The sequence below is a fragment of the Agelaius phoeniceus genome, chromosome 6, assembly GCF_051311805.1.
Source record: "Agelaius phoeniceus isolate bAgePho1 chromosome 6, bAgePho1.hap1, whole genome shotgun sequence".
Classification (NCBI taxonomy): domain Eukaryota; kingdom Metazoa; phylum Chordata; class Aves; order Passeriformes; family Icteridae; genus Agelaius; species Agelaius phoeniceus.
In genome coordinates this window covers 33,130,860-33,275,038 of record NC_135270.1, presented here as the reverse complement: position 1 = coordinate 33,275,038, position 144,179 = coordinate 33,130,860, and the positions used below count along the sequence as shown (strand labels likewise).

At 37.4% G+C, this 144,179-nt stretch overlaps 1 protein-coding gene and 1 long non-coding RNA gene across 3 annotated transcripts; one reads left to right on the top strand and one right to left on the bottom strand.

Moving 5' to 3' along the window:
• Window positions 1–18,868: 18,868 nt before the first annotated feature.
• Window positions 18,869–22,352, bottom strand: LOC143694365 (uncharacterized). The gene is made up of 2 exons (XR_013182812.1): window positions 20,251–22,352; window positions 18,869–19,940 (listed from the first exon to the last, which is right to left on the bottom strand). It is a non-coding gene; the product is annotated as an uncharacterized LOC143694365 (long non-coding RNA).
• A 37,022-nt stretch (window positions 22,353–59,374) lies between these two features.
• On the top strand, window positions 59,375–117,277 carry SPRED1 (sprouty related EVH1 domain containing 1). 2 transcript variants are annotated; one of them, XM_054635674.2, is made up of 6 exons: window positions 59,375–59,796; window positions 93,445–93,619; window positions 101,476–101,644; window positions 102,932–102,981; window positions 110,937–111,095; window positions 115,508–117,277. In XM_054635674.2, exons 1-6 carry the CDS (start codon window positions 59,768–59,770, stop codon window positions 116,165–116,167), a joined length of 1,242 nt encoding a protein of 413 aa, XP_054491649.2. In that variant the 5' UTR covers window positions 59,375–59,767; the 3' UTR covers window positions 116,168–117,277. The 2 variants fall into 2 exon arrangements, with proteins under 2 accessions (XP_054491649.2, XP_077036484.1); XM_077180369.1 differs by lacking the exon at window positions 59,375–59,796 and adding an exon at window positions 59,940–60,059.
• The last annotated feature ends 26,902 nt before the right edge of the window (window positions 117,278–144,179 follow it).

Sequence of the window (144,179 nt, the reverse complement as noted above, 5' to 3'; positions counted from 1 at the left end):
AATGTAGAAAGTACGGCACAGAAAATGGTATCTTGTTCACCATGGCTATGTACACATATAAAACAAAAAAAAAAAATCTAATGGTTTTTTGTGATCCCAAAGGCTGACCCTTACAGGAGGATGTATTATGTGTATTGGTTGGATGTTGTAATTACAAGCTGCAGCAGCATCCCAAGAGGCAGTGATAGGTTTCCACATGGCTGTTGCTTCAACATAACATGTTTTAAGATGTGTTCTCTTAAAATAGGAGACAGCTGGGGGGAGAAGCTCATAATTGCTTAAGTAGGATTTTAAGCAGGCAGCCTCCAAACCAGGCTGCAATAGCTGTAGATCAGGACATCACACTGTTAAAATTAATGACTTTACCAACATCTTGAAAATTATTCTTGGATGTGTAGTGCCCTTAAGATATGTTCTGTATTGCAACCTTCTGTGTTATTATAAATTTGACTATACAGGATATTTCTTGTAGTGAAGGAAGGGAGAGGCAAAAGAGAATTGTTTACTGTAGCCACTTTATACCAGGTTTTCCAAAACATTTCTTCTGAAATCTTTTCAAACATCACACCTGTCTTCTAGGAAACAGAGCAGAGATCCCTTTTTTCCCTTCACTATGAATTAGCACAATGGGAATTAAAAAAAAAAAAGTCATGATTTCTTGTTTTAGATTATGATTATTAAAAACAAATTTTCCTTTTTCTTGTGTCATAATTCCTTTGGAATCAACCAGCTGTGCAATGAAATTATTTTAGCTGAAAGACATGAGACATTCAGGGCTGTAATAACTTACTTCCAAGACTCAAGCCTTATGATCATAATGAATACTTTATGGTATTTCAAATTGTTCATAATTCCTCAAAGTATTTGAAAAGTCTTGTCATTGTAAACAATATGACAACTTTCCTCAGTTAAAGTTCACAGCAGCTAAACTCCTACTCAATCAAATTTTCCCTTAAGTTATTAAGCTGCAATTTTAAATGTACATTCAGCAAGAACTGCATTACATAATGTCTCTCTCAGTCTTACAAGAGCAATTATGAGACAACACCTATTCAAAATATGACACAGGAAATTCTGGGGTTTTTTCTCGGACAATATAGCAGACTGGAGAGAGAAGTCTTAAAGTTTGTCTGTTTAAGGGTGCGATCTGCATCCCTAGTTACAAATTTAGCATCAAGCGAGATGATGGTTTAATTAGAAGCAGCACATTGCCTTTGATAAGCAGATGTTCCTTTTATTTAACTGCTGCCCACAAAGTTAGCCCAAATATTTTTTTTTTCTTTGCTACAGAATGCTAATTTCTGGCCCTTGGTCATTGTGTTACTATAATCAAAACATTCCCAATTAATATGTATTGTCATAAATGTATTAATTCATCCCTGCTTGTCTCCATAATTTCCTTAGAGCACTGCAGCTAAGAAGCTGAGCTTCTCTGTCAAAGCTGTATGAGTAACAGTCCAATAAAGCCACACCTAGTTGTCAGTGGACCAGGATTTGGGTAAACATGGGCCAACCCAGCACTCATGTGTCTGGTGACTCGGTAAACAATGAAGCATTCAGAATTTTAGGGTCCTACCTACTGAGCGAATGTGACCCCACCTTGCTATTATTGCTGTAACAGCAAGGTAAACAAAAACTCAACACGCAATTCAAAAGAGCTGCCATTGGACCTACTTGAAAATAATTCTGTGCAGTTGCTCGATAGGTTGCTAAGCAAATAAAGGCTCGGCTTTGTTCTACTTTTCTAGCCTCTAGGTAAATAACAAGTGTGGAAAAGCACCCACAAGTTAATAAGCAAATAAAGCTTTTAACTTTTAAAAAATTATCTGTCTTAGATACTGTAGCAGATGTTATCTTGAATGTGTTACTGATTGCACCAGTTTAAGAAGAATGCTTTGTTTTATTCTATCGGGTTATATTTTATCTTTATGTATCTTTGAGAGCTACAAATGTTTAACTTTGAACTAAAGTTGAAAGAATGACTGGATGTACTCTTAAAAATGGATATTTATCATTTCTCTATTTTTTCATTTCAGTTCAACTGCTATCTGTGTATAGCCATAATATTTATGTAGCTCAGGATGTTAATACTTCCTAGGCATGGGTATGAACAAATGTCCTGAAACTGTAGTTGGTTGATCACCACCTCAGAGGATTTGGTTCAACATAACTTTTGTTATTGCTGTGTTGCAGATTTTCAAGGCTCAGCATCTAGCACAGCAGTTATGTTTGAATAAGATCTCTTTCCAATTATAGCTTTAAGCCTTCACAAAACCTCATTGGAAATGCTGCCATCCCTGGTTCAAATTCTTCATTCATATTCACGGACAATGCTGATATCTAGTGGGCAGAAAAATTCCCTCTCAAGCACTCCCTCCACCCCTAAGTAAGAGCATTCATTTTAATAGTATTTCCTGAAGGTACATAATAGTATAGTTTTGGTTATTTTGGGCTCATGAATAATTAAATATTTATGACCTGATCTTTTCAGCAGCTGAGCATCTCCTTGAAGGTGATGAATGCCATTGCTTTGATCAACATGCTGCTTAAAGGTTGCAAAAATGAACTGCTCCTGCAGTCATGCTTGTTCTCATTAAATTCTTAGGCCATGCCAGGGAATATAAGATGTTCTTATTTTGCCTTTATTTCCCTGAAAAAACACACAGATGGAGCCTGAGAGTGAGCTGTTACAAACGAAGAGTTCTATCTGTCCTACATCCTGTATTTATTTACACCAATGGAACTTCTTGTTTGAAAAAGGGCTGGTAACAGAAGCATTTCCAAAATCAAATTGTAAGATTTTCCACATGACTGTACGGGTTTTTCTTTCATGAGTTCTGTGAACTAACAGTATTAGAAAAGAAATCATACAGGCTGTAGGACCTACTGTGAGTCAAAAAAACTACTGGGAGTCTTAGAACTTTAGAACTCATTAGAATCAAGCAAATTACAGCTATATGGTAAGCCAACCAATGATCACAATAGCAAATAGCTCTGCTACTACAAACAAACTGCCCTTTCATTTCATAAAATTGGATAGAAATGCAAATTAGGTAGTAGTAACATAGTCCAGTTGTAATATATGATACAGTTCCTACTTTACATCTGCTATACAGCTCTACTTTCTCTCAGAAGACTACCCTAGAGCCTTATTTTAAAGAAATGTTGATATTTGATATGTGTGTGTGTGTATATATATATATACATATATATATATTTATACCTTTATATAAGCTCTGAATTTAAGCAAGGTTTGTATGGAAGCAGACAATTAAGGAAAAAAGCTCTCAGTGTTGCTTTTCTAAAATTAATTATGAAAACAGAGTCGAGAGTTCTCTATTAATAGGCTGATTCCCACTAGACAGTAGCCAAAGAAGGAGACTCCCTTCCTCTAGTTAGAAAAGATAATATGACATCCCATAGCTTGCTGGCAGTTTACCCCTGCATGGAAGAATTCAATCTATGGTCATTTGAAAATGGCCTTCTTAACAGATAGGGATTTTGGCTCAGATAAAGACTGAAAAAGGTGAGCAGGTCAAGGGCTGGACTATCTACCTTTACAAGCAGTACATACTAAAGAACCTGTTTAGCAAACAGATCAGTCCTGGGTGCATTGCAGTTGTACTGTTTTTAAGGGTTTAGGTGAATGTATGGATTTGGAGGTGGTTTTCAGCCACTGTATGACTTTTGTCTTTAATTTACCAGCAAGCCTTGGTTCTGTTTTGGAAGGTAACCAACCTATAAAATGTTCAACCTATAATATGCCCATCTAGGCCATATTTTAGCTTCACTTTATGAAATTTTTTTCACTTTTGGCTTCTTTGGCTTTTAGAGGCAGGAAAATATTGCTCGATAGGAAGGGTTACTTTTCAGTTGCCAGAATTCCTTTGCAGTTTTAATGGAAAGAAGCAGAACTTTTTGGGGGGAGCCAACATCTCATTTCCATTCCGCTCTCATACAGCCGCTGTTGTATCTGCAGGGCCTGCAGAATGTAACTGCTGCGGCAGGGCGAACAAAGGCGCCATTCAGCACGGAGAGCAGCTTCCCTTCCGCACCACTCTCTGGCCGTGGCGAGCTTGGCTGGAGCACGCTATCTGACCCACACAGGATTTGCTGCCTGAACAAAACTCCCCAAGGACACCCGTTTGGCATCCTGAATTAGTCCAGTGGGATGAAGACTTCCTTTTTAGCACTGGCGTGAGTGCTGAAAGACAGCTGTGGCTTGCTTTTGTTTCCCCACTCTTTGCATGCAGACGTATTCTTTGGGACCATACTTCACGAAACTATTGCTCATTGGAGCTCAGGTGGCTGGTTCCCCTACCCCAACTGTGTTCTGGGCTGGTATGTTCCAAAGTTACAGAAGCTGTGAGAGGACATTGTCTGTAATCTGCCGCCTCTGGAATCCCATCGCAGGGGTCATTTCCTGACTTTTATGTCCCTTGAAAGTTCCCACCCCCTGTAACTTTGTAAACTAAGTAAATAAGTGACATGTTTTCCCATATTTCTATGTTATGCACATAAAAGAAATTAGCTTACCATTTTGCTTAAGAAAATTTATATAGATGCAGTTGCCAATTTAAATAATCCAACTAGGATTAAGTTATAAACTGAATGTCTAAAGAGAAAGGAACACCTTAGTGTTGGTTCATTTTTAGATATCAAACTGATGAAAAGTACAAAAAAATTGTTAAAGTTTCATAAAAAGCTTAACGCTTTTTAGCAAGAGTGCAGAACAATCTTCAGCACATCTGTTTTTTAAAGAGAAAAACCAGGTCACAACTTTCATTTTCAAGCCCTAAATTACACAGTACTCATACTAGATTTGCAAGGCAGGCTTTTCTTCATAGATAAACAACAGATATGGTTGAGAAAGGCTAAACCACTGTTACTATAAGCACCATTTCAACAGTCACCATTATGAACTGTGTCATTACAACATCAAAAAAAACAGTGATTAAAGGGAAAGATAACCAAGCTAGGATTAGTTGATCAACTTTATTCCTAATGAAATATCATTGAAGCAATGGAAGTTTATGTCCTGGATGATTAAGGCCCAATATGTCTGCAGTTTCCTTCTACATTCCATGAACAGATATGGCAGAAATCTCCAGTGACTTCAGAGATGTACCCCTTATTTAAATCACTATGATCAGTACAATTGAATGTACAGTACAGTTCTAGTTTGAGGGTTTGCAGGCAAACCTCTCATTTGTGTGGTATCTTGTGTTTCCTTCTTTCTTTCTCAAAGTAAAAGTAAAACTATTTTATTTATACCCATCTCCATAAAATGTGGACTTCAGTAATGGATGAGTCACAAAGGATTGGTGGTTCAGTTCAGATATACATCCAGTTTCCAGAGTTTACCTGATCTCATCCAAACTTCTCCAGCTGGGAAATGAGATGGCAATTTCCTAAAAACACTCTGTACTATAACTTTGTAGTGCTTCCTTGTTTCATTCAGGACAGCTGTAGTTCAAGAACAGCATTTTGGTGTTTCCAATTTCAGTTCTGGCTGAAACAGAGAAACGCCAAGACATAACTTTGCAATAGCTTTCCAAAACTTTTTAAGAGATTAAGGAGATATTAAGAGATGTGCCCCCTGTTGGTTTGAATTTCATTTTCATTTTATTCTAGATTGGCTGGTCTAACCCTTTCCACACAATAATGTCCCCAGATGTTTTACTGACCAAGTATATTTTGTCCGGCAGCATTTTTCAAAAATAAAGCAATTTGAATTGAGTGTGAAAACTATCTGGCATGTAACTGCACAGAAAGATTCCTGGACTGTTGGCAAGTGTTCTTCCCAGCACTTTTTAACCTAGCTCTAAGATGTTGTATACTTCTCCTTAGACTAAGTGACATGGATAGATTTATTAAGAGTGTTGTGACTAAGAGTCATTTACACTACAGTAAATGAGGCAGAATACTGTTACATTTTACCTGGCAATATTTTCCTATATTAGGAAGTTCTATAGTTGTGTGAATAAGGATTTTTGGAACAATTGCATCAGGATTCCATTCAAAAATTAGAGAATAATCTTGAGCAGTGATGTTGCCTAAAACTTCTGACTTCTGATTTATTTTTATTGTATTTCTTGCATTCACTATAGGGAAATAAATGGTCCTCATCTGCAATTGAAATGGTTTAGTTATTTGCATAAACTTATTTGAGTAATCAGTTTTTAAACCCTTAAGAACCAGCTTCCAGAAGAATGAAGATAAATTGCAGAGAAAGCAGTTGAAGGAAACAACCCATGGATGTGTGACATACTTTGCATTATTTCCTTGTAATACTCCTGTTTCCTGTATTTTGACATAAACACATACATAAATGTATTTGGACTTTCATTCCTGAAATACAATTTTTTCAGCCTGCACTTTCAAGTCACACACCTACACCGCTCTTAAGCAGCAGTCTCTCACACAAGTATCCAAACAAAATTTATACATAAAACTTTCTGCTAAAAAAGCCCTGATGATACATACAGCAGCCTCACACTTGTAGGATGTCAGTGAATTTTAGTGGAATTTAATAGAGGCAGTGTTTTCCAGCTATACAAGCATCTGCAAATTTTGTTGCCTGCAAAGCTGTCTGAGTGTTCTGACTTTTCTCCTTCTTCCCTCATACTTTTGAATGATGAATTTTTAGGTGTTTGTACTGAAGAGGTACAGAAAGGTGAATAGAGTTTGAATAAGAAAAAAAAGAAATTAAATATAGATAGAATTAAAGAAACCAAATGATGCAACCAATATGATGCTACTGTAGTAAAGAATACTTAAATGGCCTAAGCAGCTGCAAATGGCAAGGATTGGTCTTCCATATTTCACCAAGGTATAGAGCATAACCTAATGAGAAGTCCATCCATTCTGTTTTATTCTCTTCTGACCTTTCAGATTATCTATAAATATATTCAATGCTAGTTGTTTACAATATTTGGGGAAAAAGTTCTTTTGTTAGACATTGAATAAATGAAGGACAGCAGTAATCATGTAAATGTAAGCTTTTGCTGTGTTGTCTACTAATTACTTTTTAAAAATTACTCTAGGACCTTGTATCATCGAAAGGTCTCCAAGTCAGTGACTGATCATCTAACATTTCTTTTAAAAGTGCTAATTAGTTCCAGCTTTTCTATTTCTTCATTTCATCAAAATTCTTGGCCATCAAAAGAAAGTTCCTGGCAAATGTCATCTTGGTCACAAGGCAAGAAGCCATGAAATAAAACCAACTTGGCATCTTTGTTAGCCTGGTGAAAACTTTTAAAGAGCAATCAAGAAACAACTTCTTTTGTGTTTTATTAATGATAGGTCTGGCCTGCAAAACTATCATGGAGTTTCATATACCTCAGTGGAATACTTTATATCAAAATGTTTTGGGCATTTTTTTAACCTTATAGAAAACAAAGTGTTGTTATATCCCTTTTTTTTTTTCCCACAGGAGAAAAGGCTTTCTGTACAATTCCTTCCCTTTCCCATTAGGAAAAACAAGAAAAAATATTCTTTCCAGTTGAGTGAATATGAAACCGTATATTCTGGTTTGCTGAACTAATCTGAAACGTTTCAATTGAAGTCAGCACATACTGAAATCAATATCCCTCTGCAGCTGCTTTGCTATACATCTCATATGCATATTCCCTCTTGCAGGCTAGTGTTTCTTGGTCAAACTCTTTTCCAATCAGATGGATGATACTTCATCAAAGACACATGACCTGTTTATTAAGTGAAAGACTTCAGTTTGGCCATATGAAAATATTTCATTGTGAAAATGCTGAAATTAAGTATTTCCTTATTTCTGCACTGGAGTTTTTCAAAATAACACAACACAATAAGTAGGAATTTCAGCTCTAGTTTTGCTCTGAGATGAAAGGATGTATTAACAATATTATTAGTCTCAACCATATGACAGTCTGATTTTCATTCAGATCAAGTATAATTAGAAAGAATTTCCCATCCTACTAATACAAACTAAATTACTTCATTCTGTGGACTTTGGTCCCAAGTTTGCTCAAGAATCCCATAGGTTTCCATGAGGTTTCCAGAACCAGAAGAAGACAGCATTTGATGTGTTTCTTGCATTAAGGCCTGAATCTGATCCCACTGAATGGAGTGCATGTTTTGCCCCCAGCTTCAATGAGAGAGGATTGTCTTAAATGAATATTTATGGGTAGAAAAGCCACTGGGCATGTGGTTATCTCTCAATAAGCCACATCCTGCTGTGATTTTTTGCATATACAAATTATAAATGGCCACTTTGTAATTGAATTAACTTATCCAGATTCATGACAAAAGAACTTTTTAAAGTGGAAGTACTTTTACTCACTTGTGTTTGAAGTTGATTGCTAACATGGCTTTGATAGGGAGAAGGAGTAGATCACTAAAAACCTGTCTTGTTTTAGGGTCTAGTCCATGTTCTGATCAGAGAAACAGCATTCATTTAGCTATCTTGGATGAGGTGTTTAAAAGTAAAACAAAATATAGAATGTCCATCAACCACAAGCACTATCTACTGCACTATTGTTGAGTTGATTTTGGTTTTTTCATTCAGAACAGCTTCTGTGTAGAAAGCCAGTAACATCCCTAGCTTTAAATATTTGGGACCCAGTACATCTCACATATAGCTTTTTCCATTCCTTCCCTTCCCTTCCCTTCCCTTCCCTTCCCTTCCCTTCCCTTCCCTTCCCTTCCCTTCCCTTCCCTTCCCTTCCCTTCCCTTCCCTTCCCTTCCCTTCCCTTCCCTTCCCTTCCCTTCCCTTCCCTTCCCTTCCCTTCCCTTCCCTTCCCTTCCCTTGTTCTGCAATGATTACCAAAAAAACTATCATGACTTTTGTGAAGATTATCTACATAAATAGTACTAGCACTATTTTACTAGTATTGAAAACTGCTCTGAATGAACTTCTGGGTATAGGATTGAAATTCTTTCACATGTGCCCCTACTTTCATGTATGAAAAAAAATTGCTTTCAAAGCACTGCCAGCTTCACTGAAAAGCACTTCATGTTTACCATTATTTGTTCTTGTCAGGTAATTTTCAAGTTCTCCTGAGGCAGAACTTACCCAAGAAGTGGGATTTGAGATTCCATTGTGCATATTATTACCATTCCACAGCAGCAAAATGCTATCTTTTCATTCTTGTTTAACACCAAAGAGCTGTATTTCTGACAAACCGAATTCCCAAGGCTAATGTAGTGATTGACTACACCAAGAACAGCAGCCTTATTTTATTCATGTTTGGCAGGATGTTTTTGGGTAGTTTACATTCTTAAAACAAACACTTCTGTTTTCTTCATGGAACCCTCAAAGTAAAAATGGAAAATCATAAGGTTTTCTTTATCTATTCTGTGATAAAGTGGTAACCATATAGATGAAGGATACTCACCCACATTAAAAATAAGATCAATGCAATAATGTCCTATATTCATTTTCTTGTAACATATTGCTGTAATTATGTCAAACCAAAACATCTCTTACTGAAGTCAACTTAAACCCCCACACACAGAGACACAAAATCCTTTGAATTTTCCTTTTCATGGAGCAAGATATTCAAAATTTTGAGCCCAGATCGATTTTAGCACTATGAGAATCCCTTTAAAAATTTAGAAAATTGGTAAAGAAAGCAACCTATCAGTTTGTGACTGGTGGAGCTCTTTTGCAATCCATGCTAGACTATCCTTGTTTTCTTTTCTACTCCATCTTTTTTAGACTACATTGCACTGTTTGATTTCATCACTATGGAGCATCAAATAAAACCTGGATGATATTTTTACCAGCTATTTTCTCTTTCTTTTATAATTGTTCTCTGTCTCTTTTCTCTGTAAGAAAAACAATCAAAACAACCACAACCATAAGATAATTGAAAATCTGTTAAATTGCTGATTTCATGTTTTTTGGAGTCTGCAGAGACTTCCACACTCATTTCTATGAGTATTTATAAAGATAGAAGACATTTTTCTTGGTTTCAAAGTTACACATTTCAGTCTAAAACATCTTCTGCTAATTCATGAGAAGACAAAGTCTGAGTTTAATGAAATTGATTTCATGTTACCTAAAGCTTCTCAGTACAAGCCTGCTGAGTGCCCAGTTTCAGGGCAGAAACTATGGTTCCACAATTTTTGGCTAAATCATTCCCACAGAATAATTCCAGCAGAAGCCAATCCCTGCACCACTAAAATAAAGACTTGAGGAGACAAAAGAAAAGGTCTCACAGATGGTCATTTTGATGCTTGTCCCCATTTGATGAAGCAGAGCCCAGCTGCACTCATCCAGTGACAATTTCAGCTCAGCCGCGTTTTGCCTCCGCAGCATCGATGGCAGTGCACCTTCCCTGGTTGTGTCTGCTGGTTGGTGCTCAGCCAGTGTGTGCTGAGAGAAACCTTGGCTGGGAAGGTTCATGTCGGGCTGGGGCAAGCAAGGAGGCAACACAACAAGCAGAAACCACAAAAGGAGAACTCAGCCAGAGCCTGGTTTTCAGTTCTGCGTTCTTGGTACCACATGTTGTTTGTCCTTAACTCTAAAGCTGCCATGTCGATTGCTTTTGTCTTCTGGTCTTTGTTGGTGGTGATTACTGGATTATACAGGATGAATTATAGAAGCATCTGAAATCTAGTTAAAGATACACTTACTGAAGGGGAAAAGGCTGGTGTGATGGCAGATCCTGTACTTTCTGAATATCATTAGCATTTATTTTGATAACAACAAGGGCTGCACTTGTCCAGTGCAAGTACCCATTTATTCATTGCTATGAAAATATCAAATCAGAATTTTCTTTGGCTTAGTGTTTGTCTACAGTTTCCAAATTGATTTAGACTGTGAAATTCAGACTTTACAAGGAATTTAAGTATTTATGCATTTCAGTAGCTGCTTTTGGCAGCCATGTCTATACACCATTCAGGGTTTACCATAACTTCTGTGCAGAAAAAGTATTTAACAGTTGTTAAATACTTGTAAAGTTGTAAAAAAACTTCAAAACTAAAATATCTGTGACAGGTACCCTAACACAGTCTGAATTTTTAGTATCAACATTTAATTAAGGATAAATTTATGAGGCTCTTTTAACTGAACAACTAATTTAACAAGTTGCTGTTAAAAGTTGAAGTAATTTATACTTCCTTAATGTGACATTTCCTTACTACCTGCTCAATTTTTGTTTTTATTTTAAACATTTCCAGCTGTTGTAATTTTAATTTGCATATCCATGGTATGTAAAGTTCACAGTTATTCTTTATTCTGGTTCATCAATGTAGCAGATGTTTTCTCATTTAATAAAGCTTACATGTGTGACTAGATTTAGTTCAGCAGTTCTATAAAGCCAACTCCATTGAGTTGATTACTTATCTCATTGAAGCATGGCTTTAAAATAATCATAATCATGTTCTCCATGGTAACTTACTGAAAAAAAATGGGCAATATTTTCACCTAATGGGGTTTAGAGAGTTTCTGTTACTTGTCTGACTAGCTTTTGCTTATATCTTTTACCTGTGAAGGACAGGTTACTTTGTAGAGTAGGAATAATGTCTACTTTCTTTTCCATGTGATTTGTTTAGGGGCAGTTTTAAAAGACACACAAAAAGAAATTAAAATCCTCAGGTAACTTAAAGCAATGCAATATGTTTATATGACTATGGCATTTATAAAAGTTGAAGCTACATGGAGAATGCTGTATCTTCTGTCTAACAAAAAAAAAAAAAAAAAAAAAAAAAAAGAGGGTGTATTTTTCCTGTCTGTGTCTTATTAAAATTAAATCCAGCAGCAAATGGTAGCCATGGACTTAGATTCACCTCAAATTCCTTAAGCAGCTTTAGGACAAGTGAAACTCGATGGTTTTGCTATGAGAGATTTGTGAATATTTATTTCTTACCACATGCAGGAGATTTAAAATGAACTACAAATCTAAGTGTTCCAACTGCCATGTTCTCAATGTTTTTCCATGATATTGGCTCTGTTTCTCACACTTTCAGAAACCTTGTTTCTCTTTGGAATACGCAGTAAAACTGTGTGTCAAAATCCAGTCTCTGCCCATTAGCACTCCAGAAACATGAGCCTTTTATAAAAGAGATTATCCCATGCTTGTTCTTACACAGAAAACAGAAGCTGGCTTGCTGTTGGTGGTGTTTGGGATAATGGTTAGTGACATTATTTAGGACATGGGAGATGGAGAGCTAATGTCATGCTCAGCCTGAGGGTTTTTTAATCTACCTCTCTCTGCTCTGTGGCAATTCTGTAATCATCCACTAACAAAGCAGGATGGGTGAGATGTGGTGATACTGAATTACCACAGAACAACCAGACAGGAAGAAAAGGTTACTCTAGTCTCGCTGTGTAAAACTCAACCAAGTTATTTTACAGCACCGAATTGGCTGAATTTATAAGTAAACAGAGACATAAATAAGTCATTTTGTGACTGTTGTGAGAGTGTAATAAAACCAGTTTGCAATAATTACCTGTTCATATAATTCCCAGAAAATATTGATATTATTTAGACATCCAAAGCATCCAGCAGCTTTATACATTAGGCCTTCATCTACATAACATGACATGTTTAAACATGGCAATTGTTTAAGTATTTTGTTGCATTAAGAGCTGTATAGCATCTGTTTCCCATCAGACATGGTAGTTAGATGAAAAAAGTATTTCATAAAAACTTAAAAATTTGTTGTCTCTTTATGCTTGTGAAATTAGAACAGAATCGTCATCCATGTAAATGGAAAAGCTTAACAAATTATTTTTTCAAGTAGTTTATGCAGCTACAGTGGCAGTTTGAAGTTAGGCTCTTCTGACTGTCTTCCTTAGCAGCACAGAATGATCCTGCAGTTATTTTCATTTGTAGAGAGTTCTTGTATTCAAAATCTCACGCATTATTTTTTTTGTATTTAACATTCTAGAATACGCTTCTGCCTAATATTCTCTAGTTCTGCCTGTGCCATATGTGCAGGAGTATGAAATGATGGCAACACTCCAAACTTTAATACCCAAAGTGTATTACAATTCCTGCCATAAATTGGAGTATACATAGTCAGTTACCTGAAATTTGTACTGGAGTGGCCTGTGAAATATGATGCAGTGCTGCAAAGTTGTCTTCATTCTTCTTGTACCCTCATGGAGTCCAGCAAATGGAGCATCCAAAGGATTTTTTATCTTTTGAAGCAGTTATAGCATCCTTAATCTTAGGGATTACCAGCATCCATCTATTTAGAAGAGCAAGTAATCAAGGTGACTGTCTGTGGAGTACTCTGAATTCTGTAATAAAGTGAAATTACAAGTGAAAAACTGTAACAAATACATGGATGTAGAGAATACTGCTCCCTTTCAACTCAGGGTCACAAACAAGTCAGATATCAGTCACAGGCATTATGGTTTTACTGAGTTTTGGACAGTTTCTAGACACATTATCAAAAGAAATATCATCTTCATCTGTGTAAGATGCTGATGTTATTTGCTTCACATTCTTCAAAACTTACAAACACAGAAGTACAATAGTAAAAAAATCAAAACCTCACTAGCCAAAAAAAGCTGTCAAAAAAGTCATGGTTAGCTACTTTTTATCAACCTTATCTGAATCATTGCAACACCCTCAGGCATCAGCTAAAGATCCATGCTCCTTTCTCCTCGGTATTGCATACACATTAACTTAAGACTGTACAAAGTTTCTTCCTGTTTTTCCATTTGATATTAATAATTTGAAGGGGATTTTTTTCTCTCTTTGTTAGATTCACGTAAACAGATCCCAACTTCCGTGAAGTTAATTTCTCTCATGTAGAAAGAATTAGATTCAAAGTTCAAGGCTTATAAGAGCATCATCACCAATCTGTGGCACAGAGCACTGCTGCTGTATGCAGGGGGACACAGTAAAATTAGTCCACTTGAGACAGGAAAATCCTGAGGACTCTTTTCTTTCCCCTCTAGTTTCAGCTTCTGTTACCTGATCACACACATATGAGATTTGGGGGGATTTATGTTGGTTGCTTTCTTTTCCTTTGGGCTTATTATTGTGCCAGAAAGCCTGTCCCAGGCAAGATTTAGTCCAAGTCCTGCAAGTTAGATCCAGGTAATTACTTTGAGAACTAAACTTCAAATCCTACTTTTTTCCCAGGTAACAGGTAGCAGGTAGGTCAGTTTAATTTGTATCTGATTGTTTCTCTGTCGTTAAAAGGATTCCTGATGGAAACTGGCTTTTAAAATAAATCTGGTCTCTGTAGCAGGCTACATCCCGGTCAGATCATTGTTGGGAAGGGGGAATGAAAGAATATCTGAAAACTCCAGGACATTTAAATGAGGAAAAAATTTTAATGGGCTCTGTAAGAAGTTCAGTATCATAATACACTTGTAAAAAGGCTGAAAATTGAGCAAATTTTCCTAAGCCTGAGAATTTAATTAAATATGTTGTAGGTTTGAATAGGAAGATATTTCTTGACCTTTCTTCTCCTATGGTGGGAGAAAGAAAGAGTAATATTGACTGATCTCACAGGCGAGCATTCAAGATGAATAAATACATGTTTATACTAGGCTTTGACTATGTAAATTGATTTAGTAGAATGAGAATAAGCAAAAGCCATACACAATTTCTCGTTCTAGTAGCTTATGTGCATTTGAAGTTACTATTTGTTACATAAAGTATCAGAGTTATTGAAATCTCAGATCTTTAAAAAGAAAATTAGGATATTTCAAGCTGGAGTATGACTCAGAACCCTGTCCTTAAGATCCTTTGTGCTGTCTGAAAGATCCACAAAGCAACAGGGGAAACAGACTTTATATGAGAAGCAACAAAAATGCTGTCAAAAGCTAACATAAACAAATATAAAATACAGAGAAAAATAAATGTGTTTTGCCATTCTGTATGACTCAGTGATGTATTATGTTTAGTAGTGTCAACCATATGTGTTTAAGGCAAAAATGTGATTGTATTTCAGCTGATACTTTTTCTTTGATTTTACAATATACCTGAATGCTGTACAGCTCCACATTATTCACTGAGACAAAGGATGACAGCAAATTAATTCAATACATCAATAAATTACAATTCAATAAAATTCTTCCAATATGTTTACTGCTAAAGACAGTAAGAACAAAATAATCAAGCTCCTTTCTGTTTTTCCTGTTTGTCTCTTTGGCCCTGTTTTAAACACTTCATTGTTTTTCTAATGAGGTTAAAGGAGAGCTAGCAGGCAGTGTAGAACCCTTTTTACTGTATTTCTCTGAGTCACTACGTATCCTCAGAGATGATGGTATCTGAATCTGTCAGCTTGGTCCCCTCCTTGCATCTGGCATAGTTTCAGTACCACAAACAAGAACAAAGACTTGTTTAAAACAAAAAGAAGCAAGCAGCAGGGCCCAAAATTATATATGCATATTAAGAATGTGCACAGCTTGGGAAAATAGTCTGTTCTCTCCTACATTCTCCAGTTCATCCATTTCTTAGAAAATCACAACTATTCAAGTTTACAGTGATCTCTTCATAAGTTGGACATTCAGAGATTTATGGAAAGATGATAAATTTGACAAATAGCACTTATAGCAAGATGAGACCAGCTACTTTTACAGATTTTGACTTCCTAAAAAACAGTGCTGAAAGATGTTTCTCAGTATGCAATCATCTAAACATCTAATATGTTATTAGGGCAGAAGTAATAAAAGAGGAGTTATTATTTAATCCATTTGTGAATATTTTTGCTACTACAATGTTTCTGTATTGCCCCTCAGAGATGGCTGTACTGAAGTGATAGATGTAAGTGATAGATATGAAGTGTCTAAGCTCTTCCAAAAGAAGATATAAACATTACTGCAACAAATAAAGAAAATTCTCCAGAATGAATGCCATTTAGAAAAGTGGCTTTCATACATATTTGTTCAGAAAACAGAACAAAAACAAACTAAAAAACAAACAAAAGAAGACAATAAGTAAGCAACAAAGAGTCAATAGATTTATTTTAATTCAAAAGTAGAATACTATGCCCTAGAATGGTTCTTTACAAAATTTTGTGCTTTCTTGGTATTTGTAAAACTTTCTTTGATAATTGAAAAGTGAGTTCATAGACTATTACTTCCTACTGATTACAAAGTATTAAAAAAATATTTTCTGGTACAAGGCCTTTACAGAAGGTTGCTTACAAAATATATTATTTACTGATTTAAATTCTATAAAGGAAAGAGTTATTCCCAATAAGGCTTTTGCAATAAAGCCTGATCACATAGTAGAAATCCTAAAATGAATATACAGACAAAGAGGGCAAGGGAATAACAATTAACTATAAAGCTTTAAATCTGAACTTTATGATTCAGTGTTTCTCATGCAGTAATTTACTATAACTGAAATGAGGACACCGTGCCCTTACATGACTGATGCTAATTTGGGTCTAAAACATAGGACACCCCTCATAATGAAGTATGGGTTTGGGTGTGTCAGATATGTGTGTGGCTTCATTTGAAATTAGCTCCACAGCTGAACATCACAGGAAAAGGATATGCTGAAGTTTCTTCCCATATCATAGCAGAGAATGTCACAAATGAGTGATTCATTGCCTGAGCTCTATTTTCAGTTTCTCTTGTGTTTGGTCATCTTTCTCCTGTGTGGGAAGATGGCATGTCTGGTCTCCTAAGCCCCACTTTATGTGCAGTAGCTGCGACATAGCCAGCTGCAAAGATGAAACAAATGTAAAATATATCTCTTCCCTTTATTTTTCCAGTGGACCCATGTCAGACAGCTGGAAAATGTACAGTGACATTTCATTGGCTGTCTGCTCTTCCACACATGGTCTGTAACACACAGAGTAGTTTCACCTCTACCATGCACTATCCTGTGCTTCCTGTGTGGCTCTCAAGGCCCCTAATGTGGCGCTTTGGGATATGGTTTAGTGGTGAACAAGGCAGTTCTGGCTTACCAGTTGGACTTGATGATCTTAGAGGTCTTTTCCAACCATAATTTATGATTCTAGAGCTTGTAACAAGGCAGAGGGGTCACCATCCCTGGAAATGTTCAAAAGGCATGTAGATGTAGCACTTGGGGATGTGGTTTAATGGTGAATACAGCAGTGTTAGTTTAAGTTGGACTTGATGATCTTAGAGGTCTTGTCCAACCATAACAATTCCATGATTCTTATGAAAGGACCTCCATTATCCATGCACATCTGTGACAATCAATATCTCATCTTTTTTTTGTTTCTGAAGATGGCACATTTATGTAATTTCAAACAGAAGTATCCTTGATTTAATATGAATAACTATATTCTTGCTTATAGAGAGGACAGCTGATGCTATTTCTGGGGGAAATAAAAGAAAATTAATATTTAGGACTTTTTCAGGACCCTTCACAGTAAATGGAAAACATCAAAATTTACATGATTGTACTGTGGATTTTACAGGCTACATTCTCTCTAGTATGTACTTTTGTCAGGGTACAAAAGTCACTGAATTTCATGGAATAAAACCTGAGGCAGAATTTCTGTCCAGACCTTTCAACAAATGTTACTTAACCAGCTTCAGTTTCTAACCAGAGCCCTCACTGTATGGAAGCTACATATAGCTCTTGTGTTTCTGCAAGTCTTTATTTTCTGTTGATTATGTTTTATTATTTCAAAAGTCAGTTTCAACCAAGCCTGCCAAGCCAGAAGAGGCAAAGGTTGTCATGTCACCATGGATTCTCATGTACTGCACTACCCACAGTGTAGTATGCCAGGGTGTGGAGGACAAGCTCATTTATGTAGATAGTACTTGTTGATGATTAAATATTCCTCCTAAAATAGTAAAAGAAATAAGTGAACACAGTGCAGCAATAGAAAGAAATCTGCAGATGATTTACATACAAAATTGTCATTTGTCATTTGCTTGACAGTCTCCTTACTCTGAATTAGCTCACTCATTTTATTCCTCTCTTTTACCTCTTTAAGTTGTCCTACAAGCTGGCTGAGCGTTTTACTGTGCTAAATTCTGATATTTATGCAAGTGGACTGAGTTCTTGTTATACTTCTTTGTGCACTAGGAGCTGAACTTCAACACCCCTGTTGATTGTTGAAAAGATGTACGGTGTGTATACATGGAGGAAGAACAATTATGGGGCTTCCTTGCTGTTTATACTTGTTTTCTCTTCCTTTTTCCAGTTTTATGCATCTACTGATTGTTGTCACAATCATATTTCTTCTATGTGATAAAAAATATAATAGCACGCAAAAATGTATTTGACATCTCCTTCAGCACCTCATCTTACAGCCTTACATGTTTTACATCTGCCAAATACTTAAAACAAAGTGCACAGTTCTCATATCCTGTCCTCCCCACAGAGATTTGGTTGATCTCATATGTATACCCATTTCCACTGGACTTCACAAGCATCATGATAAATAGCAGGACAATTTGGAATGTGATGATCTTTCTGGCTTATTCCATTACTTTCTTTTCCTTGATGAACATTTTAAGAAAGATGCATTTCTTCCTCTGTGCTCACAAAATTCATTATTTCTTTGTATGGAGAAGTTGCCTTGTGTGCTCAATCACTTCCTCTCTATGAGAAATTCATTAGACATAGATACAGTCACTCATGGCATTTCTTAAACTCTGTTGAACATGTATTTCTGACAAATGCTACGTGTTCACTCCAAGGCATGATGCAGTGTTAGTCATCTTTATGTATTCCTACTAAAAATAGTCAACCCCACAGCCAACTATCTCTGTGTTAGTGGAAGCCAGCTCTGTGACTGTGGAAGGGTGACTAACTCCTGGAGCAAACACTCTCCAGAATGCCTCCGCTTACTCAGTTCAGCTAGGACATTTCCTCCACTCTCTACATGATTAATGTTTTAACCATTGTCTTCAACATTAGCTTTGTATTGGCAATGGTAATGAGAAACATTTAGTCTGAAGCTTTGTTCCAAGTTTAAAAGATGCTCTTTAGCAAGTTAAAGGGGATATCTTTATTGTTTGTACTGCCTCATGTTCCATTTTTGCTAAAGCACATGAGATCAAAGTATGCTCTAAGGCATCTTACACCACTGCTACAGTTTAAAGACTGGTCAATAACTAACAACAATTGATTGCTGTCAGATTTCACCTGGCACCACAGAAGGGGTCAAGGTGATAGAAAATGTTAGTATTTTACAAGAGAATGTGAGAATCTTCTTGCTAGCAGAGAAGAAAACTGTTACAGACCTGGACTAGGCCAGGTCTCTGCAATAATGGTTACAGTTAGCTACAAAGTGTACATTGTCATGCCTCCTAAAGGTATATGCATGTTTGTATACATTTGTTTGTGTGTAAAATATTTCAATATCAATATATACATATTATTGATAAATAAAAAGATGTATGGACAAAAACTGACACGTGTCATTTCCAGCTCTTATTTTGGCAAACTACATTGCAAGTCCTAGTCCTGAACTTAGCACTACAGGTCAGTCTTTAACTGAAAAAAATTTTCAGAAACCAGGCAAACATATGTCAAGCCAAAGAATTAACACCAGTTAGAAAGCAAACACCAGTTTGAACTTCCATCTGGAACCTGGAGCGTTGCTGTGTCCACTTCTGGGCCTCTTGCTTCAAGGAAGACACTGAGGTGCTGGAGCATGTCCAGAGAAGGGCAATGAAGCTGGTGAAGGATCCAGAGAGTCAGTCCTATGAGGAGCAATTGGGAGAGCTGTGATTGTTTAGCCTGGAGAAAAGGAGGCTCAGGGGAGACCTTATTGCTGTGTCCAGCTCCCTGAAAGGAGGTTGTAGTGAAGTGGCAGTCAGCCTCTGCTGAGGGACAGGACAAGATGACACAGTCTCAAACTGTGCCAGGGGAGGTTCAGGATGAACACCAGGCAGGAAGAAATCCTCCATGAAGGTGGAGCCACCATCCCTGGAAGTGTTCAAGAAACAATTGGACATGGCATTTAGCACTGTGGTCTACTTGACAAGTTGGTGACAGGTCAAAGGTTGGACTCAGTGATCTTGGTCTTTTCCAACCTAAATGATTCTGTGATTCTGTAATATATAAAAATAATAAGCTCAGAGGAAAAATATCAGAAGTTATCCTACAAAGTTGTTTTGATGACATGTGGTTAAAAAGATGAAAGGACTGAGATTTCAATCTTTATGGTTAAAGCTAAATATTTGTTTTGCTATTATATTACTGTTTGAAGAAGGGTTGGACATAAGCCAGCAGTGTGTGCTCACAGCCCAGAAGGCCAGCTACATCTCAGGCTGCCCCAAAAGCAGTGTGGCCAGCTGGCCAGGGCAAGGGAGGGGATTCTGAACCCCTACTCTGCCCTTGTAAGAGTGCAGAATGTCCTACCTGGAGTGCTGCATCCAGCTCTGGGGTCCTCAGCGTAAGAATGATGTGGACCTGTTGGAGACAGTCCAGATGAAGGCCACGAAGATGACCAAGGGCCTGGAGCACCTCTCCAGGCTCAGGGAGCTGGAGTTGCTCAGCCTGGAGAAGAGAAGACTTCAGGAGACTTTACAGCACCTTCTAGTACCTAAAGAGGGATTATAAAAAATGGAGAGACATTTTATACAGGCAAATAGTGACAGGGAAAGGGTTTTAAACTTAAAGAGGGCAAATTTAGATTAGATGTTAGGAAGAAATTCTTTACTCAGAGGATGGTGAGCACTAGAACAGGTTGCCTGGAGGAATTGTGGGTGCCCCATCCCTGGAAGTGTTTTGTGGCAAGCTGGATTGGGCTCTAAGCAACCAGAAATGGTGGGTGGCATCCTTGCCCATAGCAGGGGGCTTGTAATGAATAAGATGATTTTAAGGGCCCTTCCTACCCAAACCATGATGTTGTTCAATGATTCTCTGACTCTGTTTGAAATGAAGGCTTGTCTGCTCCCTGAATTTTGGACACTTTCCTTCCAGAATTTAAACAGAAGTGACAAGAAACTGTGGTTAGTTAATTTTATTTCAATGCTAGTCATTCTAAAAACAGCCATCTCCACAAGGACCTCAGAAATTAACAATTAATGCTCTTACTGAATGCTCAAAGTAATTATTTTTTATTGTTTCTAAATGTAATTTTTGTCAAGGACACACCACTCTCAACTAGTTTCCTGTCTGCTCTTGACACAGCAGAGATCTAGAACAATATTAGCATGACAAACAGAAATAACATCAAGGGGCATTATATACAAAGCAAATTACTTGCTTTTACCTCACTGACTGCCCAGACTGTCTTAATAAATAATACCCTGGCTCTGATTCAACTCTCTGCTTGCAGTCCTAAAAATTATGGCACAGACTGTGTTTCAATATGTGTACTGAAAAAGAGAGATCCATGCTCAAGGAAAAAAAGTAAAAACAAGAGAGAGATCAGTCTTTAGCTATCTAAACAGAAATAATCTCATTTCTAATCTGGCCTTGGAAAAGAGGTGCAAAAATATCTCTCATCTGGTGTGTGCAACAGTTTTAAAGTAGTATACTCTAGAGGATCAAATTATTCAGGCAGCAGAATGAGAGGCAAAACAAGAGCCAAGGATTTTGAATAAATACTACAGCTGTGGGAAATGAGTTGCAGAAATAAAAGGAGGAGGGACCAGCTAGTTTTGAGGGTAATAAGCATATGAAATCTCAAGGAAACAGAGCAAAACTGAGTCTGATTTATACCCTAAATAACTTCATTGAGTTCATTAGAGTTCCATAGGATACTGAATACATCATCTCAGAAATTGGTTAGTATATGATGGCTGTGAATAAGAGAGAGGGAATTCTGCACAAACACCAGTCCTTTTGTCTTAAGGCTTTTATATTACACTATTTCAGAAAACTTGGAAAGTGACAGACCCGGAGTGGTAGCTAGTGCCAACAGTATTGCAAGCAGGTGTTACACAACTCCCCAGCTCCCCCAGCTCCCCCAGCTCAAGTGCTCTGCCTTCATCCACAATTCCTCTGATGCTCTCAGTTTGGATCACTCTATGCTGTAAATTTTGTGATGAGCAGGGTAGTGCTTTTGTTACGCATACAGATGTGCAGCACTGACTAGAAACAGATCTCAAGATTGTTTCCACTCTAGGCATCTTGGCCTTTTGTCAGAGCTTTTCTGTTTTTCCATGCTTTTCAGTCCTCTGTGTTTGTAAGGTTAAAAATAAAATGGGCTGAGCCATCCAAAAGTGATTCTCCACTAGGGACTGTTTCTGCTTCTGCAATTCTGTTCTGTGCACCCTTCCTTCCTGTTGACTTTGCTGCCTTGGTTCTCCCAAGCTAAGTCTCTTACTGCCAGGGAAAAGACTTTGTTGCTCTCCCTCAGTCTTTCCTCCCCACCATCCCCATATGTGTTTGGGATGACTAGGAGATGAGTACTGCTTCATATGGAATCTTGCTTCCTGTCTGTCAGAAAAAGAACTCATTTCTGTCTGCAGCCAAAAGGTACAGAAACAAATAGTGAATCCTTATTTGCAAAGAAACTGTGCTTTATTCAAGATACATGGTGTCTGAAAATATACACGCAGCAGCAACGGTGACTTACTGTATCAGACCTAAATTTCTGTATGCCTGAGCCATCCTTCTGAAGTGGCCCTTTGAAGTTTCACCTGTTTTAATTATTGCCTATGAGCTTTTACAATTTTTCCTAGCTTTACTGGAGATAGAAGACAGAAACCTGAGATTAAGCCACAGAAGCAGTTGAAAAGTAAGCTATTTAGGTGGGAAGATCTTTCCAAGAAGAACCAGGAATCCAAGATGTTTCTCATAAAGGGTAGAAAAACACATGAGGGAAGCAAACCAGTATTGGGTGCAGTATCCTTCCAAAGCATATCATTGCAGTTACCTGTTCTCATGAAATCAAGATTAAATCCATTGGAACAATTAATATACAGAGCTTTTATGTCCTTTTACATGCTTAAATGCTGAAATACAGTTTTGAAAACTTCATATTTTTTTTACTATGGTTAATTGAAAAAAAATTGTGCATATACTTGGAAAGCCAAGAGATGGCTCCAAGCCACTGGATTCTTCCACACATCCTGTGACCCTGAACATCTTTAACTACAGGTGTCTTTATAAAGCTTTCTATCATGACTTTGGGAGAAGGCCAAATTATCAATTATTTCTTTTCTTCCTTCCAGGGGCTTCTCTCCCAAAGCTGGATGTGGTCAGTATTTTGGTAGACATTACTAGTTTCTGCAGGAAGGAAGGAGGAACCTGTATCACATGTATGAAACATAATCATAAGAGCTTTATTTTTTTTTTTTAGAGCAACAAATATAGGACTTCTTTTGTTATTCTTTCTTATGTTGTCATTTTCAAATATTTTCTATGGAATTGTTCTTAGAGTACATACACGTACATACACTGAAGAGGTTCACAGTCCACACATGAGAATTTGTTCATGAACCTCAAAAAAAAAGGGAAAATACTATTCTCACATCTGGCAGTCATTTGTTCATCATAGAACTGTGCATCTGAAAGCATTGCATAATAGATATGCAGGGCCAAAATCATGCTGGGCGTAACAGTACTGACGTCAATTCCCTTACACCACGAAAGAATTTTTTGTGTAGAATGCAAACTGTTTTCCTGAAAGAGAGAGAAACACTTCAGTATGGATTCTTATTGACTTTCTTTTCTTTAAACAGCTGGCAGTGGGTAGACATTGGCTTGCTGGCCAATTGCAATAAATGAGATGGACCACGAAAAAACCAAAAGGAAAATGGGTATGGAGACTCAATTGGTATTGAGGATTTGAAATGCTATGTGCTGTATGTAAGGGATGCTATTTCAGACTATCTCTAGAATGGTCACTTGATTTATGTACCTATTACAAGCTAGAAAACACAGAGTATGCTCCTGAAATGCCTAGGATTTTTCGTAACTAACATGCTTGGATCTCCTAGAAATGTGAATCATTTCCTACTAACAAAGGGTAAAATTTTTAGGTGTACCTATGTGACTTAAAAAGCAGAACTCTTCTGAAAAAGTGCAGGAGAAATTTGCAATTCTTGTACTGTCCCTTAAATTTTAAATCTCCAAGTACTTTTCCTCTCTTGTTTCCAAGGTGTCTGGTCCTTGGAGCACTCCCTAACTCACAGCGTTAAAACCAGGCAGACTCCTTTAGCTGGCACTTGAATTTACCTCCTGGCTTCATCTATTGTGGATTAGGAACAATTCTACTAGCAGATAAGCAGGAAGGAAAATTGCAGAAAGGTCATGGAAAACGGGAAAATTAATGTCTGGAAGCACCGACTGATGGCTGTCAAATTAATATTTCTCTAAGTTTTGTGATGTCGAATTTTGGGTTTGAAATCCAGAGGAGTTTTTGGGTGATCCTTTGTGTCCTAAGAAAGGCACACATTGTACATCTTCCTACAAGCAACAATGCAGATTATCAAAAATGTTAGCATTGAACCATAAGACATTATAAAGATTCGGGCTCTGCATATTAAGACATTACAAAGATTTTGAGTCCACATATACAATAAAATTATATAAACATTTATTAATCACACATCTCTGGAAACCTTAGCTGCAAAATTTCAGGGTACCTTTGTGGCTTTGGTGCAATAAATGGAATCTTTGCTATAAACAGAACTTTACCCTTAGCCCAAAATTGTTCCACAGATTACCTATGCTTTTTGCAAGTAATGTCTGTGATTTACTACAGGTATTTGTAATTTGCTAACTGTATTGTCCTGCACAGAGGAAACAGCATGACACAGCTTCCTCCCTTATTCCTCCATGTCTTTGGGCTCCTGACCCTGCTCAAAAGGAATTCCTGAACTTCTCTGAACAAAGTCTGCATTAAGTGCTGATACTTACAGTAGGCACAAAACTAAGTAGAGATTATGCCAGTCATAGCTTAACCTAAAATGCTAAATCAGATCTTTTCAGTTAGGAATATTACCACTTTAAAAAGTTGGTGGTTTGGTTTTTTAAGTTGTACAGCTCTTTTTTAGAGAATTATAATATTAAATGTACCTGCTGAATAACTTCTGTGTGGTTTTTATAAACTTCTGTTCCTTTACAGTGTTTGCTCTTTGATTCTATTTAGTGGGAACAAGGTCAGGATACATGATCTGGGCATATACACATTTAAACATACACGTACAAATATTTAAAAAAAATATTATGGATATATCCTTTATAAATTTTACATTGACATTGGGTGTGAATTTATACTTTTCATCTTGTTCAGCTAGTTTGCTTCAAGAGAAACTTCACTGAATTAAATTGAACTACATATAAACTAGCTGCTAGAAAGCAAAAGGAAAAATCTGTGTGTGTGTGCATATGCACAGCTTTGAATTAAAACTATTATTATTTCTTCAATTGAGCAATTTAAGATGGAAAAAATCAACATTTGCAACTTCAAACACAAAACATAAAATAACATCCTTACTGTAGTTGCAGTTAACCACATAGTGACTAAATATAGTATCAGCCTGTCTTCAGGATGTGTCCACAATAACAGATTACTCAAAATGTTCTGCTGCTATTCCCTACCTAATATTATGTCTACAGCAAAATGTGGAAGTTTAAAATATCTCTGTAATTATGGTAAACAGACAACAATCACTAAAATTGCAGAGTACTGTCCACTGCTCCTAACCTACAGGCTGTATATAGAAAACTAAATTAAACAATTCTGCCTACTGCTACTAGTCAAATGCAGACTGCATTCCAGGTGTTGGTGAAGCACAGTGGAATCATATTTTGAATGAGATATAAATTCCAATCCTGATTTTTGTTAAGATTTTTAGATGACTTCTAATTCTGAACAACTAATGTGTGTTTTCTTACTAACTCTGTTGAGAATTTTCACAGACATTTTAAAATGTAGAAGCCATTAGAAAAATGACACTATTTCCTCTTGCTTCCTTACTTAGAAATGGGGAAATTACTCAATGTGCAAAAACCTTTATTCAGGTTAACTCAATAATGCAAGCCAAATTCCTCTTGGAACTGAATACAGAAAGAAGCAGGTATCCTAAAGTGTCTCTCCAGCCGTGTTTTGAGGAAAGCGTTCCTTATTTCCGGGCATGGCTCCCACCCCTCCCTGCCTGCTCCCTGCCGGTGCCCTTCTGCTTACGTACAGCAGCCTTGGGGTGAGAACAGGAAGAGGAGAATCAAGGAAGCAGCTGTTCTCTGAATCACAATCCTCTTTGGATTTCTCTTACCAAAAAAAAAAAAACAAAAAACAACAAAAAGACACCAACAAAAAAAACCTAATAGAAACATAAGACCCAGAAGAAGCACAATATTCCTTGAAGCCACCTCTGCAGATGCTACCAAGAAGCTCAGCAGCACGGTGATAAAGAGGGATGCAAGTGCACACAATGTTTTTTCTTCACAGGTTGAGGTTCTCTTTCCATTTGGTTTGTACAGTCTGCAGGGCTGGATAGCCACAAATTCAGACTCATTTGTACAAATGGTCTGTTAGAAGCTGCCTTAGTTTGGCTCCAGAAGCTTCCCTTCCATCACCCTGACTAAAGTCTTCCTAAGTCCGCTTTTAGTATTCTCAAAGTTTGTATTTAAAAATCAGCTCTGTCTTTGCTATTTAAATATATATCCATTTTTAATCTACTTGCTTCCTGCCCTAAATGAGCATGTAGAGGCCAAAATCTTATATCAACACCCTGTAAGCAGATTTCTATCAAGACACTTACAAAAAATTTATAGATTGGAATAAAGGTTGTTTTGCAAATTCAAGAAAATATTTCCTTTTTTCATTTTAGAAACACCAATTTGCATTGTATATTTCTGAATTCTGATTATCTGTTTCTAAATTACTTCAGATGCTTTTTCAATGAATAGAGCTGTAAGATGTCCTGAATTTTAAAATAAACTTTCTTTTGTTTTTCATATAACAGATGAATTAGAAAGTTTCTGTACAAGATACTCTCAAAATACTTGTAGAATAGCCTAAAATCAGAGTAATTTGTTCTGAAATGCTTAGAAACATGACTGAAAACATAATCTATAAATATGGTTTTCTGGCCAGAAACCTGACCTTCCGTTCAGGTTTTGCTTGGAATTTAATCAACAATTAGACATTACTAGCAAGAGCTAAGATCACAAAATCATAGAATATCCTGACTTGGAAGAGACCCACCAGGGTCATTGAGTCCAGCTCCTGGCCCTGCACCGAATGCCCCAAGAGTCACACGCTGTGCCTGAGAGCATTGTACGGACACTGCTTGAACTCTGACAGACTTGATTCTGTGACCACTGCCCTGGGGAGCCTGTTCCAGTGCCCAACCACCCTCTGGGTAAAGGACTTTTTCATGATATCCAATCTAAGTCTCTCCTGAGACAGCTTCATGTCATCCCTTGGGTCCTGTCACTGGTCACCAGTGAGAAGAAATCAGTGTCTGCCTCCCCACTTTTCCTCATGAGGAAGTTGTAGACAGCCATGAAGTCTCCCAGAGCCTTTTTTGCTCCAGGATGAACAAGCCAAGTTGTCCAGATGCTCCACATATGCCTTCCTCTCTAGACCCTTCAGCAGCTTCACAGCCCTCCTCTGGACACTCTCTAATAGCTCCACGTCCTTACACAGCAAAATAAATGTAAGCATTCCTATATTATTAGAATCATAAATGACTGTCCTTTTACCTCTTCCTCCATTAAATTGTACCCAAAACTGAGAAGTACATTCATTCACAACTGATCAATTTCCATGCCAATTCCTGAAAGCTTCTAAGACTTAATTCCCTCAGCTGCTATTTCCCTTGTGCTATTTAGAGAAACAAAAAAACAAAAAAAAAACCAAACCAAACCAAACCAAAACAAACAATCCCCCTCCCAAAAACCAAGTAAAAAAAACCCACCGAACACCATTCTCCAATAAAAACCACCATTGATGACTCTCCTTCCTTGCTTATAGTTCCTTCCTTTCTTTCTGCCTTTACTGGGGTTGTATTCTGTGTGATCCTCTTGAAAACCAGATACTCGGTCATTCCATAATTTATGTATCAAATCAGGTGCAGACTTAGGTTAACAGATATTAATATTCCCTAGACTGCCACTTGTTATACTCTTTCACAGTACAGCCACGTGGTTCTGAAATTTTATCTACATTCTTCCATTTTCCCATTCAAATCTAGATTTTTTAATAGTCTCATACCTTTTTGTGAAAGGAACCCAAACCATTGTATGATTTTATGATTGTGCCTCCTTGTAAAACCTTTACATTCCTTCAATGGAATAATACATGCATATGACTGATGGAAGTGGCTACATTGCAGAATACTTGCAGTTTTGAAGATATGGAACAGGTTTTCATGTGTTGAGGACAAAGTTCACCGCTCACATATTAGATTTCCAGTGTCTGACATGAAACCATAAAAATGTGGCCACAGCTTACTTGCAACATGTTTGTGGACAACATGAAAAATGCATAGACCTCATTGGATAAGGGAACTGCCACATTCCACCATGACTCAGTTTAAGATGAAACCATGATATGCGGTGAGTGCTGAAATTGGACATTTGCTATCTTGTTGCTATGGAGTCATTAAAAGTCACCATGGACCTTCAGAAACATTTTCTCACATTCACTGTGTTTTTAAGCATAGATGCTAATAAATTTCATAATGTACATGTAAGATGGTAAAAAAACTAGTCTCTCTGTTCTGACATTATTAAAATTGTGTTTTAAATTCCCATTCTGGTAATTTCTGTAGACCTTTTCCCATATATTTTGCATGTGGTACTAATATGGGTAGAAAAAAGAACTTTCCAAGAAGTTTAGTTGGTGACCTTGGATGACACTTTACATTTCATAAAGTGTGAAAACAGACCTAGTTAATCACTTAAAATATTTGTTTTCTTGATTAAACATTTGATGAATTCATGACTTTAATTTTCATTGCAGCTTGGGCTTCTGAATGGAAAAGTCACTATTGAAAAAGATCTTAGATGCCTGACTTGAATATTTTTGATCATCCTTTGTTAGCTTTAGCATTAAAAAAAAAAAAAAAGAAGCACACATTCCTGTAATATTTCATCAAGTTCTGACTAACAGAGAATCAGAAATGTTCTAAAATGTACAATTACAAACAGGCATAAACTCTGAGACATTTTTGTGGTTTCAGAGAAAACTGACTTAAGTACATACGTCTGGAAAGTCCCACCAAGAAGCCACTTCTGTATTTTCAGGAAATTAAGCAAAAAGGACTACTGCAATTTTTCTATTGTCATTTGTTTATTTATTTTAAGCCACATAATAAGCAGAAATTTGTGATCGTAGGTGCAGTATTTGGAGCAAAAAGAAATGTTTCGAAGATAAAAGAGTTGTTTATATAAACAACCATTCTGAAACATTTTGAGACCAATTCTAATGGTCTGATATTCTGTGAGACTGTGAATAGTGGGAGAGTTCAAAGCTCTGTAGCTGTGGAACCAAGTCATGATCACAGTCATTCTCTTAAGCGCTTTGTTTTTACTTCCTTTTTCTGGAATGACCCCCAGAGACTACTGGACAGATAAAAACTAGTAGCATATGCCAGAAGATGCTTCTGAAAAGTCTTGATAAAAAGGGTGACTGGAAGAGTAGTATCCTGAGTTATACCCTGAATTGCTACTCTTGAGCATAGGAAGGGCTGTACTAGATCAGAAGGACCCTGTAGCCCCACACCCTGGCCCCAGCACTGGTCAAGAGCAGGGACCTGCAGAAGAGTAAAGAACAGGAAGACTTAGTTGTCAACATTCCCTGGTATTTGGATGATCCTGATAACCAGCAGTTTGGAATTTAGACATTTCTTTATATAAGAGCCTTGCATTTGTCTAGCCCCATATTCTAGCACCAAAAATATCTGTGAGTAGATGCATAAAACCCAGTAAAAGTGGATTAAACATACACTTTTCCAGTCTCTTGATTCTTTCAGATTTGAGGACTTCCTAATCCTGATACCATTTGTGCAGTAATCCACCAACAGTTCTCTCTCCCAGTTAGACAACCTTTCCCTGAAATACTGTAAATTGCCATAATCCACAATGTCCTCTGGTAGCAAGTTTCACAAGGCTCCTACCCCTTCTGCTTTGAATTTAACTGCCAATAGCTTAATTTGATGGTCATTACTTGCAGCTGACAGAGACTGCAAGAAGTTGGTCCGTGTTATTAAATGTTAGAAGGATTAAAATTACAGCCAGGGGGATTCTGATGTAGCTCAGAATCACATTTCCCCTTTTCAAAAAGCAAATGTCTTCATCATGCTTACTCTCTGCATTGAAAAAAAGAAATTTCTCTTCCTTTTTTTAGGAAAGCTTACCAGATCAAAGGCTTTTCCGAATCTCTGAGTTTCTGGATTTCAGCAGTACTTTCTGTCTAAATCCCCTGGCAATCCAGAACCCAGGCAAAAGGTACTTGAAAGTTTTCAAGCATGAGTAAAGAATCCTCTTCCAATCCTGAGAAAACAGATAAGGAAACCTGGAAACCAGACTTTTTGTAATAATACAGACAATTAGAGACTCACAGCTGCCAAACTGAAGCCTGATCATTCAGGATACTTTGGCTCTGCAAAGCTGTGGGACTCAGAGTGAGCCCTAAGCTGCACAATTAGTGATCATGATGGAGGGATCCAAAGTTGAAGCCTAAGTAGAAAGCATCTGTTTCATATAATTGTTGTGCAATCTTTGCACCTTTGTGCTGAGAAAAAGGGTAAGTTCTGTAGCACTAACAGAAAATGTAAGGAAACAAGAATATTTTTTCACACTGGCATAGTAAGCACTGTAATTCTGTCATATTTTTGCCACTGAAAGAGTGATGAGCTCACATAGTTTGTACAATCACAGCACATGCATACCGGGGAATGTCCAGCAGCAGTTAAAGACACTGTTCCTTTGTTCAGCTGCCTCTTTGGTGTTGTGAAGCATCTGTCTTCTGATAATGCAGCCTTTTCATATTACTACCTTACACTTTGTTTCTGTTTTCTATTTTTAGGACAAGGTCCCCAAATGTCTTACCTTACTAAAGGCAGAACCTCATATAGAGTAGGCATTTCTGTAAGGGTTTCGTTCTGAGAACTGTAAGCAGTGGTGTGAATTTACAGAAGAACCATCCTGCCATCCTGTATCCTGCCACTCCCCCACACAGCACAGAGCTGTGGGCAGTGTCACAGCCTCACCTCACATAAGCCTCCAAGCAGACAAGACATGGCAGCCAAGCCTGCACACACCACCATGCCTCAGTGGAACACTAAGGCTTCCTGTGCACAGTGACATACTGATAAACTCTTAATTAGCTACTGTTTATGAGTGTCTGCTTCTACTGCAGATCCTAATTCATTTGCCTCTGCCTAAACTATGTCTCTATGTGCCAAATATGGATTATATTGCAACTGGTGTCCTCCTGTATATGCCTATACAAAGGATGATTAGCTGTAAAGCCTTCTGAGAGACATTTTATATGGAAAACTACTTACAGAATATATCGTGTTGCACCAGACAGCTGCCTAACTGCTGGAATGAATATCTTGGCATTTATATGCCAAGATTGCCATCCAAAGTTACTTGTAACTGTATCTACTACAGCAAATAAACTATTTGACAAGTAACATTTTTCTGACTCCCAGTTGCCCTGGTGCTCAACATTATACCAGCCCAGCACGAGGGTGTCATTATGCTTTTTCTCATGTTACCACTCTCTGTGGTCTACTGTGTTGTCACTCAAAATTTCAGATGTCTGTTTCTAATTGAATGCTTCCTTCTGTGATAATAAAGGTGATTCATATAGTGATAAAATGTCCTAAATATTATATGGTGTTTTTCAGAACACACCAGACACTTCTGCTTTAATGCAAATCAGTACTATTCTTTCATTATATGCATTTTTATCAAAAGGGGATTAAAAAAGACAGTTAGGACTACAAATAATATGACCTCTAAAGAGTTCTATGCAGAAAAGGTATAAAGATATAAATATAAACTTTTTTTCCTTGCACTGGAATCAGTGAATGCATTTCTGACACAACTCCTTTTGTGACAGTATGTATATTCTATGGTGTCTTCCCTCTTTCAGACACATGACATTCTTTCAGAACATGTTCTTCAGTAAAGATGCTGAACAATATATGCTGCCTTTGAGCAGCAGTTGAAATCTGTGCTTCTGTTGGAGTCCCTTGTCACTCCCACAAAAAAACAACATGACTGTACTGAGTAGAAGTGACCTCGACTTTTATTTATACTGCTTTTCTTTTATTATTTGCACCTGCATTTAGATTTCACTCTATTTTAAACTGCTCTGTCATAGGTCATAATTTATATTTCCCCACCCTGTCTTTTAATTGGCATCCCAATCATAGTAAAGCTTGCAAAAAAGAGAACTCTGTAGAGCGAAATAGGGAGAAACTGTGCAGGCTGTTTCACTAGAACAAAAGAATTTTTCCCTCTTCAGATACCAAGAGGCTTTATCTGTGAACCTAATGGGTCACCTTATCTCTAAAAATTCACAAACATGCTGAAGGCCTGATTTCCTGCCACTTTAGGTTTAGCAAAGTAAAACGTGTTACAAAATTATCCCTGTGGCTTGCTACTTAATTTATCTACCCAGTATTCTTCTCAGAACATGAAAGGATGGGTTAAAAATAATATTCATCCCACCTTGCCACCCACCTACATTGCCCTTTTGTACCTCTCTGAGCCTTTCCTTTTCTGATGGACATGGGAGTGACAGCAGAACTTCTTAGTTTGGCTGCCAAATCCTCTTTTCTTGTGGGAGTTGGGACACCTGCTAGTAAAGGTACCTGCTGCATATTCAAATTTGAAGGTCATTGTCTGGCTTTGTGCTACTACTTAGGTAGTAAGCTCAGTGCTGATAATACAGGATCCCTTCCTTGGAGCTTTAACCCTAAAAGACATCATTTCCATTTGGCAGTAGTTTCTGATTCACATGTTCACTGAAGTCAGGCTTCCTCTTTTGAGAACTGGAGGAAACTAGATTTGTCATTTGAAATGTCAGCAGCTTTCACATAGCAAGAAAAAAAAAACAAAAAAGGACAGGAAGTAAAGCCAGTGATTTGTATTTCTATCATAACACTGGCAAGACCTCTGAAACCTCTGAAAACAGGAACAAGAACAGGTCCTGGAATATTTTAAGTGTGGTGCCAAGTTAGTTCTAACCTGTATCTATTAAAAAGTACAAGTCAGCAAGAACATAAAACACTGCTGATTTATGTTCCTTAATCTCCTCCCAATGTCATATTACTCTCATTGTACAGTTGGCTTTACAAGCTCCAGCAAAGGACTGGCATCACCAAGGGCTATGGAAAGCCCTGTGTACACATGTAGAGAAAAGGAAGGTCTACTCCTTAAATAACAATCTTATTTCTCTCAGTGTGAGATTGGAAATGGTAACATACCACTGTCAAAATACACTCTAAAAAAAAAAAAAAATCAAGTCAGAACTGTCTTTTATAAACTATTTTACAAGCAACCTAAGGGCATTATTGTCACATGGACAGAAAATCAGTTTTTGTCAGAACAAAGTTAATTACAAAATCTAGCCAATATTTACATGTTCAAAAGCACAGCTACATAACAGCAATGCAAAGAGCCTCTGTGCAGGAGTTTCTGATCTATTGTCCATTAAAATGGGATTATTTGGCCTATTTTCAGAAAATCTACCTTGAATCAGGTCAGCAGTCTGGTGACTTTACCCATTACAATCACATTTCAGTGCATTCACCACAAGAGAGATTGAACACAAGACAACAGACATGAAACTCAAGAATCAATAAAAATAAAAACTGTGGAAAATGTAGTCTGAGAGCATCACTCAAAAACCCAAGGTGAATGAAATGTTTGTAGATACAGGAGTGCCACGTTTTTGACACAGGATGACAGGTGGGTAAAGGTGTGACTCAAAAGCGTTTACTGAACAGAGAATTAATCTCAATATTATAAGCAAATTTGTGCCACAAAGGAAAGTCTGAGAGAGACCATATGGCTTTAAGTCAGGAAAATAACAGGTTTGCTGCCTGTAAAAAAAAAACAACTGTCTTACTGAGTTATGTGGTTTTGATGGCAGATTTAGCAAATGATTGGCACAATATAATAGAGTGCAATTTTAAGAACCACAGAATTATCCTACATTGGTGGTACATGCCTTTATTGTATGCACTGAAGTCTCAGCCTGGCTCTAAATGTTTGTGTGTATCTCTTTTTTAATATTCATTATTCTTTTTTTTCACAAAAGATAGTTTGCTTGAAGCAACGTGCAATATATTATTCAATCTATCCACTGAATTTGGCTTTACTTATTTGGGGGAGAGACTCTAAAAGCAATTTATTTCTATTTGGAAATGTGAAAAGTTAACAGGAAAATTCTGTTAGCTTTTGATAATTTCTTTTTATGGATGCATAAGTCAAAATAGAAAAAATTCACGTTGGACAAATTTTGTCCCATTTTGCAGATGAGGTTACATTCCTCCACAACACTTTAAAAAAAAAAAAAAAAAAAAAAACAGGCTGAGGGAAATCACTTATGTGTTTAGTCTAAATATTTTTGATGTATACAGAAGAAAAAATATCTGATATCCTGTTAAATATTCCTGGAAACTGGTGGTGACCTCTTACAAGCAGGAAACTCATGGCAGGGGACAGAACACGATGCAGTGGCTTCCAGATGTCACACCTCAGCTGCACAGAAATGAATTTATGCTGTGTTTTGACTAGAGAACTAGTAGACAACAAGTGCACTAATTCCTTTCCATGGAGAACATCCACACTGCTCCCTTCTCCAGTAAGAGTTCCCAAAAGCCCATGGGGCCCATTGGCAAGGCTGGTCCTGTGTCAGCTGGCTAAAGGAAGCAGCGTGGGGGGCAGAGGGGAGGAAGGCGAGCAGGCAGTGGGCAGAGCCCCACTCCAGCACACTCTGTCCCCCTGCTGCCATGCTTCCTGCCCAGCCAGCAGCCCCTCCCTCCCAGCCAACCCTGCTCTGGCAACAGACCTGAGCAAATTACATGCGTGAAGTCCACTTTAATCACAGCCCTTGCAGCCACAGAGACAGAACTTGTGATGCCTCTTCTCAGTAATTCACCCGAAGGCAGACCGACCAGCTGAGGAAATGAGCAACAGCAATTCCCCTCAGAACATTTGCACCCTCTTCCCAGTACTTCCTCATTGTGTCTTTTCTTTCTCAATATAGAACTTTAAATATATGTATGCATAATTCAGTTCTGTACTACACAGCTTCTTTTGTGATTTTTCCTATCCTTTTTCAGTTTTAGCATGATTCTTTCCATATTTCTCAAATGTGGGACTAGAAAACATTAACAAAAAAACCAAATCTGAAGTGCTTCCTAGCAGTTTTTGCATTTTCATGATGATCTTCAGTCTTCTGTGTAGCTGTGAAGAACCTTTGTCTAGTTTATCAAAATCTCTTTTGACCACTTTTATAAATCTAGTCAGGGTACCAACTCAAGCGCATAACAGCAGTCCTAAGTGCCCCTAAATTACCTTCAGAAAATACCTGAGATGCCTCTCTTCCATTTACATGCCTGATTAAGTGCTTATTTGCTATGCAGAGCAAAGCTCTTGCTTTGAAAGTTCTGTTTACTTAACAATTATCTTTTTGAACTAGAGTAATGCCAGAGGTTTCTACTCTGGTATTTCCAAATCCCTTCTTGGCATGGTTAATCAATCTAAAAGCCTTTTTCTTATTTAAACAGAAGACTGGATTTATGAAGGCCACAAATCAAGTTTCTTTACTTGATGTTATAGTTTGAGTAGTCTCTGAATTTCTCATCTGTAATATGAAGACACTGACCTACAGGCCAGCTTAGCAGCTCTGCACTACTCCAGTGAGACAAAACAGTTTTAACTGCTGATAGGCTTTATAGAAAGATAATTCTTTTCACTTTCCTTCTGCAGCTTCAGTGGCTACTGGATGATTGGATTTTCCTTTTCCAAAGACTTGGCATGAACAGCTCTCTGGGAGAAAGCAGGTGTGCTCCTCTCAGATTCATCTCTGCCTGAAATGTGGAGCTTAGACAGTGGTCCTTTAACTTGTCTGAATGAAAATTTTTTCTTTGTTCACTCTTTGTTCTTTTTCAGAATCAGTTCACTTAAAGGAGAACACCTTCTGGTGGGACTGGATGTTATTTTAGCCCCCAAATTCAGTAAACAGAAAGAATTTCTTTAGCTATGTTCACAACCCTCTTAAAAGAGGCTATCTTTGTGATTTCAAGCATGCTTCAGTATTTGCCAATATATAAGGAAAAATATGTATATTTTAATTGTTTCAAGAATAGCCTAGTATTAAATAACCATAAATCAGTTGCAGACTGGTTCCAGCTGAGATCACAACTCAAAATTCCAAAACTCAGAACAGAGCCCATTGTTTGAATCTCTTCTATCTAAAATTATATGAATCCTGCATATATGTGGCCAAAGTACAACAATATAGACAGTATCAATTGTTTTCTGTCTCTACTTAGCTGTTTTCAGGGCCTCAGTCTTGTCACTTTATCTTTCTCACACTCAATTTCTCCTGCTATAAAATGGTGTTAAAACTGTACTTCTTTGTAAAGAATTATAAGATAAACTGGGGAAATGTTTCTGTAGTCCTGTAGTTTTATTATAGGAATTGTGATCAGAACCCTAAAGATTGCACTGAATATAAGCAAAAGATTTCTATGCCATTCATCACAGATACAAAACCAAAATATTTTTCTGGATATCAAAAGTGCACTGCAGTTGCTGCCCTCCAAGTAATTATCCATTTGTGAGTGACAGACATAGTTACTAGGTGATGTATAGCACAGAGTATTGACCTGAGGACTTCCAGTAAAATGGATACCCTTGTTCACCTTTAGTCTGTGATCTGGCAAATAAATGGAAAGTCAGAGGATTTAAAAGGTTTCCACATTTGGTGTGCATGGTGGTAATAGTAAGACTGGCATTTTTTAGGGAAAGCATTATTTAACCAAAAAATATCACCACTTTTAAAAGACAACACACATTTCTGGCAAGCACTTCTCAGTACAGCACAGCAATGAATCTTTTACTGCTTTGCACATGCAGGTCATTGCCAATTATGTAAATAGTTTCTAGATAAGAAACTAGAGAATCTCAGATTGGGCAGTGCTCTTTACTAGGATAAATAATTCAACAAATATAGAAATAATCAACCTTGGAAAGTCAGGTTTATTTTAAAAAAACATAGCACTTTTGCCGTAAATTTAGTTAGCCAGTCCTTGCATCATCTTGCCTTACAAATTGGCCACATACTCATGCTGACCTAAATTACTGGTTTGTAATTGGACACAACCTTTGAAAAGTTTCTCATTTGGGACTGAACTTTTTATGACCTGCATAGAAAACTGCTATTTGAGGAAAAAAAAAAAAAAGAAGAAAAAGAAGATCGTAATTTGAGCTGATGAGTTTTGCTCATAGGGAGACAACAATTGATTTGAGAATTTAATTTACATAGAGATCATTCCAAAAAGCATTTTACAAATACAAACATAGAATGCTTTTCTGCAAATAAAGAGTTAAATCTGACCCGTTAAAAAGCATTTAAAGCAATTTCAGAACATTTTCTTTTGGCTTTCCTGTCCTTTCATGCTTCCATGGATGAGATGCAAAACAAGTCCTTCAGCTGGGATTTCTATGCAAAGGTTAGGTCACCAGCCTAACTGCTGAAATTGGTTGGTTGTCCCAATGACATATTAGTGATTTGCTAAATAAAATCATTCTGTGCTGCAGATTTATTTGCCACTGCTGGGCTTATATATGTGGACAACAAATATGAAAGTACGGCTTTTGCTGTAGCCAAACAAACCTGAATTTGAACATGCCCAGTTTAGAAACTGCCAGCTAGATCCAGACAAGCTGACTACAGATAATATGTGGATTTTGCCTACAAAGCAGGGGTCCAATGGGTCAGAGTTACTTCACTTACAACTTTTCTTCAGAATGCTTTCTCAGGATGTTGTAGACAGTCATTAAGATCAAAAATCTGCTCAGCAAAGAAAGTGTGACTCATATAAGCAACAGTTTGCTGAATCATCCATTTTTACAGTTGAAGGGCTTCACTCATTCTTCTTGAATAGCAATTGCAGAAATGCAGCCTAAACTGGGTATAAAATGCTCCTAAATGTGGAGATGTTACTTTGTACTCTCTGCACTCAGTTAGTTCCAGTACAAATATCACTCACCATAAAGACCTGTGGCAAACAGGACGTGAAGAAGAAAATACAGGGCACAAAATATTCTATGCTATCGCATGCTCTATGGAATAAAACATACAAATTCACACACACACACAAAAATAGGGGTTACACTGTTATTTATTTTGCACTGTTATTTAACAAGTTGCTTTGTGCCAAATATTCTACTATTAAGGTTTATAAATAACATTATGTTTATTTAAAAAAAAATTAACTTATTTCAAACCAGTTACTAGTGCTAACTTTGCCTTAGAAAGAGCTTGTTTTGAAAAAAATTTGAGCATGTTCACTTCATTAATTTTGTGTTAGTAGTATAATATCAGAGTTATAAGTGCTTTTGGTAGTCATTACGTAAGTCAGAACTTAGTTCCTTATTTTTAATTGACTTATAAAATAGAAATAATTAAATAATGTTTTGCAGTATCAAAGGATCTTCATAAAAGTTTCATTATTGAATGTAACTTCTATCTCCACTATGCCTTTTGCATAAAACCCCCAAGGGACTGTACAAATATTTTAACCTAAATCTTACAATCCTAGCATGAAATACTGATAATAAGTGGGCTCAGGGGTATAGAAAGAGTACTATTAGATATTAGGTTCACTGATCATCATCATGATCAAAAACATCCAGGATGGAGAAGAAAATAAAATGAAAAGTACCTTGCATCAGAAAGTCAGCAAAAAAAAACACCAAGGAAAGCGCTAAGACCAGATTGGTTGGATTCAAACTTCTGGTCTTTTCAGACTTGTAACTCCATTCATCTCTGAAACTATTTTCAGTGGAAATCTTTTGTCATAAATGTATGTTTTATATTTGTCTATTTCAGAAGTAGTGATAGCAGTGCTATGTATTATTATAGTGGTATATATTATTATTTCCTTCATGTGCAAAACACCAGTTTCTGGCCACCAAGGAAACCCAAACGTCCATGATCTCAGACCTGAAAAAAGTTGGGTTACTGGACAAAAACTAACCTGTACTGAGTTACAGCAGCATGGATGTCCATAGGTTACTGTGATTAAAGCACCACCAAAACTTAGCTTGGTTCTCTGACTTTTGTTGGAGCAAACTACTCTTTCAACTTTTCATTTAGAGCTAAGCCTGCTACCAGAAGCAGCTTCTGTAGGATGTATTTCTTGAACACTTTAAAATGATGTCAAGAGAAGTACTAACACATAACAACTCGATGCTGTTCTTTAGGAAAGAAGAGTGACTAGGGTGGAGACTCTGACATACATCAGAGTAAGAAAAACTTTTCTCTCTGCATGTCTTTTCTTGAGGTGCAATGTGATTGTAAAGCTCCATTTTAGGAATACAGAACTGGTAATGCATTAGTTCATAATACATTCATGTTAAGTTATAAAATATGACTGTTTGTGAAACTCTGAAATGGATTTTGGAGTTGTTTGGATATATTACCAGCCCAAAATTATTTTCATTCATTAATAAAACAAGTTAATCTATTTTCCATCCTTTAAACAAAACTAAGCACTTCCTGAAACCCTTAGTAACTGTGTTACTGCACACAAACTCCCTTAGTGAGCTTGCCCAAATCTGCCTTAAGGGGGCTTATTTGAACATTGCTATGCCCATTGTAAAAGCCACAGTCACCACAGCCTCCTCCCTTATGGCAAAGCTGTAGATCCACCTATAGATATAGGGACAGCTTTGGCCTCACACTTAAAGAAGGTAACATCCTTTTTGTATGCAGGGGTCCTGTCAAGTTACTCATTTACAAGTTACTTTACAGTATTCTTCTCCATCTTCTATTCTGTATGTGTATATGTGTGTACAGAAAGACACATATACATTAAGATGAAAACTGGAAAGAGCACATAAATATCCAGTCCACAAAGGGTTTTCTAAATTTGTAACATTTCACTCTTATCAGTACAACTAATCTTACTGATCTTTGCTAGAAAGCAGAAGTTCCAGGATAATAATATGACACACAGAGTTGTTCCCTGCCTGCTGAATGAAATGTGGATTTAAAATTTAGGAAATATTTACTGTATATTTTAATATACTCAAATGTATTTAAAGTCTTTTATAGAGCAAGATAATTGTTAATTAAATGATCATGTTTCAGTTCATTTACATATGTAATATTTGCATGATAAGGTGTTGTGTTATGCTTTTTGTTGACATTCTTATACTCTGCCAGAAAATATGCCACACAGAGTTATTGAAAGAAATGATATGATTTTGCTTGTAATGTTTATTTACTGTATTATCACCATACAATTTAATTATTCTGAGCAGTTGAGACCTGACTGTCATTACACTCATGCAGAGATACAGCAAACATTTCGAACTGTAATGGTAATACTCTAACCACTTTGCATGAAATTATAGGCAATATTTAAATTTCTCTCCAAACTTAGAATAATTTCAGCCTGGGAACATACGTTCTACTTCGGATTTGGGGGGGCTTGTTTATTTTCATTCCTAATAGCCAGGGTTATTTCTAAGTCATTTGAGTTCCTTTAAAAATCAGGCTTTTGCATGCTCTTGAATGTCTAATAAACAGTTTTGATTTGGAAATTAAAGTTGGCAATTGATTAGACCACTCTGGAGCACAGTATAGCTCCACACTGATGAGAACTACTCACATAGGTTTTACTGAAGTAAAGCAGTGCAAATTGCAGCTTATATACAAGCACCTTTCTTAGAGAGCTAAATGACAGATACTTGCTCTTTCATTGACTTGAACTTATTTGGAAGCAATAACATAGACGTGATAAAAATCTGGGCAGTAAAATCACTTGCTTAGATTTTAAATGGCTGGTTTGAGACCTAATCTTGATCTCGTTAAATTTGCTGGTAAAATTCATGTAAACATCAATTGGAGGTTTAATCCTTTTGCGGATTAAAATGTTCTTGCCCATAAGTGGAGATGTTAGCTATTGGTCCACCTGAAAAAAAACCCCCAAAACTGTATAACAAGCATATCCACCTGAGTCTAAATTAGATGGCTCCTTCAATATTCATACTTGTGGTTCAGCAGAGGGGGAGGTTATCCTTCACAAGGCACACTGCTTTAGACTTACTGAATAATTCACTAAAAAATGAATACTGGAAGAAGTGTACTTAATGCTTTACTCAATTCTGAAAGCCTGATCAAAATGTGTGACTGGATCAAGCAGAAGCTTGGCACTAAATCTGATACACCTTTCCTAAGAGGAAAATACTCAAAAGATCTGGAGTATTTTGATTGGTAAATTGGCAATTGGGATTGCCTGGGGGAGTGGTCAGGGGTAGAAACTGTTTTATTGAATGGATGAGAATTCTGAACACAGCAGGAAACACAATCTACAATGCTTTCCAAAAATGCTGGCACTGATATTAAACAAGTATACCTCATTCCACTTGAGTAATAAGAGTAATGTGACTTACATTTATTTCTCATAGTGAGGAAAATGCATCCCACTGTGATAAAGCACTAGAATAACAATGAGACAACCTGGAGGATGAGCTCTATGCTGTTCACTGTACACCTGGGCTGTAGTACCTGCCAGCCAGGTCCCGTGGCCCCTCCATCCTATGTCCTGCAATCCTATGCCAACCTGAATCCCAACAAAAAGACTGTTGGAAATGTTGCTATGCTGCATGACTCCCAAGATGAAGTTCTAGCTGATGAGAGCTAATGGAAATGGTATTAACTATAAAGCACTCTTTGAATGCTAAAAACATGAATTCATGAAAACATGAATAGGTTGTTTTGTACTCCTGCTCGTTTTTCTTTCCTGATCCAAGAGGAACTGCAACAAAGGGTCAGTCTCTGTCTTCCAATATCCTTATTTTATAATCCAAGAGAATCTGGAAAATAGAAAACACTTCTGGTCAGGGGGAAAATATCTCATCTGCATAACTGCAAGGTCCATTTCCTAGAACTTGCTGACTCAGTTCCCTAAACATGGCAACTCCTACTTACTTTCCCTGGACAAGCTCAGCACAGTCTCATGCATGCGTCCCATCAGCAGCTCGCTTACCTTGATCCAAGGACATCTGGACCAAAAATGTGGGTTTACTACTGAATCTTTTTCAGGGTCAAAAGAAAAATTATGCTGCTTAAAGCCTTCCCCTGGGTGCCACAGGCCACCAGCCAATCTTACGGCACAGTAAGAAATACCCCACGCTTTCTTGTCCTTCTCTCCATGGACTCTACATCAAGCTACATTTGGATGTGATGGGAAGTACAGGCTCCTTTTGAATACTAAGGAAATGTTGTTATGCAGCAGCCCTTGGTGATTTATTGTTCTATAAAGAAAAATATGGGGAAAGAGGCCATCAAACAGCTCAACCAGGACAACATACTTCAAGTTGCATCTCCCTGTGTTTAGCAGATGACAAAGACATTGAACATCAATAATGAAACCATATGGACTAAATTTTTTACCCACTCTATTCCCAGTTCCACTTTTTCTTGTGGCAAAGTCTGGTTTTGGCATTGATCTGTTGATCTGTTCCAGTCACCCCTCCCATCCCTTTGATTAAATTAGATGCATGTGTAGATTTGCGTTTGTGTGTTTTCTAATATCAGATAGCATCTAATACTGCATCTCTTTCAAATGAGAGTAAGAAGAATGGGCACAAGCTACATTTTACCAGTAGGTTTCCCTACTATCATCTCAAAGAATGTAACACTCTTCTCCTCAGACTTCTCTCTTTCTTTGCCTTATCTCCATATATCTTGAAGAGTTCTTTGTGTTTTAATTTCTGTTAGCTCACTCTCCTCTCTTGAAAATACAAGGATTTTATTAATAAAATACATAGAAACACAAGCAGATTTTTTAAAATATATAAAAAAATAAAATGAAGATTTAAAAAAGCTGAAAAAATCAAATTACATTAAGAAAATAGCAACAGGCAAATGTGATCCCACACCATTTCCTAACTTGTGGTGTATGAGGAGGCAGTGATGGATTTCATGCTGTAAGTGTTTTATAACTATACTGAAAAAATAGCATTTTATTGTAGGTTTGTTTCAGACCTCAAAAGTCTAATGATGGTCATGCCAAAATAGCACAACATGGAAGTGGTAAAATAAACCCCAAGCAGATGCCTCATACGAATATTCTGTGCTGTATGATTGCAGGGTTTTACTAGGGAAGGCTTTCTCATGCAGATAGTCCAATGGATCATTAGTAAACCTGCCAGTCTTAGTGAACATTTTTGTTCTCTGTGGAGATATAATTCCTCTTCCTGATCCTTAAAACTTGTTTACTCATGTAAACTCTGCATTACAAAACCTGAGAGATTTATATATCATGCTAAATATACTAGATCACTAATATATTGTAGAGGAATTGAAAGCAGAAAATAAATTTTTCAGTGATACCATTATGAAAATTTTACTATTTTGTAGCTTTTTCAGGTGCACTGCTGCAATTTTCACCAATTCTAGTTTCCATGTATGAGTTACCAGACACATGCATTTGGGAAAAAGGATGTGTAGTATACATAGAAGAATGACTCACAGAAGAAAAGGGCAGAAAAAGAAGGGAGAGAAAAATCTAAAACTGGGAAATGGATGGCAAAAGAGAACACAAAATCAGAAAAGTGTGAAGCCAAATCGGGGGCAGTTTTAAAATCTAAAAATAAAGCTTTGAAATAGATACAAATAGGAGTAGAATTAGCCTGTTCTTCTATAGGGGATCTCTTCTTAAAATATTATTTGCAGTCAGATTGAAAGGGATTTTATTTTAAATGTTGATTACGTTTTGTGAGGTGCAGCCTGAGAACCATGATTTATGTACAGAGACTCCTACATAATATTAAAGATAAAGAGAATGATTTGAAGCTAGAGAAAAATATTCCAGCTCAGCTCTTCATCACATTGGCTGATTAATATTGACTTTCTAGCCTTTTATGTATTGCCTGATACCTGCTACTGCTCTTTCCAGCTGGTTATTACCTGCTCAGCAGTAAGAGGAGAGAGCACTATTTCTTTTACCTGGGTGGTTGTTATGTGTTAGTAACAATCTTGCTTGGAAAGACCAAGTGATTCATCCAAAATGATGGAATGGGGTATCCTGATGCAACCGAAGGCACAGAAAGAGCTTCTGAGTCTCTGTGGGTTTTGAGCTGAAGTAGGATTTATTCATGATGGTGCAGCAAAAGAAATGCTCTCAGAACTGTTTCTAAGAATAGCAGGATGACTTCTATAGCAATCCTGTGAGTAATTTGAGAGCAGCATCTATTCTGTGTTTCTGAATCCCATGAGAACATTTGAAACATAAATATATATATAATTGTACAACAGCTTTTTTTTTTTCCATTTAAAATAGCTTGACTTGCATAATAAATTTTCTGTGGTCTACAGTGTTTGAAGAATCCTTGTGTTATTTGGAAAGCAAAAGCATGCACCAAACCTTGGGCTTCATATTTCTTTTCTTTATCTGTGAGCTAATGACAAAAGTCTATGGAAATGTAAGTGGTAAATTTGAAAATGAAAGATCTGGGAGCTTTAGCAAGGCAACTGAACCACAAGAGAATCATTCTCAGAAGATTCATTAAGATGCTGGCAAAGTTTCTTCTATGTGTTTCATTTAATAGAAGAAATCACTATACAGTAGCTAGCATATATGATCAGTGAAATACACTCATGGCCAACATAGTTGGCCACAATGGTCTCACAGTTTGAGGTAATCCCAAAGCAAATATCAGCCCCTCCCCAGTCTTGAAAGCCATTGATTATAACTCTGTTTCTAATGAAAAATCAAATAAAAGCATTGACACTGTTAAAGAAAGGGAAATGCGATGTGGAAAGATTAAAGGACAGACATCCTGATCTAGATGAACACATCTGAATGCAGCTGAAACGTTCAGAAGATTAGGAGTGGCAAGGGGCAGCTCCTTTTGCATTCTCAAAGTCTTAAAGTTGTTGGTCCCAAGGTCAGACTGCTTCAGGACTGCCTTGTATCCAAATCATGAGATCTAGAGAGTGTTTCTTAGCAAATTATTGCAAAACTATATATTCCCAGTAAGACTGTCTTTCCTTTGGAGACATCCCTTGCACTGCTGGGTTGACAGAAATCAAAGTGACTGTTTCCTGTAATCTAGAAGAATATGGTTTCTTTACATGCCATATAGCTGCCATAAGCTTATGTTTCTCAATAATATAATTTTACATTCTCACACCGGGCAGAAATTTGATCCCAAACCTTCTATAAGCCATACAGCAGCATTTCTAAAAGCAAAATTGAAAATGTATAGGTAAACACACGCTTATGTATGAAGTTTGCAATATTTGTTAGATCAGTAGTAAAGTGAAGCACAGAAAATTCCCCACAATAAGTGCATGTGAGTCTTAGAACTTGAAAGTCTATACAGGAACAATAGGCCATAAACAAAGATTGACTGAAGGTCCAAGTTAACTGCTACAGTCAATGTGATCTACATAAATGCTAAAGTAATAAAAGCTAGCAAAAGCTTATTGCTACATATGGTAATCGAGTTCTCCACCTCAAAATTCAGCAATATTATGAAAGTTCATAAGTAGTAAGAAATTTAGCACCAGATCAAGAAAAATGGCCTCCTTGATTCTTTCTATATCTTTGTCCCATTTTGTCTATTCCTGCCCTTTAAAAAATTTTAACAAAAATAATTTATCCTACTAGATCATTAATAATGTGAAGCAAAATTTTACTGATGGTTTCAGGAGATTGAGAACAAAAAAAAATAAACAAATGCGCTGAATGATTGTTTTGCTTGACTCCTTCTCATCCCTGCAGATAAACTTACTTTCTTTATCTGTTTTGAGCAGTGTTTATAGGAGTGCTTCTAAGATGGTATTTTTATTTTAACAGAGGGAATTACTATGCTGATTCAGAAGGGCATATCAGCAAAGAGATGGTATCTCAAGACTTCATTGATAGTAATCTAAAAGACAAGAGTCCAAATAATATGCTCAAAGAGTATATTTCACTGCATGGCCTTTTGCAGCTCACCAGGAATCTGTGTCCTTAGCACAGCACATTTCTAGTCAAATGACTGAAAAAAAAGTTACTTGCTTTTACATTAACACTTGCTTTTGCACACTAGGTGAATTTCTGCATAAAATATGTCAGTCAGCTGCTTTCTCCATTAACTTTCAAGAAAGTTTCCCTCTTTGATGCTCTCTTGAGGCTTATATTCTAATTTCCCAAAATGCTTTACCAATCCACTTTTAGCATGCCCACTCTTACTGTTCTAAATTGATGCATAGCCAGTCAAGCTAAATAACAGTTCCCAGCAATCTCAGATACGCAGCATTTTCAGGTACACATTTTCTAGTAACAGCAGGAGAATAATGTGTAGTTAACATATTTGAGTGAAATCAAGAGACCTAGAATGAATTCATGCTCTTACCACAGGGATTTAGTACAACCTTGGGCTAATCATAGCAGAAAAAAATATACAACAGATATCCTTGGGCCTCTGATGACCTAGGTGTCTCACTCACAGTCCAGTCTCCCTAGCCAATTCCAGGAAATGGACAGATAATAGATGCCTCCCATTTCTGTCTGCAAACAGGATTGGATTTCCACTCCTCATTGGATTATTCTGTATATGCTCATTCAATGGCCAGTGCAATGAAGCCTAGATTTTGAGAACCGTAGACAGCAGCATCAGAGCCTACCAAGCAGGTATAATGCCATGGAAGAAAAATAGCTGGAAATGTTTTTTAATTTTGAACTGCTTAATTTTTCAAAAACAACTGAGATATAAATTTTCAGAAACAGCTGGAACGTCCTCTTCTGAGGATAGGCTGAGGGAGCTGGGCCTGTTCTGCCTCAAGAAGAGACAACTGAGAAGCGACCTTGTCTGAAGGGAGGTGGTCAAGAGCATGGAACCAGACTCTTCAGTGCTGGCAAGCAATAGGACAAGAGGCAATGGGAAGGAGAAGGGGAAAACTGATGCACAGGAAGTTCCATTTGACTATGAGGAAGAACCTCTTTACTGTGTGAGTGATCGAGCACTGGAACAGGAGGCTTTCTCACTGGAGATAGTCAAGAACAGTCTGGACACAATCCTGCACCATGTGCCCTAGGATGACATGGATGTTGGACCAGATGGCCCACTGTGGTCCCTTCCAACCTGACTCATTGTGATTCATGCCCATGAAGATACGTGTTCATACGTATGAACGTATATCTGTGTGCACTCTTGTGTATGTGTGCATGGCTATACATGAATGAGTGTGTGTGGGTGTGTGTATGAAAGACATTTTAAAAATGAGGGTACTTCACAAGCATTTAGAAGATTGATTTAGCAATGGAAGAATTCAACCAAAAACCCAGAGCACATTTCCAGCCATGTGTTCCTCATTGTACTTGTCTGCATTTCCATCTAGAATGAATAACTGGAAACACTCTGTCAGAACACCAGATCACAAGAGGAGCAGGATGCTTCTTAACTACCACACATTTCGTAAAGGAGAAAAGGCTGTTTGCTGTAAGTATAAGTCAGATCAGGCTGAAGAGAAGCAATTCTGTCTCTTCCTCCCACACACAGACAATTTACACCTGCACAATTCAGCTGTGCTGAAGCATTTTAATCAATCTCAGAAAATCAAGAAAAGGGTTTAAAATTCCCTTCTCAGGGAAGATCAGAGATGTAGGAATGTCATATCATATACATTGCAGCTGGTGTGTGTGCACTGGAAATAATTAAAAATAGTTTCTAAAATCCTACTAATTTTTTTCATATATTTGTGAATTGGATTTAGGCATTAAATTAACTGAACACTGTTCTTTGTACAGCAAATACATGTACTTTGTTATTTACAATGGGAGATTTTTTTTTATCCTTACAGAATGTGGAGGCTAAGAGGAAATATGTAAAGCATTACTATTATCCATGATTCATTGACAACAGGGCAGTTTTTGTCCATACTTCTTCAGAAATGGTGTTTCTTACAATAGTGCCAACTAAGAAAAAGAGTCCATTTTTCTAACCACTATGGAAACAGAATAATCTTAAAACAAGCCCTACCTCAAACAGTTTACAACCTAAGGAATGAGAGAAAGCAGATTGGGGTTGTTACTCTTTATGTCTTGCTTTGTATAATGAAACTGTAAAGAATTATATAAATTGTTGCTAGTTCTGATGTAGTCTATGATTTGCAGATTAAACTGAAACTAAGTATGGCTTCTGCCTTACTGTTCCAAGACACATTTGAATTTCTGGATCTGAATGAACCTGACAACCTTCTTTCTCACAAAGGCTTTTAGTTTTACTTCCACAGTTTTTTAATCAACCTTGGATGAAGGGGGAGACATGCTGAAGGTTTTCTGGTGCCTTCTAATCAGAATTCTAAATCAGATGAGGCATCAGAATCAGATCACCCTTCTTTATACTTAATCTGAATATTTGCCCTTAATTGTTCTAAAGTTGTTAAAATGCTCTCATATAAACTAGTGAACTGCCTGCAAATGTTAGCAGACTGAGCTAGCAGGGGGAAATTTGATGGACAAAAATAGATTTAAGGCCTTGAATGATAATTCTAATATCTTTGGGGGGAAAAAACCCCCGACCAGTATTCCTGTCTCTACTTCTGTTTACAAAATGCCTCTTCAAATCTCATTTAAAACATACGCAGGAGCAGTGGTCTCCATGCCACCTTACAAACTGCAGATGTGTTTCTCATCCATTATTGAAAAGAAATCATCAAGCTGCAAAAAGGCAGCAAGTAGAGTTCCTAAATCACTGTTCTTGGATTAGTTCTATTTGCATCTGGATGGACATAAATGTCACTGAAAACAGCTGTGCTCACGAGATGGACTAAAAAAGCAAAATAATGGCAAGAAAGGGAGATATCACACCAGAAAAACTGGGTAACTTTGAGGACTGGAGTAGCAGAAATGAAATTCAAACACTAAACCCAATTTTAAACTAAGAACAAAAGTTTTACTGTAAAATCCAAGCTTTTTAGCTAGAGGACACCCAGGAGGAGGACAGGTAAACATCAACTGGATACAAATCTCTTTGAGCTACCAATCTGCTATAACCAAAGAAAAAGAGAGATACATTAATAGGCCATATCAGGGATAGGGAAGGATTAATACCACTAGCATAGAACCCTAGCAATCACCCATATGAACTGTTCGCACAATTCTATGTTCAAGAAGAATTAATTCAAGCTAAAGTAGTTGCAGAGATGGGGTATTCAATTGGTCTGGGAAATGGAAAGCCAGGCATATAAGAAGAAAATGGTAGACTGTGGTCTGGTTTATCTAGGGTATGGGGACAATGGACTAAATATATTAAGGGGGGAAATAACTATTTAAGATAGCAGACACTGTTGTCATAAGAACACACGGGTATAATCAGAATAGATTGAATGAGCAGATTTAGGTTGGATACTAAAATATTTTCTCTTAATTAGGGAATGAAGAGAGAGACCAGCTTCCCACTAAGTATGGAGGAGAAACACATAGGATGTTCTAACACAACAGTTTGTTCTAACAAAAACAGCTCAGTACAACAGAGAAATTATCTAACATAGGTGCTCATGTGAGCAGAGCCACAAAAGTTAACTTACCGGTTTTTTGTCCTTATTACTTTATAGAATTCTTTTAGCTATCTATGCAAAGCTTCATTTTTGAATTGATGTTTCAGCAGAGTAATTGAACCCATTAATCCTTTATCTATATACCCAACCTCACTGAACTAATCAAATAAAATACATGGGTTAAAATACTGGAAGTCAACTATTTTTGCCCAAATGATTTATGTGTGCCATGCTGCAGTGTGTAAGATGAGGACTCAGCCATCCAAAAAGGTTGTGATATTATTTTAAATAGTGTTTTCCAGGGCTTCCCAAAAGCCAACAGTTTAATTCCTTCCTGCTTGGTATGTTTACCACCCATTGTATAAAATGTTACTATAAAAAGAAATTTGTTAGTTTTATTATTTAAACCCTAGAGAAGTCAAATATTTCTAGAGAGCTGGTGAACAGGCATTTTACTGACATGCCCATGTAACACTGAAATACACTGAAAAGAACTAATAAATTTTTTGGCACATTTGTCCCTAAACCTGTTTCTGTGATCTGTTCACTAACATCTGACAGACTACAGACAGCTTCAACATCTTTTCCATTTTTAGCTGACTGTGATGTCTCAAAAGAATTAATTTCACCATTGATAACTAAATTATTCTTGAGAAAGTAGAGAGAAAAATTCAAAAGTATTTTTGGGGTCCAGTCTTTTTTCAGAAGGATTGTGTCCTTTTTTTCTATAACTCTCTGAGAGTTTTTCTGTATGTCTCTGAGATCCAAGACTACCTTTTTATGGTTCACAAGTTGTTGTTGTAATCAACTTGGCTGCAGGCCCAATGCAAGCTGTGTGACTCAGTGACAGTTGCAATCAGTGCAACCAGGAAAAAGACAAAGAGCCAATACATTTGGAATCCATAGCCATGGATGAAAATGTTTGGAGAGCTTTTCAAGAAGTCTATTGGTTGAAGAGTTTCAGATTAAACTGATGTTTAAAATATTAGAAGTCATTCTAAGGAACATGGATACAGCATCTAATGCAGCCATTTTTTTTTAAGAGCATTATGTTTCAATTAGATACAGTTGTTTTTTTTTTTTAATGCCCCACAATAAAACGTTTCAGTGTTGCTGTGCACTACAAGACTATTGTTTAGGAAAGGCTTAGACAAGTTTTAATACAGGCAGCAAGTTACACTATCTTAAAGAGGTCAAGAATGTCATTAACTGTATGCATGAGCTTAACTCCTAGAAATATCAGTGAGATTTAAATATGGCCTAGACAGAAAACTAGTTGATTTTATTATGATCATGTACTATCCCAGAGCCCAATACATCTTTTTGAAAAAGAAAACGTTTCCTATTTGCAATTTGCAGATTGCTTTGAAAATAAAAAATGTTACTTCAGTAGAAGGTATCTAAAATTTTTCTTCTTGTAAATAATAAAGTCCCTAGGTATAAATTTATTGTGCAAATTCTTTCACAAGCATTTTGGTAACATTTGTGTGATCTACTTGTGAGAGCAATCAGGAATCCATGTGAATACTGTAGGGAGGAGTTGAATCTAGGGTGAGATACAGACGATGTTAAATAGTTACACCTGTTCTGCACTTTCTGCAAGGAGAGGAAAAATGCACAAGCATATGAGAACGAGTTAAAGATATCCTGAATAGCTCCAACTTATGTAATAGTACTCCCACTTTCTCTGCTAGCAATTCATTGCTTCTTCATGAACAGAAATGTACTTTAAAGTCACCCACAATCACACATATGAATACAGTCCCACTCGCACATTTGTACAGCAATTCCTATAATATTACCTTGTATCAAGTAGCCTAAAAATGAACTTTTAAGGAAGAACATACAATATACATTTTAAATAGCCCTGAGAACTCAGCACATACATCAGTGAGAACTATGACATGTCCCCTTGTCACAAAGAGCCTTTGCTTACATAAAAATTGCCAGATTGGCTCAGATTAGTTGTCCATCGAGACTTGAATCCTGTTTTTGAAGGTGACAAGTACCAGATGCTTCAGAGGCAGGTGCAAGAAACCCCCATACTGAACACTTATGTAATAGAGAGGGTTCTTCCTAAAATCAGGCAGTTGGTGGGTGGCTTGTGCTTCACAGCAGGAGAGTTTATAATGCCGTGAAATGTTTATCTTCATTATGTAACGTCAATGTGATTACCCATCTATAGTCAGCTTGGGCAAAAAGTGCCACAGGGCTTTTAATAAACACTGCTAATCAAGACCTTGTTTTATTTCTCAACTGAGAGACATCAGAGCAATTGAGGATCTGAGAGACCCTGGAGTATTGTATCAATTTGCCAGACTGATCATCTTTTACAATATAGAAAGTACTCTTTAAGTAGAGTTTGTTTGGCCATCTAAAAGGCAAGTGTCTGGCTTAAGCTAATCACGGAACCAGAAATATATTCCAGTGCTGATAACTAGAAGCAGTGAATTTTTGGGGTTACACACGATGAGCTTGAACTGGGGAAGTAAGCAATAGGACTTTTTCCTCCAAGTCCTTCTGGGAAAAAAAAATGTGCAAATTAAATTAAAAATAGCCCAGATCTGAAGCAGAGAGAGTATAATTCTAAAATAATATTCATAATCTCCACTACTCTAGATGAAATACAGGTTTTTTTCTAAAATAAAAGGATGAATTTGCTCCAGAGTATAGAAGTAAGAATGGAAACTTGCAGTAACAAAGTAGGAATGGAAATGTGCAGTATACGTACCAAAAAACTCCTCTATACTGGATGTTTGGTTTTTAAGTAAATTTGTATTGGTGTTTTAGATTTTTGTTATACTTCTCCAAGTTAAAGCTTTTCTCCAAGAGACAGCATGCATATGTAATGATTAAATTGAATTTGTTTGATAGTACAATCATGTCCTTAGTTAATTTAGCACAACTCTATATGGCTTCCAGAAATAAGGGCTCATAGAGTAGTAATCACATTGGTTTGCAGCACAAGACCATTTGTAGGAAAATAAACAATTACAGCACAGAAAACCTCTGGGTTTAACATTCTTTTAAACTAAATTATTTTGATGAAATGGCAAAAATAAGCATGATGGAAGAAGATATTGGAGTAACTGGGCACCTAAAGTGGTACAAGGCAAGTTCCCCCTTTGCTATCCTGTCACTGTGCAGTCTATTTTCTAAAGCAAAGACTGTGCAACATTCACCTGCACTTGAATCAACACTCCATTCAGATCTTGCTTATCCATTCCTGATTTCTTTCTGCTTCTATCAGACCAGAAGAGCTTGAGAGAGTTATATGTTTGCATATCTGAGGGACCTTAAAAATAGAGTGGATATTTCCATTCTCATTTTTAGAAGTGAGAGAAATCAGGGTGGAATAAGAATTATCCTCCCATGGAAGTCAAGTGATGTAGGAACTTACTTCCTCATGACTGAACATATTAAATGGTAGTGCAAATGCTCCTTGTTAATTTTACTGAAAAAAAACAGGTCTGCTTGAACTCCCTGCAGTAGTAAGTTGAAACTTACCCATCTGTGCCCTGAAATTAATTAAAAGTCTGCATAAAACTGACCACAGCATCTCAGCTAAAATCTCTTCAACTACATTGCAAGTTCTTGGTCCATCACATCATACCCTGGAAATATTTTAAATGAACTTTTAAATGCCAAGACTGCACAAAACAGGGCTGCAGGGCTGGGAGGAGAACCAGGACTGCTGATTCTGTGTTCAGTGCATTAGGCCACAGTTGCCCTGAGACAGGGCATTTCTGCCTATGGCATAGAAATGAGTCTCCTGTTTCTACTTCATATGGGCTGAAATTACTGCAATTAATCTGTCCGTAGCAGCTGGCCAGCAGGTACCACTGTAATTTCTGAATATATTTGGGGCTTTCCCTTTGGAGGATCCTGAGAACTGATTTTCTAGGTGACTATTGATCATAACAAGTCAAAAAGTAAAAGAAAAAGAAGAAACACATGAGAGCTTATATTAAATTAAGAACAACATTCTAAGTAAGATTTTAGCATGTTCTTCACAGAATAATTACTTCTTAGCATAACCATTTGTGAACAAAAGAGATTGCAGCCTTTTTCAGTGTACTTAAATAGTCAGTTTTCTTCCTTGGATTTACCCAAATTTTGTACCAAGGCACACTTTAGGCTGTCACAAGTCACCACTGCCTCCATAAAAAGCAGTTTTGCACTGTCACCATCTTCTTCCTCCCCTGTCCATGTTATCTATTCTCGGGCGAGTGTGTGTCTAGTCACATGGTTAGCTGGAAATACTGAAAGACTAATCAGGGTGGTTTTCCCACACTAGTTTTAATCTAAGTGATCATCCCAGTGAAGTACATTGCCCAACACACAGATATTTGGGCCACCTAAGGTGCCACGTAGGGAAGGGAACAGAGTAGGAGGAAGGTGAGGTTGATTGTTTCAGTAGCAATGCTGTCCTAACTGGCCTTACCTTAAAGCATGTAATATATCACCAAAATCAAACATATACTAATCCCAAAGCACCCTGCAAGCATGCTCCAGAAGGACAGAATAAAATTCCTGAACAACTGATACCACAGATCACCACTGCAACTGCTGTGCACATCAACCACATCTGCCACATCAACATCACAAGATGAGTTCCCCTTCCTCCCACCTGGGTCTCCATCTTTCTAACACGAAGCAGTAATTTCTATCCAGATTGTTCTGGGTTATTGCAAATCGTCAACTGGAATAATTTATGAAACTTTGATATTCTGATGAGTTAGATCCATCTCAAATACATTAGAATTGATAAGGATTTGATCCTAACATTGTATTGTATCTTGCTGGAAAACATTTTTTGAGCCAGTAGCATCAGTAGAACAAATAAGTTTTTCATGCCATGTGCGGTAACAGGATTCCTGTTTAGAACTTAACAAAATCTGACTTTGCTGATATACTAATATAGATTTAATCAGCTAGGTTTAGCTAAATCCTTATTAAGACGTGTAATGACCACCCAGTGTTTTATCTCACACTAGGATTGTGAATGAAAGCTACTGCAGAAGAAATTCCCAAATGACCTCTAATAATTTTCTTCAAAATGGCAGAACATCCACCTGACCTTCATTTTTTGTAAATGTATCATTAGCATCTGTATACAAACATAAGAATCATGGTGTTTTGTGGAGGCAGATTTCAAAACTTTCATATTTAGGACTTAGAGCTATGAATTGGTCACTTAAGTTCTGCAATGACTGACTAATCTGGATTGCATTACTTAACTTCCACTGATCCTATTACAGATTTTAAGATGTGAATGCCATGCAGATCAGAATTATGCAACCTAACCTCCATAATACATCTATATATAATTCTTCTGCCACAGACTCAGAGTCCTGCTACACTCCATGGCCACTCCTGACCACCTCTTTCATCAGAAGTGTCACAGACACACGTGAAACTGTTTCAAGGAATGGTGAATAAGAAGACTGGGCCAATGTTTATGTTTGCTACATGTTTTGCCCGTGATGGTATTTGGTGAGTGATCTCTCTGCTGGACCTTATCGCAATGCACAAACCTTCAGTTATGTTTTCTCTCCCCAGTCCAGTTAAAGAGGGGAGTGACAGGGATGCTCTGGTGGGTGCCTGGTGTCCAGCAAGGGTCAGTCCACTACACTTACACAGATTTCTTGTATGTTATATGGCTTCCTAATAACATGCATTACCTTCATTTTAGTTTAGCAGTAACAGTTGCCTCCCCAGTTCTCATTTCAAAAGGGCCACAGCTATCAAAATGTTACAGCAGAGCAATGGCATTGACATATAAATTAGTTTTTGTAAAGGGCGACTGAAGAGGTGTTTGATACAGCAAAACATCAAATGCAACGTAAAAATAATGATTTTAACCTCACTTGCCGTTTTCCATACTGAGCATATCTTGTCTCTAGCTAAGGAGTCACCTCTGTACCCAGACCAAAAAATGAGTACATTTCAGCAGCTCTAGTGAATAGAGTAACAGACGCTTTCCTTTTTAGAGGTAACTTTTCCAAGTCATAGAGAAGGCGGCCAAATTTCTACTCAGAACACTTAAATGGTCCAGATTCTAACAACAGAAAGCAAAGAGGCACAGAATTTACAAAGACAAGGCCTCAAAACATGTGGTGGTTGGAACAAAAAGTAGTAAATTGTCTGAGGTGTCTGAATGGTGACATATATGCCTAACTTGCCTCTGCCTTGTTTGCACAGGCAGGACTCACACATACTACAGAAATAAACCATTTGCATTGAAAACACCTGTTCACTTAATTCTGCTCAAAAGAATCAGATGTGGAAAGCCCTGAAACCAGCTGCTGCTCAGCAAAATAATACCAGTACTCCAGGACTGTGTTCTTCAAGCTTTCTAACCTGGACAGGAACACAAACAAACAGGATTTCAGAATCAAGACACAAATCAGAGCAGATTTTCTGTCCTTTTTAGGATATTCAGGTGAAGGGAAGGAAACTGATTGCAAAACCTCTGCATGAGACTGTCTGCAGAAGTTGAAGGACCTACCAACATGTGAAGAAGCAGTGAGTCCTCCCCTTACTGCCTCCACACAGAAAAATAGAAGCCCAGGATGAGTCTCACATTTTTCAGTTAACAACTGAATACACATTTTAATCTTAACAAAGAAACTCATGAAAACTTTAAGGAGACTGAAATTATTTGAAATTATTTGTGGTATATTAAAAACCAGTTCATTTTATTGAATTGCCACTATGAAAATAATTTTAGTATTAAATATATTTAAAGAACTAGCATAAAAAGCACACACCTAGATTAATGATATTGACAGCATTGTATCTCATTCTTCAGATGCAGTCAATAGAGCTAGACCACCATCTGACAAAATGAACTATTCTTAAGCTTTCGTGTAAAGAGTCATGTTAATTGACTTATCTTAATCAAAACAAGAACTTACAGAATGTTAAATATTTCAACTTTAAAGCCAAGAGAAAATGGGAAATAAATTAGCAGGAAGTCCCATTATCTTGCCAGTCACAAAACAGGAAGTTGTCTGAAAGGATTCTTATTGCTAAGTGGAATATTATATTGTGCCCACAGCTAAGTTTTAAACACTTTTCATGTGAATTGTAAAATTATATAAAAGTGGGTTTGTAAAGTATTTTTAGTATCTGGATGAGGTTGTGGCATGAATAACTGTTCCATTTTTGAATGTACTCTCCTGAAAAAAGAATAAAATTTACAAAACAATTGGAAATTTCCCCCCCAAAGCCTCCTAGATAAAGAAGCAAATTTTAATATTGCAGATTTGAGATGTGTTCTGCTTGAAACATGTTAGTGTCTTTATCAGAGAAAGTATGATAACAGTTCACTGTAATTGCACCATTAAGTTTATGGTAGAACCCTTTTATAGAAACAAGGAATTTCAATCTCTAGGAATATTGCAACATAAAGTATCTAGAAATGAAACATGTCTTTCCTTGACTTCTAGGTAAGATAGAAATAGATTTTGTTTACAATGCTCTAAGTAACCAAAATAAAAATCTGACTAAAACTATATATGTTTAGTGAAAATGAATGATTTCCTTAACAAATATGCTTCACAAATGCAATACTACCCTGCTTCTAGGCATTCAAACAAATGATGCAAGTTTATAGTCTGGCCTTTAGTGATGTGAGGCACTCCAGATTCCCTTGAAATGGTGAGAAGTCCTCCCGATTTCCCGTGTTCCTGTCTCTCCCTCTTGGGAAAAAGTCAAACCGTAGTGTGGGAATCAGACACATTATTACTGCCAGCGGAGCTTGCCCCATCCTTTTCAAACAGAAAGAGAGAGGTCATTGCCACTCCTATAGTACCACCAGAGTAGGGGAAAAAATCTCAGCTACAGGAAAAAAATGAAATGGGATCACAATTGACAGAGAAGGTTCTTAGAGAGCAGCTGTGAAAAAGTGGGGAAGAACACAGGAAGCCTGGGATAATGGAACGTGCATTGGGAAAGTCTTACAGCAGCAGCACCACCACTATGTTTTGGGTTCTCCATGAAGTTTGGACAATGAAATATATCAGTTGGCAAGCATGCATACAAAGACTAAGAAGGAAGAAATAAAAATCCAACCGACAGACAAAACCACAGTATAATCTTTTATTATAACTTAATTTACTTGATGGTCTGACTCATGATTTTTGAGTCCTCCGGGTTTGCAGCTCTGCTCCACTTTTTCATCAGATCAAGCACCACATTTACAATGTAAGTTCCTGAAAAGGGATTTGGTTGCTGCTGCTTCTTGACTTCACTGCTTTACTTAAATCAACTACAAATGCTTCCATTCCAGCATGCATTTAGAAAAAGGGACAACTCGAACTTACACAAACCCTCCCGTGCCGTCACTGCCTCAGAACCGCAGTTACGGAAATAATTACAAAAAGGGCCCCGCTTTTCCACGTCCCCGGAGAGCACACTGGCACAGCCTCACACGGCACGGCTGGAGCGGCGCAGCCCGGGCGGCCGGTACGCTCCCCTCGGCTCGCCGGGGCAGCCGCTCCGCGCCGCGCCCCAGCGGGACCCGGGGGCTGAGGGCGGGCGCTCCGGGAGCAGCTATCGGGCAGGGGGTTCCCTCTTCACCAAGTCCCCCGCGCTCTCCAGAGACGGCCGCACTTTCGCGGCTACGTTCACTCCGGCTTCAAAAAGTAGCCAAAGAGTGGGAGCCCAGCCCGCAGGCGGAGACTCCGGCGCTCAGCCGCGCCTGCCCCGAGCCCCCAGCCGCTGCAGGCGCCTGAGCCGGGCCCTTCGCCACCGGCGGTCCGCTTCGTCCCCCCACTCCCGGGACGCCCTCCCCGGCCCGCGGCAGCGGCCCCGGGGGTCTGCGCGGCCCCGCTTCCAGCAGGGACCGCCCGGCGCGCCCCCGGGACCGGCGGGGCCCGGGACCGGCGGCCCCGTGCCCTCGGAGCAGGAAGGAGCGCGGCAGCGGACAGCCCGCGTATCCCTCCGCGGCGCCGTGCGTGCGTGTGCGGCGGCGGCTCCCCGGGAAGCGCGTGAGGCAGCGCCAGGGGGAGGGAACTACTTTCAGGAAACTCGAGCGTCGGGCAGCGCCGGGCGCCGCGGGGAGGGCGGCGGCGCGAGCCCGTCCGGTGGCGGGCGCGGGTCAAGGGGATTACTTTCCTCCCCTCGCTCTTCCCTCCTCTCCCGCCTCCCTTTCCCCCGTGGTTATTTTGGATCAAGCTGTGGCGGCGGAAGGAGCCTGAAGTCAACGCTTCCGCCCAGTTTTCCTGTGAGGAGGAGGCGGGGGCGGCCGCGAGGAGCCGAGGCGGAGGCAGCGGCCGCTAATGGAGTTGTTGCCGGGGAGGAAGCGCCGCCGCTGAACTTCCCCGCGGGCTTTCTCCCTCCTCTCCCCCTCATCCTGCAGCCGAGAGCTCCTCTCTCGCCCTGGGAGCTCTGCTCCCCCTCCCTCCCCGCGCCTCTCCTCACACAAACAGCCGTGACGCATCCTCGCTCTCCGCCGTCCCCCCCCCCCTTCCCACCCCCAGGCTGGTTTAAAACGCCTCCCTCCCCCCGTCGCCAGCCTTCTCCTTCGGGCCGGCGCGTCCTCTCTCCGCAGTGCTCGACGTCGCTTTGGAGGGGGTGGGAGATCTTCGTCGAGCCTCTCTGCCCCCTTTTTCCCCGTCCCTCCCCGCCTGCCCCGGCCTGTGGCGGCTCCGGTGTCTGGAGGAATTTCTGCCGCCGCCTGCCCCGGCTGTGCGCGGGAGGCGGGCGGGTAGGGAGGGAGGCGGCCGAGCAGCAGCAGCAGCAGGAGGAGGAGAAGAAGGAGGAGGAGGAGGAGGAGGAGGGCAGCAGCGAAGGCGGCTGCAGCGGGAGATGAGCTGCAGCGGGAGGACGGTGCGGTGCAGCTTTTTGCGGCGGGGAGCTCTCCCTTGTCTCCACAACTCTATTCCCCTCTAACTGGGAGCAGCTCGATATCAGAAGATCCTTGGGTTTTGCTTCTGTTTGCTTCACCATCACCACCATCATCATCGTCTCCAAAGACGGGGGAAATACGCTGCACCGCCGGACGTCAGGATTTCGGGTTTCCAGGATAAAGACCGCTCTCCGACTCCTTCCCCCCGCCCCTATTCCTTACTCACCGCACGGCCCGTGCCCTGGCCGGGGGCGGCAGACCGGGGGTAACAATGGTGAAGTTTCTGGTGAGTTCTGGCTGCGCCCTGGCTGCGTCGGTGCTGCTCCGTGTGCCTGTCGGATCGTGGTGAGGAGAAAATGAGCGAAGAGACGGCGACTTCTAACGAGTAAGTGGCGGCGCTCCCCCTCCCCTCCGCCCCGGGATCGGAATGGGGATGGGGCTCGACGCGTCCCTTCGGCTCCGCGCCCCGCGGGGCCTTTGCCCGCGCACGTACGTGTGCTGTCCTCCCCCTGCGCGGACTGCGCATTTCTGCTCGCGTGCAGGGAAGCCCAGAAGCTCCCTCTTTGTGAAGGAGCTTGGTTTGGAAGGGCTACGATCCTCTGGCCAGAAAAGCTTGGTTTAGTTAAAGCCCGGTAGAAAACGGTGCAGGTAACGATGGTGTCTTGGAGAGGGAGGATGGGTCTGAAATGCCCAGAGAGGTGTCGGCACGTACTACCTCCGATAAAATCCTGTTACTTGTAGATATTTCACATGGAAACTAGTGTGTGGGAGCTTCATCCTGCAGGAAACTGCTCCTGAATTTTAATTGGATGAGTCAGTCAGTGTAAATACAGCTTAAACCTACCCTAAAGCCCTTTTTTCCCTTTCTTTTTTTTTTTTCTTTTAATGAGCACTTGGGACTTTTTCCCCCTTCCCTTCCCCCCCTCCCCGCCCCCCAGAGAGGAAAGAGATAGTTCAAGGATCTCTTAATATTTTTGCTGTGACTGGTTTGGAGGAAATCCAGAGGAGACTGTGTGTGTGTGCGGCTGTATTTCCTTGCATGTAATCAGTCTTTGAAATACATTTGGGTCGGAGGTGGTAAATGTTTGTCAGAAAACATCCGAGTTCTTTATGGCGTTGAAACAGGAATATAAAGTATTTTGAAACTTTTCTTGTGATCGGGAAGTTTAAAGTTGATTGCTGCGGTCTCCGAGCCGTAGCGTTACGATTTGCGATGTCGATGTTTGCTCGGTCTGATTTTATGAATGATGCGGTGACGGCCGCGGCCATGGCGGTGGGGAGGGAGCGCGGCGCCCATTGTATCTGTAGGTAGCGGTGAGCGGCCGTGGAGCAGCCGAGCTGACAGGCAGGGTGCGGACGGGGCTCCTCCGGCAGGAAAGATGGATTTCCCATTTCACTGCCTCCTTCCGAGCAAAGCCTGCGCACCTTCCCGTGCGCTCCCCGAACGCGACGTTCGGGTCTCCGGGGAGCGGCGCGGGCCGGGCCCCGCGGGGAGCGGAGCCCGGCGGGACGTGGGGCTCGGGCGCTGCCGCCCGCGGCGCTGAGCGGCCGGGGGAGCCGGGCCGGGGGGAGCCGCCGCGGCGCCCGCGGGGCCGGGAGCCGGGGCCGCCGCCGCCATGTTTCCTTTTTTTTGTGAATCGCTCTCATTTGCATACCACAATCTCCATTCATAAAAAAAAAAAAAAAAAAAAAAAAAAAAAAAAAATTGCGAAAAAAGAATTGCTGTCACCACCGCTGACCTGCGGCGGAAACTGCCCTGCGGAGCGCACGAAGCGTCTGCTACCCGGGCTGAGGGCCGGCCTGCGGCCCGCGGCCGGCGGCGGAAGGTCTCCAGGACCTGCTGTATTAATATGTGCTGTTCGCTGCTTGTTGACACAGTTATGTGGGAAATATCAGCTCGGGGAGGTGCTGGGAGCACGTGATCAGCTCCATTCATAAAATACCTGGCTGTCCATTCACAGTGCAGTACAGTGTCTGCATTCAGCAGCCTCGCAGATCAGACCTGCATGGGAAGGGATAGACAGCCAGGCCGGCAGGGTTTATCGGAGAGGGCAGCAGAAAGAGGGCTTATGGCTGCGAGCATGGGAAGTCACTGTAAAGGGAGATGTGGAGGGACGAGAAAGGCTTATTTTTATGGTTTATGTTTATCCTTTTCCTATAAAGGAGCATGAATTCATCAGTACGTTCTCGCTGTACCATCTTACATTTAAACTAGGAAGAGTTTTATTCAGAAAATGTTGAAATATTTTCCCCTTCAGGAATAGAGTCAAAAATAGAATACTGAAAATCAAATTCATTATTATGAATACATTTTCAAGACAGGGTATTAATCCATTTGGAGTAATTTACATTTTATTGATACAGCCTTACATCTGCAAGAGATCAACACGGTGCAGAAGGAAGGCAGTCATACCTAATGAGGCATCTGAAAATGTTGCCTATTATAAAATACCGGTGACAGTGAAAACAACTAAATCGATAGAAATCAACATTGCAGTTGATTTTTCTGTCTATTTACTCTGAGAATTTTACAGCAGATTAGCAATTGTAGTTTCTCCTTAACCTATGCTGTGGCTAAAGAGACCTCTGAAATATCAGAATACCAGGAATGCTTTTAATATGGCATAAATTGTTTAGAGGGCAATGTATTACCTTTGATTTTAAATCTATTGAAATTTTAAAAAAACCCACAGTGAAATTTACTGATGAAGGATCCCCAGAACAGACAGTGTATTTTTCTGATGTAACTGTTTTGTGGTTGCCAGTGTTAAAATGGTGATGTTCATTGCTCATGAGTATGCTTTTTCATTATCTTAACAAATTACACTGAGATGATCCTTAATTATATATCCATGGAGTGGAGGAGGCTTGTTGTTAGTACAGCCTAAGAGAATATGTGGAATATTACTAATCTTTACTTAATACAAGGAAGGAAAGCTCATATACCGTATTTGCTTTGAGTTTTTTCAATGGTGCTATAGGACTAAATGTGTTCTTATATAAATACCCTTACAAAGCACTATAAACGATGCTTTTTCTTAAAAAATACATGGGGGGTTTTGTTTGCTTGCGCTTTTTTACTTCATGTATTTAAATATTAGAAATAAAATAAGGAAAATGTTTCTCAGTTGCTTTGCTTTTTTGACAGCGTTTTTGGTGTGGCCAGAGTCATAATTTCTCTCTGGTTGCTTTTGCACACAGCACAAGTGTGTCACTTCAAATGGCTGGGAAATCTGATTGAAATTCCAGATAAACTGTTAGTGAAAATAAAACAGATCTACACATTGAAATTCATATATTAGAAGTTCACTGTGTTTAATTTTATCAGTGGAATTGATGGCATCAATTGCCTTGAGTTCATTAACAGACCTTTTGGCATATAAGAGTGAATACGGGTACTTTGCAATGCATTTTGTGTCATTGTAGCTACCAGGAATATTCTGGTAATTGAGCATTATTCTTTGTTTATAAAACTACATTTTACAGAGTCAGATATAAATATTTGTGGTGTCTGGAGTTTGACCTCAGTTAATAATAAATTCTCAGTGGTGGTGGGAAAGATTAGTTAAGAAGCTACATTAAGGACTACTAGGTTTCTTCTCAATCATGAACATATGGAAGGCAGCCTTATAAAATTCTGATTACTACAGATGAGTCTTCATTGGTGATTTTTACATTGTTCTTGTAATGTTGTTATTGTATTTTTCAGTTAGGTATTAGTTAAATGAAAGTATTTCTATACCTCCAGATAATTTTATTCTTTTTTTTCCTCAGTGATGTTTTGCAGTCAGGGTGGTCAGCATCAACACAATAGATTCCCAAAACCAATCAGTTTTTAAATGAAGGAATTAGAATTTTTGAACTCATGGGTCAAATTGCTACTCATGCAACTGAATATAATGATGTTGAAGGAGTCATGTCAGTGAGCACTATTCTGTTTTGGTAGCAGGTTTTAATTGCTGTCTAGAAATGTGGCTGAATTTCCATGTTAGGGAAAACAGAATAGTTGTTGTGCTGTGTAGCCCTCATTCAGTAGGGGTGAATGATGACAGGCTTAAGATGGAGTCGAAGTTGCTGCAATCGAAAAGTAGGAGCACTGCTTTACTGGCTTGTTTACTTTCCTCTGTATTGCAGGTGGCCGCTTTTTATTTCAGGGAATGCTACTGCTCTTGAATCGTATTTAGAGTTGCTTTTACATATTGTATTTTCTACAGATTCAGACTGTCACATGCTGATTGTTTTACCACATAAATATACTCATTTTCCTAGATAATTTAATTAAAGAGCTTGTAAATTAAACACAGTATATTCTAATGCTGTGTGCTTAACAACCCCAGGTTATGGTGCTGTAAACATCCTCAAGTGCAGATTTGAAAAAGTAAAGGTGAACAAAATTTTTAAATAATGTATTTATTCATGTCTTCCTTTAATATATATGAAAATACTGTTTGTACTTCATTTGTACTTCAGACTTGTATGAAATTTGTCTTACAAGCCTAGATACTGAAAGCTGAATGTGAAATTGTATCACAGAAAGTAATGCCTATTAATTTGGGCTTATTAGTTCTGGGAGGTTTTTAACACTTTTTGGCAGGCTAAATTTCTTTCTGCAGTTCAGGGCATATATAGACTCTGAAATTCTTCATCCCTTAATGAAAGGAATTTGTAAATAGAACTATTTTTTTTTTTTAAGGAAAGGATTTTCTGACCCAATTGGTTATACTAAATAATTGCAATTCTGATATGCTTTCATTTGAGGGAGGGTTGCTTATAGAGTCCTTGGGAGGCTTTTCCAGTCTTATGAAATGTTTCTTGCTGTCTGTTTGGCTTTATATTGTATGACACTATTTTGAAGGTGAAACTGAATTTGCATGTTACATAATCTGAGAGTCAGTAGGGGGGGATGGGTATTTTTACTTTTTTCTTTCAAAAAAAGGTTCACCCTAGCAACAGTCCTTGATTACTGTGATATTGCAGAAAAATGCTTTTGGATGTTTCAGTAACTGGAACCAGCAATAATATTTGAATTCAAGAATGCCAAGTGTTTCCCTTTGCTCATTTAAAATGTAATGCTCTTGATGTGTTAAAGTGGCTGTGAGGACATCAGTGTGATTTTTAAAAGTAAAGATGTTTCTTGAAAAGAATATATCCTGACAGAATCAGAAGTCACAGGATTAAAGCTGAGGGCAATCCTGGTGCATTTGAGGGTAAATGCTGGCAATTTTGTTTGTTATTTACCCATTCTTGTGTATATATGGAGAAATTGTGTGTATAGGTGATGATTTAATGGGATTATGACAAATACTAGAAATAAGAAATACTCTTCAGAGTATCAGCACAAGTTTAAAAAGGAGACAAAGGAAATAATTTTGTCTTTTTTGGTTTTTACTCCGCTGATTTCAAAAGAGTGACTAGGATATGACAGAGTGTATGTTGTCTTAAATGCTGTTGTTCAAATGTTAAATGCTTTCTCCCTTCTACTCTTCTTCCTCAGTTAGAACATGTCCCACGTTACTCAAAAGAATTTGAAAGATGTCTGGAAGTTGCCATATTGTTCAGGATCCCGGTTTCTTTATGGTTGCTTTAGGAAGGAAATGTCTTTCTCTTTTTCCTTTCTGTTCTAGTGTGCAACAACACTTCAGCAAGTAAATTTAAACTAGCACAGTTATTGAATGGCTAGAATTGATTGCAAACAAAAATTTCGTGTTCCCTAAAAATATAAAGTTTGTTCCTCCCTTCTCCCTTGAAAATATTCATACCTCTTCTGAAAGCGTTTTCCATTGTTTTGTAGCTGTTTAATTTTGGGCAACTAATGTGCCACAGAATTTCCAAATTAAAATTCAATAAGATGTAAACACATTTGCAACATTTTTTATGCTTTTTAATACATTGTTAGGTGTGTCCCTTATCTTCAGCAATGCTTATTTTTTGGTGAAAGGAAGAGGACTGAATGCTCTTGTGTATTGCCATATATTTGTAGATTTAAGACAATAGCAATACATACTTCTGTTGTACTTGGTTTTTTGTACTCTCTAAGTGAAGATTTTTTTTATTTTTTTGTTAATGCTTAGACTATGCTCTAGTATAATCTGTTGGCTGTCATTATTCCCTGTGGTTTTTCTCATTCATAAAGTGGTAACATTGTGTATATAGTAAAATATTTTATGGTATGTCATACTAGCATAAGCACAGTACCTTTCCTACCTGAAAGTTGTAATAAGAATCAATCTATAAGACTGCAGTGGTATTGAACAGCACTTACACTTGCATAAAGTAAGCAGACATTTTAAGTGCCTGTATTTTCTAATATTTTCAAGCATATCTTTATAGTAATGTTCATGCTGTTATCTGTGATATCAATTTGTTTAAAAATAGATACTAATTTGTCTATATTCATTGCTTTATTTTAATTTTCCCCTACATAGGAACAAGAAAAAGAAGAAAACCCAAGCAACCTACAAGTCTTTAGATATGCTAAGGGACAAAAAATTTGCATTTAAGCGCTCTGAGTGCTAGAATTTGTTTATAAATGTGGTTCTGATTAAATAACTATTCACTTGCTACACACAGGCCCTAACTCCCAATGCTCCAATTAAGGTGGGGAAAACAGATGATGATGATGATGATATTATTATTATCATTATTACTATTATTAATTTTGTCCCACTATAATGACAGTAAATTAATCTATCTGTGAAAGGAAATCACTCACAAGCATTTTTCTCTGTAAGAACTCAATGTCATATGACACTAAATAATTCAAACAGGGAAAACAGGCCATAGAAACTTCATCAGTTACTGTGTTCCATTCTGCACTGCTGTGTGCTACCAAACTTCCATTCAGAAGGAAATATTTTTCATGTGTACACTATGCAAGAATTCACCAAATGTGTATAATTGAAGCATTTAAGCCATTTTAAAAATTAGGTGATATGGCATCTGTTTCTTCTTCCCCCCTCCCAGATGTATTCATTCCTAGTCTTGTCTACTGCTGTTCATAATGTTTTAATTATGTAAGGAAGTCTAATTCTGTTAAAGCAAGTTTAACACTCGCCTATTCAGAATGCCAGAAGGAATTCTGTGGCCCAAATGCTTGGCTTGAATGGTTTTGTGAGCCAGTTTTTGACTGGAGTGGTTTGCAAGAGCAGGTGTCATTAAAGTCTATGGAAGAGTTGGGGTTTTTTGAGTTGTTTTTAAAAACCTCCAGAAAAACAGCAATAAGTGAATAGGCCTTCCCCATGATGATCTGACAACTGTTAACAATCATCCTTTTTCTTTGACTCCTGCTGGTTAGTTGAGATACTGAAGTTTGTCAAAGCAAAAATGAAACTGATTTATTTCAGTTTTAAGTAAAGTCAAATGTTGTCAACAAATGTACGTACCAACAAGAAGCATCAAAAATTTAATTAATGAAACAATTACTGAAATCTAGTGCCAAGTTTATTAAAAATTGTTACTGAGACTGACTGTCTTCCCTAAATAACTCCAGAATGGTAAGATGTAGCTGTCAGTGAGGATTCCTGCCAGGAGTTTTTATTCCTTCAGAAATTGTGCTGAACTGTTTTGGTGAAGTGAGATAAACCTTGAGGGCAGAAGAGATTTCTCTCTCCTTAGTGAAAGGTGGGATACTGTGCCTGCTTGGATTTAGGAATTTTTATGTAGCTTCTTAGAAACTTTTCAACCTTTCAGATGTGCTAAAGTATTCTGAGCCCTGGGTATTCCTTTCTGTGCATGGTGTGCTTATTCTGGATCCTAGTACAGCATGTCTTAATATGAGGCCTGTGATTGATGCTGATACATGTTGAACATTGAACAGGAATACATATTTAAAAGGTGTATAGAAGCGAATTCAGGATTTAGAGATGAGATTTATACATTTAAAATGGGAAATCCTGAGGGGGTTTTTAATCTGTGTATGGGGCTGACCTTATGTAACAAAGCTGTATGTCTGTAAGCACCAGTTATTGTTGATAATCACTGGTCTTTGCTTGCTTTAGGGCCAGCGGTAATTTGGAAGTTTCATAGCAGGATAGACTTCAGATAGGTATGTTTGTGCTCTCTTCAGGGGCTGTTAACTATCTCATTACAAGTTCCACTTGTGATTCAAATGATACTGATCTGTGCTACTGATGCAAAATAATTTTGGCATTGCTGTCTCTAATTTCAAAAGATTTTTAAGAAGAAATTGATTGCTGGTACCAGTTGTACATAATGAGTGTGCCAACGGAATGCAAAATTGTAAAATTAAATGTTTGAGAATTTTTGGGTTTGAGAACTGAGATTTTTTTTTTTGTGCAAATAAAATCCATGTGGCCAGGATGAATGAATTTTGATGATTTTGGTAATAAGACAGATAAACGATTGTAATCAGATTGCCTGGGTTCTGCTCTCAAACCTTCAATATTAGGAAATGACCAATTTTCTTTTTTTTCAACCCCTTGTCTCATTTACTTCTCCTGTTCCAGGGAGGAGGATTGTGTCTTCTGGTCATGCACAGGTGGTTCTGTGTAATTGAAGACTGCATCTTAGTAAGCGTTAAAATTCTATTAATACTAACATTGAAAAATAAAGCAATATTCTGACAGATTTGTTAGGGTTTTTTTGTTTGATTTGTTTCTGGAGTTTAGTCTGATTTTAGTCTTTAATCTTCAGATTTCAACTATGTGAGCATTTCAAATGTTGGTAATATCATTGTAATTGCATCCAGATTTGCAGCATGCTGTTTCTTACATTCTTTCTTCTAATGTGATTTTTTTTTTTAATCATTACCTGAAAGTTAGGGTTTTAGTGTTGAGGGTTTTTTCCCCACCAGTTCAGAGTCTCTCTCTAATTTTTTGAGAAGTTTATTTGAGGAATAATACATTTGCTATGTTGAACGTTATTTTGGTTTGGATCTTAAGGGCAGTAATGGCATCTGTTATGAGAAGTCATGCACACTAGATGCATGCAGCTCGATGTGGCAAGTCACAGAGTGGCCGTGAGACTGTTAACAATGTATGGGCTTATTTCCTGTGGAGCCACCTAATGTAAGGGGTGCCATTAAGCCTGGGTTTTCTGTGGTGTTCCTCATGTATCCTACAGGAATGGTGTGATAGTTCAGGCCTGTAAGCTCAAGGTACTTGTCACTCTCATTGACATGAAAGTGCCCATTGCTTGTCATTTCTTAATGAGTAAAATAAAGAGTAAGTATGTTTTCTATCTGGACCTTTTTTTACCGCTTTCTGGAGGCGTAGGGTGGGTGGGGAAACTTGTAGGTAAACTGTGTTCATAAGATCTTTTACTATGTTGTGCTTTGTGGTTCCCAAAGAAATTAGTGTGTGTAAATCAGGCCATTATTAATTACACAGTTGTTTTAATGCATTAAGACCCATAAGTGTCTTGACAGAAACTTTCTTTATCTTCTACTTCTTTCAGCCTCCAGAAAACTTTTTAATGGATGTGTAACCACTGCTTGAGCAGTCTTGTGAAAATCTCTAGCACAGTACTTTCATGCTTTCTGTTTCTGTACTGAACGGGGCTAGCTTAAAATATCTTATATTGTCTTAGATGTATTCAACTTGACACATCCTCTAGAAGAGCCCCCATATGCACCTTAAAATGTACGTGCTTTGTTACTATGGTGATGCAGAAGAATCGTGCATGTTAACAACCCAAGTTAGGTAATGGAGGATTTGCAGAAATCAGTTAAGAATCTGCCTGGGACATGGAAAACTGAGTCTGTGACCATACCTGCACCCCAACCTCTTAGCTGCAGGCAGGCTGAGGGAATCTTGTTATGGGATTACCTGCTTCCCTGTTTTCAGGTTGTCTGAGGGGCAAAGATGACTTTTTGCTAATGGTTTTAGAAGGTGAAGTAGTCTTGCCTTAACATATACTTTTAAGTATCTTCTATCGTATACTTAGGGTGTTCTACATAGTGTAAAGGAGATGCTTGGGCAAATGTGTGTTTGTCACTGACACAAACCTCATTTTGCTTTTCTTACAACTCCGTGGGCTGATGATGCGTGAATTCACAAGCTTTCATTTCTCAGTTATGGCTGTCAGCAAATCCTGCACAAGGAGGACACGTCCACATTAATTCCTCTGAAGCAAGGTAGAAAACATGAGCTCTTCTTCATCTATTAGTTGAATTCTGGATGAAGAACAGGTCTATTCAAGGAAGCTAGTCCAGAGCAGGTGAATTTAGAGTGCTGTACTTTAGTATAGTGTAATTTCCTGTGGAGGCCTTTTATTTTCCTTGTTCTGGAGTAAGTTGTGGTTAACTAAGGGAAAACTAATAACCTTAGTTGGCTAATTAGTAACGCTTTTTCAGGTTCTCTCTTCTTCCCTTCTCTGGTGTACATTTTAAAAACTATCGGTTTTTTGCATTAATTATTTTGTTTATTTTGTTTCTTTGTGGTTTTTTGTTTGTTTTTCATTTGATTGTTTTGTTACTGTTGAAAGTGATGTATCTTTTCCATGTTTTGAATGTGGTGGTTTTGAAGTGTGTGGGTTTCTTACCATCCTCATCGATTTTGGCTTGTTTTTAGTAGTTTTAGGAAGCATTTTTTCAGAATATTTCTCTGTTAGTGTTATCATGCAGCTTATCCTGAAAAACTTCTCTGGAAAGTAAGCCACTGGTTTGTATCTCTTGGAGATGTTTCACTGGCCCATTAGCATCCTTACAGGTCTTAATACCAGGGTTTTACCCTTGAGCAATGCTAGCAAGAAGTTTGTCTTTTACCACTATGGAACAATAAAAACATAACCCAAATAAAAACATGTTTCTTTTGCTGTATAAGGAGAGAATGCTTCCCACAGGCTACAAGTTCATCTTCTTTTCATCAGTGAAAGAGAAAATCAATGTTGAGTCACTTCTCTGCTACAGAAAATTCAACTTTTTTGATATTTGCAAACTAATTTTTCTGATGTAGAACTGCAGATGTATAGCTCCTTTTCAGAACAAAACCAAAATGTACGGACTAGACTTGAGGAGTAACGAGAAATAAGTTTACCCAGTCTTATTTCAGCTGGTTTTTTAGGCCTGAGAGGCTCTTGGCAGATATAGGATTGGCTTTTCTACCATTTGGCAAATCTATGCTGCTTGAGCTTGAGCCCCTCAACTGAAACTCAAGGATGAAGTAAGAGCTTTTAGTTAAAGATCCTCATGCTCGTTTCAGTATGAGCTTGGATCAACTTAGCATCCCAAATAAAGCATGATGATCCAAATCTCTGCCATGTACTTCAATAAAAGATCATTTCAGTAGAGAAGTTGTAAGAGAGAACCTAATTGTATTTCACATGGCAAAGGAGGAAGGATCAAGTGACGCTTCTCAACAGCGAGAGTGATTTTGGTCAGCTTTTCTGAGATTGCTTCACAGTTTGTTTTAAAGGCAATTACAGTCAGGCAGTGCAGAAATTGTGGTATCCTACAGTAGAAATTAATTGTGGTTTTTTTTTTTTGTTTGTTTCTTCACTTATACCTCTGTATTTTACAGTGGAGAAAACATAACTGTCAGTTACTGGGTTAATGTCTGTGATCTAGGGTGTATTTGCTGAGAGGATTTTTTTCAGTGTTGTTACTAGTTAGCTTCCCTTATTTTGTCTAAAGAATAAAACAGTACATTTGATTCCTGTTGAATTCAGTCTTAATAGTTGAAATTAAAGATGCTGTTCAATCTTTTTATCATTAACCAAAAAAAATGTGGTTGTATCATGTTTTCAGTAGCATATAACTTCCATTAGCTTTATTTACATTGAGAAATGGTGTTCTCCAAAAGAGTGATCTTACTTTCCTCTGCAGTTGGCTCTTACTATAACTCAACAAATTATTTTGTCAGGATGTATTCCTGTTTGTCTTTGGGATTTGTCCTTTGTCAATAACAATGCTAGACAAAAAGTAGGAAAATCTTTTGGTCTAACCTTTTCTTCATGCAATATTCCAGTAGATCATAAGAAGCTCAGACTAATAGTTCTCACAGTTTAAATAGCCAGCTACTATTTGCATTCTTTTCATTTCCATGACAGTATGATCAGAAATTGCTGTAGCATCTGGCAGTGCAAGTAGGAAGGTTTATGTATTCCTTCTGTCTGTCTATTTTTGAAGATTTGATTTTTTCCTAATGATAAACTTAGGTTCATTAACCTTCAGTCTCTCAAGCTCCATTATGTACCATTTTCTTCACAAAGGAAAATATTGTGTGTGCTTTATTCATTCCAATACTAGACTTGCACTGCAGTTTCTCAGTCTTGGCTAATACCAAGTGAGGTTCCAAGATCCACAGGAGTGAAGTTGAATTCAGTGGTAATCATATTCCTTGAGATTACACAAAATTATTTATCTGTGGCTCTGAAGGGTCTCAAAGTTGTTGCTCCTTTGTAAAAATACACAGAAGAGGGTACTCACAAGCACATCTTGATAGTTCTATGGGTGTTTTTAAGAGATGTATGTAAATGCCCCCTCTCCCAAGCAGTATGAAGATTTGTAATGAAATATCTGATATGTGTTGTCGATGGCTTTGTTGTAAAGGTTTCTGATAGCCTACATTATTTGAAATGCTTAACTCTAAAGGATACGTTTGAGGGTTTGGTTTGGGTTTTTTTCAGACCCTTTCTGATAGCCTGTGAAGTATTTCAGAATAAACTACAGTTGTTTAAGTACACAAGCCATTTAAAATAGAAATAAAAGAGAATTCCATTATTGCACTGTGTTTAATCAACACTGACAAATCCAGTTTCATTAAATATAAGAGTACTGGTGCTGTCATTTTGACACACAAAATAACTTTGTTTCTATGTAGTTAATAGTCTCCTCTTAAAGCAACTAAAGCAAATTTAGTTGAAATCAGTTAATGAGAGAGAGTGGGAGTAGATTTAAGTTCAGTAGATTTTAAATAAATGCTCACTTGTTTGCTTTTTAATGGTAAAACAGATCTGTGGTTTGAAATGGTTTGGGGAAGTTGTGACAAGGCAGATGATGATTCAGGACTGTTGAAAGACTACAGAGGGGTCAGCTACAGTTTCTCCTTTCTGGGAGATTGGTAATGTCCCTTTGAAAACGTCTGAGAAACTCAATAGAAACATTGAAGATGTTCAGAGATGCCATTTATATCTGGACAGTATTCCAAGAGCATCACAAATGAATAATGATTTAGTAGTGTATTTTGTTATTTTAACTTCTTAATGCTGCTTTACCTGAAGATTATCATGCTTTACATAAAAACGTAAGAATTTCCATGAAGGTTCTGGCAAAAATTTTTGTTGGCATCCTTTCTCTATCTTTTCCATTTGCTATGAAACTTGGTTAAATTCCAAATGCATCTGTTTCCTCATCAGGAGGTTTGAGCTGAAATACATTATTTCTTTCTGGATTGTTTGGTGGGAAACTTTACCATGTGGTTGTTTGGTAGGGCTTCATTTGACCTTAGCAGAAAGTTAGGTTTGGGTGGTTTATCTGCTCTTAATTGAAGTGCTGTGTTTTCAGGCATTTAGAAGTTCAAGCAAACTGAAATTGCTATGCCAGCTTATGCAGTTTTAATCTTTTGATGTAACTGGCTGTTCGTGCTTGATGGTAGAACTTGAAACTAGTCTTATCTATATGAAGTATTTCAGTATCTGTGTACTGCATGGGTATTTCTTTTCTTGAAACCATTTGTCTCACAAGAACCAAGTGAATAAGGTGATGAGGGAAAATGGTAAGCATGATGTTCTAGGGAAGAACTTAGCAATTCAGTTTTGTTAGGAAATGCATTGAATTTATAGTCATGTCAGTGTCAACTGCCTTCTTTCTGATGTTAAGGTGGTGTTTTAGCAGATAGAGAAGGGGACTGGGAGATGCTGGTGCTCTTGGGTTTTGTCCTTGAACAAGGACCTCATGAAGTAGGGGCGAGATTGCCTGTGTTGCTTTCCTTCAGTCTCTGTTCAGTCAAGGTTCATTCATTAATCCTTGGAAACTGGGTGGGTTTCTTGTTTGTTTGTTGTTGGGGTTTTGGGTGTGGCTTTCGGTTGTTTGGGGTTTTTTTTTAAGATGCTGGTTTATGCTAGATACAATTGAGGCACAAGCAAAGGATTTTTTGATTAAAAGTTAGGCACTTCAAAATTTGCCTGTGTATTCCACTTAAATGTATGTCTGTCATTTTTGTACACAAAACAAAATATGCTTAATGGAAATCAATTGAATTCAAGGAAATTCTAACTGGTTTTTTGGGCCAAGGTGATACTGACTGCAAACGTGAATTCATATGGCTTTGAGAGAGCTGCTGAGTGTTTTAAATTACATTTTTTGTGTTGTTGAACTAGAGTTAAATTATACCAGGTCTGGTGCTGCATGCAAGACTTCCTCAACTGTAAAATCTTTTTTCAAGGGTGGTTTATCTGTTAGATAAACCATCAGAGAGATGAAAGTATGAAATGAAATTAAGGGCAGGAGCACTGAAGGGCAAAAGTAAAGCTGCAGTAAGGGCTACCTGTGTCTACAAAATATAGTCATTTCTTTCCCCTAATTAGAACTGGATCTTCTGCCAAGACAGGTCTGCTGTTCAGCTGGGGCTTGCAGTAGGTGATATATACCATTCTTCTAATTCTCAATGGCATTGGTGGAACCTGAAGCTACTTTTCTTTGCTCCTGACTATCCTTGTTAGAACAAGTTGAAATGAAGGGCAAAAGAGACAGTAAGACAATGCTGAAAGAAAAAAAAAAAGACTGACAAGGAGAGAAATCTGGGATCTAGTTTTAGGGATGCATCTAGAAATCAATTAGGCAAACTGCTGGCATTAAATTTCTAAAATTATTTCAGATGCCTGTGTTGCTATTTGAGAACTCTTCTTGTAGCAGATTTTTAAAGTTTTTCATTGAAGTATATAGTACAGTTAGCATTAGAGTCCTTTATTAAGACTGCTTCTCATTTTAAATTACTGCCCTGCTGCCCAGTGCATTGAGTTCTGGAAAAATACCTAGTAAACTCCACAGCCTATTTGATGTTCTGTTTGGCAGTGTTAGAAGCTATAGATGGTTTGTCTAAGAATTGCTTCCAGTCCTACCAGTGGTATCCATGGCACTAGTAAGAAAGCATTTTTAGGCAATTTTTATTGGCTTCACTTGTTAGCTTTCTTGCTACTTTAAAAGAATGCCCAAACACTATTCTGAAACTTTAAAGAAAATGCAAAGAGAAGTTTAAATGTCTCTGTGGGCTATACAGCTGCCACTCTTTATATGAAGAATGACAGGCTTCACCAGAATGTCTGGCTCTTAAAGCAGGAGACCAAGATGCTGAAACACATTAGAGCAATGTTATTTATATTCTGCCAAAAGCAATTATCTTGCAAGACTTACAAATATGTGTTAGCTTTTATGTGTGTGATAAACTCTACAGACTTCCAGAGAGATCTGTAGGTCTACTCAGAGTGATATATTTAAATTTTTGCAGGACTGAAGCCCAAGTGTTTGCATAAAAAGATGTTTCTAGTTGCAGGCATATGCTGATTATTCAGTAGTGTGGCAGGAGTGTTTGGGATTGGTCTGCTATGATTAGGATTGTTAGTATGCCGAGCTAAAGAGTTTTATATTTAATAGTATTTGATAAGAGTTGTTTAAAGAAACCTGTCTGGATCCACTGGTATTTCTTTTCAGCAACAACTTCTAAGCTCCCAAGGACTCTTATCTATCCAAGTACCCCTATTTTTAATTTCTGTGAATCCTGTACTTTTTTTTTTTGCCATAAAGATGTATTGCTCCTTAAAAGTACCTTCAGTTAGCTACTTCAGGCCCTAAAACTGGCTTTGTTTTGCGCTGTCTTTTTGTCACCCTGTGACAGAAAATGAGCTCCACTGTTTGAGAGGAAAGGCCTGTACTTTGGATCTTGGCTACCAAATAGAGCAGCTTTTCTGTTCACCCCACAGCTGTTGTTAATGTTTCATTCTGCAACTGCTAGAGGATGGGCAAGTAACCATCCTCATACGAGACAAAAATATAACTCCATTAGTCAGCTGGCGTGGGTTGTTGAAGCAAAAATGCAGGCAGTATTTTCTCCTGATGGAGAAAAATCCATCACATCCTATTAAAGTTGCCATTAGCTGACTATGGGGCAATGTACATTTTCTGAATTCATGATTGCCTGTTCTCCTTACTTTGATGGCTGTCTACTTTAAAACTTGTAATTTAGTCAAACTATTATAGGATCATGTTACATCTCTGGGGTTAATTTTATTTGACATATAATCTGTCTGGGAAAAACTCTTAAGAAATAATGATGTTTGATGCTAACTGAACTTCAAATTTCTCAAATTATTGTAGTGTGAATTAGAGAACCTCATTCCTAAAGAGGTTCCATGAGATTTCTCAAATCTGTATTATCCTATAGGACTTCTAAGATCGAGTATTTAAACTTGTTGCTGTTAACATAGACTTTTAAGTTTCTATCAAAGATGGCTTTGGGGGGAGGAAGGGGTTGTGTTTTTTTTTTTTTTTTGGGGGGGGTTGTTTGGATTTTTATTTTTTACAGCTGTCTTCTGAAGGTTGAAAATGTGATAGGCTAGTGGCATCTCTGACATTCTCTTGCCAGTCAATATTCATTTTAAAGTTTAAGTGAGGGAAAATTATAATCCTTCAATGTTTTTACACTAACATTTTAACCCTTTAAAGTTTTTGGATGTTTAATCTTCATAACGTGAAGTTGTGACCTAAAGCAGAACCAAGAAAATAAAAAGGTGCCATCTTTTTCTAGCTGCTTATCAATGAAAAGAAAATTATTTTTTTTTGTGTTGTGGAAGTGTGACTCTTCCATCATATCTACAGCAGTGTTTCCATAGAGGATGACTCACTCTCTGAGGGAAATACATATGTGGTCAGGCTTCTTCTTAGTTTGGTGCTTAGGGATTTTGTTGAAATCCCTTATTTCTTTAATTGCTTATGCACTTTTTTTTAATGTAATGGGGACAGAGGGAAATGTACAATCTCTTAAATTGAGAGGGATGAATATTTAACCTTAACATGAAGATTGAATGTTTTTTTACAGTAACACTTCTGGTATTAGTGTATCAAATGTCATAGATCATTGGTGGCAGGTTACAGGTGCATTAACACCTATGAGTTAAAGGCAAACTATTACGCAATTCCTATCCTGAGTGACCCGTGTCTGTTTCTACGTTGTGTAGGATATTGATGAAGAAATGATGCAATGGAAAACTGTGGTTTAGTTTTGGTCCTTATTGCAATAATGTTTCAATATAGGCAGATCCTGGATGTATCTCCAGCTACTTGACAGTTCTTTGTCTCTGGTGGATTTCATGTTTATTTAGGACAGGTAATCTGCAGCACCTTCTGCTGCTTCAGTTTTGCTCCCTATTCCCTTAAGTAAAGCAACTTCTTGTTCTCAGTAAGCTGTCTATGTGGTAGTAAAGATTTTAAGATGACTGTGTTGTTATACAGATATAATGACTCTACTAGTTTAATTAAGCTAAGAAGTGAAAATTACATAGCTCCAGCTGAGGGAACTATTTTCTCTCAAGTCACTTGTTGCACGCTCATGTAGGTTGTATACCCTAAAATCTAGTGTAAAAAATGTTGACAAAATTTTGTATTAATTTACAGAAGAACTTAGTTGCTGGACTAAAAGCTGTTGTAAAATGCAATTATTAATTTCTTAGATTGAAAATAAAATCTCTGTAAAAATAATTTTTGACTTCCCAGAAAAGAACATGAGCGGGATCCTATTTCAGTGTATTTGATCAGACAATTCTAATTTTACGAGAGTTAAACACATGGATGTAAAGGCTGGGCCCTTTTGGGAATCCTATCAGCTCTTCACTAAGAGTAGTGGAATATCTCCTTGGTGTTGCATCTTGGAGTGGTTTTCCTACTGGATTTTTGCAGTTTGGTATTCAATAAAGCTTTAATGCTTTTCCTTCATGAAAGGAAAATCCATCTTCATTATGTTTCTGATTGGCTGGTTTTGTCTAGCAGCTTCCAGACAGCCATAGAGGTTTCAGAGTGTAACCTTTCTCTCTAGTTTCACTCTCCAGCAGTGGGCTTGTCCTCTGCATGCATTGCTCATCAAACAGGCACTGTTTTTTCTTCAATACAGTAGTTTTCTTTATGTCAAAACCTTCCTGCATGCTAAACAATACCTCTGAGTCTGATTTTTCTCCAGACCACTTGAAGTTGCATGTAGGCAGCTAGATAGAAGCTGGAGTGTGCTTCTGTGAGTATGGATAGGGCTGCTTCTTACCCTTGAAGTACCATTTTCTGTACTTCCTACTTGCTACATTAGGCTTAGATGTAGTAACTGGTGTCTGTGAACAGGCACGTGGACACTGGTGTCTGTAGGCTCTCGCTCTTACCTGCTTCTCTTCAGATTGGCTTGGTAGGAAGCTTGTTTTGCCTCTTACGAATTGAGAGAGATTGCCATATGGTCTGGTATAGTTCATGTACACAACTGTGATCCAGTAGAGGAAAGGCAAACTCCCAACCCCCCTACTGCTGTTTCAGAAAGGAACAGACAGGAGGAAGTAGGAGTGAGAACAGATTTCTGGATAGATTGGTAGGCAGTGGGGTGAATTCTTAGCACTTCCCACCAGAAGTCTATTCTAATAAGCGTCGGATTTTAACTGTGTGTATGCTGCTGAGGAAGCTGGAATATGAGTATGAAGAGTAAATGCATAAATAGACTTTAAGGGAGAATTTCAATTTAAAATCTTAAAAGTGTTTCTTTCATATCTGAAACAAAGCTGTAGTGCTCTCAGCCTCTAGCTGGGTGAAGTTAATCATGGCTTGATTTTTTTTGTTTGTTTGTTTGGGTTTTTTTTGTTGGTTTTTTTTTTGTTTTTAACTTCCCTTTTTTTCAATCTCTACATTCAACTGAATGCACTACTGGCTTCATCTAGAAAACACTGCTGTAGCAGTATCATAACTGAATGAGACTTTCCTAGGGTTCACACCTAGGAAATATGTGTATAAATAGATTGAAAGTGATTGAAATATGCCAAATGCAATAGAAATTTTTTTCTTGGTTTCTAGGTCCCTTAAAGCAAAGGGGTAATGTTATTTGTTCCCAGACTGTACAGGAGGAACAAATGGATTTTTATGTTGGAAAAATGGCTAGGATATTGGTCATCAGTTTCAGTCTGATTTAAATCTTTAGTGCTTTACTGAGTTAAAGTACTAAACAAGTAGTAAACAGGTAGTCTGTTTAGAATTTAAAAACTTATGTAGACTATAGAGCAACTTCTGTGGCTTTCCTGTGGATAAAAAAAATATTTTATACATACATGTGTCCACCAAAATGAATATTTTAGATAAGTCCTTAAAAACCTATGCAAACCTGCATTTCTAATGATGAAATATAGTTTTGAGCTGCCAGTGAAAGGCATAGTTGACATTCACAGCCTTGGCCCTAGACATAAGGGGCACATGACTGAAGGTAAGTGGGGGCACTGATCCATCAGAACTCTCTTTTTGGGAGGATGCGTTTTCTGTTTTGGTTGCACAACTAGTTTTCTTTACAGTTGTGTACTGATTTAAGTTAACACAAAGGAGGGAGGAGAATTGTACCCCAAGACTGGAGAAGAAAGGGGTAGGAGTTCAGGCTGGATTTAGGTGCAGAGGTTTAGCTGCTTTCCCATTATCCCATAAAAGCAAATAATTTTTGCTGCAGACCTACAGATGCTGAATCACTGATAGAGCTCTGCATTTATGGCTGCTCAGTCATCTCCTATGAATAACATCTTGCAATTAATAAGGAATTCAAAAAAATGAGAGATCTACGTAGCATTTATGTGCTATGCATAGTACAGTGTACTCCTGTCACATAACCGTTCAATGGAGCAACACCCTTTAATTTGTCTCCTGGAGATGCATCATCTGTCTGTGTCAAAATGCTTACATGAGTGCAAGCTTTTCTTTTGAGAGCCAGTTTACTGGAACCCAGTGTTAAAGTTTCAAATCCGTGGATTCTGTATTATTTCCTTGCATTCTCAGCAAATGCTGAATAACTTCTTATAAGAACCAATCCTTATTAAAGGATGAATAGCTGCAAAACTTGTAGAGTTTTCATGTTTGGGACTTTTCTTTTCTTCTTCCTCTTTTGTAGAGAGGAGATTTGTATTTCCTCTCCCTTATGTGCTTGGCATAATAATGCAGGAACACGAGCAAGGGGGGCAGGGGGGAAATGTTTACAGGCAACAGCGGTTCATTATGCCAGTAGTACTGTGGTTGGAAAATGTGTTTTACTAATAAATTGACTAATCTCAATTTAAAGTATCTCCTTAACAAGTAGTTAGTTAGCAGCCTGGTCACTTCATCAGTTTTGTTTTTCTTTATTGTGAATAAATGTTTTGTAGCAGAAAAGGTTCTGTTGCCAAATGATTTTTTCTAAGTTGTTTTTAAAGGCTACTTTTCTATTGTAAAACCTTTCCTGGGTAATATTTCCTTGAATATTGGTGACTATGCATCAGAGAAGATGAGGTGATGAATCACTTCAGGCAAATCACATTTGTTTGCTGTATATTAAACAGAGACTTCTATAATTCCTTTCCAGTGAAAAGATTCAGACTGAATACTCCTAACCCTTCATGAGAAGGTAGTTTGCATTCAGACTTCTAAAGTCATACAGTATGACTACTGTCTTTAGTGCTAATTGATTGTAAAATTATTGGTTTATTAGTATAAAAGTTTGGCCATATATGTTGTTTTAATGTGCAGAAAGGTAGTACGCATTTCTGTTATATCTGCACTGGAAATATTAGGTTTTGCAAGAATTAATGATACACAGATTTAAAGCTACATGCAGGTTATATGTGCTTTTAAATACATCACATCTTCTTGTGATGTATTTTCAATTGTATTTCTTGAAAATTGTTCCTCTCACCACATTAAGGGATGAACTCTTTAGTGTTCAGAATACCTATTTTCTGTGCTACCAGAGTTAATCCCTTTGCACCTTCTGGAATCAAGGCTGCTTTCCCTTTGTGTATTCAGTCATTACATAAAGGAAGTGGTTTGATTTGTTAGCATATAAACTGGGCTTAACTAACACAAGGAGGGCCAAAACCTCTCACAGTAAGGATTCAGAGAAAGAACTTTTTTTTCCATTATTTTTTTTACATGTTTGGTCCTCATAATTTCTCACATATGAAGCCAAAACACTTGATAATTAGATGTTTTCTTTATGTTTATACTGCAGAAAAAGGTCAAATCGGCCAAACTTTGTGACTTAAATCCTGGGTGTTCATATTGTTAGTTGTGTCCTAATCTCAAAATACATATGTAATGTAGATAAGCAGGCAAGCTCCAACTGGGCTGTAATGTACTGATCAAGGCTGGATAATTGTTCTGGATTGAAGATGCTCTTTCTTCTGGATTATTCTTGATTCACATCAGCCTTCCCAATGTTGATCACTGCAAAGCTGCAGAAGCAGTGGAGAAAGTGCCTGTAGAAATAAATGATCAGGGCAAGAGAAGGATGGAGAGTGCTTCTGGCAGCAGTGCCAGATCACATTACTTGGAAGTGCTTAGAACAATAATTGTAGTGTAGGTTCGTGAGTTGCCTTGGATTTATTCGCAGAAGATAGTGTAGATCTGTCAGTAGCTTTGTGTTCTCTCACAAGTCTCTGTTAAAGTACCTCCTGAGATCATGCTGCAGAGAATAGTTTCAGAAAAGATTAAAAGAAATCTGATTGCTCTGCATTTTCAGCTGTCTCTGCTTACTCATTGGAAATGCTTCTTAAAACCATTCTTTCCACTTCTTCATGATGTTTACCAGTTTTCCACGTATTAAAAGTGTTAATATGGTATAGATTTTGATACAATAACTTGTATTTGCTGGAAATTACTTAATATACAACTTAAAATGAAAAATTTCTATCTTACTCTTGGTTTTTTAATTGGAACCAATCTAACGAATTTTTTCCTAACTTAAATTTGGCTGCAAGATTTTATAGTGCCCTTTTAGTCCAGGAAAAAAAAAAAAACAGTGTATTATAGAAAGCCATAGCATAACAATTGCATGTCAAACAATGATGTGCATTTTGATTGTGCTTGTCAGTGATGAAGGGCACCTAGTTTTTCCTCATGTCTGCTTCTTGTTTGGGAAAAGGAGATACTGTTTCCTTTCTCTTTCCTACTTGTTCTGCATCCCTTATTTTATTTTTCCTCTCCTTCTTTTTTTTCCTCTCCTTTTTTTATTCTCCTTCTTTTTTTCCCCTCTCCTTCTTTTTTGTTTCTCCACTACTGTTATTTACTTGACAGCAGACAATCTATACAAACCATATTTCCCCCCCCCAATCTTTTAATGTCACTTTTGAAGCATCTATTACTTCACTTTGGTTACTTGACTTCTGGCATTTTAGCTCCTCTTCTTCCCCTTAAGTAACACTTTACGCAATCCTTTTTTTTGGTGCTTCCTAAAGAAACAACTGTGTCAGCTGTTTTTTGTTTGGTTTTTTTTAATCATCTTTTTATGTAGAATAGGCAATATTAGGTTTTTACTCAGTCTTCTGTGAAAATGCTTCATATAGATGGTTGTATTGAGTACTGGGCACACAACACTGCCCAGTCAACACAGGGGTGAAGAAAACAAGGATGAGCTACAGGGATTTAGCTACCTAAATCCTATCTAAAAGTGCAGTGACAGTTCTAAAATTCTTCTACTCAAATAATCAATTTTCTCTATCAGTATTACTATTTCTAAGAATTTACTGGCTAAAAAACTCTTTATCCATTCTTCCCAATATTATTGAACTTATAGGGAAATGAATCTGTCTAGGAATTGCTGCATGACTAGAGAAGAGTCTTTCTTCTCTTCCAACTCAATTAATTTCTTGATATTAAGCAGCCAAATTTAAGAATCAGAGCCCTCAAAACCACTGTTTTACATCCTGTATGTAAAGCTCATATGTGATAAATGCATTCCTAATGTTGGGTTTTGAGCAAAATGCACAGAATTCTGTCAGATGAACATGTGTGATGCAGCTGATACTTGAAGCTTAAATTCCTAAACAGTGAACATTTTAGCTCAAAATTTAGAGATTGTTAGCACCACCAAAGCAGTTACTTGTAATATGCTATTGGTCTTTCAATTTTGCTTTTCAGCATGCATAATAAAATGTTGATTGCTTTTCTTCAACTAATAAAACAGTTAATGACTTCTCCTGCCTTATTTGAATTACTTGGACAGTATCCTTGCAGATAAAAGTACTCAAAATTCATTGTTGTTTATAATAAAGGAAAATTATTTGTAATCCTCACTGTTTTGATAGTAGACCCTGTCCTTAGAGTATAAATATAGAAGGTCCTTCTGTTGCTGCAGAAGGAGCAAAGATCTGTAACAAAACACATGGGTACTAATGAAAGAGCCAAACTGAAATCCTTCAGTTTGATCTTCTCCATCCATACCTATTTGTCTGTTCGACCAGTTTAATTTCTCCTTATTTTTTTGAATATATAATGTCTTCAGTCTCTCTAAGCAGAGATATTTAATTTTCTTGTTGTAATTCTTCAATTATGTATCCGTGATTCATTTCCAGTATTGTTAAATGCAAAGACACAAATATTTTTAGAATGGCTTCATGTATATCTCATTAATTTAGTAAGGTTTTTTTAGTTTTGTACTTTAGCCTATATTTTATAAGGTATTACACTTTATTTTGTATAATAAAAGGGGAAAATGCCATTCAAAACATTTTTATAGTGGATAGCAATCAGCTTTGTCTAGTAAAGCTGCGCAACATTGATGTCAGAGCTGCACCAGAGAAAAAAAATTCTGCTTAGCTGTTCCTATGTGATGTTTTTGTCTCATAGATTGACTGTAGCTGAAAGGCTGTGGTTTCGCTCCTTGCTTGGATTCTTCTGTCTAAAAACTGTTTTGAGCTTGCATTGCACAGTGTTGCACTTGCTTTCTTGGTATTCTAATCATGTATCTTGTGCGGTTTGACTTAGCTGTCTCCATCACCTTTTTCAGAATTTCTTCCACAGGTTGAAGTTCCACCCTAATTTATCATAGAATGATTTGCAATCAAAGGGAGCCCAGAGGTCATCTAGTGGAAGATTTGGGCAGGGGCATCTTCCACTAGACCAGGTTGCTCAAAGCCCCATCCAAGACAGGCTTGAACACTTCCAGAAATGGAGCATTCACCACTTTTGTGGGAAACCTGTTCCTGTGCCTCACCACACTCACAGTAAAGAACTTCTCCCTAATATCTAAGCCTATCCTTCATCAGTTTAAGGCCATTATCCTTCTAATGGCATTAATGGTTTTAAAAGTCCAAAAAAGAAACAAGGAGATGTGATTATAACACTAAATTATCTCATCTCATCATTTCTGTTGTAACCTTTTGTTTAGGGTTGTGTTGTTGCCAAAACAAGGAAAATGTATCTGGTGGATCCCTTTTAAGTTTCTGAATAGACAGCGATTCAGTGATTTTTGTAGGAGTTCTCATGACTATCATTTATAAAGTGTGAATTTGTTCTTATTTTGGTTTATTACATATTTGGTGAGGATGGGGGAATGCATGTATACTCCTTACTCTTTTTCTGTGCAGTTGCTTACAAGTTTCTAAACTTCTTCTGGAAAAGCAGCAAGTAATGGAACTTAAATAATCTTGATTTTGAACTTAGAGGCCTTGCAGTGCCTTATTATTGCTTGTCTCTGTGTTATGTTCATACACAACCCATGTATTCATTACGGGCAGCTTTTTGTAGAAACTTGTGAAGAATAATACTTTAGCAGTAATTGGAATGGGGAATGTAGTAAACCAAGGCTTAGTTATTTTTTGGGATGTGTTGTTAAAATTCCTGTGTTCTCACCTTAGGGCCCGTGGGTCACCTATTTCTATACTTAGACTGCTGGTTAGACTGCTAATTATTACTGAGATTATCAAACATAATATTACAATTACATAATAGCTATGTAAGTTACATTATTCATGTGGATGTATGACAAATACAAAGGGTATACCATTGAAACATTTTGTATAATCTTATTAATATTTTTTTTCTGGTTTGATGGACTATCATAATACAAGTACTTGCATTTGTCTTTCACTTGTTTATTTCTGTTTACTTCCTCTCTCTGAAATATTCATGGTTTGTTAAAACTACAGAAAAGACTGGTTCAAGCCATGAAATGTGGTGCTGTGTAGCGAGGGAATGGTAACTTCTTTTTTTGGTCAGTGAACATACACCTTTAAAAAGGTTCTTTAAGTTCACAAGCTTCTTTCTTAAGGCTCATTCGGACTTCCTGTTTTACTTTGATGTTGTTAAGCATGTGGCAGTTTGTTTTGTAGTCTTTCTGTTTTGTTAGTGCAGACATTAATGATTTGTCCATTTGCATATGTTTGAAACTTCCTTTTGGATGTTTACTGTTTTTTTTATTATGTTAAAAGGAGAAATTTGGCATTAGGGATTTTCTTAGAATATAATTTGCTTTGAAAGATCACTTTGATATTTTGTGGTTAAAGTCCTTGAAAAGCCGCGTCAAGGTAAATGTTAAGACAAGCTTTAGATTTAGCAGTATCAATGAATGATGCTGCAGTTTCAATTCACATAGGTTTAACCACATGAATGTTTCTTGTATACAATATTCATTAGCAATCTCATAGCTCAGCAAGGCTGTTTGAGTATTTTTATAAGTGTGGATATGCTTTATTTGGTTCCAGGTTCTGTTCCTTTTCTGTGCAGACTGAGTGGGAAATGCATGCCAGAAATTACCTGTACCTTTTAGAAATTTCTTTTAATGTGGTAAGAATAAAATTTAGATTTTGTGCTTGCCTACCTAATATCAAGTATTATTTTAGGTGAGTAAGCTCAGTAGATCTGATGCTTTTTTCTTCCATAATGCATTGCCAAGTTCAAGAGTATGTAGCAGTTCACCCCCTGAGCTCTGTACACCAACAAGCAACTCTGAGCTTCATTGGATGATGCTCATTACAGATGCTGTCTGGCCCAAAGGGTCTGTAGTCCAGGATGACCTGACAGAAATTCAGGCAGGGTAAATTCAAAAAGTCTGTGATGATGTTTTCTGACCTGTTTGTGAAAGTATAACAGCTTTGTCCTTTATTTTTGCTATATAAATTCTTAGGTGGAGGAAAATAATAGCTATCTGAGCATTTGTGGAGTTCTATTCCTAAATGCAACAAGCACTGGGATAAAAAGTACACAGGTGCTTGTTTGAAATTAATATACTTAGTATATAACTATATACTTAGTCTGTTGTACCTTAGGGTAGTTAAAATTGTTTAAAAGGAATGTGTTAGTTACCTTCATCTTATTTTAGTGGTCTAGAACTTTATTACAAAATGGCTTGTTGATTAATTTATTCACATCTGTTGAGAGGGTTTCCAGTCCTGAAATCCATAACCTCAGTGGCTAGATGACCAGCTTTGACAATGAGAGTGATCTAATTGCACTTGCATACTTCATTCTTGGAATTTGTGAGCAAATAAGACTGGAGGACAATGGCTGTGAGAGAAGAGAGAATTCTGACCTGTTCAGATACAAATATTACCTAAAATCTTTCCATAAATTGTTACCCTAAATTGTAGTGTTCCCAGGAAAATGAAAAGGGCAACTGAATCTGCAAGCTTCACTTTAAAAAAAAAATCTAGACTGGATGGTGTTGTCTGATGAAATTTACTGGAAGTGTCAAGTTGTCTTAGTTTCAGTGGAATCTGCCTTAGGCTGCAGACTTGTGCTTGTTTGCTAAGGAGCTCAAGAAAATGAAAAGTTTATGTTCCATGGTTGCTTTAGATGTTTCTTTGTTTTTGCAAGGTTGGATAGAAATGGTAACTTTTCTCACTAAAAACACCCAAACTAAACCTCTTTCTCTTGTTTCATATGTGAGCTTTTCCATCTTTCTCTATACGTTTCCATGGTAAGCAAATCAGAATTAATACGTGGCATCAGTACCCAATAGCTTGGTAAGAAACAAGTAATGATTTCACAGAATAAAGGAGAGTGCAGACAGTTCTGTGTTATAAATGGAATGAAGAGATTCCTGTGGATCTTCAGAAATTCTGAGGTAAGGAAGAAATAAAAACTATGAGAATATATGCAGAGAAGGGAAGAAATGCTAGAATAGCGAGTGGATATTTCTGGAGTTACGGCTGTCAGCATTTAAAAATGAGGCAAAAAAACCATTAAACCTGGAGGGTACATGAGTACCAGGATCTGACCACTCAAATTATGTTACCCATCTGCCTAAAACTGGATGCAATTTAATCCAGAAGTCCTTGGTACCAGCAGTCCTCTGTTGTGAACAGGCAGCTGTGGAAGTGATCAAAAGCATCTTCCGTGTCCACCTTATCTCATAAGCCACTGCAAAGGGAAATTACATATTATATGCTATTAATTTAGTTCTGCTACATGTGTCCAAAACCTGTAGAACCACCTTCAAATGCTACCTTGAGTCTTTTTAATTTTTGTGGGGAAGGGTAGAAAGAAAAATAAGTTTGTTTGGGTTTTTTATTTAGGCCTTCAGAAGGAAGTTTCTTTAAAAGGAGTAGAATCCAAGTATGTGTTTATCTTTAGTGTGATAAATATTACTTCATTTAACCAACCCTCACAGATGACATACCGAAGTAATAGAAACTAGCTACAATTATCAAAGAAGAGAAAATGCTGGGGAATGGGGCTAAAATGTTTTTCATACAAACGTCAAATAAGTGCTTTATATGTCATTTTGATGGGTTTCAAATCTTAACAGCTTCTCCATTCTTCATATGTTCTTCTGCTTTGCAAAAGAGCTTACAGCTGCAGCCTTTCTTCCTTGCAGCATTGATTACTTTACATGGAGATAAATCTTAAATTGTCTGTATTCAAATAGGAACACTATAACCCCATTCCTACTTTTATTTTTTTTTTAATTATTCTTATATTGTGTCCAAAAGAACACTTCATGAGAGCAATGTAGTATTTTGACACTTGTTCATTTGTGTCTTGTTTTCCCTTTTGAATTGTAGGTCCACTGTTAAACAGCTTGTTTTATGAGCCTCTTCTACTAAATAGTAATTGTAATAATGTATTTTTGGCTCTTTCAGGATACCAGTTATCCCTTGCTTTTGTAATACTGGTTCCCATGTAGCTTTTTCCTTTTACCATTTTGGGTTCAAGCTATTTTGCTTGGTAGCTCAGGTTTCTGTAAATAGAATTTCTTTTTGTTGTTTTGTTTCATTTTATTGGTTTTGGGGTGTTTGTTATTTGACCAGAAATGTTCCATTCAGGTTTTTTGACAAAATCCAAAGCTCTTCCGTAAATCAGTGTGGTTACCAATATCCTAAATGTAACAGCATTTGTCTGTAGCTCCTTCTAGAAATCCATGTCTTTCCTTGCTAAACTCCTCAAAGAAATAAACTTCCTAGGCATAGTAGCCATGCACATTTGCTGTTTATTATGAGGAATACCTCTTGCCTCTTTTTAAAGGAGAAAATCTGACAAGTCTTGCATTCTACTAGTGTAAGAGTTTGGTGTATATTCTGATTTGTTGATATAATTTTGAGAGGAGGAGGGTAACAGACATTTTAAGCGAAGCCTCATTTAGTAGCTGTTATTATAGCAATATCCTCTTCATTAAAAAAATCAGAACATGCGCTGTTATACATTTTCTTGATGTAAATTATGTCTTCTTTAGCACTTGTGCTTCATTTGCATCTCCTTCTGTTTTAGGTAAGTCATTAATATTTTGTGTCAGTGGCACTCATTCTCTAAACCTTTAGTAACAAAGGGTTTATAACATCAGCAGTGTACCAATAAGATCATCTGGTATTGGTGACATTATTTTTCTTTCTATATTGAGTCAATACTCAAAAAATGCTATCTGCAAGTAAAAGAGACTTTAGCTTAGTGGTCTGAGCTTACCTTTTGGTATGTGGACATGCATGTACTCATGAGCACTTCTCTAGCTGGGAATCATAAGGTCTTCTGCTAAGCTACTTGGATAATAAGAACCATAAAAAGCCAATGTATGCTCTTTTGGTAAGGCTACAAACACAAAAGTATATTGCAGCAGAAGATGGAGGGACTAAAGTATGTGTGTAAAATGCCAGTCAAAGGTAAGAGCCTTGATCCATGACCATTTCGCATTTGGAGACCAGACTGGAGCTGTTACGTGGGTGCCAGCAAAGATAGTGCAATTTCATAGCAGAGTGTGTCATGATTTTTCAGAATGCCTTTTTTTTTCCCTTAGCCTTGTCAGAAGTGTTTAAATAGCAGTTTGCACAGTGACAACTCTTGCTTCAAAGTATCATGAATTCTTCTAAATTAACCCATATATTCATGGATTGTATTTATGAAGTTGTATTTTAGTGAAATTGGTGTGCTTTGAAATATGATATTAAAGAAAAGAAAGAATAATTGAGATTGGAGGGCATCTCTGGTTGTCATCTTCCTTGCTGCTCAAGGAAGGGTCACCTAAATCTGCTCACCCGGGACTGTGTCCAGGTGGATTTTGGAACTCTCCAAGGATGGAGACTCCACAATTTCTCTGGATAACCTGTGTCAGTACTCAGGTACCCTCACAGCAAACAAGCGATTGCTTATGTTCAAATGGAACTTCCTGTGTTTCAGTTTGTGTTCATTGTCACTGGGCACCACTGAAAAGAGCCTCTGTCTCTCCTCTTTGCACTGTCTATCCTCCCTTGAGCTGTTTGTATACACTGATACCCATGAGTCTTTTCTTCTTCTCCTAAGATGTCCCAGCTCTCTCAGCCTTCCCTCACATGATGGATGCTTCTGTCTCTTAATCATTTTTGTTGTACTCTGCTGGACCCACTCCAGGGTCTATGTCTCTTGTGTACTGGAAAACCCAACACTGGACAAAGCTCTCCAGGTGTGGCCTCAGTAGGGCTGAGTAGAGACAGAGGATCGGCCTCTGTGACCTGCTGGTGAAATTGTTGGCCTCCTTTGTCTCAAGGGCATGTTTTTGGCTTGTGTTAAGCTTGGTGAAAATGAAAATTGAGGTCCTTTTCTTCAAATCTGCTTTCCAGCTTTGAAAGAAATTTTAATTCTAAATATTTTTACCAAAGCTGAAAGAGTCAGTTTCTCTCATGGTTCAGTTTATAACTCCACTTGCAGATTCAGGTTTCTCGATGATAATGCTAGTAGCTGTATAGTACTAAAAAAAAAGAATTTGCAATTACAATACAATTGCTTTAAGTAACATTTCTGAAATTGCTTTTGTTTTTCAGTCCTATATTAAAATAGAAATATGCAAAATGCAGTACAAGTAGAAGAATGGCAATGTTTAATATTAATTAGGAGAGAAAGGATTTGCATACTGTTGAAACTAGGTTAAAATATATGTAAAGCAACAAGACAGCTGCTTCCCCACTATCCCCAACATCTCTTCCCCTTTTTTACAATTGTGTTCCTTCCCCAGCCACCAAAAGCAGGTTTGTTCCTTAGTTGCTGAGCTGAAGGTCCCTCTTGGCCAGTGATGTGCCTCCTGCACTTGCACAATGGTTTAGTCATCCAGCTTGTAAGTAAGTTTGCATTGCAGTGATAGAAGCACACAAGGACTGTAGGTCATATCTTTCCTGTCCACTTATGATTTATAACCTTTTGATTTTGCCCCTAATGCTTTCTTAGACTGCTTAATTCACCCCACTTCAGATTTTGATTTGGGTATAATAATCTTCATTAGATTATAACTTTAGAATGAAACTTCACACAACATATTTATTATGCTTTCTTAAAATTGCTTTGTTTCAGGTTTACTAGCCATAGTACTCAGACACATGCTGTAGTCTTCAGTAAGTCTTCACTGCTAGAGGGAAAAAATAGTGTAGATAACCTTTTTTTTTTCTCTTTCTCCTTTATTCCAATTTATAATTCCCTTTAATCACATTAGAATACCATACTCTTATCTCCTACCTGAGGCACTCAGTTGTTAGAGAGATCTGTTTCCTCACTTATTAAAAAGTAAGGACATCTTTTATTAAAAAGTAGAAGATCTTGGATTCTAAGTGTCATTGTCCCCAGTCTTACTGAACCTCAGTACTGACTTTAAGAAAGCAGCATGCTCCTTTGTCCAGAATACCATTTCCTTTAAACCTTGCTCTGCCTCAAGAATTTCCAGTGGCCACAACCAAAACCAGGGAGTCTCAGGAAAGGTTGGCTGTACAGTAGCTTTGGACCTGCTGTTGCAATGCTGCCTTCATGCTCCATTTCACACTCGTATGGTAGCTTTGGTAAAAGGCTTTGTAAGAGCAGTGCTCGACTGATTGCTTTGTTTGGTTTTTCTTTTGTTCAGGTATTCCTGATAGAGCTGGTAAACATGCAAGAGTAGGTAAAAACCTTAGGCTGTGTTAGGAAAACACTAGAGCCTTGTCTGCCCTTTTCCCACTGCTAAGGTACACCAGCAATTTAACAATTTGTTCTAAAGTTCCCAAGAGTAGATGGGGCTATAATGCTTACAGATACAAGACTTCCAAGTGCTTTTGTAGTGCCAATAGTGTGACGTGCAGATCCTGTTTTGTTTGCAGAGGATTTTGGAAATGGGAATCATTTATAGGTCCTGCCGCTGCATTCTGGTTAATTGCAAACCAGCTTGTGTTGTTGCTAAAAATAGCTATTGTTACCAATTGTGAGTTTCATTCAAATACAAAAAAAATTTTAAAAACAACCACCAACAGAAACATAAAACTAAAAATCTTTTTGTAGACTTAGGCATTTTTGCAAGTACAAAATTTGTCCACAAGGATGGTTATATGGATTTACAGGATGGTTATATGGAAAAACTGGCTAGTTTCAATTTAATAATTGTAGATTAAATATTACCTTTTGGAGAATTTTATTTTGCACTAATGCAGTGGATTTGATAGTAGTTTCTAAAATATTTGAAAGGATAAATATTTAAAGCATTCATTTGGAATATATGAAAAGCAAATCTAAAGATTGTTAACTAGACCAGACTAAGCATCTCAGTGTAGGATAGGGGGAAAAACCCCAACACTGACAAAGAACTCTATTGAATGGAAGTAGCTTAAGCCTCTGTCTTTGCTTCTTAGCAGTTCTTGGAAAGAAAATGTATGTGGAGTGTGAACTTCCATTTTAAGAAAAAATTAATGTTGTAGGTTTTTCTCATGTAGCCTAAGGGAAGTTCTCCTTAACTGAATTCTTGCTGCAGTCAGTTGATATACAAATAAAAGCTCTAATATTCAGATTTGCAACCAAATTTATAGAATGAAAAACTTAAAAGCTGAATTTGTAATTCACTTAAATTGAGACTACAAAGACAGTTTTTAGGCTTAACCAATTTTTACATCCTATTTCTTACTGGTTTAGAGGAGAGTCCTGGTGTCCTCAGTTTCTGTCAGAAGAGGCTCCTCTGAGAGGAATGGGATGAGACTACCTGTGTATGAAGTACACAACTGCAGTCTGACCTTAGCTCTGAGTGAAACACAGTGATAGAGACCAGTGAATGAATGATTCAACTTTCAGGAATATTATTCAGCATTGACATGTAGCCAGTTGTGTTTGCAGATATTGAAATTGATAGATGCATACCAGGAAGGATTGGATTTTTCTTTATTATATTTCTCAGCTCTGTTTGAGTATTCTACTAAAAGATGTTGGTAAAGAAATGGTGAGCAACGTTTACTGAACATCATTTTAACTATGAGATTTAGAGAGAGGAGGGGGCTGTGCTCAGAGGCAGCAAACTAAATGCAGCTGCCCACAAGCTAAAAATTTATAGTCTTATAAAATTTTCCATTTTACAAACCGTTATATACTTAGGCTTTACATGCTTGCAGCAAAATTCTTATATATATATATATATGTGTGTGTTTGTGTGTGTGTATATATATGCACACAAGTGAATCATATTTATGAATCATACATGTGTGTAAGAATGTAACATATTAATTATGCAAAAAAGCCTACCTTTGTTATTTTTGGGATTTTCAGGGGGATGTTGGAAATAAAGCAGTGATCTTTTAAAAGTGCAACAGCTTCATTAATAGTTTTATCTCAAATATAGAAGGAACAACTTGAATCTCTTCTAATATTTCTTCTTCAGCCCTAAAGTTTGACATCACTGGTGCTAAGTGGCATAAATACTTAAACCCTCAATTAGGAATATGTTGCAAAAACATATTTGACCATATTTTACCTTATTTTAAGGTATTGAAATGTTCAATCATCAACTGCTACATTCATCCAGTAAACTGTACTTCAAATGTAGCCTCTTATCCTTGGCAAACCATGGGGTTTTCCAAGTGATATAGTGGCAAATTCATAACCAAAACTAAAAGTTTTCATTTAATTTAAAAGAAAAAACTAAGAGCAGAGAAAGAGGGAAGTGACCAAAACCTCTTTTTCGAGTACTCTGGAGTTTGGCTTTTAAGTAATGGCATGGTAATAATTTGTTTCTTTTATAAAAATACTAAATGATGGAAAAATGTTAGATTGTAAAATTAAAGTAATTTTACACACAATACAAATACAGGAGAGAAGCAGCAAGTAGACATTGCAAATGTGGATCTTAAGTAGTTGTAACTGGTTCTGTTTTCAAACCCCACCATGTGTATCTTGACCTACCCTTGCAAAGAACAAGTTATATGCATGGGGAGGAGGGATGGATGAAGGGAAGCAGGGTTTCTGGCTAGAAGCCTGTTCTTGTTTAGATTTCAGTGACAGAAGGGCTGACCTCTTTCTGTTTTCTTATTCTTTTTTCTGTGCAATTTCATGGTGGCTGACTGACTTCATGATTAGTCTAAAATAAATCACGAGTTGATTCATTTTCTCTTTCCTGCCCTCTAGCTAGATCATTGAGTATAAAGTTTTTGGAAGAATATGAGTTTTGATTTGTCAATTTTGTTCTCTGGTTAAGCCTCTTTACAAAAAACCTTGACCTCCTGAGAAGTCCTAATAAAGGCACAAAAATATAAAGGAACATTTTTTAGAGGGTGGTCTTAAATTGTTTTCTTCTAGGTGATGTTTGTGGAAAGACAGTGCTAATTATTGTGATCTTGGTTGTGGGTTTGTTGGTTTTATTTTGTTTTTAACTTGGCTTAGGTTTTACTAGACTTTATGGAAAACTAATGTCTTCTTTTGCTTCTCTTTCAGTAATAGTTATGCACGAGTGCGAGCTGTGGTGATGACCCGGGATGACTCAAGTGGTGGATGGTTACCACTTGGAGGGGGTGGACTAAGCTGTGTCACAGTCTTCAAAGTCATTCCCCAGGAAGAGAATAGCTGTGCTGATTTTCTTATCCATGGAGAACGACTCAGGGATAAAACGGTAACAATTTTTATCTATTTAATAGAGATAATAGATGATACTAAAACTATATGGGACATAGGTATAGATGCTTGCTTATTATTGCCTATAAACTACAAAGTAAATTTGTAGTCTCAGTCTAATGCTGCTGCTGAACTTCTCAATGTCTGTGATTGTGTAGCAAAAGAGCCAGGTATTTGGTTTTGATTGTGCTTTTCTAGAATCAAACGCATTGATTTTTTTTTTTTTTGGAACTTTCCATCCATATTGGGAAAAATTTTGCTATTAATTTTTCTTCCAAAGAAAGATTAGCGTTAAATTATGTTCCTATACCAGTGATACTGCATTTAGGAATGTTGGAAATGAAAATTTTATTAAGAACACGAAACCAGGTGGAATTGCTCAGTAGTGATTTGGTTAGCTGTGGAATATGGCTATGACAAAAAGAAGCCATTTTACATGAGAACAACTTTGTATTGGAAGACAGCATGAAGCTGACAGGTCTGAGAATTGACCTGGCTCGATGAATACATAGACAGTAGTAATTCATGAGCTACCTTACACAAAATACCAGTAATAAATGTCTCTTAAGAGGCATCATGAAGATCAGCCTCACAAAAGGCAAACTGGTGCAGGATCTCAGCCATTTCTACATGCAGACCTAAGGAAGACAAAATGGGCTTACTAAGGATTGCTTGGTTACTTGTATGGCAAACAGATTTCTGAATGGGTCTGTGTTTTACTGTGGAAACAAAGAGAAGTAGAGAATGCACAAAAGCTCCATCTTAATGACTTTTTTCAAGAATTTATTATTTTCAGCAAATGAATGTTAACTCCTCTGTAAGCTTAAAAGATAGAATTACTTCCTATACTGTACTGCTGACCCTTCCTCAAGCACACCAGTTTCTTCCCTGAGGCAGGACTGCTGAGTTTTCTGCATTGACTGTGACTATTGTAGGAAGAGAGCATATAAATAGAAATTCTGCTGACTCAGTTGTTTCAGTGGGGCGTAGCGCAATTAGCAGAGTACCCTGTGTTCCCGCACAGCTACGTGCACCTGCAGTTCCTTCCTCACTTTGCAGTAGTTCCCTTTAGAACTTTTTTTAGTCTTGTCGAGGCTCTTTTTGAGAAGCTTAATTGCATTTAGAGATACTTGATAATTTTTTCTTAATACTTGGAAAATTCACAGCTTGCCTTAAGAATAATAAAATGCTCCAAAGTAGAGACTGATTTAATGTCTTGCCTGCATGCATATAAAACTGTCCGGTCATCAGTGTCCTGATCTGTTTGCAGTGTCCTCTCTCCCATTTCCCCTCAGCAAGACTTGTTTTGTTTCCACTTCTGGTAGAAGATTTTAAATGTTTCTCCTCCTCTTCCTGTCTAAAATCAAGCTCATGTTAGCATGAATATTTTTTTCCAAACATTTTTTGTCTTGAACAGTTTGTTTTGTTTTTGGCTTTTTGGCGTGTGTGTCCCATCCTGTGTCCATCTGTCTTCCTTGTACTTAGGCCCCCCAAATGGGACCTAACAAGATTGTAATCTTGCTGTAGTTATGGGAAGTTGCTGCTGGAAGTCAGCCTCTCCAAAACACGGGATAAAAGGTGGAAGAAGTGCAGCTAGGACGCACATCTCTCCTGTGCGTATTGAATAAAACTCAGGGAACTAACAAATGTAAATCTAGGGTGTGGAGAAGAACGCTAGAGAACCAGTAATTAATTGATAACTGAATGAAAGTCACTGTGTATTCATGTATTTATATGAATTAATGCAATTATAAGCAACAGCTAATGTGTAGTGAATTAACGACCAAGTTGTATGGAATGCAACAAGACCCCACTTGGCACAGAAGGGACAAGATCCTACACCAAGAAATGTGATGACAAAATCAGGTTATGACGCTTATTTAGAAGGGCAGAAGATAGCAGGCACTGAACAAGAAATTCTGTTGGACACATCACTGATTCTAAAACTGTTCTGATCATTATGCTTTCAATATAGTTAATGGTTTTACATTCATTCTTAGGATATTCCTGTGGATTCACTGTTCAAGCACAAATTTTAACCTTTTCTTTAATGAAGTCAAACAAGTGGGGTTTTAGTCCAAATAGAATTGACAGGTGATTATTATATTTCATAACAATTATATATTTTAATTTTTATTTTAAAGTAAAGTAAAAGTGGAAGCCACTGTATTTGCTATTGAGTTGACACCAAATATTTTGATAATGTTCAGATGTTGTGGAAGTGTTATGCTGAATCTACTGTTCCTGTGCACCAACTTCCCTTTAGTCTCATTTTAGAATGCCCTTGGTAAATCTCAATGGCTGAATAATCTTTGAAGTTAGTAGTATGCTGTTTAGTTGGTTGCTCTGCCATTGTATTTGAAAAGAGCATTACAATTTTTTTTTACAAGCTTCCTAAACAGTTTCTAACATTTCAGTTATTCAGACTTTGAGTACATGTGTCTTCAGGAATGTTTAATTAATAATCTACTGTAATATCTACAAGTCACTTTGGACCATGGTTTCCATTTCACTGAAGCTTTTGCAAGGTACACACAGCTGTTTCTGAAAATACTTCTGTGGATTAAAAGAGAAAGTAATTTTTACAAATCATCTTCCCCACATTCCCCACATTCCCCACATAAAGTCACATTACATGTTGCTAAAATACCTTTCTAATCAAGATTATATCTTGATTTTCTCTAGCCAATAAGTCTCTTCTTTTGTGAACTGGCTTAGCTTCCAGAAAATGTGCAGAAATTCCCTTAACCTGAAAACCTAGAGTGTGGAACTTGGAACACTTTTCTTTGACATGGAGAAGCATAGGTTTTGAAATATCTTAGGTTAGAAAGTAAATGGAGTTCAGATCTATAGCTTTTACCTAAGATAAATGGGAATCATAATGCCAGTATAACTGTTTAACCAATGTGTCAGATTGTGAAAGGTGAAATTTTCTCTAAACCAATTTGAAATCCATAGATGAGGTGTTTGCTGGAGGTATCTTCCAGATGCCTATTAAATGGTTATACTGAAGAGGAATTAGCTTTAGTTGCTGCTTCTCACACTAATTGCAGTTCCATTTCAGTGTTCCAGATCTTTCCATGTATTTTATAGGCTATGAAGGCATTTAGTTATAACAATAGATCTCAGTCTGTAAGTCAGCTGTATAAATTAAATACTCTGGAATGAACATCAAAATATTGAAGATGCTTGTTGGAGAGGGCTCATCTTGTTTCTTTTTAGACCTGAGGGGCAGGTTGCTGTCAGCCCTTCTATGAATCAGCTTCAGTCCACATGTAAACTTCCATTATTTTTGTGCAGTACACAGCTATTTAAAACATCTTGTGGCATTCACAAAAAGCATCCTAGTTATCGGAGATGAAAATCAAAGTGATGGCTCCATCGAATTAATTTGAGAGAGAATGGTTCCCACTAGTTTGCACAGGTTGTTTAGATTTGTGTTGGAATGTAAGGGTATTTCATGAAGACTTTTCCCATAATTACACTTTCCCCCCTTTATTATAATCACCTTCCTAGATTAGGCTCCAGCCAGTCTGCTTGGAGCAATTGCACTCCCTCAGAACCTGGTCAGATCTGCTGTTCTCTCTTTCAGTATGTTTATAGTAGCTCTCTTCTATCTCAGTAGCTAAGCACATACTAGGCTCAAACTTACTAGTTTTTAGGCTTTGGTGAATTTTACCTTCTTGAATGCAAAGTTTCATAGACTTCTCTGGTTTATTTTCTTCTCCAGACTTTTGCCATGCAGGTTTTCATTAAAGGAGAAAAAAAAATATTACTACTGTCTTTTAGATCATGAATCAGGAGTAACAAAGTTTAAAATCTTTCCTTTGAATAAAAACTAATTGTGTAAAGGAAGACACACAAAGCTAAAACTGAATAGAAGTACCTTTCTGTTCTAAAAATCTCCTGTTTACAAACTTAAGTATTTACTTTTTAAATTGTGTTTGAAGTTTGAGGGAAGTTTGATTCTGATGGACTGTAGTACAACTCAGTACATCATCTTCTTTTTTGAACTGAATCTAAAGTATGCATGGAATAATTGTCAAATGGTTACTGTGGTACGGGTTTGTATACTCTGTAGCATGAATACACTCAGGTCGTGCTGCTTGTTCCCAGGAGTAAAGCAGAATAGGCATTGAAAAATGATGTGCTTATATGTTTATAGATTTGGGTTGGGAATGAGAAACAGTGAAGCTGTCTATCTTACATGTGCTCTTGCAAGCTTTGAAAGTACAGCTAGAAAACAGTACAATAGTATCCAGGATCTCAAAATGTTCAATTAGTTCAATTATTGGGTCTGTTACCAAGATAGAAATTTGTATCAAATGCAAAAGTTTTGGGGTTTTTTTTGGTTTGTTGTTTTTTTTTTTTTCTCTGAAATAAGCTCTAAATAACGGTGTCATTTTATTTCTGTTTAAAAGTACTTGGATTTTAAGTGCTGAAGTAGAAAATTTCTGACTCTGGAGATTGATATTGTCTACATAAGCCAAATAGATTTTATTATCTTTAAAGATTTAGATTTTAGAGGTGAGAAAAGAAACATTAGGCTAACAAGTATTTTTGAGTAGCAATGAATTCATTACTGTTACATTTAATGACATCTAGATATTAAAAGGAGCTTTTAATTAAATAACAGGAGACATAGAGCATAAATAGGGCCCTGTATTTATGCTCTGAGAATTTAAATTTTGGTCACGTGGATCTGTTTTTCTTCTGTCTTGAGTCTGTTGATTCTGCAACATTTTCCATTATGTGCCAAGGTAGATGTTTCATATTGGTATGGAAGTCTTATATCTAAATCTCCAAATGAAGAAAACCTTCAGAACAGAAACCCATGGGATGTTTTTGGAAATGCAACTTTGTTAAGCTGTAGGCATTTTATTTACAATTTTTCAGGCCTTTGCTGTGCTTATCCCTGGAGATCTTGGGGAAGGTCTACCTAAAATGGTTTGGGAGTGCATATTTTGGATAACGATGTGGAAGAGTATATGATCTTCACCTGTGATGTGGAGAGTTCTGAACCATAGCAAAGCACACTAAAAATAATTGGAGTTTTGAAATATAACTGCATTGAAAAAGCTTGGTTTCCATTTCCAGGCCTTGGAGAATATGTGTATGAGGATACTTCCTCCCCAGCCCTCATGATAGCTCACATGCTTGAGCATAAGGTAGCCTTTGGCAAAATTAAGTTTTACAATTAAAAAATTCACTATTGTTGTGAAGCATAGAAGTGTTTCAGGGAAAGAAAAATGCTTCTGGGGATGGTTGGTATGTTTTTTAATCTGATTTGCATTTTTTTGTATTTCTGAGTGCAACAAATAATATCGAAGTGCTGGATGTTTATAAGTTTGTGTCTCGCTGCTAATTGAGACCCATAGCTTTTTAGCTTTCTCTCAGGTAGGGCAGGAATCAAGTTTTGCTTAATTTTAATGCAACATATTTTTCCCTTTTCAATGCTTTTTCACTTATATCTTCTGTGTTAAGCAGTTTGTTTTCATACAGGTTTAAATGGGGAAAAAATCAGTGTCACTCCCTCAAATGCGTTGTTTCCTTGAATCAAGTTGAAAACAATTACAGTGTTGGATGGGATGTTTACTTGTTTTGCTAATCAAAGCTTCTTATATCATACGTGAGGGTTGGAAGTAGGGGGTGAGTGTTGCTTTTTGGGCTGGAGGGAGTTGGTTTGGGAATTTTCTAGTTTGGTTTGCGTGTCTTTGAAAACCCTAACTTCTACTCAGTGAAGTTTTAGTCCAGTTTTAATCTCTAGTGGTAACATTTACTAGGTATGAATTTTCAGTATGAAGTAATCCGGATTAATCCCTTGGGCACCAGAAAATCATTGTAATGCTATAAAATCAGGCTTGCAGTACTTTTTGTTGATGTTTTGGATGACATGGCAGACAAAATAGTTGGTGTTAATGTATTAGAGGTTCCCCCTAAAGAGCTCTCAGACCTAGAAAAGGCAGTGGTGTGAGAAGCCTTCCTTTTTAACTGCTCTTTGAAAGAGGAAGCAAGTTTAAAATCATCCAGAGGAACAAAGAACAACTATTTGATGCACCTTAGAACTGCAGAATAATCCTTTTTTTCTTCCTGCAACAATTTTTCCCACAGACCTACAGCAAACAGATTCCTTTTTATGTTTTCTTGTAAGCATTTTTACCTATGTATTGTTGACCATTTAGGGAGATTTGAGTGGAGAAACAAAAAATTATATTAATGCTAAAGGAGTTTATATGTGCAGATAGATTATTATCCTTCTAGAGGCAGAGGTAAAAGGCAGTAACAGTTGAGAGGAGATGATTACTGGTGTGTTGTAGGGGGAATAAATAATGAAGTGCAAGAGAAAAAACCTATTTGCCTGTGTAATAATTAGACAATGAAAGGAGAAGAGGAATGCAAAGAATATGTAGGAATAACCCAAATATATATATATTTATAATTTTTTAAGTTTGAGGGGTTTTTGCAGTTGTTTGAACTTAAACTAATTTTACTATATTCTGTGAGGAATTCCCTATTTTTTCTTTTAAAAAGCCACATATGTAACAAAACAAAAATTGAAAAAATTCTAGCAGTACATCAATGAAATGATAGAATATTGAAATTCCTCATCTCTCAGTCAGTGTAGGCCTCCATCATCAAATACCAATACAGAGAGATATATCTTACTGGGAGCTTTATCATACTGCAATGGGAGCAGATCAATGCATTCCCCTCCATACTTTCTTGTTCACATTGGATTTTTTTTAATCAATAAACACTCAGTGCAACAATGCTGCTTAAAATAATTTTTACCAGTAAAATAAAAATGCAAATATAGTTTTAAAACCAGTCTATTTAAAGGGGAAATGATAAGGCTTTCCAGTACCTGAAGAGAGCCTGCAAAAAAAGCTGGATAGGGATTATTTAACAGAGAATATAGTGACAAGGCAGAATGGCTTTGCATTTAAAGAGGGTGGATTTAAATTAGATACTAGAAAAAAATTCTTTATTGTGAGGGTGGTAAGGCACTGGAACAGGTGGCCCAGAAAAGTGGTGAATGCTCCATTCCTGGGAGTGTTCAAGGCCATTTTGGATGGAGCTGTGAGCAACCTGGTCTAGAGGAAGGTGTCCCTGCCCATGTCAGGGGGGTTGGAACTGGACGCCCTTTGAGGTTTCTTTCAACGCAAACCATTTTATGATTCAGTATGAAGACTGTGACTTTGCTTTAGAACTGAATGTACATATATACCTCTAATGATTTTGTAGCCAAATATTTCTGTTAATTATTTGCAGTTACTTCTTTTTTTTATGTAATACACAAATGTAATTTTGTCTAGGAGCAGGCACTAATACACTTATAAAGATTTTATTAATCTCATTTTTTTAAAGAATTCTCTTATAATACTTTCACTTGTCTAGTAGCCTTTCTGAGAGAAATCTGAAAATCTGCCTGAAAGCAGCATGAAGTTAGTCTAGTGCTAAAAAATTTTGTAGATCTCAGTGATACAGTAAAATTTGATACCAGCACACATAATACTTTTTGGGGGGATGTGCCCTATTTCATTTGCTGAACATCTACCAACTCTGTACTGGTTGTTGCAGGTATGAGATTCTTTTATGGGTATGAGATATTTGAACAGGAATGTTGACTCAGTAAACAAATAGTGTCTTCAACCTGTACTATTTAACAGCAATTGATAGTGAATAATTAGGCCATAATGGAAATGAGGTTAAAATTACATCCTTGTAGCAGGAAGAAATTTGAAAAGGGACCTCTATGATGTTTGTTTTAGGTAGTTCACAAAGACTACCTTTTGTTCTCAAATTTTATATATTCATCATTGATATTTTTTCCTTCTGTTTTCTTTCTGAAAGGTGGTCTTGGAATGCACATTAAAGAAAGACCTTGTTTACAACAAAGTTACTCCTACTTTTTACCACTGGAAGATTGATGACAAAAAGTTTGGCCTCACATTTCAGAGTCCTGCTGATGCAAGAGCATTTGATAGAGGTATTCGGAGAGCAGTAGAGGATATTTCTCAAGGTACATATTTCAGGTGAAAGACTTGGTGGGGTGGATGAATATTGAGTCTTTACTAAAAAAGGTGTCAAAGCACTTTGTGTAACATTTTCCTTGACAGTATTTAAGGATGTGGATTAAACTATATATATCGGGATTTTAATAGTTTTTGAAATAGTACTTCTGGCATTTCTAAAGTGCCATTCATTCAAGTGTCTTAAATTGTTTCACAAACACTAATTAGGTAATTTCCTGAAACATCCCTACGTAATAAAGCATTGCCTCTTTCTTTTAGACATGAAGAAATGGAGGAAGCTGGAGTGTAATATTCTCTCACTTGGATCTTAGAAGCTTTTTGCAACTCCTGTGTTCTTGTAGGATAAGCTGGGAAGTTGAATAATTTGTGACCTATTGAGTTCTCTTTTTAGCTACACATACTTTCAGTTAATAGTTTTATTTTTTACTAACAGCTGAGCTAGTAGTAGTTCTGTGTTCAGCATGGTTCTGAGGACAGGTTTTTTAGGAACAGAAGAAGAATTTACTCAGATAACAATATGGCCCACTCTGGAATGAAGTTCCAGAGCTTCACTGATTTAATGGAAACCAGTGAGCAAACTGAAGGATATCGTCAAGCTTAGATTCTAAGCTGAAAATATGATAAATGTATTTCTGGATTGAGACGGGGAGGGAAGAGAACATGTGTCTGTTGAATTGAAAGAACATCTCTTTCAGGCTTGTAAGAAGTAACTTTAGGGATTTTATTTGTGTTATCCTACTAATAAAGGGAGGAGCATGTTTCTGAAGGGAAATGTTTTTGACATACTCTAATGACTGCTTTGGAAATTTGTTGGTACAATCCATATCCCTTCAAGACAAATATTTAGAGAACATGAGAGTAATTTTTTTCTCTTAGGGTCTCACACTTTCAATTTCTGCTGATTTATAGCAAAATAAAACAGCGTGCATTCATGCCAACCAAATGTGTCTGCCTTTTAGTTTTCAAAATGCTACATTAAAAGGAATATACTCCCTTGCTTCTGACTGCTGATGACACTTTGAAAATGCTTTTATAAGGAAGGTGGGAACAAGAGAGAGGAGTGTGGCTAGGAATACTCAGTATAGAAAATGCAGTGTAGAAATAAATGATGCTCACTAAATCAACTTGAAATGCAGTGATCTATAGGTTAAAACTGTAAACAAGAATATTTATATAATCATTACTGGATGTTGAGAGATGATGTGGATAACTGGAAGCAGTAAGTGGTAAATATGAAGAAAATAACTTCGTCTACTTTTTTTCTTTATATGAAGGTTATCCACCCTCCCAAAATGATGTTGAAGTGGCAGAAGACTGCTTTCAAGTGAGTAAATTTTTAAATTAATAGTGCATTTTTTATTTTACAAATGTACTGAAGAGATTTTGCTCTCATTACTGAGAATAAGGAAAATAAGAGCAATAGCAAAATTCAGTTTAGTGAAATAAGTTCTAGAAGAATTATCTAGAAGACTTATAATATTATCTTTCCTAAATAAAGTAGTTATTATTAAATCTATAGGATGATTAAATATCCTGAGTTTAATTTTTAAGTTCAGTATGTGTTCAAGTTATATGTCCTCTTTGATCTTACTGAAATAAAAAATATTCTTCTGGGAAACAAAGTAGAGGGATGAAGAATCTTTATACTTATACATCCTGTTTGTTTCCTTAGATTTCCCTTTCCAGTGATAAAACTCTTTAACTTCAAATGGTTAGAGTTGAAAAGATGCTGAGACAATGGTTGAGAGGATCTTGTCCAAACAAAGACAGAAGTTCAATTTTTAAAAACACACTGAAAATAAAGTAGTCACTTACTGAGATTCAAGTTTTTATTGATCTTCTTTTTGCACTCTTCAATTTCTGTAGGTCGTAATGGCTTAAGAGATAAAAATTTATGTCCAACCATGCTTCAGAGCTAGAGTACTGTATAAGCATACCGTATCATGTACCATAAGTATGGTAACACTGATGCATAGCACCGCCTGGCAATATCCAAGAATCTTGTAATTAAAAAGCCAGTATAGAAAACCATTATGGATGGAAATATAGCTATAGATTAGATATAGATACGCACACACACGCAGAGTGAATAACTCTATTATAAGTGAGGAAGTCCTACTTGTGTCTATGTATGCTTGTCATTTTTCCCTTCTTATGTATGGTTTTAAGGGAAAGCCGTGCCTTCATTCACACATATATTCAGTTTTCAGAGTGCAGAAATTTAAATTATTATGAAGATGGCAAAGAAACAAGTTGAGTCAGGGGTCTTGGTGACTATTCAGAAAACTGCTAGTGTTGCTAATAGATCCAGTGTAGAACCTCTAGAACACAAAATCAAGAAAATTAGCAGCTGATTTTGAAGATATGATAGGAGACTGAGAGTCAAGTATTTAGAAAGGATACTGCAATGCAGTGGCAACACAGAAGTCTCCTGATATCTTTTTATTTTATGGCAGAAGAAATGTATTACTTTGTGTAAGTGTTGGCTGCATAACCACCTGTTGTTCTTTACTTGCAGTGCTTTATTTTAAGGCACTTGAAAGTAAAATTGCTACAAATATTAGATATTTCAGATTTTAAAAAGAGATTATATTTTTACAGGGTGAAGAAAATATGTGCCAAAGTTAATGCAGTCCTTAATCAGCTCTTAAAAGACTTGCTTAAACATACTTTGTTGCAAGGATTAATAATTGAACCATTTTTACAGGCCTAATGCAATTAGAACAAACCAATTACCTCTGATTTTGCTGCCTAGTTATTACATTTCTATATAAGGATGCCAAAATTGAGGAAAATATCTGAGATTCATTATAGTTACAAATTTGTTATTGGGAAAGTGGAGAAAAGTGTATTTACACCATCTATTCTATACATGTGAATATCAATACACCACCTATTGACATATGTAAATATAGGTTTACTTTATATTCCATTTTGAAAAATAAATGTATATTTTTTTAAATGTCTGTAAACCAAATTTTACATGTATAAGTACTCACACACCAATCTTGTGTGGTACAAACCACTGGCCAAACTATCTTTTACATTCTAGACAGGAAAACATACTTAAAGACTTCATCACAGTTGATATTATTTAACTGTGGATTTGTGCTATGGATAGATGTCCTGTTTTCTAAAAACAAAAAAGCTAGTCAATATGTCTTACCATATCTCTGCACAGCAAAGTAAAATAAGTGATACTGATACTAGCATTTATCAGAAGGAAGGAAAAAAGGAGAAATGCAGAGAAAACTGAATCCACCCTGGTTGAGCTATGCTTCATCTAAACTGGGTTTATGTATCAGTAACGAAGCTGCAATTGCAGGCTTATGAGTGCAGTAAAGCTACACCATTTTAGTTACAGGCATCAGGTCTTGTCTCCAAGAACACCTTTGAAATACCAAATAGTCCACATTTTCTTTCAAATTATTAAATCCTTCCCCTTCCAAGATTGATACTCTGATAAGTGAAAGTGGATACCCCAGGGTCCTTTAACTCCCTTTAAATACTAATTCATATCAATTATCAATTATCATTATCAATGATGTGTAAGACCATCATTCTTTAAAGAGAATGTATTGAGTATTTGAAGAGTTATGTTGACTTGTCCCCCCACTTTTTGCCATTTCTAGGTTGTTTAAAAGGCTTAATGATTTTTTTGTTTACCTGTTCATCTTATAAGCTGTTTTCCTAAGTCTCCATTACTATTTTTGAGTGTGTTTTGGAGTATATCTGTGCAAGGGCGTTTTGGAGTGTGGATAGAATATTAAAGAGTAGTTTTTCCCATACTGTTCTAGTCATCTTACACAGCAGGAATCCAATATTTAATGTACCTTTGAATTATAAATATAGTATTTGGTTTGTACATAAATTTCATTAATAGTGGCTTGGTTTTGTTGTTTGCTTTTTTTTAATGAAGATGATTAGATGATGAAGAAAGCTAAATATGTTTCATAAGTTATTTTACTGGCTGGTTATATTTGGTGCTACAGAGAGCAAATAAAATGATCCAAAGAAGATCAAAAATTATCATCTCAGTGTGAAATCTCAGTGCTTCCTTGTAATAAGTATTACCACATTTTATAGAAGTAGTTAGCAGAAATAGCGATTGTCCAAAAGTTGTACATGCATATCTTAAATGTAAATCCAAAAACTGAACTCATCTTGTGCCTTCTAGGCTAGCAATTGACTTGCTATGTTACACCTAGGCTCACTAAATGTCTGATTTTTTAATTTACATTTTGTAAATAAAATCTCCTGGAGAAAGCATTCCTTTTGCTGAAGATCAAATTTATCATTTTAAGACATAGCTTCCTTATAGTTTCTTTAACCTCTTTGTTGTTTCCAAATAATGTTAAAATCCTAGTATTAAAAGAATATGATCACTTAAGGGTTTTCATGGTTGCTTAAATTACTGCAATTATTTTTGGTTGTTTATTTAACTTATTCAATGCAAATTGTTCATATCATCAAATAAGCCCTAGTCTTACCAGATTAATTTCAAACAGAAATACACCAATGAGTTAAGGCAGAGCTATCTGACTTCCTATAATGCTGGTAAATGGGACCTGGAAAAGTAGATGTACTTATATGGAAATATACATTGGGAATTTGTTCTGTTAGAAAGTTTAGATGGTTTTGGTATAAATCCTTGCACTTTGAATGTAGGAGCAGCTTGTGTAAGTCAGGTTGCTTGTTTGTTAAAATATTGGCTCCAGTTATTTTCCTCTACCAAATATAAACTTATTGCTCTAAAATTCACCTAGCTTGTCTGAAAAAAAACCCCAAAAATATATCTTTTTTCCTTAGAAGTAAATCTAAATGAAATCTAGAGTTCATACATTTAAAATTATTTTTGTAGGAGTTTTAGATCCTGTAATGCATAAGTCTTGCTTTTGTGAACTGAAAAATAGAGTAGTTGAGCTTTAATTTCTTTCAGTTTTTGTTGATTCAGCCATATTGGTGTTATTTATAGGCTACCAACACATTTTAACAGTTTGAAGTAATAAGAATTGGATCACTTATGCTTTTGAGTTTCTTACTACTGGCAGAAGAAAACTGTAGACTGATAAATTGTAAGCAGAAAATTAAAAGTTTGGCTTGTTCTTTCAGAAGTAAGTACACTAGACTTTTTGTTAATAGTAAGGGGGAAAGGCCTGAAACTTACATGCATCTTTTAAGTGGTTTTGGTGCAGGCAGGGAAGACATTAATTGTTCATATGCTGCTCAGTAAATACACTATTTTGTGACCTCTTCATAAGGGCCTTCAAGGACCACTCAATTTATTTTGTCTCTAACAAAATGTTTGCAGAAGTTTTATTTTATAAAAATAACATTATGACTTTTAAGGAAATGTGAAATAATTTACCCCGATGCACTGTATTGTTTTATGGATAAGACAATACCAAATGGTAAAACACATTAGAAATGTGAGATTAGAAATATGTAGTGCACATAATAAATTGCTTAGGTCCAGTTCTTAGAACTAAAAGTAATACTAATTCATATCAATTATCATTATCAATTTCAAATAAATCCATTAATATATTGTGCTAAACCATTTTGGTTTATTAAGCTTTTTTTGTTGTAGTTGTATATAAAAAACAGGAGGAATTTTTTTTTCCCTCACCAGTATTCTTAGTAGCTTCTTTATATGTAGAGTTCTCTATATATTCAGGTGGAAAAGCCTTTGAAGAAAGAGACATGTCAAATATCTTATTTTTTAGTTTAAACTGTATGAAATATTTAGAGTAACCTAGGTAATATTTCAGCCTATATGAGAAACACATACCTGAAAATAATAGAGTTTCTTTGCCAAATATATTGCTCCATCAGTCTCAGAAATAGCCAAAGCAGAAGGAAGTCATTCAGATGTTTTTGAAACCTGTATAATTTATTCAGAATTGAAAAATTAAGGAAAAAGCATTAAAACGTTTCTCATGTTGTTAGCATCAAACAGCAGATTTTTGGGCCTCATGGGAAGGAAATGCAAGAACTGGGATGCAGCAGAAATGTGGTCTCTCATCCATCCTTCTGTGTAATCATTAAACTTACTTAGAGGAGAACATTTTTAACAATGTTTGCAGAACAATGTTGAATTCTCTCCCAGACTTAACTCTGGCAAACTGGGAGAAGTAAGGAGAGAAAATTTGAAGAACAAGAGAAGCTCAGTCTGGTTTTCATTTTCTCTACAGCTGTCATCTGGCTTTGAATTCTGCTGGAGAGCTACAGCTGGAGTCATTTTATTGCTTTACCCAGCATCCTTTTGCTTGTGCGCACAGAAATGTTTTAGTAGTCTTGGAAAAAAAATTCAGAGTATCTCTTAGCAACCATAGGACAGTAATTATTATACCAGCAGCTGGGAGCAAACCAGATTTCCGTTGTGCATTAAAAACTGGCGTAGGTTGCTTTACAGATGATACTGAATAACCTATGCCAGTACTGTACTTTGCAGGCTGTGGTTAAAGAATATTGAATGTGGGCGGTGTAATTGCTTTGGACAGTAGAAAGGGAGAATGTGTGCATCTGTGTTAGTGTGTGATACTCTGTATATTTGTTCTGTATATGTTCTTGTGGAAAACTTTATATGTTTGCTTCTTACTTAAATGCATTTTCAACACAATACCATTTTTGTTTCTAGGGCTTCCTACTTCAGATTGTCAGTGTTTCCATTATAAATGTGGGTTTTCAGATGTTTATGACCTTGTAGTAAAACATCACATTGGAGCAGGAAGTTGTCCAAGGAAAGGCTTTTTGATACTAATAAGTGTGGTTTGACTGTATTAAAACTGCAGTTTAATTAAAAGCAGAGAGTTCACCATGTTCATCTTGCATTTCTGTAATTCAGCATAGTGAGTATTTATTGGCTAAAGGACTGACATGATTGCTTTTTATTTTAATACCAAAAGTTAGTCTGTGTCCACTCATCTGTAGGGTATAGGATGGTAAGCTGAGCATTGTGCTTTCAGAAATGCTGTTTGGCGAGTTCTTGCCTTACAAAAGGTCACATGCTTTTCTCTGTCTGTTGCCACCCTGAAATTTGTCCTTGAAGTCAATTAGTTTGAATTGTGGTATCTGTGTTGGAATTTTCTAAAAGCATTCTTTGATAATTGCTGTGTATAGGGCATGAAGGTTTGCTTTAAGGTTAAGGTTTGGATTTCGTGCATCATCTGGCACAGCTAGTTAGCACAGTCAGAGGTGATCCGTGCCTGTGTCCTTCATTAGATGGAGCCCTCCTTGACTCCCAAGGGAAGTACTTGTGTCTGCCTGTGTGAGCATGTGCATGTGTCCTTTCTGCTCTATAGTGTAGATAGTTTATTTTTAAAGAAGAAAGGTGTGAATCACCTGCAGGGACAGGAAATAATGCAGGCTGCTGCGAATCTCACCCAGAGATAAAAACAGGCTTGTGAGTAGTATATATTTTTTTCCCTGGGAAGGAAGGAGTAGAAGTTTTTGCAGCTTGCTCCCTTCTTCCTAGACCACTCAAGTTTATAGTAGCCAGGGGAAGGGGAAAGGGGATGCTTATCACTGTGGTTTCTGTAAAATGGCTTCTGGCTCTTAGCTTAAACGCTTATAGTAATTTTAAACATTGCTCAGACCAAAAATGGTTGTTCCTCATTTTGAATACAGCTCTTCTGTAGTTTGAGCCACTGTTTTGGAAGCTTTTTATGTCATTGGGCAATCTATCTGCAGGAGTACCTCCTGCTATGAAGATGTTTGCTATTGCACTAATATTTTATGCTCTTGCTCTTAAAATAAGTATACATATATGAAGTCCAGTTCTTTTTAGTTATTCCAGTACTTCTTTTATACTAGTTTTCCAACAATGTTTGACCAGAAAATTTAATTTTGACAATAACAGGGTCAATTACTTTGTGGTGGTGTCATGCTTAAGGATCTGACAATAGTACTTCTTCTTGGTGTTTTGCCTGCCTTCAAAATTTTTCAGGGGAGCTTTACCCTGATTGAGTGAACTTTCGTCTTTCTTGGCATGTATGCTCTGTAGTATTAATTACGCTGATCATGAATTAATTACTAAATGTAAAGTTTCCCCACATGGGGCTTCTGAAACAGTATATATAAATTTAGTGATGTGATGATTTTCTTTCTCCTACAAAATCAGCTACAGACCAGCTACTTCAAACTATCTAGATCTCTTAAAACTTGATACATTAGGCTTTTATGTATGTGAGGTACTAATGTAATCCTAGAGTAAGTTCCTTAAGTACTTTGATAAGTGAAAACTAATTATTCTGGGTCAATATTTAACCTGCCAAAACTTTAGGTTTGCCTCTGCCTCAGTATTTTTCTGTAGTATTCTTATTCTTTTCCTCTAAATGTTTTCTTGATACATACAAATCCCTATAATAAAGCTGAAACATTCCCACTGCTGGAAGCTGGATGATGCCAGAATTTTCTCAGTGCTATCCATGATGACAGCCAGTTAACTTTACAGCATCCCTCAATGCAAACAAAACATACAGTATATTTTTGGCAGCTCAATGGAATTTGTATCAAAATGCTGTGCTGTATCCTAAGTATGTCCCAGTCAGTCAAGCTTCAAGAATGAGAACTGTTCATTTTTCAATTCATTTCAGAAACTGGATCATCTTACAAGCCAGTATTCCACCCAAACATACTTCCTCTTCCTTCTTTTGAATAGCACAGGTCCTGCAGCTATCTCATCATGTATTGCTTCATAGTCTCACTTTTGTATCGAGTTCCCTGATACAACTTTAATTGCAAAATGACTGTCATTCATGTCTAATGCACACTTGCTGCAATTAGATATTTTAATTGAGCCAGTATAGGTTATTTTTTTTTCTTCCAGCTGATTTTGCTTTTAATTTATTAAAAGATCTGACTAGCTTTTGACTTATAAAATAGTCTCAGATTTTTTTTTCCTCCAGTTGTGCTTTTGTAAATACTGGCAGCTTCATGGGTAGTTAGAGAAAACATCTCAGAGACAGGTTAATCTCTATTTCCTTAAAGAAGTCTGATTTTGCAACTGTATTTCAACGGCATGTATCTCTAGTGCCCAAGTTGTGTACTGTCTGCAAGCAGAGAAATTCTGTATTTACGAAGGCTGATTCAAAATAAAGAAAATACTTGCCTACTTCTAAATGCTTTAAAAAATGTGCATTTAAGAATACTAGTGTTTATAGATACCTCTAACACATTATATGAAATATTAATGCATCTATGTATGAACTGGTTGGGTTTGGTGTTGTTTTTATATAAATGCAAAAATCATTTCATGGAAGTTCTTATGTGTTCTAGACTGCTCAAGAAAATACATCAGGTTCACTAATAAAAGATCACCTTTTTCAACATGAAACAGTAGTAACCAGTGAAACTTACAACAGTGCAAATTTACGGCCTTCAACATTTGAGGATTTCAACACCAGGAGAGCCTGTTTTCCTAGCCAAGCTAACCAGGTAAGTATACCTATAAAAGAAGCAATCCTTACTTTGCTTGCTGTATTAATGGCACAGTATGTAGTTTCTGACAAGAAATCACTGCGTTCCAAGTCCATGTGCTTTCAACCTCTTGAAATGTTCAATATAAACTTTGCAGCTGAAATATTATAGCATTATTATGGCAGAGGTCAAGTTTCGTGAAGGTATTTACCTATCGTTGTAGTGCACCAGACTACACGAATAAATATTTAATTTCTTTGAAGTCTGTTTTTGTATTGCAGATTTCAGTATCTGCAGCCTTAAAAAGCTGTTAAGTTTTTTTCAGAAAATGTTAATTGGACATTAGCTCAATCTTAGTTACCTGTATATTAATACTGTTTTGCTTAGAAATATTGAAAAGTATTCAGCCATCAGTACAGCTATATATCACTATACATTTTTCTTTTTTTTCTAAAGCTAAAAGAACTGACAGTTTTTGTAGACTGTGGAAGTAGTCTTACTAAGTTGGATTACAATTAATTTGATGGTCTTATGTCTAGAGCCAAAGACATAGAAAGCTTTTAGAATATGCTGAATAACAGATGTCAAAGCAGAATGCAAGTTCAGGTAGTTCTGAAGACTTATCAAAAATAATTCTGCTGCTTGTAATAAAGCTTTTTAGTACCTTCAGTTATTTTTGCAGAGAAAAATAGGATGGTACTTAAGTCTTATATCAGCTACTTTTAATCTACTTTATTGGGCAAAAGAAGCAAGCAGTCTTATCTGGAGAACTAAGAAGCTTGAAATTATTAATTTTTTATCTTTAATCGTTGATCTACTCCAATTATCTCTTCATGTACATCACCTCATATTTTTGTTTCTGTTAAGGTACATGTTTACCTTTTGTTTCTGTTAAGGCACATGTTTTTCTCTCTTCCTGTGTACTTTCAAAGAGAATTGTAAATGTTTTTTAGAATGGAATGGATTGTTGATGAGGTTATTGCAGCTAATGTCTACAGTACTCAGTGATATATGTCCTGTTAGTCTTCCTTGCATTGTAAAGAAAAGTGCAGCAGCTTGAAATACCTGTATATTTTAAAAGCATGTATAAAATTGACTACTGAGAAAGAAATAATTTAGATTGTGTTAAACTGATTAATCTGTGTCTGTCTGATAGAAATTAAACAGAAATTTCTTTCAAATGACAATGTTAGACTTCAGTTCTTGAAAAGTGAAGTTACGGGAGATTCCATGAAAATTTAAGTAGGTATTCTTTTAAATATTCTTCTCCTGTTGTAGCACCACCTGCCAGCAACAGACACTCTCTGCTTTCTGCATGGTCTTGTGGTACACACATTTGGAACATAGGCAGGTCACCAAAACTTCACATTCTGTATGTGCACACACTGCACTGGCTCTGCTAAACGCCATGCATGTGACCAGGTGGCACTACAGATCTTGAGCTAATTTGTGGGTTTATTTCAATTTTGTGTAAATAAGTTTGAACACTCTTACTTAAGAGTGTGCTCATAAGTTGAATGGCTCAATAAGTACATGCTCCAACTAAAGACTAATTAATGACAATTTGGATTTTACCTGTAATATTTTGACTGTTAGTAAAAACTACTCAAGTCCTTCAGCTTTCCAGCTTCTGATGCAAGGATGTTTGTTAAACTTAGTACTTTGCAATGATGTAGGCAGCTGCTGGTGTCTTCATACTGAGAAGCTGCAAGATGAGCAACATCAGGTGTAATTCTTTGAGGAGAAGCAGCAAAGGCTACAGTACCAAGGAAGTGACTGTGCCTTGTTTAAAGGTGCGCACTTTCAAGAAAGGTGTGATACTTGTGGGTTCAGTTGCACCAACAAAAATTTTCTGCCTGATTTCCAGTTGGCTAATCATGTTCAGAATCAGATTTTCTGTGAAATTTCAGTTTGCTGTAATATTCTTCCTCCCTTCCTCCTTCAACATTTGTACTGAGTTTTAGTTTTGACTGTTTAGAGGACTAAGTGCATTATTCTCATTAAATTTTGCTGATATTTGTACCTATGTAAATTTGGATTGTGAATTGTTCAAAAGTTTTCATGTACTTCATGCATTCACATAGGTCCCATTTAATACCCAATGAGTAAGCTCTTTCCAGCATTTCTTCAGTTTGCTTATTTTTCAGTATGTTCTGCTCCAAAAATATTTCTTAATATCAGTGCCTTAAAGAATGTAGTGGTGCCTTATTTGTAACGTGCCAGTTAAGCATTTTTAGGTGTTGGACTCAAGACTTGAAAAAAATAAATTAGTTCTATGTATGTGGTGTGTTCTGCTCAAACAAATAAAAAGCCTTCAAAGGCTAAGGAGAGGTCAGATTCTACCATTGTTAGTGTTTGTAGTGATCTTTAATGGCTATTAGCTGTCTGGGCAATGGGAAGTTGAGTGGGCATTTTTGTATTGAGGTTTCAGGGTTTTTTTCTTCTAAACAATGGGTTTTATTTGCTGTCTTAAGTGCATGCATAATATTCTATGTGGACAGCAGGGTAAGGATCCTTTATGCCTGTAGCATATGGAATTTAATAACTTTTATGGCTTTTTTTCTTAAATAAATTTATGCTGTAAAATTTTGAAATAAACCCATTAGCCATAGTTAGTTATTTTTGCTAAACAATAGATTCTTCCTCTTGTTTGAAAACCGAATAGGGCTGAGAAGCAGTCTGCTTTTATAAGCAAAGGGAAAGCCTAACTGCTTGTATAGGAGCTGGGGCAGTATGGAAGAGGAGCAATGTTAGCTGAATAGGGTATAACCTTTCTTCTCCCTGTATCCTTGAAACCTTGTGGAAGTTCAACTATGTGGCTTGGAGCCAAGAAAAAAAAATTGTTCTTGTTAGCATACTCCAGTTGAAAGTCCCAGGGCAAAGCGTCTCTAATTACAGTTCTGTACTCATCACACAAGGATTGTTGAGCAGGGAAGTGATGGTTAGAGCAGGCTACAGATATTCTTACATAATCAGAAGATAGCATATTTTAAGAAGCTCTTCCTTCCTCTTTTCCAGCTGCCTTCCCTTTTCCCTTCTCTGTCTCCTACCCCAAAATCAGGACATGCAGACTTCAGCACAGTAGGAGTATAGACACATGCAAAGTGACATAGAAGTGTTTTAACCTAAAACATCATCTTCAGTAGTTTCACACACTGCAACAAATTAGGAACATGCAGTTCAATTGTTGTACTTGACTATGGAATGGTGACACATTAATTCTCATTAATTTGAGTACTAATAAGATAAACCCTCTCAAAGCAACAATACTGATGCCAAAGATTATTCCCAAGTAATTCATGATTCTGGAAGAATTCTAAGACTAACAGGTTAGAGAGGGGAAGGGTATTTTGTCTTTTCTGAGAAATGGTTTACAGGCTGTGCACTAGACAGAGAAAAAGGTATAATTTGTCCTGAAGCCCACTCGTAATCTGGCTCTGATTATAATAGCCCTACAGTGTAGGAAAATAATTGTCTGCCTGTAAGGTAGAAATACTGAGTCATACTTGAGACCCTTACCACTTACCATCTTACACTTAGATATCTAAGGCCTGCAGTATTTCAGTTTGGATGATTCTCTGAATTTTGTCATCTTTGTCAACTTTTTCATGTTCCCCCACCCTTTTATTGTAAGGCAGAATAAACAAGAACTCTCATCTTATTTCTCTGATGGTTTTGTATGTATTTAGCACATTCCTTATTAATTGCCTTTTGAAGTATAAGGTCTTAAATATTGGTCAGTTCATTACAAACTGAGAATTTAAGAAGTACTTGGGTCTTTGCCTGTCCTAAACTAATCAATATAAGTACTGTATATTATCTAAGGAGAGATGCATTCAGAAGAGGCTGTTGATTGATTGTCATACTGAATGTTCTTCATACTGCGAAATCCTTATCTAGAACACAGCCTTGATAATTAGTTACCAGTATTCAGTACTCTTGTTATGAATTGGAGAGAGTTTGAAAACTTAGAGTAGGAAGTAAGGAAAGCTTCTCCTGGATAACACAGTAATGAATGTAGCAGGGAGTTAGTCCTAAAGCAGCAGATCATCACATGAAATCAGCACATAAGGCATAATGAGTCTGTGGAATTCGTTTCCACTTTAAGATGTTAATACTCTAATTTTGAGAATAATTCACAGAGCAGCATCAAGTTTTATGTGGATACCAAAATACCCAAAGCTCTTACGAGAGACTAAAAAGTCAGGAAAGAATACTGCAGCTCATAGACCTAATACCCTGAAGAGGACTCATTATTGTGGGGATGTTTGTAAATTTTAGTAGTGAGAAAATAATCTGATTTTTTTATCCTCAGGCAGCAAAAGAAAAAAGTTTTGGTTTTTTAGTTTTCTAATCTAAGTTAACATTGTAGGTGGACATAAACTTGGGACTTCACCATAGTAAACTTCTTACTTTGCCTTACTTTTCAGGTCCCACTGAAGTCAATCAGACACGTTAGTTTTCAGGATGAAGATGAAATTGTCAGAATAAACCCTCGTGACATTTTGATACGTCGTTATGCAGACTACAGGCATCCTGACATGTGGAAGAATGACCTGGAGAGGGATGATGCGGACTCAAATATACCATTTTCTAAATCAGACAGTAAAAAATCTGACTATTTATACCCATGTGGAGATGGAACTAAGTTGAATTCCCTAAAAGACTCAAAGAGTTCTGTGGTATTTAAAACTCAGCCTTCCTCATCAAAATTTAAAAACTCAAAAAGAAGAAAAGAGGATGGTGAGCGTTCCCGCTGTATATACTGCCAGGAAAGGTTTAATCATGAAGATAATGGCAGAGGAAAATGTCAAGATGCGCCAGATCCTATTAAAAGATGTATCTACCAAGTTAGTTGCATGCTTTGCGCAGAGAGCATGCTGTATCACTGCATGTCAGACTCTGAAGGAGATTTCTCTGATCCTTGCTCGTGTGACACTAGTGATGACAAGTTCTGCTTACGCTGGTTAGCACTGGTGGCACTCTCGTTCATTGCTCCATGTATGTGCTGCTACCTCCCCTTGAGAGCATGCCATCACTGTGGTGAGGTGTGTGGGTGCTGTGGAGGAAAGCATAAAGCTGCGGGATGAATCAGTCTTGTGCCAAACAGAGCTGAAAAATCTTTGTTTCCAGGAAGCATCTAACTTGGATTTGTGGAAGCTTTTTGGCAAGCTGAAGGGAATCTTCTTTCACGTAAGAGATGCTTGATGTGGAGGAAGCAACGAGACTTGTCAGACCTTAGCATTTTACAAGTGCTAGCCACGCCTAACTATTTGCTTTGAGCGCGTGGCATTTGTTGCAAGTTGAAGGAGATTTTGCGAAGGAAAGCCTGTTCTTATTATTGGCTATAAAATGAGTATATAAACTATGATTATACTAAAAGGGATTAACTTTTGCCACTTTGTACATTCATGGTTTAGGTGAGGGGGCTCTTTTAAAAGGATTAAAACTTATCTGAGGGGAAATTTTAACTAAAAGTGCACTAGTGACAGTTGAATTAAGATTAAGAAAAGTTAATACTCAGCAAATGAGAAATGAAACTGATTTTAAGTGCAACTAAATCACTTATTAATAGTTTTTTGGAAGCAACTTTATGTATAAATAACAAATGTTTATATTTAACTAAATGTGTAAGGTACGAATTATTACTTGTTAAACTTTCCTTCCCTCCGATATAGTAGGTATGGACCATATCTACTGTCACATTCCATGGTAGTATTTTAAATAGTTAATTTAGTTGCATTTTTATTCCAGATGGACAAATTGATATTTTCAGTCCTGGTTCCCTTCAGCTACAGTTTGTGTTGAGTTGTATCCATGCATTCTGATAATCTAAAAACCTTTAAAATATTAATTATTCTAGTCTTGAGTGACCAATATTTTTTTTTTGTTAAGCACAGATGTAATTGTCTAAAATGTTCTTGTTAGAACATAACATTTATTTTTATATATAAATGACTTTGATTTCAACATAATAGCAAAAAGGACGTTGTTTCTGTTGTTCAACCAGCAAGTTGTTTTCTTTTGGGGTGTCCTCCAAAAATACTTTCTTGCATATTCAAATGTTCATTAAGCAAAAGGTACATTAAGGCAGTTGTAACAAATTGTCACCAGTGTTCTTGTTTATCCTTCTGTTAAACTAGGATCCTGTTCAGCTGTTTATCAAGTACTATGATTAAAACAAAAGATTAATAACAAAAGTGAAATTGTTTTCATTATTTTGAACCACAACTTTTTCTAATTTGAATGGGCAAGAACAAAAGTACTTGTGTGTTTTTTTTCAAAAAGAACAACAAAAGACTTAGCTTGAGAAATAAATTACAGTCCAGGCAAAACTGAGTGAACTTCTTAATTGGGGAAATTTGAAGGCAGGGCTGGGGAGGGAGGCTGGAGAGTGCGTGTGTATGTATGTGTATGAGTGCTGGTATATTGTGTATGGTATTTCTTATGGTTTTGTACTTAGTAAGTCTAACTTTCAGGTAAGAATTAATCAATTAACCCACAGAAATTTTTTAAAGCATTACATGTTGTGCTGTGTTATAAAATAAGAATCATTTACTTCTTATTAAAAACATGTAAAACACTGAAAAACAGTCATAATTCATTAGCAAACATGCCTGTTTGACATCTTGGCTGGAGTGGGACAGATTGTCTTTAGTATACCCTTGTTCTTAAACACAGAACCAAATAATTTCATTTTAAAAATGCATTACTTTTCTCACTTACATGCATTTCTTCAATATATTTTGTGTAATTTTTTTTCTGCATGTATCTGGCCCCTTAATTTTCCTTTGTAGCCCAGAAGTAAAATGAGCAAATGTATATAACTGTCTGTAAAATACTTTTTAAAAGAAAACATTTATATTTATATTACAGCTTGACTTGAACACCTTGTGTACATAGATCATCTCAAAGTATTATTTCACATTGAAAAAGATGACAAATATCTTGATAACTATAGAAGTTAAGGAAGAGCTTCTAGTTTTGTATTAAGAGTTGATTGGATGGCTGAAGTCCAAGAATATGACACGGTAGCAGCAGTCATGGTTTTTGGGTTTTTACTGTTTATGTATTTGAAAGCTGCTACTCTGGTTGGTTTTCATGCTTCACACATTTTCAGCTAAACTTGGTTGCCTAGAATAGACTGTTAACTTTAAAAACAACTTTCATTAAAAAATGGTGATTTTTTTCTAGTGAATGAGAGAAAATTAATATTTGTAAGTGCTAAGTTCCTAATTGAAGGTGGAGAGGTATGAACAACCTAAGAAAAGAACTTGCTGGCTGTATAAGAAAATGCTATATAATCACACTGTATATATACTTCAGAAAGAAATTAGTTTTAGCAATTTCCTCTGAGCACTATACGACATAGTGAAACTCCTGGTCCTGTACTGTATTTTATATGACACATATACTTCAATATTTTTACTAAATGTGTGCATTAATATTTTCACCTTGCATTTAACCACTTTGCTGCTAAAATGTTTTCACCTTTTGCTTTTCGCTTTGAAGACTTGTATCATCTAAAACCGGTTACTGAATGGGCCCATGCTTGCTTGTTCCTGTTGTGCAGCAAGCGTCAGCCAGCTTGCCTGGTTTGAGAGACCAAACAAATGCAGAGATCGGAGGTTGCATAAGGATTGGTTTTAGTAGCATGCACATGTACTTTTTCTCTGGTGCTAGGGATCTCGCCCACTGTTACATTTGGGAGATGAGCAGTGGAAGGCAGACATTCCGGAAATCCATTCCGGAACAGCTTGTTGCATTCATACATCTTCTGGTTTTGGTGGCACGTAACATTCATTCTGTCTCTTCTGAAATACTTTCTTGGGCATTTGGAAATAGAGAAATTTCTTCCCCGATCCATAATGCTTGCCCTTAACATCCGAGCTGTACTTTGTCAGGCATGTAGTAGCAGAGCTTTGTGCTGCTTGGAGGGGACCCGAGCCTTTGGAAACCGTCAGTGAATATTAAGTCCCTCGCTCGTTGAAAGCCTCGGTTACCGTGAAAATTGTTTCCCCTTTGAAAGGGGGAAGTTAAGGGAGCGCGGCGCTCGGGCACCATCTACTGGGGGAAAGCTCGGCGGCCTTCAGGAGCCGCTCTTGATGACATCGCAGTTAACGGGCTATCCGTGCACGGCTTAAGGTACACGATTAGGTTATGCTTTAGCCAGGAATTTACAGAATACTCATTTGCAGTCTGACTGGGATGCTTTAGCTCACCATGCCTCTTAAGCTGCATTATAATACTGAAGTAAAAATCCTTTAACTATATATTTTGTTAGGTTTAAATTTGTTGTGATGGCCTGTTACAGGAGCAAAAACCAAGAATGAAATGAAAATTCTTTTGATTGTGTCACTGGGCTTCTAAGAAAAGGGGTTTATTATTATAATTATTTTATGTATTTTCCCTCTTGAAGTTCTTCCCACAGCAAAATAATGGAGTTTTGATGCTCATGCCGAGGGAATTTGGTCTTTTGTGATACAAATCAAGTTGTGAGTATGCACAGGTGGGTGTGTGCTCTCACACATGAAATTGAGTAGCTGTGAAGGATACACCAACAGCTGTGTGCATGGTTAAAGCAATATCTAATGATAATCTACAATTATTATGGTAACTGTTTAGGAAACAGCATGACATCATAAAACTCTTTGAGAGCTTATAGAAGAGAAGTTTCAGTCTTAACCAATGCAGTTTCCTCTAGAGAAGCAAATGTATTTTAAAGAATGCCTTAATTGTGCATACTGGAATAAAACATTCCCATTTTGGATGAGTTCTCCTCAGAATGATATGTTTGTGTACACCTGAAGGGTGATGTTGAACACTTATGTAAATAATGCCCAGGTTTAATTAGACTTTAAATCTTTTCCAAGCTTATGGCACAATGTGCAGCCAGTACAGCTATACATTCATATTAGTAAAATGAAGATCAGGATTGCTGGCTGGCAAAAAACCCCCAAGAACTTTAACAAGATGCCTTATGGTACTATTAGTCCAGCAGCTGGTGGATAAAACTTGTTTACTTTGGTGCATTTACAAATATAAAGAGGGGTTGAGGAGGATGTTGGATTTTCATTTTGTTTTTTTTTTTTCCCCTCTGAAAGTTTCCCTTAATTGCAAAAGTTGTGGTTTGTTAAAGAAATCAAAGCATTTGGTGAAAAAGCAGCCTTCATGTTTAAAGCTGTGGTATAAGCTGTACATGGTTTTCCTTCTTTTGCTTGGTGCCATATGCTTTTCACCCTAATGACCTCAAAGTGCCTCATGTGTATATTGTTTCCATTAAACCTCAACTGCTATTTGTGTCTACTAAATGATGTATAATTTAATTAACTCATCCCATAGGTGTTTACGTAAAGAATATGAATCTAGCTTGTTACTTTGAGTATATAATGTAAATATGTCTTTAAGTTTGTAACTGGTTTGTTACATCATATTCTTCTAAGTTGCTGAAGTAGATAACACCATAAAAACCGTTTCAATGTTTTTCCTGTAATTACCTGATTAAAACTATATTGAAATGAAAAAAATATGTTTTTCCATTCTGTGTTGGTGTTGCTCAGAACAGTGCACATGAAATGAAATGTTGCAGCTCAAGAACAGAATAAAAAGAAGTAGATACAGGTATTACCTTCAAACTCCAACATCTGTCATTGTAGGAAGCATTTTTAAGAATTGCTATAATGTTTTAAAGAAAAATGGGCTTATACCAGTTTGCTTTGTATGCACAGCAGTACTTGTTGACATCATGCTGAGGAGGTCAAGATTCCTTTACATAAAACATATATATCTGAATTCCCACTTGACCCAACCACAAAAATGCATATCTCTGAATATAATTCTAACCTTGTGTAAGTTACAGAATAAAATACACACCAGAAAAGGAAGGGAAATGAATCAGTCTATGAAGAAAAATGAACAAGTAGAAATCTGTGAGACTGTAATTTGAAAGTTCAGTGATCAGGTTTTAGGATAGATTATTTTAAATTGAATTGTATTTGCCTCTAGCTTTTACAAATGCTTTCTTATTGGTTACAGCCAATAAAGTAATTCTCCCTGTTCATTTGATCAGTTGCTAACCTGAAGAATTTTTATTACCAGGTGTAAATTTTACATGGACTATTAAGTGTAGATACTTGTGCTTTTAATTGATGATGTGAAAATGCACCTCTACCAGAGAAATGAAGCAGACAAATGAATTGAATGACGAATAAGGTGAAGAGCTAGTAGAGGAAACTATAGAACTATGTGAAAAACAAGTATGAGAAAGCAGTACAGCATTAAATATGGTTTCATATGACTTAGAAACCTAGTGTTACATCTCACACAAATCTACTTTAATGTAATGATTAATGCATAATCTTCTGGCTTTGAACAAGAAAAAAGGATAAGTAAGGGGTACTTGTTCTTTTATTTTTCTTGTTGATTTCTTTTTCTTGCTCTTTTTTCTCTTTTTTTTTTTTTTTCTTCTTGGCTTGGTTTTTTTGATTTGGGAGGTTTGTGGTGGTGGTGGATTTTGTGGGGGTTTTTGTTTCTTATTCTTTTTTTTTCCTTGTTCTTTTTTCTTTACAGCTGACTCAGTTGCTGGAGTTCACAGAGCTGGTGGCCAGTTTCTAAAGACAATTGACAAAAATATCCAAGTCATTTACCAACTAATACTTAGATTTTACATCACTGTTTCCTGAACCTTTTGGCTTACTGTTGTGGATCACTATGGGATTCTGTGACAAAGACTTCAATCTGTTGTATTATATCATCACTTCCATAATTTGAGAACACTGAGCTGTAATTTAAGAGTTTGGAAACAGATATATCAAGTAAATGAATGACAATAAAAAATAATCCACATTTTATACCTTTAATTTGAGATTGGACAGTGTGTATACACACACAATGGGATCTGTCTTAATTGTGCTTTGAGTAATGTGTACTGTGAGTCACTAACAATACTTGGTTTTACCTAGAAGGAAAAGGAAAGAAAGAGAGAAGTCAGTTCTTCAAGAAACTTGTATCTCTAGATATCCATGCCCTGACTTGAGGGGTTTGGGAATATTTGAGACTATAATGTCTTTGACAGAACAAACTTCTCAGATTAATTGTGATTTCAGCTAAGTGGTGGTTTGGCAGACTCCAGGCACATCTCAGTACCCACCAAATTAAATACAATGTTTTTAGCAATATGGAATTATCTATGTCAGTTCAAGCTAATGCACAGGAAAAATTATTTCATGTTTGGCATTTGCTGCTTTTTTATTTTTTAAACCACCAACAAAAACCTCTTCTGCATTCTGATTTTGAGTAATATGAATGAAGGTAAGTAAGCTGACCAAATAACAACTGAAAGAAACACCCTTCTAAATGCAGACCCAGTACTGATCAATCAAATCTGTTCCTGTGGTCAGTGCTAAAAGTAGCTATAAGAAAGCCTGTTAAGATGATTAAACTTACTGTTGCGTGTAAAACTGGCTTTGAGTTAGGGGCTAATCTTCCTTACTCCAATATTGCAACCTGCCAAACCCTTCCTGTATGAGCTCTCTCCTTCCAGTACTACATTTGTAGGATACAAATCTATTTACAGCTGACACCTCCTAGCTCTCTGTATAAGTAACTTGCCATTTTGTATCCCATGTAAACAGCAGGTGGTCTAGTGAACCACTTCTTTCAAACTGAAAATATGAAAATATTGTTTCTGTGAAATAGAAAGGGGTTGTGCAAACATATTGCTGCTGTCAGCAGTTATCAGTGCCCTTTGCTGGAGCTGGCTATTTCTTTGTACCTGACAATGTGCTTTGGTGCTTTTCTGTTGTTGCTTATATTGCCTGTGAGCAAAGTGTTACAGTGACTTGCTCTTTCCTCTCTTTTCTCCATAACTTGTTCCCTTTTTCTTTCTGTGTGTTCTGAAGTTGTCTTCAGCTTTCTCTGCCAGTATATAGAGTTTTTACAGTCTCTGTATGCATCTGATGATGATAGCTGCTAATTACTAAATGCCCATTATAATTAGTATTTGAAAGTTGTATTGCAAACCTCAAAAGAGTTTGAAATACTACATCACTCCTGAATATAGTAATGCTGAGAAGTTGTCTCCATTAAGTGGGCATTCAGCCACAGACTGACTAATCCAAAGAACTGTTTTCCAAGTCTGATATGGTTTTACCTAAGTTTTCTTTTGTCTCTTACCTATTTGCATTTAACTGTTTATGAGATGGGCAATGGGCTGGATTCTGCAAAACATTGGGAGACTCTTTTCAAGGGGAGCAAGAAAACTAAAACACTGAAGCTCTAAACAACCATTGGTTTGCTCTCTTGTCCTAAAAATCACATTGGTAATAGAGTTAAATAATTTTAACAGTTGTTGGAACTATGTTGAAACCAACGAGGTGGAACAAATTAGTTTGGGAAGGTTGTCACTGTTGGCCTTTAAGAGTACAAGAGACACTTGAGTCACCAGCTGTGCAGGATCCACTGTTCTTGTTTTCCGTGACTCTACAGCTAAGTGTTAAAAATGCTGCTTATGAAGGAGAGAACTCTTTTTCTTTCAGGGCTACTTCTCTCATGAGAATGGTGAGTGACTCTTCTGCTTCCTTGGGCTTAGTGGTCTTCTGTTAGTTCTTAGAAGCCTGGAAATTGGTGGAGACCTAAGAATGGTGATCCCTGCAATGCAAAGAGGTACACTGTGGGACAGAGGTGAAATCACCTCCATTGAATCGGGATTAGAGAGGGGGAGAAGAGGAAGAGGAGCATTATCTGGGTCCTGCTCACAAAATTAATCCCTTCAGGATGTGTTCACAAGTAATTTCAAACATTCTGAATACAGCTATGCAGCTTCTGACTTCCCCAGCACCTTTGAGCCTTCTTGTGTACCTGAATTAATAAGTAAAGTCTGATAGAGTCAAGGTCCTGGCTCTTCCATAACAGGGAGTGTTTCAGAAATCTTCCAAGTCCTAGTCCAGAACACTCCTCTGTACTTGGTGCATGTCTGGGGTTTGCACAGATGAATAGCTAATTGACTGGTATTGAAGGCTGACTGCTGTCCAGACATTTCAATTAACAATGCTGTTCTAAAATAGCGGTGCTATCCAGACTTCTGATTAGTCTGTGGCAGACTTGCACAGATTTCTATAAGTTAGCTATGTTTGTAAACTTATATTTTTAAAGTCATAGTTCTGAAGGCTTTAGTGCATTTGGAGCTGGCTGATCAAAGAAGTGATGAGTCTCCATCCTCTCAGACATTCAGAATTCACTGAGGCAGGTCCCTGAGTAATCTGTTTAAGCTGACCGTGCTTTGGGCATTTGAGGTTGGACTAGGTGATCTCCAGAATTCACTTACTGCATCAGAAATTCTGTGATTTTCCAAGAAAATTATGAATTTTGAAGAAGCAAGATAGTTTCAGAATAAGTGATGTGATTTTCTGCCTGCTAAACCTGATCTCTAATTTTGAGGCAAATCCTACCATTAATGCTTGAATATTTCAAGTTACGATAAAGAATTGTCATTTTAGTCATGTCATCATTATAACTCAATGTTTTTCACTGTCAGAATTATTAAAATATGAATATATTTCATGAAAAAAGGCTTTTCAATATAAGTAATTGGTATTAGCATGGTATTGAGGTGAGGGGGAAAGCTAAGTGTTAGTAAGCTTAAAAATATTCACAGGTGTTTGCATAAGTACTGAACAGCTGCTTCACATGCTCTTTTGGCACAAAAATGTTTTCACAGAGTTGCTAACTTCAAGATAGTTTAGTTAAAAAAAAAAACATCAGGACCTCCAAACCTTTTCCAGCTTACCAATCTATCTTAAAAGCACCTCTAAAACCTGACTGGAATCTGGGGCCTGAACCAAGCCAGGTAAAAATTCCTGTGCACAGTATATTTGGAAGGCACACACATCTGCTCAGGCTGAAGCATCAGCAGCAGGGTGAGACTGGACGTGGGTGAGTACAGGCAGAGCTGGCAGCTAGTCAGTGAATCTGGGACCCTGTTTCTACTACAAAATTTAAACTGTTCTTAGGAGCCAGAGCCAGAGGATGGGTGGGGACTTGAGAAGACTGAGTCATTCCCCTTCATGCCACTACTAAAAAATCAAAGTAATGTTAGTGCACACAAATATTCATCCTGTTTTTAGTCAGACATTTTTGTAAAGTGGTTACTAGAATAGATTTTAACTATGTAATTGCCAGATCACATTTCTTAGTCCCATTTCTCTCTTATGAAGTTTAGAAAAACGAAATATTCTAAAAACTTTGGCCCTTTTTGTGTTTCTGGAAAATTCACAAGTATCTGAACTGCATAGTTTGCTTGTTGCCAATGGAGTCCAGCTAGTTTACCTCCAGCCAGCAGTGAGGTGGTAAGTCTGGCTCATCAGCTTACTCAATAACATGCTGATCGTGACTCAAGTCCTTTCTGCACTATCCTTGATGACTTCATGCTCACTGTAGCTTTTCTCTCCATTAATCTACCACTGTCTCCAAGGTTTCTCTTCCCTTTAGACCAGTCACATCTTTGCTTTCCCCTCAGTCCTCATTTGCTCAGCCTGATACCTCTGAACTGGCTCACATTCATTAATGTGGTGGCAGTTCTCACTACTGATAGTATTTTCCTCCAATGTTTATTAATTGTAACTATAATTTATTGGTAAATGCTGCTGTGAGGCTTTACAGTATTGTAAGGAAAGTAGAAGGATTTTGCCCCAAGATCAAATTAAAAATCCCATAAGGTGGGAAGTAAGCTAAGGGAGGGTGGGAGTGAATATGTTGGTTGCACTTTTCCATGCTATCACTCCTCAGTTTTGCAGTAATATACCTTTGGCACCAGAGTTAGAGTGTAAGACTCACTTTGACTTCACACCCTGAATGTGTGGCCCAGATGTATCTACTGAAACTCCTTCACTGCAGCAGTTATCTCCATTCCCTCTGAATTTCTTTAACATAAACATTTACATTTAGAGGGAAAAGTAGGGTGAGAACATTAACAGATCTGTATTGTAACAGGTTTTTAGGACAGTTCCAGTTATTATTGGAATAATTTAGAAAATGCTCAACCAGTTGACTTGTACATTTCTAGATGACATAGAATAGTTTCTTCCAAACTAACCTTTACAATGCTCTTTGCCCAGAGCAGATGTTCCCAATTGGCTATTTATCTGCTGAAGAATGAGACAGAAGTTAGCTTTAAACATAACCCTGGGGACAGGCTTCAGTTACATCTTGAGTTCAAAGCTGCCTGCACTGGGAAACAGCTTATTTCAAGTCCTTGCTCCCTTCATTTGTATATTTTTTCACTCTTTTCTTAAGGGCTTGCACTTGGGAATCTACTTTTAATCTCCTGAGGAAGATATAGAAGCCTTACCCTTCATAAAGCAGGCAATCATAAGGTTATACAGTGGAATCTTTTCGTAGACTTGGACAGAACACCACCTGGGCTTGCTCCCTGATTGATAAAGTAGCATGTATTAACTCAGCGATGGGTTGTATTACTGTTGTTTGCCCACAAATGACCTCAAAAAAATGTAGGCTTCCTTATTAGGCTATTGGCTAAAGAACTGTCCTTTGCAAGACATCAAAGTGATACAGATTTATAAATCGACAAACTAGGTCCTGCTATGTTGTGGACCTCTTCTGGGATTGTTTGCCTTCTAAAAATTTTGAGTAGGTGAAAAAAATCTCACTTTGTGTAATGAATGATTGTACTGTAGAAAAGATCTTCAAGCATGCCCAGTTTAAAGCTGTGTGTGTGGCAACTGGACGTAAGAACATTTAAATGGAACAGCTCCCACGTGTTGCAAAGGTCATTTAGGAAAGACTGACATCATTAATGACTCATGTCTGCAAAAACACAGCAACTGACATACTATCACAACATCACTTGAGATGAAAGTCTTGGCTGTCAGAGCATTTGGTGAACACACTGCCAGGACTTGGTGGAACTTTGACATCTGTGATGCAGCCCAAGAGGAATTTCAGGTTACATATTTACATGGATGATTGGATGGCACCTCATCAGCTGCAGTTGCCTTGCAATGATCTTTTCTTCCCTATTTCCACTACATGGTGCTGTAAATGCTTAACTATATCTCCGACTTTGAAGATCAATTCTACATGCAGTACTTTCACCAGCTACTGACATGCTTGGATAGTCACTTACTAGACTTCCAACAACTTCTGAAATGTGGCTGGTAGCAACATGCTAATAGAAGTTCCACTGAGTTCTTTTCTGCCTTTTTTGGACAGTAAGTAACTTGTCAATAACACATCTACAGTGACAGTTTTAAAGAAGATCTTGAAAGATTGTCAGTTCACTCTTACCTTGATTTCTTACAAAAATGGAGAAAGCTAGTAAAGAGGTAGGTATCAACAGGTGCTGCTTAGTGTCAGTAGTCATAGTCTAGCTGTGTCATTGATAGATATAGATAGATACAGCTATGTTAGTCAAAAGCCTGCCATGTCATCATGTCGATCAGCACAATACCTGAAAGCTTACCTTTGTCTTGATACTGACTGTTAAATCACAGCTGACAGTAATTTGTGATGTCAAATCAGGACTGAAGCAAAGATCTTTCCCTAATGTGGTTTTTCTTTGTAGTATCCTCCAAGTCAATTATATGTTTGAATATAGGAACTTACAGTGATCATAGATCTCAGGAATTCAGAATATAAAATTGCTTAAAATCTTAACTGGGCTCATATACAATGTGGTGAATGCCAAGGATTGCTGAGTGCACGGTCTTGGTTTCATGCAAGCACTCATGCTTGCTGAAGACTTTTTGTCCATCCAATATGTATGTCAGTGAAGAAGCAGGAGTTAATCAGGCAGCTAGATAACATGTAAACAATGTCTCACAGTGGTTTATTGACAGTCCTCTTCAGGTGAAATAGCTCCAGATGAGTTATTGATGGCTGATGGTACACGTAGTCTGTATAAGTTCATTTCAATGTTTTCAAGCCATTAGCTGACCAGAATGAGAAAGCTGAGCTGTGGTTTACCTTAGCAGCTTGGTATTCAGCCTTGCTCAACCCCTGCATTAGTTCTGCTCATCTGTTTAACTCAAACACAGTAATTTCACCTCTTCTACCAACATAAATATTGCATGCAGCACTCTGCAGAGGCATGGCGTGAAAAGTTTCTTTTCAGCTGAGCAGAGCTTAGTGAACCACAGCATGTCCCAAGGAATGGCAAATACACCCAGCCTGATGTTGAAGCAAATTGTGGTATCTTAAGCAAAATCTCTATAGCCAGGTAAACAAATTGTGGTGTCTCAAGCAAAATCTCCACAGCCAGGAGATTCTGCTTCTCTCCTACCAGCAAATACACCCTAGAAAAGCGTTTTGGGTTGTAATATGTTTTTTTCTCTCTTAGTCACTTGTTTACTTACATACATCGTTCCCTGAGCAGCAAGTTTAGGCTTTTATGCTGCTTGCTACCTGTAGTTTTAGAAAAGCACCAGCTTTGGGAGCATTTGTAGAAGTGCCTCATCTACATGCACGCTGCTCTAGAGTTCTTTGGACAGTGTCATGGACAGCTCTTTAGGAGATCTGTTATAAGCCTGAATCTTCAGCAGCAAACATCAGGAGAGAACATGATCAGTATCACTTGTAGTCTTACAGGTTCCTGTGCTGTGACTTGAAGCCCCCTGATGCTTTTTTGTTAATCTGGCAGTGACAGAGTTACACCTCATCTCATCACCATTCACCTCAATGATGAAATTGCAAATCTTGTGCTAAGATGAACAAACCATGACAGTTTTCTTCCAATCATCCCCTAGGAGCAAACAGAAAAAAAATTGCCTAAAAAGGTACTCCAAAAAAATGTTTCAGGAAAGAAGGAGCGTATAAAAAGGTTTTCATCAATAATATCACACATAATAGCTTTAGCTGTCAGGTTAGAGGGCAATGTACCTTCAGCTTGAGGTCCCAGCAGAGGAAATTCATCAATTCCTTTTGAAATGCTGAAATGTGATTAGTTGGGCTTCCTGATCTTATATTCTTCTTCTCCTCCTGACACCATCTTTTCTTCTTATCTCAGAACTTCCATTGTGATCACACTCACCATTTAGTATTTTGATTATTTCATTACATTAATAAGCACTATCTGCACAGCTTCAAATGCTGCAAGGCTAATTTATCTTTCTACCACTCCCCTTACACATCCTGACAGGCCAGGTGGGAACCCCTTACCTGCTTCCTATGCCACCAAACATCCCAAACACCTGATCTTTAGCAGTTAATCTTAATCTTTACAAGTTGGATTACAACCTGGAGAACAGCCCTGTAAATGTGTAACCCTCCTGTGCATTGGGTTCCAACAACCCTGTTGTGCTCTGGTTTTAGCTCACTTTCAGACTGTGGTTGTCCAAATTCCACTTTCCCTCTTTGTTTGGTCCAGTACATCTATTCCAGCTGGTAACAGGCCTCTGAGTTTGTCGCTGCTCAATGAATGAACCACATTGATAATGTTTTTGTAAGTTGCATGGAGAAACCCTGTTGTGCTTTTCCTCCCTTACTCCCTCTGCTGTAAGAACCTTGCATAAATTTTAGTGTCACTTAGTCACACATGAATACGACTCTTTCAGTACCAGGGGAAAAAAAGTCATTGAAAGGCCAGTTACAAAAAAAATTTAATATCCCTTAAATCCAGTAGAAGCTGTATATATTCATTTTTAAACTAGATTAGCCCTTTAGCTAGTAGAACTTTTTATTTAGGCGCTGTTATGGTGCCTTACATTTTGAGTAAAGCAAAACTGCATGGATTACAATGGAATTATTTATGGAATGAGGAATGTCAACAGAGAAACACACTGAATATTTCAAAAACTGCTTTAACCCATAAGTGGTTAACATTAACATTTGTTTAGTGCCAATGAAGTTAAATTTATGTGGCACGTAATTTAGGAAATTGAGTAGGCAGAGAGCTGGTAGATGCCTTTTTAGTTAAAAAAAAAAAGTTCATTTTCCGTTAAACGCTCACACATTTGTCATAGCAACCTTGAAGGTGGCCATAATGCTAAGCAAAATAAACAGTCCTAGCATAATGTTCACTGCAATAACATGTCTCATGAGCTAGTTCAGTACTCCTTTTTATTACCTTATTTTCATTGCTCATTCACTGTGTTGGAGTTCTGTTTTGTGGTTTAATCATTATTACATCATTTTCCTTTCTTAATTTAAAGGTGCTGCCCTTTTCCTGTCATTCCATGACACCTCTTTACTACATGCACGTATCCCTCTTAATATTTATTTTTTTTTATTTCTTAACAGTGAGTTCTTTACTCTATTAGTTCTCAATAAAGACTAAGAGTTGGGTACATTTTTTTACAAATCTGATTAGACTCTGCTCTGTCATTAGGAGAAAAAATACAACAAGAAGGGCAACAGAAAAAGGGCAATACAGTTAAAAAAGTATGACAATACAAAATGCATAGAAAGGTTCTTCAAAGTCTATGATAGAAATAGAAATCTGTGCATAACAAAAAGTTCTAATGTTTATAGCTAATTCTCATCAAATTTCATGAATCATGGACAAAGCACCCAATATTTTGCACAAATTCTGAGTTTAAAGTAGAACAGCTGTTCTCTATTCCAGTAGTCTTTTTTTCTTCCTCTTCCTTTTGGAGATGAAGATATGTAGGTAAAATTGAGAAGAACAACATATTAGAGATTTGCAGCAGATGGAAAATTTCTCTTCTATGTGTCTTTCTTGTCATTCCTAATATACACAGCAAAATCCCCTCTGACTCTCCTTGGGGATGGCCAAATGCCAGGGACAAGGATTCAGGGCTACCAGGTGATTTTAGCATTTTACCCTTTAACAGTTGATGTATTGAAATAACTAAACAGTTCATTCTTAAGCAACATATATGTACTACATAAGCAGAAAAAAATAAAATACTGTATTACACTTTTCCCTTGGTAGAACATGCTAGTTCATCACTCAGGTGAATATTTTAATCAGGGAATCATCCTCATCTGAGAGCTGAAATTTAGTTTATCTCAGATAATTTAGGTAGATAAAGAATACTCACTTTTCAAAAATCCTTCTGAGATTCCCATTTACTCAATTCTAAGTTAATTAATGAAAAATAAGTAGGTTTGTTTGTTTGGGTTTTTTTTTTTTTTTTTTTGAAGTCTCATATTGTCCATCCTCTGATACTCTGTTCAGGTCTGTGTATAAAGGTATGAAGAAATGGCCTTTGAGACATCTAAAGTACCTCTTATGATATTTAGCCACAGTGCCATATTCATGGAAAGGGTATCTAAAAATGATGTAGAATCCTCCAGGATTAATGAAGAGCAAAAGGAAACAACAGAATGATCAGAAATCAAATTTGCTGATATATTATAGATATTTGCTTTATAAAACCCCAAAGAAAATGTTACAAATTCTTCTCCCAAACCAAAAATATAATCCAAATAAAATGTACTTATTCCCAGGAGCTTTTTCCTGGTGCTGATGCTTCAGCAAGGTTCCTTTCACTTAACTGTCTGCACTGAAATTTGATACCATAATTATTGCAATAGTTGTGTGGTTTTTCTCTTTTCTCACTAATCTACCTCTCTCTGTGCAATGCTTAGGTACCAGAATAAAAGGGAGGAAATGCCATTAGGCAAAGCTTATTTCCAAAGGTCCATCTGCGTGAGTAAGATCTGCTTGCAGGAGTGTAGATTGGGTCAATTTTGGATAAAGCATGACATATTATTTATGGAATCAGATTTTAGTATATAAGCCCTAACCCTTTCATGCAATAGTATTCTGAAAAAAGAGATTACCTAAGAACTGATGGGCTAATGCTGTTTGTATTTGGTTTATGATGTTAATTAGGTTTACATGATTGTCTGCCATTTACCTCAGACCACAGGATTAACTAAATGCCTTCCTATTGACTCCCTCATCAGAATTATTATCACTGCTTTTTCCAGGCAGTATTATTACATACAACATTTACTTCAATTTCCCCCAAATATTGAATAAAAACTGTATTCATTATATAATGCATTTACTCTTAAGAGTCATGAAGTCATGAACTCATTTTAAGGACTGAGAAAAAGAAGCAAATACAAAATTATTATGGGCAAGACATGCTGTCTGCCTCAGCAGTCAGTTTAATGTCTGTCATGGAGAAATGTATTTTCAAGGCCAATTGTGGCACAAGTATTTTTAACTTGCCCTTGCTTACACTGGTTTAAATCTGGAATAACTCACTAAAGTTAGAGAGTAGAAGCCTGGATGAATTCCACAAAGTGAGAAATGAATTTGGCTGCTAGCATATAAAACTAAAGCTGTTAATCTTCCTTTTGATTCTCAAATTGGTCATTTCTATATAAATGTTTACTACAGTTGTAGAATCTAGGAAGAAACTTACTTAATATTTTGGTTTGAAAATGTGTTTTTTCCAGCTGAAATCTATATTTCAAGAAAATGTCTTATTCTGTCAAGTGCATTAACCAACCCCCCTTTCTGTACAGCTGTACAGCCTCTACACTTCTCAGTGGTCATACAGGTGCAATCATATCAAACAGCAAGTTGCTGGGCAGCCCCAGGGATCTGGCAGGATTCACAAAACAGAGGTTCCTCATAATTTATCTATGATTCTTGATTTACTAACTAAAATTCTCCAGTAAAGAGGGTGTGTGAATCAGTCCCAAAAGTTCAGCCTGTCTGAGTAACCCAGCTTCGAGTGCCAGGCTTGGACCCCAGCAGTGCTGGTGTCAGTGCTCCTAAGTGATGGTGATTGTTCCATCCACCAGGCTCTCTGAAAAATTTCTTTAGTGTAATGTGCTTTCTATAGAATAAGTATTTGCTGTGTCAAAAAGGCACATTTCCAAGGCATGCAGCTAGGTAGGGGCAGACTTAATTCTAGAAATTTCTCAGTGAAACCGATTTATTCATAACTGATAATCTTCAAGAAGAAGGCTTGCCTGAGAAGGCCTCAGCCTGCAGCCTGGTGGCATGGGGAAGGGACGTGGTGGGGCCACGGCTGGGGACATGGAGCAGGGAGAGCAGGCAGGGTAGAGTAACACATGATGGGCTGATGGGGCTTGGCAGACAGATGGGGGGCATGACCTGAGGGGTGGGACCAAAGGCTGCACAGTACAGGTTCAAATTTGGATCTCCCACAATACAGAAAATGCAGAAAGAGTGAGTTAGAATATACAACCTCCATCCTTCTTTTCTTAGTGATTAAGAAACACAATTTGACTGTTACTTAGTACAACAGCAACCCTTGGACCCTTGCCTGTCCCTTGGTATTTCCCAGTGGATAACTAAGCTATATCTTGCTCCTATCAATCAGTTTTATGAGCTTTACCCTTCCACATCTAAGACATTTCATGCTTTATGAAAGATAGGTTGGGTTTTCACATCACTGCATTGCAGCTGGTAGCATGCAAAACCCAGGGGGAAGACTTAGGCCCCTCCATTTACTTGTTTTCAAGAAAACTGATAGAGCTGAAAACTGGCCTAGAAAGTGCTCCAGCATGTTATCCTGACTCCTCCCTTCTGTCCACCATGTTCTTCTTCTTGAAACACAGCAGTGTCTTGGTGGAATCACCAACTAAACCAACTCCTTCCACCTAAAAATACTTTTTCACTATCTTTATGTTTTAATAGAGAGCAAGGAGCACCAGTTCCATGTTAGAAAGCAGTGGTGAAAGGATCTCTGGGTGCCTGCAAGGTGTACTCAAATTGTCTTAAAGGAGCTTCTCCATTGTCACCACTGGGCCATTGACAACTTACATGCTTTGTATGTACTGTGATTTGTAACAGAGAGCTTCCTGTCTTGCAAGATGCTGAACTCTTCATTCAGGAAAAGAAATAGGAAACAGCGTACCCTAAAGTCTGGTCGTGTCTCAGCACTACTTACTTTTTATTCCTATTTATGCCTGGAAATCTTCTAGGTAGGTTGGTGTTTAAATGGGTGCCTATATTGCAAAAAAATAAAATAAGGATGAGCAAAAGCTCCTACAAAAGAAGTCCTAAATAGTACCAATGTGTTAGAGATGTCCCCTAAAGTTCATAACAAATAAGGAGAATTATAATTTGGGAAGGTCAGCATCAAGAGCTAACATAAAATATATTGAAAGTAAATTATAAAATTGATAAATTATAAAATTGATAAATTATTGATAAAATGGGGTTTTAAAAGACTGTTAAGGAATATCATTCCCAGATAAGTACCTAAATGGATCTAAATGCAACATGTAGCTCTGTCTAAGGGGCTTACAATGAAATTCAGCTAAGCTGTGAAGCATAATTTGTTTTTACTTGCTACATGATATTTTGCTGCAGAAGCCAGATCTACTGAAGCAAGCCCCTCTATGAACACACCTGAACTCAAAGATGAGTTTGAAAATAAGGGGCAAAACGTCTATTTTCAAGTAAATCTAAGCAGAATTGTGAACAGCTTGAATTTAATATATAGTTTTTCCCCTAGAAGTTCTTTCCACTGCACCAAGGGAAGGCTGCATAACAATCACCATCTCTAAAACCATTCTATGCATATACATTGTGTGTGTAAATACTATGCAGAGCACCATCTACTGACATACAAAGCGCTGTAATACTCTTCCTTCCTAAATTATCTTCATTGCAGCTCATAACTGTTTTGAGGTTTTAGTTTTGCTACACCCCACAGCCTGTCTTTGATTTAGATATGTCTTCCAACTCTAATTCACACTGTAAAATGCAAAAGGATTATGAGGCAAATAAAAATATGTTGGGAAGTAATCAGGCTAAGGACTTTCTATGTCTCCAGCCAGCACACCCTGAATGTGATGATTTCTGTGAATGATCTTATCATGTATATTGTAATAAAAATGTGAATTAAAAAAAATTAACCTTGTATTGGCAGAGAATAAAAAAATGCATTTGCAGAGGCCATAATCTTTCTTTCATTTTCTCAGTCTGAGTAATTTACATCAAATCCCAGCTTGGATTAATTCATCTTTCATTACAGTAGTCTTAATTTTGCTTGCTCACAGGAAGAAAACCTAGAAAGTAATATATTACACGTATCACTTTATCTGCTTCTCCTGTTAAAGTGAGTTTAAAGGTTTTAGTAGACTGAGAGCTGATTGGGTACCTCTGTCCTCACTTCCCTCAACAAGAGGAAGCAGTTTATTTTGCAGTTTTTATTCTTCTGGCTTCACCACAGTGAAGTTGAATTTCCAGACTGTTTGTAGTGATTTCCTTGCTGTCACCCTCCAGACATGAGCCGCTGTGCCTAAAGTGGCTCAGATAGCAGTGGTCTGCTGATGGGAGATACTGCAGCTATGTGAGAGCAGCAGAGAGCTCTGGGGCATTGTAAGAGCTTCTATCAGAGGGTTCCCCCCCCCCAGTTTTATAGAACTGAAATGCAGATTCACAGAAAGAAGGTATGAATGAAAAAGATGTCTTGGAAATAGAAAGGAAGTACAGTCTTCCTTATTTCTCTGTTCTGTAGTAGATTTTTTTTTTAATATCAAATAAAACAATAAAGGGAGAAAGAAAAACAGATTTTTTTCCCCTATCTGTGTCATTCAGCCATTACTTATTTGGTGTATGAATTACCAATGCAAATAGTGAGAGGGAGAGGAGTATTTACAGAGTACCTGGAGGATTTGTGGAAGCGGTCAATCACGTACACATGGTGACAGTGCCTTGGTTTCACCCACATTACTCCCTGTTCTCAGTAACAGAGCCCCAGCTTTCTGAGGAGCAGCCATATCCTTAGGGAGAGGGGAACTGATGCTGCTCAGACAGGATTTGGGGCTGGCTTTCCTTCTGTGCTCTCAGACAGAGAACTCCTTGAGGACAAGCTGGGCTTGGGTGGCTGCACAATTTCACCGTATTTCCTAAGTGATTTTTGCAAGATCCTTTTCAAAGGCTTGCACAATTCTACTTTCCATAGTTTATAATCTTATCTTCTGGTTTCCATCTTAATACTCATGTGAAGATAAGCTGTTTGCAAAAGTCTGTCATTCAACAGAAATAGTCCTTCCCAGCAAAGCCAATATTTTAAATTATTATACTAGTATTAAGAGGATACACACAAATCCAGGTTCTTTCTGAAAGAATTGATAAATCTCTGAGCTTCCTGAGCATTCCCCAAAGGCATTTAAAAATTAAAAAATTGTTTGTGGATGACCCTTCTGATTTCATCTCAACAAGAATATGTTGAGAGCATCTTAGACTCATGCAATACAGGCATTTAGGAAAAGGGAAAGAAGACTATTTTTGAAGAGTTTCAATGGTGCAAACAATTACTGTCCTTACCAGTAAGCTCAGAAAAAAGTTGGAACCATCCTAATAGCATCAGCCATGATATAATCATGTGAAATTAGACCCCCAGAAAGGAAAGCATAAGCAACAAATGTACTGGAAGTCAGATGAAGAATTCAGCACTGTCAGAATGGGATAGGTCTAAACATTTTTTTCTGATGGGGAAAAATAGCCATTTGGAAAATGATTGTTGCTATTTATGAACATCAGGTTGCTAAGTGACATCATGTGATGTTCACCACTTCATCGGCCACCCACAGTTCTCAAGGAATAGCAACAGAGGGGGTGAAAGGGGTGAAAGAAAACCAAAAGGCTGAGTTACTATTAAAAAAAAAAAGGCCTACAGTTCAAGGGAAAGGAAAATAAGCTTTCCAAAAATACCTTATTTCTTTTCCTAGGAGAATCCAATAGAATTATGCTAAGTAAGAACTTTTCACAAAAGCTGTACCTAGGTGAATCATTTGAAAAAGAGAGACTAAGAACCAAAATGTTCCCCAGCCTGAAATATAAGTTAAGGACCTGCTTTTATATATACACATGTATATGTATGGATGTGTGCACATGTGAGGTTGTATTGAACTTTTCCATGAGAGGAAGACTCCATTCGTTAAAGGCCACATCATACTTCTTTTATTTGCTTCTAATGCTGTCAGTTTTCAATATTTTGGGCTCAAATGCGACACACGCCTTTAATTTACTATTTTTTTTATTATTTCAGCTATGTCACTTCTACTGCCTCACATAGATTAGATTATTTAAGCACCATTTCCCTGAACCTTTGTCACTTCCTGTGATTTGCAGTCTCTTGAAGTTTATGAGGGGAACCAGGACAAGGTTGAGACTGAGACAGAGAAGAGAAAAAGCCTGGATCCAATACCCCACAAAGGCATGGGTGAGAAACTGATGAGCGTGGATGTAGAAATAGAGAAGACAGAGAAGAAACAATGAACTGCACAGTTCATTTATTTCTGTTGTCTGGTAAGAAAAACTCTGACAGCATAGATTGGTGGTCAGCATCCAAATCCTCATCACTTCCTGTTTGGGACACTCATATCACTCAGGACTTGAAAAGCATGTTGCATAACACAAGCATGTGTTATGCCTTTCATGCTAGTGTATCTTTTTAGCTGGTAATAGTCCTGTTTTTAATCTCACCTGTTTTTCTAAACACCTCTCCCATTATGACTTCTTTTTGATGGCTTTTTGACTGCTTTAATCTGGACCATAAACATTCATTTTAACTTTATGATGCTTTGCTTTAACATTTAATACTAATATATAAAATGACTGAAAAATATAGATACACCCTAAATGTCTTGTTGTAGAGAGGGAAAAGCAAGAATTTAATTCCATGCACACACTTCTTTGTTGACATTTTCATTTGTGCTGAAAAAGAAAAACACAGCAAAAAGGCAAATATGCCCTCAGTTCATTTTCCCATGCTAACAGAGTGGCTTTTTTTCGCTGTGGCAAACACACCTTCCAGACAGGGAGTTGCTTTCGGACTTTAGTGGTTCACTCCCTTCCTGTTTGAGACCAATTATGTCTCATTTGCAATACCATTAGTCAAGGAAGTGGCTATCCTGAGGTCACTTCTCAGCCCACCCTTCCTAAGTGGCACTGGAATACCTTTCTTCCAAACCACCAGGACGGGAGGCCGGGCCCTCTGTGTGGTGCAGGCTCCTCCAAAAGCACAAGCAATGTCAATCTCTCAGGACTGGCCACAACTACTGTGAGCTGAAATGCTCCAAACCAATTTGAAAGCTGTGGTTTGAAAAATGATGCTGGCTATTTATTAAAACAGCAAGCATGATCAGACCAAGCCAATTCGCTGGTTTAACAGATGGAAGCTTGTTAAAAATCTTTATTCCAATATGTTAAGAATCCAGTTTTGCTATAAATTGTGAAGTATGACTTGTGAGTCAAGCCCCAGTGGAATGGATGCCTCATACTCTGAAAGTCTCAGCCTTACATTTAAGACCCAACATTTGCCACTTTATGTTTTGATTCAGGGACTTTTTAGATGTAAAGCTATTCCCATCATTTAACAATATTTCATGTTTCCTGTCTTTTATTTTAACTAGGATGGATAGTCTGATACTTTACATTTTATCAATCAAGGACAGGAGGATGATTATTATTTCTTCTATTTATTAAATTCTGGTCTACTATCTTTACTACTCAGATAACACTGTGCTTTTACACCTGAAGTACAGAGTTTTAAGTGATTTCCCAAGGCTACACTGTGTACATGACTAGCAGAGAAATAATTTTGTCTTACTATACACAGAAGATCTTCCTTTTCCTGGTCTCTCAGCAGGGAGTTAATAGGGGAAAAAAACCACAGAAAATTCACTTGATTGTGGGAAATCTATGGAAAAAAAGAAACAGGTAGTGATAAAAAAGAGTTAAGAGCTGATAGAGGGAGCTGCTGCAAATTTACATCCTCAGTTTCCCCATGGATGTAGCACAGTGTCTGTGCTGCCCTTGTTCACAGTCTCCTGGACAGCCCTGCAGCCTTATGGTGTTACTGGCACAGGCTGCCAGGACTTGGTAGCAGGTTTCTGACCTCAGGGAATCCCTCTCAGGTAACTCACACTCCTGATCACATACCTTCTTTGCCACCTAAATATTCAGCATTTTCTCATTAAATTTGTATTTGCTATAACCATCATAAGACTTGTCTCTGTTGTACATTCTTAAAATGAAAACAGAGTAAGTAGCAATCAGGCACCTATGACTACATCATACATGCTTATGCATATAAAAGCTTAAACTAAAAAAGCTTGTGTACATTTATGAGTAAATCAACTTTCAGCCAGAAAACCTAAAAGCACGAACACTTTGTGCTTGGGTTTCACTCCCATAACTCCAGTTTTGAGCTGAGATTAATGAAGTTACCTTTCAGTGAAACAAGTGAAAGAGACAAGAATGGCTGTAATACATGAAGCTGCTCCCAGTGAAGCCCCACCATTTAACTTCTAAGAAATAATGTCAGTGTAAATCATGATGAATGCTTCACTGAAATGATTCATGCCATATGGTCTGAAGAGCAAAATGGGCACAGTTTATTTTTAAAAGAATAAGAAATAAGAACTTGGAATATTCATTGCTTTGTCCTGCCAGGCTGAACATTTGCTGCAGCAGGGGCCAGACTTACTGCAGGTCTGTCTTTTTTTGCTCACTTAATATGTTGCACTAGTTTGTGGCTTCAATCTCATTCATAATGGAATAATGCCTACAAAATTACAACCAGCACACTGCAGCCTCTTCGGCAAACAAATGTTCACTGGGCACCTAAGGGCTACATCATCTTCTCACTTTCCCTTAAAAAAAACCCAAAAAACAACAGAAATTTCAGTTGTAATTAGTCCTTACAGTATAATGACTATCTTGGTAGCAAGAAGACAATTAAACTGAGTCTCCTGACAGAGGTGAAAGGTGCTGGCAATTCCACGTGTCACTCAGCTTTCCCTTTTGTAAAACTGCTTGTGTTCAGTGCCTTTCTTTCTGTATTGTTGTGTATTGATATCTTCTGTGGGACACTCCACTTAAGCAAAAAGAAATCTAGGTTCTTTAATAGTCATAATGCTTCCCTTGTAATGCACCACTAGGAAAAAAAGAGAAACAAATTATTCATATTTATTTAGTGATGCTGAAAGGTGCAAGCATATCTCACTGAAATATTTAGGCCCCATACCTACTACCTCAAAGATAGATGACAAAACTCAGTAACTTCAATGATGTGCAGCTAAGTCTATAACCTTACAAAGCTAGACAGCCTTATTCATTTTATTCCAACTCAAGGAGAGTGAAGAGACACCATCTTAGACAAATACTGGAAAAAGGGTACTAGTGGGTATGTTGCAGTCACTGTGCAAGGTGTCAATGGCTGCCTGGTTCAGCCCTCTCCCACCCCTGTGCAGAGAGATGTGCCACAAGAAAGTCACTTGAGAGCAGTCCATCTTCAAGGAACTGAACTTTGTATTCTGCAGAATTTATTACTGTGCACAGTTTCTTGAAAGAACTCATTCCGGACTGAAAACTTTGAAGTCACTGCTTCAGGTGGCTTGATTTGGTCTGGAAGATGTTAGAAGGGTGATTTCTAAATCAAATATTTATGATGGGATGTCAAGTTCAATTTCAGCAAGATAGCCAGTAAATGGATGGGCAGGATCCTTGTAGCTAGTGGAAATTTGTTCAGGTTCGGTGACATGGATATCACATCATTCACATTCAGTGCAAATACTTCATCTGCAAGACTGATGTAATTAAAATATATACATCAATGTCAACTTGCAGTCTGATTGCACAATGATGTAATGAGGTTCATACTGCCTGGGGTGGCTACTCCTAAATCATCCTTAAAGATAAGAACAAGCTTATGGAAGGATTAAAAGCAACTTAACATTAGCTTTTAAACAAGCAAGCTACACTTGTTTAAATGACAGCAAGTCTGAAGAACAGAACCTATTTTTTTAAATAGGATAAAAGAATGATTAGCACCTTTTTACAGATGGAAGCTGAACAGACTGGATTAAGTTAAACTGATGAAAAAACATCTGTGTAAAGAAGCTATTTCATTGTAACAAGTAAACTTGTTTCTGGTGTATTTTAAATTTAATATAGGCTTCTTATATCAAGTACATACAGAGTGCAGAGTGCTGTCTTTTCTCAATCATTTTTAAACTGTGCACATACAGTTTAACATTGCACGTAGGCGAGCTTGGATTAGAGGAAAGCATTTATCACGTAGTACATTCAACTCCTTCTCCATTCCTATGATCCCCTCTAGTGGTCAATTAATTGTCTGCTAAATGTTTCTTAGTACTGCAAATTACTTGTACCTCTCCTGCATTAAAACGGTGTCTGGCTGCATTCTGTTTGAATTCAAGAGACCTCATTTTTTTATTCCTGTGGAGCATACGAGAAAGACAAAGCAATGAACCTTTGAAATGTGCAGCTGCTGCATCTGCGGGCAGCTTTATTTTCCCTTCTAGGAGCAGACAGACTGTGCGCACCACACAGAACCCAAAGCCATCTCTGCTGGCAGTGCAGACCAGGAGGTGATGGCCCTGCTGCAGCAGCAGGCAGGACCCTTTCCCCCCACTCTTGCCACTGGGCTGTCTGAGAATGCCCACTGCAAGCCTGGCAGCAGGAGCACTTCTCAAGCAGTTTTGAACAGTGTAACAATTTGTGACTTGTCATATTCATGCAAGTAAATACTTGAGGTTTACCTACCTCAATGGAAAACTGAGTCATGTATTTTATTTTTTTTTAGCAAGATTACCGGCAACTTGTAATTTAGAGATTTCATATAGAGTGGCAGACCTTTCCCCAAAATTCCCATCTTCACCTTGCTGTACAGAGAGACACAGCTGCCATTTAGTATCAGTTCAAGCTGATTCAAGTCAGTGCTGATGCAATGCTGTCTTCATTTTCTAATCTTGGCTGTGCACCTCTATTTCTTCCTTGGGCTAGCACCAAGAGTTACCTGACTGCTGAGGGAGATGGCCAACTGGGAGTCCAGGGAAAAGACAAAAACTGAAAAGCTCTGGGCACTGGTGACCTAGCTAATGTCACATGGGCTTTCTGTTGGAAAGTAATGGCTCTAGAGTGCCGAGACCTCTCCTTTTGGTGCTCTCACCTGTGTGCTTGTGGTTTGATGTTTATGTTTGTATATTGCAAAGGGCATGGGGCAAAGGCAAAGCCCACACCCATGGGCACAGATGGTTACAAAATGTGTTTTAGCCAGCGTTCTTGTGATTCTTTTTCCCTTCCCCAGAGATGGGAAACTCAGGAATGGACACGGAGAAAGCTGTAGTCTGCATGAATGGTAACACCATGAGAGGAGCATTAGTATACAATCAAAACCAAAATCCTCTCTCAATTGTGGGTATCAAGGGACAGTTTGGGAAACTCAAATTTGTCCTCCCTCATACAGAGAACATCTCTAGTACACAGAAAAGTTACAATTTTTCAAGAGCACCCTGTGGAATTAAAACAGTGACTGATACACATGCTTTGCTATCATATATATATATATATATATATATGTATATATGTATGTATGTATAAGCAATGCTATCAAAAGGCAGTGGAAGAAATTACTAATTTAGGTGTCTTCCTGTAACATAAATTAGCAAAATACTTTTATCAGGAATATTTAAGCAAGACCCACTGCTGCCATCTACTTGTACCACACAGTATCTCTTAAATCACCAGGTTTCTTTTTAGTTTTGATAATGTTGTGCTAGTTTCACTTCTAGTTGTTCCCAGTTCTTTGTCTTAGCCTGCATTATTGACTGATATGAAAACTTCCCAGTTTTGGAGAACAACTGTACAGTGATGAATCACTCTGGGTGGCATAGAGGTACAGCTTTAAAAAAGAAAAGAAAAGAGAAGTGGCTATTTCTGTCCGGTTCTGCACATCTTGTTTTCTCATTCTACTAATTGGATGTTAATGTTTAAAAAGGAGCAAGAGTTCATGTTCTGAATCTCTGCTCTCAGATGCATGCTCCTTGATTTAGAGAAATTATGTTAGCCCATTTGAAACAAAAGCTAATCAAAGTTCTGTCACATGGTACAAGCCAGTTGAGAGCTGTGAAAGAGATTGCTGAGGCACTGATGTACACATACGGTCAACATAAGTGTGTCAGCCTTCAGGATGCTCTTCCTTTCCCTGACTGCCATAAACAATGTTTTTAATTTCTAGATTTCTGTCTGTGCCTGTGGGAGGATGTCATAGCTGTCCTGATTCCCTCTTTTTAAAGCTTAGCACTCAATAAAGCCACATCTTCTGTTAAACAGAAATAATTAAAAATAGTTACTTCAAAAATTGTAGAGATTTCACGCATTAAGAACATCTATGTTATAATTACTTCCATCTGAATGAATGCTTTTCTGGTCTTCATCATAAATTTAGCCACTGGATTTTCTGAAGGTCCATATAAGAAAACACTGGTTAAAAAAGGTCAAAAGGGCTGTTGTGGTTTTACACCACCTGGCAACCAAGCAACATGCAACCATTCACTCGCTCCCTCCTTCTCTCCCTCTGGGAGAGAATCAAAAAAATGGAAACACACTTGGGTTAAAAAGTAAAGAGCAAAGGCCACAGAACTTGTGGGTTGAGGTAAAAGACGGTTTAATACATAAATCAGAAGTTGTGCATGCAAGCAAAGCAAAACAGGAATTAAGTCACTGCTTCCCATGAGCCCACTAGGAGTGTTCAGCCATCTCCAGGACATGAGTTACTTGGGAACACAAATGCCATTATCTGCAACTCCAAACATCCCCCTTTATTCCCTTTCCCCCCAGCTTTATATACTGATCACGATGCCACATGGCCTGGAATATCCCTTTGGTAGTAGAGATCAGCTGTCTTGGCTGTGTCCCTTCCCAGCACCACCAGTCCCTTCACACGTGGGTTACTATGAGAGAATGAGAAGCAAAAAAAGCCTTGGCTCTGTGCAAGCACTGCTCAGTAGTAACAAAAACATCTCTATATTACCAACCCTGCTTTCAGCACAGCCCTGAAACACAGTCCCATACAAGTCACAGAGGAGAGAGTTCACTCCACCTCAGCCAAAATCAGCACAGCAGGGCTGAGGCACTACCCCACAGAGGAAAATCTGCAGGTGCCCGGCAGATACGGCCTGCACCATCTCAGGTAGAATTTCTCAATTTGAGAGGTCACAATAATAACGCAGAAGTCCAGGCCTCAACACCTGCTTTTTTGAACCACGTTCCAGAGGGGGCTCGGGGTAGGGTGGCAGAGCTGGCTGCCCTGGCATGAGCCATGGCTGCGGTCGCTCCCGATCCCGTGTTTCTCCAGTCGGCTGGTACCCGGTGGA

Bases quoted from the DNA above. Each gene is read 5' to 3' on its own strand.
- SPRED1 (XM_054635674.2), top strand. From the start codon at position 59,768: ATGAGCGAAGAGACGGCGACTTCTAACGA. The intron at 93,620-101,475 runs GTAACAATTTTT...TCTTTCTGAAAG, and splicing joins AACGACTCAGGGATAAAACG to GTGGTCTTGGAATGCACATT. The intron at 101,645-102,931 runs GTACATATTTCA...CTTTATATGAAG, and splicing joins AGTAGAGGATATTTCTCAAG to GTTATCCACCCTCCCAAAAT.